Genomic DNA, 118256 nt, shown 5'->3' on the forward strand with positions numbered 1-118256 from the left:
GAGAAAGAGGGGAAAAGTTGGAACAGAAGGTTTTGCAAGGGCCAATGTTGAAAAACTACCCATGCATATGTTTGGTCAATAAAAAGGTATAAAAAAATAAAAATAAAAAGGGATAAAAATGTCTAAAAAAACCTATTCATATACTTTGACTACTTGTCTACTAGAGAATGATTCTTGGTATTATATATTTATGTCAATTAGGTATATATTTTGTATGCTAAACTTTTAACAATAATTTCTATTGCAAATATTTCCCTACCTTGATACTGCCATTTAATTCATCTGTTCCAAAGGTTTTTAAAAGTTGATGTAATTAAATTTTTTGTGTGTGTGCTTCAGCCTTTTTTTCCTTTTTTAAAAAAATAATAGCTTTTTATTTTCAAAATACATGAAAAGATAGTTTTCAACATTTACCCTTGCAGAACCTTGTGTTCCAAATTTTTCTCCCTCCCTTTCCCTCTCCCCTCCCCTAGACAGCAAGTAATACAATATATGTTAAATATGTGCAATTCTTCTATATATATTGTCACAATTACTATGCTACACAAGAAAAAACAGATAAAAAAGGGGAAAAGATGAGAAAGAAAACAAAATGAAAGCAAACAACAACAAAAATGGTGAAAACATTATGTTGTGATCCACATTCAATCCCCACAGTCCTCTGTGTGAATGCTGGTGGCTTTCTCCATCACAAGACCATTGGAATTGGCCTGAATCACCTCATTGTTGAAAAGAGCCACTTCCATCAGAGTTGATCATCACATATGTTCTCTTGGTTCTTCACTTCACTTAGTATCAATTCATATAAGTCTCTCTAGGCTTCTCTGAAATCAACCTGCTGATCATTTCTTATATAATAATAATATTCCATAACATTCATATACATGTAACTAAATTTTTAATGAAATCTTCTATGTATTATTTGTTTAAGATTTCTCTCTCTAGTCATAGTTATGAAAGTTACTTCTCATTATTTTCTTTTTCTATTTTTTAAAAAAGGGACTTTTTACATTCAGGTTTGCTTCATGTCATTTTCCCTCCTTTCTTGTTATCTACTAGAGTCACAATTTTCTTTTATACCTCAGATCAATCCTCATATCTGAGATCTTTATTGTTGTTATTTGTTCTTTTTTCTCAAAGAGGAGCATGGCGTTAGTGAGGTAACACTATGACATGCAAGTGAATTGAATTTAAGTGAGGGAGGGCTGTGCAAGGTCATCTGCCTTACTCCAAAGCCATCATGGTCCAGTGGCCACTATAGATCAGCACGACTGGAGATGGCCCTGGAAGCATTGAGAGAGACCTTGGTCTTCTTAAGTTAAGGCCTTCAACAGATCTCAGTGTGACTTATTCCTCAGTAAAACCACCCCCACTCAGTGATTAATGCTAGTACCAATTGAAGCAAACGATGTCCTTTTTCACACAGTCAAAAAAATCTGAATGAATAAGTAAATAAATAAATAATTGATGAATAAATAAGTAAATAAATAAGTGAACAAATAAAAAATAAATAAATCTTGGAGGGAAGATCCTCAGGTTTTCTGGCCAAAACAGAAATGACTGCTATTTACATTCATTTTGAGTCAATTAGGACCCAAACAATGATCAATTTGAGCTAGTTTGGGACCTATTGTTGGCCATCTCTGGTCCTCCTGATATATATCTGGTCAGTGGACCCAGATGGCTCTGGAGGGGAAAGTGTGAGTGGTGACCTTGCACAGTTTTCTCTCACTAAAACCAATTTACTTGCATGTCATGCATCATCTCTTTAATGACATGGTCCTCTTTGAGAATGAAAGATAAACAACAAACTGTGAGTAGGACTGCCCCACTGAGGACCCAACTGGGAACTGGTCAGTTAGGAAACTCCCTTTGCTGTTGTTCTGTTGTGTCCTACTCTTTCTGACCCCACTCAGGGATTTCTTGGCAAAAATGCTGGTGTGATTTGCCATTTCCTTCTCCAGCTTGTTTTACAGAGAAGGACATTACAAACAGGGTTAAGTGACTAGTCCAAGATCACAAGGTTAGTAAGTGCCTGAGGCCAGATTTAAACTCCTGAAAATGAATCTTCCAGACCGGTGCTCTATCCACTGACCTAGTTATTTATTATGGATCTAATTGGTTATACAACCATTGTGTGGCAGAGATGGGACCATGTCTCCTTGACTATAGGTTTCTGTTGTATCTAGAAACCCTGAAGATCTTCCCCTTCCTGTTTTAATTATTTATTTGAGTAGGCAAACATTATCTTATGGAGAAAACTAGGCCGTTTTTCTTCCCTAGTCTTAAATCAATGAATGGGTATTACCTCAGACAGACTGAGACCTGGGAAAAATTATAGCTTAAAAAGACCAAGGATCTCCCTCTGCATCTGGGTCATCTCTAATCATCCTGATCTATGTTTGGGCCCTGGGCTCAGATGACCCTGCAGGAGAGAGTGAGACTGGTGACTTTGCACAGCTTTGTCTCACTTAAATCTAATTCCCTTGTAAGTCAACATCTTCTTCTTATTCTTTTTTAATTATAGCTTTTTATTTACAAGATATATGCATGGGTAATTTTTCAACATTGACCCCTAGCATGTCTGTAACAGCTTTTCCCCTCCTTACCCCCATCCCTTCCCCTAGATGGCAGGAAGTCCAATGCATGTTAAATATGTTAAAGAATACGTTAAATCCAATATACATATACTATTTATACAGTTATCTTACTCCACAAGAAAGATTGGATTTAGAAAGAAGGTTAAAAAAACCTGAGAAGGAAAATAAAAATGCAAGCAAATAATAACAGAAAGAGTGTAAATGCTATGTTGTGGTCCATTCTCATTTCCCATAGTTCTCTCTCTGGGTGGAGCTGATTTTCTTCATTACTGAACAATTGGAATTAGTTTGGATCATCTCATTGCTGAAGAGAGTACGTCCATCAGAATTGATCCTCATATAATCTTGTTGAAGTATATAATGATCTCCTAGTCCTGCTCATTTCACTCAGCATCAGTTCATGTAAATCTCTCCAGACCTCTCTGAAATCATCCTGCTGGTTGTTTTTTATAGACAATAATATTCCATAACATTCATATACCACAATTTATTCAGTCATCCTCTAACTGATGGGCATCCATTCAATTTCCAGTTTCTGGTCATTACAAAAAGGGCTGCCACAAACATTTTTGCACATACAGGTCCCTTTCCCTTCTTTAAGATTTCTTTGGGATATAAGGAATGGCTTCATTTCTTATAAATTAGAGTCAATTCTCTATATATTTTGGAAATGAGGCCTTTATCAGAACCTTTAAGTATAAAAATGTTTTCCCAGTTTATTGCTTCCCTTCTAATCTTGTCTGCATTAATTTTGTTTGTACAAAAATTTTTAAACTTAATATAATCACAATTTTCTATTTTGTAATCAATAATGATCTCTAGTTCTTCTTGGTCACAAATTCCTTCTTCCTCCACAGGTCTGAGAGACAAACTATCCTAAGACATCACATTCTTGATGTCATTGATCCTCTTTTGAGAATACAGGACAATCAACAACAATCTTGACCATAAGGCTGACCTTTCTAGCCCTGCAGCATCTCACTTTGCACCTAATAGGCAATATGTTTGTTGAATCTAGTTGAATTAAATTTTGTTATAATTAGATGATCATTAAAATTTTTCCTTTAACAAGTTAATGTCCTGTTTACACATAGACACCTGATCATGAAATGTTTAATATGTTGTATAACTAGTCATTTCCTATCTATCAAGAAAGAATCTGGAGAGGTGCTATGGCACAGCAAATAGAGAACTAGTTTCTGAACCAAGAATCCCAAGGTTCTTGGGGTTCCAAGGCAACCACTGGTACAGATTGATTGTGTGACTTAGACAAATTACAATTTATCAGGTCTCCAGGTAATGATCTAAGACTGTAAGCTACAATATAGTAGCTTTTCTGCTTTAGTAAGGGTTACCTATATCTGTGAAATCATAGGTTCAGTCCTTCCCCATCCAAAAAACTTCCTTCCCTCCTTCTTTTTTTCCTTCCTGCTTTCCTTCCTTTCTTCCTTCTTTCCTTCCTTCCTTCCTTCCTTGTTTCTTCTTCCCTCCCTTCTTTCCTTTCTTTCTTGCCTCCCTCCCTTTCTTCCTTCCTTCCTTTCTTCCCTCTCTCTCTCTTTCTTTTCTTCCTCCCTCCCTCCCTTGCCTGCCTGCCTTCCTTCCTTCCTTCCTTCCTCTTCCGATCCCCCCATCCTTCCTTCTTTTCTTTTTTTCTTTAATAGAGCTATACTGACAGGCTTATACTGGCATTCTGAATGTTGAAATATTTTAAACAAAGTCCAACAAAACCTTCAGGAACACACACACACATACACAAAAACACACAATGTATAACAGAAGCCTTGTGAATAATGTGCAATTAATGAATTTATGAATATTGTGAATTATTATATAGTAAATAAGATTCCAAGGAGTTTCAGCTAAAGAAATATTTCTGGGTTTCATTAGCTCATTAATTTTTCACAAAATTAAAACATACTAAAATAATAATAATAGTGAGTCTTCAGATTTTATATTACCATTTTTTTCAGCATAAGATTGAAAGTGTATCAGACAGAAAGAAAATGTTATTTTTGGAATTGTCATGATATGTATGAGACAATAAAATTTAAGTGTAAGAGTGATTCTCATCCCAGGCCATGATTAGGAATAAAGAAAACCTGCTTGATTTCTTGCTTGAGTTTCTTTTCACTTCTATAGTATGAAAATAATCAAGGGTTGAGTTCTTAGAAGTTGAAGACAGAGTTACAGACAAAGTGGAGGAATTAGAGCCAGTTTTAAAACTGAGGAGAAATGGGATCTTTTCCCCCCAAGGAAGAAAATCTTCAGGAATTCAGATTTTAGGGGATGTGCTTCATATCTGGACATGTAAAACTTCCTCCAAATGCACGTAAATTAGTTAACAATGAGCCTATGGCTCTGAGTATGGGGAGAGTGACTTAGAAGAGAGAGATTAGTATTTTTTAAAATTATTTTTATTTCATTAATTATTTTCCATTTGCATGCAAAAATTTTTAACAAGATGAAATATTTCCCAGATATATATAAAAAAATTTTAACAATCATTTATTAAACTTTTGATTTCCAAATTCTCTTCTTTCCTCCCAACCTTCCCTCTTCTTTGAGAAGGACTTTGATTTTGATTATACATGTGAGGCTATGCAAAATATCTTTCCATATTAGCCACATTGCAAAAGAAAACACAAACAGAATAAAGTAATAAAAATTTAAAAAGGCAAAAACTTATGTTTCAATCCATTCAATCAATGAAAATTTATTAGTTCTCTCTCTTTTCATTTTTCATTATGAATCCTTTGGAATTGTCTTGCATCACTGTCTTAATCAGAGCAGCCAACTCTCTCACAGGTGATCATCATTCACATTGCTATTACTATGTACAATGTTTTTCTGGTTTTACTCACTTTATTTTGCATTAGTTCATATGAATCTTCCCTGATTTTTCTGGAAGTATCCCGCCTGTCATTTCTAACAGCACAACAGTATTCTGTCACAGTCATATATCACAACTTATGCAGTTATTCCCCAATTGCTGGGGATCCCCCCCAATTTTCAATTTAGCCCAAAGTGTTTCTAAAAGGAAATGAAAACAACTGGCAAAAGCATTCAGTAATACATGAAAAATGTTCAATATCAAATATGGCAAGGAAAATCTCAGGAGTGTATTTTGACAATGTTAAGAATCCTCTGGGTAGACTGGATGAATAAGACATGAATTATTTAGGGTATGGAAATAACTAGTTGTCAAAAATCAGTTATCATTATGTGTGGAAAAGGTAAAGAACTTACAAGCAGATCAAGCACATATTGACCAGAGACTGTTAGCTAAATTAATTGAAGCCTTAAAGGCCTCAGTTTCGGCATCTCTGTGATTTTAGATAAGGCCTGGACTATATTCCGTTGTCCAAAGAAGGGATTAAAAGTAAGACGCTATACATCACCTCATCTACTTCATTCCACTGACCAAATAGGGGAATAGAGACTTATGTAACCAATCACAACAAATAGAGGGTGGGATTTTGGGGGTTCTTTGTCTGAAATGTATAAAAACTGTGACCACTCTCAAGAGAGTGGCCCTCCTGCTATCAAACTTCAGCTCACAGAATGGTATGGTTCACTTCTTGAGATTCTAATAAATAATTCTGCTTTTTATGAATGATCTCTGAGTAGTCAATTTGGGTGGGTGTCTTCCTCCTGAACAATTATTTTTTGGCAAGGCAATAGGGAATAGTGACTTACCTAGGGTCACACAGCCAGTAAGTGTCAAGGATCTGGGTCTGTGTAATGGGCTGAGGTTTGAGCTGATGCACTGAGGTCCCAAGTACATGAGGCTAGATAGTAATTGGGCTATACTCTATTAATATACATGATTGGATTAAGAATGGTCCCTGCCCACTCTCCTTGCAAGTCCTGATGTGTTGTATAGGAAATGCGATTTTGGTGGGTGAAGGCAGAGAGGAGGAAGAAGACAAGCTGGGGAGATTGGGCTGGGTTCGAGACTCAGAGCTGCTGGTTTGTGCTGCTGGTCGAGGCTAGCTTCTTGACTCAGCTGCACACATTGCTATCGCCGATTCTCTTCCACCTCCGATCCTTCTTCACTGAGAATAAAGACTGACGATTTTCCCCTAACCTGAATTCCTGTCTCGTGCTGATCTTAAAATACACAATCTTAACATTTGGCGCCCAACGGTGGGAACCAAGGACTGAAGAAGTCTCCGGTGACCAGGAACTTGGGTGAGTATTGTTAATAGACAAATAAGGAACTTATTTTCTTAAAAACTAAACCAGTAATTTTTTTTTTGGCTAAAATGGGACAAAGGCTAGCTAAAGACTCTCCATAAGACAGACGACCAAAAGATTTATAATGGGTCACATCCATTTGCCAGATTTCATTGGGTCTCAAACCACGAGGGTTCTTCCCTGGAGGCAGTGTAGGAGCGTGGAAAGGAAGGCAAGCCGTACAGGCTTTTACTATGCTCCTAGCTTCCTCTTTTGTTATTCCAAATTGTAAACGTAAAGCTCGAGCAGCCTGATGATATTTAGAATGAGATGCCTGAGCTTCTTGGAACAAAGGGGTATTGACCAACATAGTTAGAAGGCTATCTGCCTTTGAATTGCCATCAAATATGGGACCTGGAAGTCCACTATGAGAATGGACATGTAATATATAGATCTTACCTGGATGCTTTCTCACTTGCTCTTGAAGTTTCTTAAAGAGCTGATATATATTAGAGGCTGCAAATTTTATTTGGGCTGTGGCAATTCTTTGTACCACACCTACTGAATAGGTCGAATCAGATATTATATTTATGTCTCCTGGATAATAAGTAAGAGCTAGAATGATCGCTTACAATTCATTCTGCTGAGTGGACTGAAAAGGAGTTCTGACTACTCTCTTTATAGTTAGATCATGAGAGTACACAGCACAAATATTATGTTTGGATGCATCCGTGAAGATTGTTGGTCCTTGAAGAGGAACTTTGAAACTTTTCTTCAAGAGTCCATCGCTAATTATGTAATAATCTAGTTATCTTTAATGGAGACCCATGTAAAAATTTGGAGCCATGCTAATAAAATTTGCCACTCTGGATGGTCTCCAACACACATTAATTTGTGTATTGGTATAAAAGGTGTATATCTTATCAGGTCTTGTCCCAGATAATTGTACTGCTCGCTTAGTGGCCTTTTAATAAAATTCTAGCCACAAGCACTGGGTAGGATGTAAGGCTTTGATCTGGTTGTGCTGGGAGGTTCACCCACTCTATCACACTGTGTCCTTGATGAAGGACTGCTGTGGTGCCTCTTGTGTAGCAAAACTGATATCTCCAAGGGTTTTTGAGTGACTCTTTCAACCACATTGGATAAAGCCAGTTCAACTTCTCTCAAAGCCTCTTGAAGCTTCTTTTGTAAGCTGTGTGGTGAATTTAAAGCACTGTCTCCCTTAAAATGTCATATAACGGTTTAACTGATAGGTAGTCAAGCTAACACTGGTCAGCATCCATTGGATATCTCCTATCAATTTCTGAAAATCATTCAATGTGTTTAGCTTTTTCTGTTCTTAAGGAGAGTTTTTGACAGTAAGCACCTTAGGGTATACTTCATATCCTAAATATTGAAAAGGAGCATGTCTTTGAATTTTTCTGGTGCTATGTATAATTTGTAATTCCTTAGTGTTTCTATGGTCTTTTGTAGACATGCCTCTAACATTTGTTCCTCAGGTGCAATCCCAAAATGTCATCCATGTAATGTAATAGCATAACTTTTGGGAATGCTTTTCTTACTGAGCAAAGCAGCAGCAACATACATTTGACACATAGTAGGGCTGTTTTTCATTCCTGTGGCAAAACTGTCCATTCATATCTTTTATAAGGCTCAGCTAAGTTAACGCTGGGCACTGAAAAGGCAAATCTTTTCATATCCTCCTTATCCAGAGGGATAGAATAGAAACAATCCTTAATATCTATGACCCAAAGAGGCCATTCTCTAGGCAACTGAGTAGGAGATGGAAGTCCAGGCTGAAGAGTTCCCATAGTTTCCATCTGTTCATTCACTTTTCTTAAATCCGTTAACATCCTCCATTTTCCAGATTTCTTTTTCACAACAAACACTGGGAATTCCAAGGACTTAGAGAGGTTTTAAGTGTCCTTGAGTCAAGCTGTTCCTGTACTATATCTAATAAGGCCTGAATTTTATCTTTACTTAAGGGCCACTGCTCTATCCACACTGGTGTATCAGTTTTCCATTGGATAGGAACAGGTGAAAGTGTTGGCAGGCCTTCAACAGCAGCCCTGCTTAAAAAACCGAAGTACTCATTTTTAATCCTAATTGCTGTAAAACGTCTCTTCCCCACAGATTGATGGGGATTTTTTCAACTATAAAAGGAGTGAAAACTCCTGTTTTGCCTTCAAAAGTCCATCTCATAGGGGCAGCACTAACTTCAGCTGCTATTGATCCTCCTACGCCAGACATGTAAGTGTCTGCTTTAATCTTTGGCCAGTGACTGGGCCAGCTGGCACCTCTAATGACCGTCCGATCTGCACCAGTGTACTCAATCTTCCAATGGAAGGCCATTTATATAGATTGTGAGCATAGGTCGGTCAGTTGTTACAGCTGCTGTCCAGTAAACTACTGGATTTTGTGATCTGGAATCAGAATCTGGGTGACTATCACCAGGCTGCTTATTAGGATCCTGTATGAGTAAACCTGATGCTACTATTTCTCCTGGGTGATAAGTCACACATTGTCTGCCTGTATTGGTGACTGGGATATTATCTACACATTCCCAGTTTCCACATCAGTATGTGGATGGACACTGTTTTGTACGATTACTCTCAGGAGGTAAAATGGTCAAGCCTACTTGTGCCTGGAGGCAAGGGATCCATAGGCTGAGAGGAACAGATTTCACCTCTCCAGGGGTATCTCAGTTGTCTCAGCTGCACACAACTCTATTCTCCCTAATTGTAATCCCTTTCTTCCATCAGGTTGCTTCCTGGCTGATTGATTGTGTAATCCCTTTCTGCCATCATATGGCTTCTTGGCTGATTGGTCATATTGGGGTATTGGCCGTCTAGGCACTCTCTGGGTCACCATTGGCTGCCATCATGCCCCAAGTGTTTTTGCCTGGGGCCCTGGGGCTGGGCCCCTCATCCCTGCTTCCTGAACCTGTCTACATTCTGAGGCCCAATGGAAGCTCTCTGTTGCATTTTGGACATGGGATACTGGGTCTTGTTCTCCCACCCTGCTTTCTCACTCTGCCTCTATACAACATTGAGCTTTCAGATGCCCCTACTTTACCACACTGAAAGCATTGCGCTTTCTCTCTAGAAGTCCCTTGCTGGAAGGGACCCTGTCTACCATGTTGGGATCTTGGGAAGTCTGCATCATAGTCTGGCTATAAAAGGCATTTGTGCCCACTGTGGCATAGCGTCTTATGAACTCCTCTAAAGGAGCATCCTTGGGCAGTCCTAGTATAATCCTTCTGCATACCTCATTAGCATTTTCCTTAGTAAGTTGCCTTTATTAAAACATCTGTTGTTGGATTTTCCCATTAGTTCTTGTGATAGCAGTCTGCAAACGTCCCAAAAGTCAGCAAGGGCTCATCTGGCCCTTGCATTATTTTTGTGAAGGCCTCACCTTTATCATTTTTATTGTGAATCAATCCACGCTTTGATAGCATTAGCAGCAATTTGCTCATATGCTGCTACTGAATATTAACCTGTGCTGTGAGCGTTGCATAGGGACCTACACCTTGTAGTAGGTCATAGGTGATCGCAGCATGAACAGTATTTTGACTATTTTGTTGGGCTTGTATCCTACAGAGCTCACTATATTCAGAAAGCCACATGTAATTTAGTCCAGGTTCTAAGCATACCCTTGCAATAGATTTCCAGTCATTAGGAGTCAAGACTTGAAAGCCAAATTCTGTAACAGCATCTTAACATAAGCTGATGTAGCCCCATAATTAGTGCAGGCCTTTTTAAGATCTTTAATGATTTCTACATTAAAAGGAGCGTATCTTCGACTTTTGTTGACCTGAGGCATTAGACTGGGAAATTACAGGAAACATAAGTGGTTGTAGCTCCCGGATGTCCACACCCTTTTCTTTGGCCTTCATTAAGCCCTCTAGAAGCCTGCTCAAGGTTGGTCCCTCACTGCCCCCCACTGCCCCTCCTCCCTCCATCCCTGAGGGTGGAGTTGGTGGAGGAGAGTCAATCACTTGCTCCTGGGTGGGGCTGAAGCCCCTCCTGAGGGGAAAGGTCACCACACCCTTGCTCACTTAAGTCTCCATGCCCTGTGGGGATATGGTCATTAATCTCTTCATTGTCTTCCTCCTTAATATCATGGCTAATTTGAGGAGGAGTGGGAAGGAGTCAAGGGCTTTTTCTTTCTTCTAGGGATTCTTAGTGCTAACTGAAATACATTGTATAAATAAAATGCCTCCATGGGAATTGAATGAGGACCATATTCTCTGAAATGTATGAACATCTCTTGTCCAACCCGGGACCAGTTATCTCGAGAGATCTGCTCCTCCTCTACGATCCAAGGGGAGATGCAGTTTAATATACCCACAAATCTCGCTATCTGTTCCCAAGTTATAAGTAACCCATGTATTTCTGTCAGCTTAATCATGCTTTCCATAGCACCACTCTTGGGTGGGGTTGGGGGCGGGGAAATATAATTACTGGTTTAGTTTTTAAGAAAATAAGTTCCTTATTTGTCTATTAACAATACTCACCCAAGTTCCTGGTCACCGGAGACTTCTTCAGTCCTTGGTTCCCACCGTTGGGCCAAATGTTAAGATTGTGTATTTTAAGATCAGCACGAGACAGGAATTCAGGTTAGGGGAAAATCGTCAGTCTTTATTCTCAGTGAAGAAGGATCGGAGGTGGAAGAGAATCGGCGATAGCAATGTGTGCAGCTGAGTCAAGAAGCTAGCTCGACCAGCAGCCACACAACCAGCAGCTCTGAGTCTCGAACCCAGCCCAATCTCCCCCAGCTTGTCTTCTTCCCTCTCTCTCTGCCTTCACCCACCAAAATCGTCATTTCCTATACAACACATCAGGACTTGCAAGGAGAGTGGGCAGGGACCATTCTTAATCCAATCATGTATATTAATAGAGTATAGCCCAATTACTATCTAGCCTCATGTACTTGGGACCTCAGTGCATCAGCTCAAACCTCAGCCCATTACAGGTCTGGATTTGAACTCAGGTCCTCCTGACTCGGTGTTATATCCACTGCAACACCTAGCTGCCCCCAAAATCATGTTTCTTTCTGTAAGTGGGCTATTCATCTTTTATCAGTGAATGAGCCTGGGCTCAGCCTTCCTAATAGTCTGGTGACTGGTACCCTGAGGCAAAGAGACTTGCTAGACTTTGGGTCCCCAGGAACTGTCCTTTATATATATATATATGCTTCACAACTGTAGCCACTTACTGAGGAATAGGGATGCTGTCATAACCTGGGATTATCCCCTGCTGGTAATTCTGTCTGTTCCCAATGGTGCCTCTCACTTGATAGCCTCGTACTAAAAGAACTCCCCTCTCTGAGATGCTTCCCTGAAAAACTTGGTCAACCTGGTCTCTTGCCTCTCATCCCTCTCAAATCCAATCCAATATCTGTCTCTGTCTCTCTCTGTCTCTGTCTTTGATTCTCTCTATGTCTCTATTTGTCTCTGTCTCTCTATTTCTGTATGTTTCTGTCTGTCTCTGCTTCTCTGTTTTTCAAATCAGGCCTGAAATACTTAGTAGCTGTCGGTCCCCACAACAAATTACTTAACTCTGATTGCCTTTTAAAAAAAAAAAGATGTAAGGGGAAGATAATCCTAGATATTGGTGGTGAGTGAGGATGGAATGGTGGAATTGGAGGAGAGGGAAAGTCAGAGACATACAATTGCAACTGGATGCATTAAATGCAAATTGTCAAATCCCTTTTTTTTTTTTTTTTTTTTTTTTTGCCAGATCACTATTTTATCTGAACTTTAGATAGCAACATATAATCGTATAAACATATTCAGATGTGTGACCCTGGGCAAGTCACTTAACCCCAATTGCCTCAGCAAAAAAAAAAAAAAAAAAATCAGAAACAAACATATTTGATATCTAATTAATATGGAAATTACCTATTTGGTCCAAAAATATGCTATCCTAAATATAATTCAATTTCCTAAAATGAGATCTCTTAGAAAGGAAAAAAAAACATATATAGATATGAAATAATTGCTCCCAAATTATTGCACTATTAAGATATTTACTGGGAAGTATTTTTCCCCTTATGTCTTATTAAAATTTACTAGTGTGGCTAAGTCTCTCTGGCCCCAGGTTCCTCATCTTGGACTTAATGACCTCTGTAGTCTACTCCACCTTTTGACTGATGACCCTAAGGACAAAATCACACATTTTTTGAAATATTTTTTAAAAAGCATTAACAATGACAACCAGCAAAAGAGAAGAGTAGAAGAGTGTCATACATAAAATAATTACTTCATTAGGATAGAATAGACTTTTAATCAACTAATTTGTGCCGAAATGGTGGTGCACCTATAAATTGTGTGTGTGTGTGTGTGTGTGCGCGCGTGCACGCACACGCGCGCATCCTTAAAATTCCATAAAGTCATGATTTCGGTACACGATGTCAATGCCAACTTCACAGCCCAGCTGCAGAGCACTAAGCAGGAAGGAATGGGGTGGTGTGGCCCCACAAGCCTGGTACAAATAGATACTGCTGATGAGCAGACAAGTGTTTGTTCCATTGTGCTGTTTGGCAGCAGCAATTCCCTGGATGTCCTCCATCCCGTCCTCTCCTCAGTTTGACTAGCTTTCTTGGAACGAGGTTCTGCTTGCATCTTGGTTTCTGTTTGCAAATTTGCCCCTGAGTAATCTTGCAAACGGCTGTTGGTTTCCCTCCGGGGACAGGAACTCTGCTTGCTTGTACTCATTCTGCATCAGTGATTATCTTAAGTACCAGTTTCAGGGCTACTTTTCTCTGTGGGAAACCACAGAATTTTGTCTGCTAGCTTTTTTCCAGCTTCTCTGTTGGAGTTTAGATTGAGGTTCTATTTCACCTAGTCCCAAGACTTGTATCCTCCCCTTCCTGGAGGGAAAAAACCCCTCCTCTGTCCGGGAATCTCAGCCTAAAAGTCTCACTCGGTCATTTCTACTTTCCCCTACTCTGCCTACCATACCCATGATCTGACTTTGAACTTATTTTCTTTTTATTTATACCTATGTGCCTGTTGCCTTCTCAGATAGGCTGGAAGCTCCTTAAGAACAGAGATCATCTAAAGGCCTCATTTCCAAAATATATAGAGAATTGACTCTAATTTATAAGAAATCAAGCCATTCTCCAATTGATAAATGATCAAAGGATATGAACAGACAATTTTCAGACAAAGAAATTAGAAATTATTTCTAGCCATATGAAAAGATGCTTCAAGTCATTATTAATCAGAGAAATGCAAATTAAGACAACTCTGAGATACCACTACACACCTATCAGATTGACTAGAATGACAGGGAAAGACAATGCAGAATGTTGGAGAGGATGTGGGAAAACAGGGACACTGATACATTGTTGGGGGAATTGTGAATACATCCAGCCATTCTGGAGAGCGATTTGGAACTGTGCTCAAAAAGTTATCAAACTGTGCATACCCTTTGATCCAGCAGTGCTACTACTGGACTTATATCCCAAAGAGATACTAAAGAAGGGAAAGGGACCTGTATGTGCCAAAATGTTTGTGGCAGCCCTGTTTGTAGTGGCCAGAAACTGGAAACTGAGTGGATGCCCATCAATAGGATAATGGCTGAATAAATGGTGGTATATGATTTTATGGAATATTATTGTTCTGTAAGAAATGACCAGCAGAATGATTTCAGAAATGTCTGGAGAGACTTACATGAACTAATGCAGAGTGAAATGAGCAGGACCAGGAGAACATTATATATTTCAACAACAATATTATATGATGATCAATTCTAATGGACGTGGCTCTCTTCAACAATAAGAGAACCAAATCAGTTCCATTTGTTCAATAATGAATAGAACCAGCTACACCCAGCAAATGAACTTTGGGAAATGAGTGTGAACCACTACATAGCATTTCCAATCCCTCTGTTTTTGTCCGCTTGCATTTTTTATTTCCTTCACAGGTTAATTGTACATCTGATTCTTTTTGTGCAGCAAAATAACTATATATATATATATATATATACACACACACACATATATATATATGTTAGTATTTAACATATACTTTTACATATTTAACATGTATTGGTCTACTCGCCATCATGGGGAGGGGGTCGGGGGAAGGGGGGAAAAAATTGGAACAAAAGGTTTTGTAATTGTCAATGCTGAAAAATTACCCATACATATATCTTGTAAATAAAAAGCTATAATTTTTAAAAAAGGATGTAAAAGTGTCAATAAAATGAAAAAAAAAAAGAACAGAGATCATCAATTCTGATGGACATGGTTCTTTATAATAATTAGATGATTGAGGCCATTTCCAATGATCTTGTGAGAAGAGAGCCATCTACACCCAGAGAGATTGTGGGAACCAAGTGTGGATCATAATACAGCATTTTCACTCTTTTTGTTATTTGCTTACATTTTATTTTCTTTCTCATTTTTTTCCTTTTTGATTTGATTTTTCTTGTGCAGCAAGATAATTGTATAAATATGTATGCATATAGTGGATTTGACATATTTTTACCATGTTTAATATATATTGGATTACTTGCTATTTAGGGGAGGGAATGAGAGGAAAGGGAGGAAAAATTGGAACACAAGGTTTTGCAAGGGTTAATATTGAAAAATTATCCAAGCATATCTTTAGAAAATTAAAAAGCTTTAATTAAAAAAATAAAAAAACAAATTATTTTTGGTTTTTATCTCTGTATGCCTGGAACATTGTAGAAGATTAATGAATTCATATTAAATGGTTGTGTGACCTTAAATAAATTACTTTACCTTTCTAGGTCTCTTTTGCTTTCTCTGTAAATTAAGGGAGATGAACTAGGAAATTACTACAGTTCCTAACACTTCTGACTGTTTTTATTTTCTATGTAAATTTCAAACTTGGGAAAATGTTTTCAAAGCTACAAGTATTTCCTTCTTTTCTTCCAGATCATATATAGAGCTCATTGTGGTTTGGTATCAAATAATAAAGTTCACAGAAAGTAGACCAGACTCACTGCCGAGCATCCAGGTCATTTAAGAGGAGATGCCAACAAGCTAAACTGGAGTGTAAACAGTATCTCATGGGAGTTACTGGAATAAAGCTAATATTAGTCTAAGGGTCATTAACAATAGCCCAGGAGTAAGTATGTTGTTTCCAGGTCAATGGACGGGTCCAGGGATTTTTCAGAGGAGTTAGGATAAGGAAAAATGAGCTCATACTGCATTAACAGCAGGGGTGAGAGCTTCAGATCTTGCTCTGACTTCATCTCCATCTGCTAGCACCCTAAGGCCCGTGTCCTTCTGGGTCTGAGACTAAGTCTTATCAACATGTCATAAACAGCTAGATTGCAGCATATAAACAAATCCTGAAGGAAAGCTCATTTTTTTCTCTTGTTAACTGTGTCATTGCCACTCATTTGGAGGGAGAGGGGGAACAAAGTACCAGTCCATTATCTATCTAACTACAGGGGAGACATGAATTGAGACTGTAGTGTTAGAGGTTATAGTTCTTAAGAGAGAGTGGTGGAAGAAAATGTAATGTTCTCTTGTTTGGTTTTCTTGGGGTCTCTGGGAGCAGCCTTCCTTTCAGTTCAGAGTAATCACCACATGAGTAGCAAGGGGTTAAAGTCCAAATCCTTTATTGTCTCTTTGCCTGAGGCTGGGCAGCTTTCTAGAAAGCCTTTCAGTCTGGCCTTGGTCTTAGTGGGGAAAGTGCAGAAGGCCAGGCCAGCCACCAGGAAGATTGAAGATGGAACTGAATTCCTCCCCTTGGTTCTGAGAGCTTAAGCTCCTGCCTCCAGTCCTTGTCTTCTCTACCTCTCTGGCTTCTCTTACACAATCTTCTTACACTTCTCTTACACAATCACACTGCTATTGTCTTCCCTCTGAAATTATGTTGTATTTTCACTGTATAAATTATGTATGGGCACTACATGGTGCAGTGGACAGAGTGCTGGGAATCAGAAAGATTCATTTTCTGAGTTCAAGCCTGCCCTCAGACACTAGCTGTGTGACTCTGGGCAAGTCACTTAATATTATTTGCTTCAGGTTTCTCATCTGTAAAACGAGCTGAAAAAAGAAATGGCAAGTTACTCCGGTATATTTGCCAAGAAAACTCCAAATGGGTTTTCCATTTGGCAGCAGACATACCAGAAAAATGACTGAACAATATGATGTATTTTTGATTGTATATTATCTCCCCTAAGATCCATGATTATTGGCTTTCTTTGTATCCTCAGCAATTAGCATAATCATCTAGCTGTTACCTGAAAAACCCAGTAAAAAGAATTCATGACTTTTGCAGGGTGACTTCTTGTTTGAATAGCACTAATTGTTAAGAAATATTTATTTTAGTCTAAATTGCCTTTCTGCAATTTCCATTTTTTTTTTTTGTTCCTACTTCTATCTTTTGGGTTCAAGAAGAAGAATCTCGTTCCCCTTTCCATAAAATAATCCATAGGATATTTGAAGATAGCTGTCTTGGCTTCCCTAAATTTTATCTTCTCCACACTCCACATCCCCAGTTCTTTCAAATGATCCTCACATTCGTAGTTCTAAAGATATTTCTTTGCTCTCTTGAACATGACTGACAGAACTAATCATAATGGTCCAGGTATGATCTCATCAGGACAGTGGGATTGTCCCCTTCCAAGTTCAGGGCACTATGACCTTCTTAATGTTGGCTAAAATGACATCAGATCCTCAACTGCTGTTCTACTATTAGATCCTCTTCAGCTTTGTTGTTGTTCATTCACTTTAGTGTCATGACCCCATTAGGAGTTTTCTTGGCAGGGATACTGGAGTGATTGGCCATTTCCTTCTTCAGCTCATTTTACAGAGGAGGAAAGGGTCACAAAGTAATCATGTCTACCCAGTCATGACTACCTGGGGCCAGATTTGAACTCGATAAAATGAGTTTTCTTGACTCCAGACCCAGAATTCTCTTCACTGTGCCATCTAGCTGTCCTTGGTTTGCAATTCACTAAAACACCAAAATTTTTTTCATATGAATTATACCCTAGTTGTGTACTTTCAAAGATGATTTATTGAATTCAAGTATAAGCTTTATCCCCATTCCATTTTTTATTAAATTTAACTGAAAGTTTTAGCCTACCATGTCCTTTCAGAACCTGATTGTCATTCATTGTGCTATTCCACTAAATCTTCTGTCACCTGCAGATTTCATAAAGATGTTTTTGTCAAACAATTGATAAATGCATTAAATAATATAGACCAAGCATAAATCCTATGGGCATTCCACTAGCGACTTTGTCAACTATTTTATTAAATGCTAGACAAACTACATTCACTGCATTGGCTTTGATTTGCCACTGTTAATGCTGTCAAAGGAAATGAGATTAATCTGGCAGGATTAGACTCTAATGTAACCATGCTGGTTTTTTGTGATCAGTTCTCCCTTTTCTAGATGCTTACTAATAATGTGAGGATAAGTTTATATTTATATCTGCTAACATACAGATATGTTTCCCCCCCAACAAAAACCTCCTTATGAATATAGACTCAATAAAGTGAGCACTGTCAAAAGGTATATATAATGTTTGTTATTCTTTATTGTATAATTTCATATTGCTTTTTTAAAAGGCTCAATTTCCAAGTCTACTAATAGTGTAATAAGTGCCTGTTAAACCATAGCAGCACTAGCATAGCAGCATTTTGTTATTTTTGTCATCTTTTTAAAATTTCATTTGCATCTTTATAATATCTACCATTGATCATGGCAGCTAGATGGTACAGTGGATAGCTTATCTTCCCTAATTCAAATCTGATGTTAGACTCTTATTAGTTGTGTGATCCTAGGCAAGTCACTTAATCCTGTTTGCTTTAGTTCCTCATCTATAAAATGAGCTAGAGAAGGAAATGACAAACTTCTCCAGTATCTTTGTCAAGAAAACCCCAAATGAGGTCACAAAGAATTGGATACAACTGAAAAAAAGACTGATAACAAATTAAAAAAAAAAAACCTATTGGTCATAATCTGTGCAGGAATTGGCACTCGTTGCTGTGTGAGCGTCTGCTCCAGCATACTCCTTCCAAGATCTTTTTCCAGAGAATTAATAGGATACTAAATTCAGCAACACATACCATTTTATCTCTTACTTGATTTAACAGTGTATTGGGGCTTGATCTGTGCATGGTTAAGATCAGCTAATAGAAGCTTCCTGCTTCCTTTGCTTTCCTTACCATATGGATGAGAGTAGTCACCTTTGATTGTACAGTTAGAACAGGTTATATCTTTAAAACTGACTTGATTGGAACAGTCTATCTTGTTCCTTCTGTAACCAGAGGGTAAGGGTTATAAAAAGTTTACCTACAGTATAGGCACTAGAAACTGAACTGGGGAAAAGTATACCTTCCCCAACCTCCCAATCCCCTACCTTTTACCTTGTCTCCAAGAAATAGACCTAGGAGTGTTTGTTTCTTTTCTGTGTCCTTCTCAGTTTCAGGTGCTTGTGATGATTCCCACTGGACCTGGGAGTTTGAGCTCTGGCCATTTTTTAGGCACGATTCCAGCTGGGATGTTACAAAGCAATTGGACTAGCAGAGAAGCCTGGAAAAACCAAGGCGTCTGGGATTTGAGCTGAAGGGGATTTTGTTCTTGGAATTTGAGATCGTATTCTATTAGTTACTGAGCTAAACTATGAATTTAATCCATTTCCCCATTTGAGAGATTGATATGGAAGGAAGATTAAACCCCACATGTTGGGGAAGTAAGCTGTCTGAATATTTGATAATATAACCTTAAAATAAGTCTTTCTTTGTCAAAGCTAATCTGTTAGTGCTTAAATGAAATTGGGTACAGGGGACCTGGGCATACATTGGTAGGAACCTAGATACCCTAACCCCTCCTAAGAATACTGGAGAACCCTCTAAGGGGGGGGGGGGGTGAAATACAACATGCTCAGCCTTCTGGTAATGGGGGCCAGAGAAGTTAATGTTACAACAGTCTGAGGTTTGATAGCAGGTAACAGGATCCCAGATTAGGAGATCAGAGAACAAGGATCAGCGATCCAAGCAGAGAAGTAGTCTGGAAAAAAAAATAATTTAAAGATATTTTTAAAATTAAAAAAGGGGTCTGGTCAGAGAAAGAGTCAGTATCTAAGCAAGAGGTTAGAGCCAAAAGAACAGAATACCAAAAACATAAATGGAACTTGATACTAAGATAAACTTCTGAAGCAGGGCTTCTGGCCAGGGCTAAAGGTAGTCTGAGTGCACGTGGACTTGAAGCTGTAGATATAAACAGGTAGTAGCATCTGGCTAGAAATGGAGAATAGGGAAAATTTATAGGATCATGGATTTAGAATTGGAAGAGACATTAGAGGGCATTTGGTCCAACTGTTTCATTTGGTAGATGAAAAAAGTAAACCCCAATATGGTTATGTGACTTGCCTAAGGTCATGTAGCAATGAACCTCAGAGATGGGATTTAAAGCCACAGCCTCCCACTTCACAGCTAGCATTTTTTCCCACTATACTCCCCTACTTTCTTGTAGGGGTTTATAATCCTTTCATGGGCCCAGGGCCCATATTTCCATGCTTTAAGTTAAGTGTTTGATGGTGCTTTTGTTTATTCAGCAGAATTTGACAGGGTCAGAAGACAGGGATGAAAGGATGAAACAAGGAAGATATTAAGCGATCAAAAGGTTACATCCAGAGATGACACAGGTAGATTAGGTAGATTTGTGCATAATAGGAGTAAATGGCTTAGTGCTCAAGAGATCAAAAAGTTAAATTTAGTGCATAACAGGGGTAAGTGGTTCATTGTTGAGGAGATCAAAAGTTAGTTAATAACATATAGTCCATTAGTAATCTAGAAACTTTAAGACTGAGTTTTGATCCAAATACAGTAAATTAACATTCATCTGGTGCTTTAAGGTTTCTCTTCTTCCAGATTATTCTTCACTTCTGTGTACTGTATTTGTATTTCCAGTTATTCTCTCTTTTGTTTCTTTCTTGAGACTTACCACTGTGGATTCACTGTTTTCTATTCTGCCAATTCTTTCTACTGTGGTCATAAATTCTGCTATCACAATTCTGCTTTCTCTTTTAAATCATTCAAGAACTTCCATGCTGTCTTGGAAATCCACGGATTCCTCTGCCTTATCAGATTCTCTTTCCATTGTCTTGCAATATTTATTCAATATATGTATTGTACTCTGTATAATAGTACATGTACTATTATAGTATATGTACTCTGACCTAATCTGGAGGTCATATTCCCTTCTGTTACTAATATATTCCCTGTTGGTTTAACTGTTTTATATTCAAGGTCTCTTCTCCCTGAAATCTTTGGTAATTTCAGTCTTTTATTTTTTCTTCTTACAACCCCATATTGCTCACTTTGAATGTAGGTACTCTGAGGGTACTGGACCTCACAGTTCTCTCAGCCTCCTCTCACATCAAGCAACTAACTCCTGTTTCACTGATTTTAATGTCTGCCCCAAGTGACTTCTGAGGTAACAGAAGTGGCACCAGCTGGAAACTGGACCCTTTATTGCAGATATATTCAGGTGTCCTGTACGCTTCCTTGAGTTGTTGCAGTATAAAGGACTTTAATCCCAGATAGAGCAAGCTTCTGTCTTCTGGTTTTCCATTCTATAGTAAGAAAGGAGAGATAGGAGGTAGGTAATACTGAATTTCATTACAAACTTGAGGCTTGTCTTTCTCAGTTGTGCCAGAACTAGTGGGAGCTGCACAAGAAGGTGCTGAGTGAGCAAGTTAGAAGTTAGGATTAGTTTTATCTGGTATTAAATCATCAGTTTTTCTTCATAGGGCTCTTGGTTTCCTAAACTGAAATGGCTAAAATAGCTCTATTTCATTCAAGCCATCACCTCCTTTATGAATCTTTTTTCATCCTCCTTACTGCCTTATATATCTTGTATATATCTATACATGTTGTATTTCCCAGTGGAATATAAGCTCTTTTGGGACAAGCAGTATTTCATTTTATCTTTATGATCCCAATGTCCAGTCAATGTTTGATACAGAGTTGAGGCTTAATAAATGTGTGCTGATTGGTTCAAAACGATAATCTGGATTACCTGATTTCTAGTCCAATTCCTTTTTCTTTTCTTTCTTTCTTTTTTAACAATATTTACATTGCTTTTATGTATATTAAGGAGTATATATATATTTATAATCATATTCACAGAATCTAAGTAATACCCTTCATTCTAGGATGTATTTTTTTTTATTTAATAGCCTTTTATTTACAGGTTATATGCATGGGTAACTTTACAGCATTAACAATTGCCAAACCTTTTGTTCAATTTTCACCTCTTACCCCCCACCCACTCCCCTACATGGCAGGATGACCAGTAGATGTTAAATACATTAAAATATAAATTAGATACACAATAAGTATACATTACCAAAACATTATTTTGCTGTATAAAAAGAATCAGACTCTGAAATATTGTACAATTAGCTTGTGAAGGAAATCAAAAATGCAGGTGGGCATAAATATAGGGATTGGGAATTCAATGTAATGGTTTTAGTCATCTCCCAGAGTTCCTCTCTAGGCGTAGCTAGTTCAGTTCATTACTGCTCCATTGGAAATGATTTGGTTGATCTATGCTGAGGATGGCCAGGTCCATCAGAACTGGTCATCATATAGTATTGTTGTTGAAGTATATAATGATCTCCTGGTCCTACTCATTTCACTCAGCATCAGTTCGTGTAGGTCTCTCCAGGCCTTTCTGAAATCATCCTGTTGGTCATTTCTTACAGAACAGTAATATTCCATAATATTCATATACCACAATTTATTCAGTCATTCTCCAACTGATGGACATCCATTCAGTTTCCAGTTTCTAGCCACTACAAAAGGGCTGCCACAAACATTCGTGCACATACATGTCCCTTTCCTTCTTTATAATCTCTTTGGGATATAAGCCCAGTAGTAACACTGCTGGATCAAAGGGTATCACAGTTTGATAACTTTTTGAGCATAATTCAAACTACTCTCAAAATGGTTGGATTCGTTCACAACTCCACCAACAATGCATCAATGTCCCAGTTTTCCCATCCCTCCAACAATCATCATTATTTTTTCCTGTCATCTTAGCCAATCTGACAGGTGTGTAATGGTATCTTAGAGTTGTCTTAATTTGCATTTCTCTGATTAATAATGACTTGGAGCATCTTTTCATATGACTAGAAATAGTTTCAATTTCTTCATCTGAGAATTGTCTGTTCATATCCTTTGACCATTTTTCAATTGGAGAATGGCTTGATTTTTTATAAATTAGAGTTAATTCTCTATATATTTTGGAAATGAGGTCTTTATCAGAACCTTTGACTGTAAAAATATTTTAGGATGTATTTTTAAGAGGAAAATGCCACTAGGAGTTAAATCAATCCAGGTATGTTGGACAAAAATATGGTTTGGCTTGTGACTTTTTCAAGTTGAAGAATATACCTTCAGTTCATAGCTGACTTTAATATCATGTTTGTCCTCATTGAAGGCATTTGACAACATAGCTGAAGTCCTCTTTGTAGTGGCTAGAAACTGGAAACTGAGTGGATGCCCATCAGTTGGAGAATGGCTGAATAAATTGTGGTATATGAATATTATGGAATATTATTGTTCTGTAAGAAATGACCAACAGGATGATTTCAGAAAGGCCTGGAGAGACATACACGAACTGATGCTGAGTGAAATGAGCAGGACCAGGAGATCATTATATACTTCAACAACAATACTATATGATGACCAGTTCTGATGGACCTGGCCATCCTCAGCAACGATCAACCAAATCATTTCCAATGGAGCAGTAATGAACTGAACTAGCAACCAGAGAAAGAACTCTGGGAGATGACTAAAAACCATTAGCATTGAATTCCCAATCCCTATATTTATCCTACCTGATTTTTATTTCCTTCAAAGCTAATTGTAAATATTTCAGAGTCTGATTCTTTTGAAGCAAAAATAACAGTTTGGTCATGTATACTTATTGTGTATCTAATTTATATTTAAATATATTTAACATCTACTGATCATCCTGCCATCTGGGGGAGAAAGTGGGGGGCAAGAGGTGAAAAATTGGAACAAGAGGTTTGGCAATTATTAATGCTGTAAAGTTACCCATACATATAACCTGTAAATAAAAGGCTATTAAATAATAATTTAAAAAAAAGATAACATAGCTGAAAACATCATGCTAAAAAGCATGGGAACTATCACAGAGTCTTGTTTCACTCCACTGGTGACTGGGAAAGTGTAAAAGCATCATTCATCGTCTAGATTCCAGGGATCCTCAAACTTTTTAAATAGGGGGCCAGTTCACTGTCCCTCAGACTGTTGGAGGACCGGACTATAGTAAAAACTATAACTTTGTTTTGTGGGTCTTTAAATAAAGAAACTTCATAGCCCTGGGTAAGGGGGATAATCGTCCTCATCTGCTGCATCTGGCCCACGGGCTGTAGTTTGAGGACCCCCATCTAGAACCTGGGCAAGCATGTTATTATTAAATTGACATTTTATGCTGATAAACTTCCTGGGCAACCAAATTTTGACATAATTTTCTATAAACCCCTGTGACTGAAAGTATCAAAGGCTTTGGTCACATCTATAAATGTTGTATGCAGACTTCTGTTGTGCTCCTGGCATTTCTCCTAGAGTTGTCAGACAACAAACCACATATCAACTGTTTCTCAACCCCTTCTAAAGCATGTTGGCTCTCAGATAGATAGCCTTCTTCCAGGTGTGTAGAATCAGTCTAGTAAGGAGGACTCTGGCAAGATTCTGCCATCTGTGACTAAGAGAGAGACCCATCCTTTCCATCCCAGGATTTTCACAGGATAATCTATTCTCTTTACCTTTATAGAGAATGAAGGACACAAACAGCTAACCAGCCAAATGAGAAAAAGCTTTGATGAGCCATTGGCTGGATGAACTGGGAATGACATTACAAAGGAAGTCTTCAGATGAAGTTAAAGTCACTTGATCATACTGAGGAGTCAGTGGATGGGAGGTGCCATCTATAAGACAATGGAGGCATGGTTGAACTTCTGGGGGTATAACCTCATGCCATCTAATCTGAAAATTTCAGTCAGCTTTTGTATGAACAATAGACCCCCCAACCTTATAACTCTCAGCTAGAATAGATTTAGCAGCAGGTGCTTTGGGCACAAAAAGGAGCCTTCTCTTCTTCATTTGTAACTTCAGCTAGGTAGGGATTGACTTCAACCTGAGGTAAATGGTCAATGGCTTCAGCACTGAATGATGATGGTCTCTTGAAGAACACTATGGAAGTGTTCAGTCCATCTCTCTAGGATCATGTCCTCATTAATCAATGTAGCTTCATCAGCACTGGCTACTTAAGATGTCCCATAGGTCTTTGGCCCATAAATAGTTTTCAGGGCATCATAAAAGTGCTTTGGATTGTTACTATCAGCATAAAACTGGATTTCATCTTCCTTTTTTTATGACCCATGAATCCTGCATCTTTTAAAGTTTTGTTTGGCCGTTTACTTTCCAGCGTTGTCCACATTGAAAATAAGGATTGATACATGTATTGCCAGAACTCAGTGTTTGGAAAAGCTCCAAAGGAAAGTATGGGAAGGAAGTATTAGATTGACTACTAAACTGAAGGTCTACAGAACTGTTGTACTGACTACATTGATGTATATCTGTGAAACTTGGACAGTATACGAGTATCATGCCAGTGAACTGAATTGCTTCTATTTGAATTGTCTTAGGAAGATTCTGAAGATCACCTGGTGGGATAAGATACCAGACACTGAGGCCCTTTCTCAAACTAAACTGCTAACCATTCAAATTCTACTGCAGAAAGCTCAGCTCTGTTGAGCTAACCATGTGGTTAAAATGTCAAATGTACTCTTGCCAAAAAGACTATTTAATGGAGAATTTACACAGGGTAAGCACTTATGTGGTAGTCAGAAAAAGCAATACAAGCATACTCTCAAGATCTCTCTTAAGAACTTTAGAAATGATTACATGACATGGGAGATGCTGACACAGAACCACCTAGCATGGTGTGCCCTCATCAGAGAAGATGCTGTGCTCTATGACCAAAATAGAATTAAAGTAGATCAGAAAAAATATGAGATGCATAAATTTAGAGAATACATCCCAAAAGTTCATATGGACTATTTGTGCCTTACCTGTGGCAGAGCATTTCAAGATCCTATTGGTCTGATCAGCCATTGCTTGACACATTATAACTTGACTCTAACATAATGATGTCATTTTGGTCCTCTTTGAGAATGAAGGACAACAACCAGCCAAACAGCCAAAGAAAAAACTTTGATGAACTGCTGGCTAGATGAACTGGAGTAACATTGCAGAAGTTTTCAGATAAGTGAAGGAAACTTGATCTCACTGAGTGGTCAGTGAATGGGAGGTACCATTTACAAAATATCAACCTAGTTGAGAAATGAAATATGGATTCTAGCAAGAGTGATTGAAGAAAGAGCAGTTCAGCTAAACACCTTCTGAGGAGACACTCAGGGGAGAAAACCATATTTCTTTCCTGTCCTCTTTTATGTTCTTTGCCTGTATATGGTTAGGCAAGTATTTCTAGTTGTATGGGAGAAGCAGCTCTTGATTTCTGCTGAAGTTTTCAGTCACTTTTTCCAAAATCATTTTTTTTAAAAACCTAAATAGCTTTAGAATGAACAACTGTAAGCAGTTTTTTAAAAATTCACAGTAGTGCTGTCCCCCCTTGGGAAATATGACTCATGGTGAAAGTAATGGAATAACATTTTTTGAAAACTATATACCTAGGGGGAAATCTACTATGATTATATGCTTTCTATTGTGGTTGATAATGGGAAAGAATGACTTGTAAACTGAGGCAAATGTTCTCTTAAGGGAATTTAGATTTCTTTCCCCAAAAGTATAAGATTCCAGGAGAATGCAAAGGCCAATTCTCAAGATTTAAATCCCCCTTTTCTTAAAGGAAAGAAAACTAGCAGAAGATGATGCTTGTGAAATTAAAGAAAGGTTTTTATTAAGCAGAGAAGAAAAAAATAATTGCTGAACAGGATGCCAGGTAATAGATGTGGAGTTTATATATCTTTTAAACAAAGGAAGGGAAGGAATTTCAAGGGAGAGGTGGGCTTAGAAAGGAATGAGTCAGTAAACCCATACCCAAGAGGAGGAGAGAGTGAGAAATTCTAGGAGCCAGAGCTGTGACCCTTAGATACACAAATCAGAAGGTCTCCTTTGTAATAAGCAGTCTGTAGTTCAAGGCTTGATAAAGCTTGATATCTTAAAAAAGAGGATATTCTAAGAGCTCCCTAACCAAAGTTAGGGAAAGGTCTGGAGATAAAGTTGTCTTCAAAACACATAAAATAGGATATATACAGAATCTCACAACCTACAGTAAGAAAAGTCTTTGAAGACATGGATGTCTCTCAAAGGTCCTTTAAACCACCAAATAGGTCAGGGTCTGCTTCAAAGGTGGGGTGAGTTTAATTGGCTTCAAAGTTGCTGATTTTCTGCATATCCATCTAGTTTTACTCTCCATCATCACAAAGGATTGTTGCTATGTCAAGCCAATATATCCAGGACTCATATAGTTCTTCTGATTACTTGGATAATTTGGGGAGGAAGGGCCTCAAGCAAATCAAGGCATCCATTTTCACACCCTGTAAACATCCAATTGCAAGTATGTGTCTATTATCCTCTTTGCTGAGATTGTGGTAACTAGAGTATCTGATAATCAAACATTTCTCATAAATTGAGAGAGCCAATTTGGACTTGAAAGAGTCAAGCTGGATTTGATGGAAAGATGTGAAGATGTAACTCACCTTTGTGCTGTCCTAGGCTCCTCTGGCAGTTTGACAACATCTGTGGATAAAATACAAAGGATTACAAAGGGAGCCAACTATTCTGAAAAAAAGTTATCAAAATATTTAAATTTTTTAAAAAGCTCACAGATGTTAATAATTCCTCATTTACTGGAGGAAAACACTAGATAAGGAGAACAAGATTTGGGAACTGTGTAACCAAGTCTCATAATCTATTTGGGCCTGTTTCCTCAATTGTAAATCCTTTTTAACATCAACATTCTCTTATGCTATATTGTTGCTGTTATTCAGTGGTTTCTGACTCTTTGTAATGCCATTTAGGGTTTTCTTGGCAAAGATACTGGAGTAGTTTGCCATTTCTTTATCCAGTTCATTTTACAGATAAGGAAACTGAGTCAAAAAGGGTTAACTGACTTGCCCAGGATCACACATCTAGTAAGGTCTGAGGTCTGAGGACCAGAGGTCAGGTCTTTCTTACTCCAGGCCTGATACTTATCGAATGCACTATTTAACTGTCCCTCTTATTCTATATAGGAAATGGGTAAAATCCCTCCTTCAAGACAAGTATTAAAAATGGGAGGCCCAGCCAACTTTTTAGGACTGAGACGCTGGTCTTATTAAAATAGGTGTGGTCTTCTGGAGAAGATAAGAATTGCCTGAAACAGATGGAGAACACTATCTCTTATAAGAGTTGAGAGTATGGCTTAGTCTCTCAGCTATATGTGAGTAGTTTAAACACGCTGTCTGTACTCTTTCTGGTATTTACTGCTTTTCTTTCTCACCCAGGAATAGCAAGTGCAGAAATTTATATTATGAGACTGCTTAAGCAAGAGCTTAAATTGAAGCAGTCAGTGGCAAGCATTAAGAGCTGTTGTTATTGCAAAGGACTTAGAAATTATAACATAGGTGACTTGAGATGAAATGACTTGTCCAGAATCACAGAATCAGGACTAGAACTCAAGTTTCAATCCCATTCCAGATTATTTCCACTATATATATTCTGCTTTGGGGTCTATTTATTGTGTATTTGCTACAAATACTGGTCGTCTAGGGAACACAAAAGAATCAGAAAGTAGGGGCCCCTGTAAGACTAACAATTAAGCTATAGGAGAAAAAAGTCTGGCAAAGGAAGTATGTGGACAACAATTATTAAACCAGCAAGTCCAAAGAATGTGAGAGGCTCCTGCTAGCTTAATATCCATATGAAAGGCCAGGAATGTGGCTAAGTAGGAGACACAAAGACCTAGTCTTCCAGATTTAGTTTTGTCTTTGTGCATTTCCTCAATCTTCAACTACCCAGGAAGGGATTTTTTAGAAGTGAAAAAATTGGAGAACCCCCAAATTCATCCCAGAGACGTTTGGTTGCTACGGGCTTAACTTGGAAGCTGAAGAGAAGTAGAGCCTTCAGGGCAGGCAAAGGAAATGGTTACTAAGACCAAAGATGAACTTGTCCTTAGAGACCCAGACCTAAGCGCAGTAGGAAAGAGCGGAGTGCCTGGGGCAAAAAAATCTGAGAGAGACTCTAGGCCTTCCAAAAGAGAATGCAGAAAAGGGACCCGCTTCTCTGTAAAGGGGGAAAAAAAGGAATCTTTTCTAGAATCGTTATTGGTTTGGGGTCCGAAACAAGGGTGGCTGTTTTTTCTCCGAAAGCTGAAAAAAAAAATACAAACAAAAAACCAAGAAGCGTTTGGTTTTTGAACAGAAAGAGCTTGGCAGAGGTCACTTTCAAAAAAAATTAGACACCCCTCACCGGGGCCTGTAGCCGAAGCCAGAAGCTGCGAGGCTCGGGGCAGCAGCGCCCCGCGGGGCAGCTTTCCCCCAGACGGCTGTGTGTCCGGTCTGGAGGAGAGCCGCGGGGAGGAGCAGGTCCGGCGGGAGAGGGCGATGACGTCAGCGGCCCCTCCGCCTCCCCGGGCGAGGAGCAGCGTCGGGGGCTTTCGGCGGCCCAGGCCTCCGGAGGCTAAGTTCTAGCGGCCCCGGTCAGATGACAAGCCACCCTCTGCGGGCCAGGCCCTGGGCTACCTGCGGGCGCTTGTCTCAGATTTGTCCGGGAACAGCGTTTGCGCCGAGTGGTTGCCCGCTGTCCCCACCGCTAGACCCTGCAGGACGGGGGCTTCCTCCGCGTACCCAGCACCTGACACGTATTTAGCGTTCACAAACGCTCATGCATTAGCTGACACCCGCAAACAACTTGTTGCCTTGAAGCAGAGAAGGGCAGGACCGCGGCTGTCACTTGCTCCCGAAGGCAGAAGAGGAAGCCTGGGCAGGGGCGGAACCCCGTGTGCGCGGGGTCTCTCCCGGAGGGGAGCCCATCTGGGTTATCCCGCGGGACCCCGTCCCGACCCTACTTGGGAGTTTGGGGGTTCGTTCCTTAAGAGCGGTTCTGGAGAACTGGCGGAAGCGCGACTGAAGGAGGCGCGGGCTCTTGTCCCCCGAAAGGGGGCGGGCGGGGAAGGGGGCACGGCCGGGTCGCGGGCAGAGGGACAGGAGGTGGGAGGGGAGGAGATGACAGGAGGGTCCCCCTCAGGCAGCTGCTCAGGCAGGCAGCGCCCGCACGGGGGCGACGTGGAGCCGCCACGGGCCGGATCACGTGAAGGCAGGGAGGGTGGGGACGGGGCGGTGCTGGGGGCGGAGCCTCGGAACCCGGGGAGAAGACGAGAGCCGGAGCTGGGCGCACACAGACAGACCTGGACCCCAGAAGGAGGCGGCGGCCGCGGCGGGAGCGGCAGCGGCTTTTAAGGCGGCGCTCCTCTACGCTCTTCGCCTTTGGGCCTCGGCTCCGGCTCTGCGGCCGCCGCTCTGGCGGCCCCGGGTGAAGAGGGCGCCCCGGCCGGGCCGGGGGTCCGCCGCGGGGCGGGCTCGCCGCCGTGCTCCCCGCCCCTGGGGCCCGGGGCGGGCATGGAGCTCTTCCAAGCCAAGGATCACTACATCCTGCAGCAGGGCGAGCGCGCGCTGTGGTGCAGCCGCCGGGACGGGAGCCTGCAGCTGCGCCCTGGTAAGCGGAGACCCCCGCCCGGCGAGCGGAGACCCCCCCCCCGCCCCGGCGTCGGGGCGGGGCCGCGCCCCCTGCCCCGCTCCTGACCCCTGCGGGACGGGGATGGGGAGAGGCCATTGGGCCGGGCGGTTGGCAGGGGGTCCGCAACCTCCGAGCTCCTGTAGGGCAGGTGGGTGGGCGCGGTCCCTCCGGGCACGAAGTGGGAAGCATTATCCATTAAATGACCACATCGTGATGGTGATGATGGTTAGGGTCAGGTTGGGATGTGAAAGACGGATGCTGTTACTCGGGAGCAAGGTCCTTGGAATTAGAATTTGCGAAATAAAGGTTCCGGGAGGGCTAAGGGTGGTCAAGGTGGATAGATGTAGTTTCTCTTTTAACCCTGTCCTGCCGTCTCCTAGTACGAAGACACGGCGTCTTGTATCCTTGAAAAGAGGAAGTTCGGCTTCTGCCTCTTTAATGAATCCATTGGTCAGATAACCTAGCTTTCCTTTGTAACTGAGCAAGGTTTTTTTTTTTTTTTTTTTTTTTTTTTTTTTAAATTCTTCAGAGGTCTATTTCTTAGAGAACAGCAACCACAAACAATTTCTATCACAAAACAGGTTACCAAACCTCTTTGTCACAACAATTAAAATTCATTAGTAGACACCCACAACAATCATATGATGAACTGGAGGTGGCAATCTTGGAAGATGGTATCTTTCAAGGTGGGCCTAACCCAATGTGTGTGACTCCTAGGTCTGATTGATAATCAGTATTTGGGGGCATAAAATAAAAAGATTTTTACATGAACTTTGCATGCTTTTTAAAGATGCCTTCTTCTCTGGAATCTTAGGCAAGTGGCCAGAATTGAATGTTCCAAATTTAGATGTTCTGTCTTCCACTTGTAATATCAGGCGAGAAATGATCATGTCTTGTCCATCTGTCTATTCCTGGCAGTATTATTGACATCAATTTTAGTTTCTCTTCCCCAACTTTAAAAGTGTGACTTTATTGGGATTACTGCTGCTTCCTCATGCTTTGTCACTTTTGTGTTTCACTTTAAATGCACCTTTTCTTATGTAATAAGGATACTGAACATTATAATATACTTTAATTATAGCATTTTTATATGACTATATTCATTGCCATTTGTAAGTGTCCACAAAGTGTTATGAAATTGGCATTGTTTAGGGATCAGGCTTAATAAAACTATAGTAATTTTGTTTAGCATAAAAGATTCCCGAATCATTATCTTAATTTTCATTTTGAGAAGTTTAAGATTAAAAAAAAATTCACAGTGAAATAAACTGTGTAGATATTTTGTTCCTAGGGTTTTTTTTTTTTTTGCTGATATGTTTATCTTTTTTCTAATATTACCCAAATTAATATTTACCCTACCACTAAATTAAACTAAACCAATTTTTTTTTAAAATGGTCATCTTGTTACAATTTTGTTCTCTATACTTTGATCTTGTGAATTCTTGAAAGCAGCTTTCCACAGTATAACTTTTACATTTTCTAAGATTGGTACATAAACAGAATTTTAATTACTAACAAAATCCATGATATATATATACTTGAAAATGTGGATTTTGTGTCAAATATTACTTGCTTCTTTTTTTTTGAAAATCCGGCAACCCTATGAAATAGCCTGATAATAGCTGTAAAAATGCTGAACCAGAAATCACAAAATCTTTGTTTTATTCCCAGTCTTTTTACTCACAGACTCTATAGTCTTGGGCAAGTCATTTAATTTCTTTAGGTCTAATTTCATTCATTCCCTAAAGTTCACCTATGTGATTTCTAAGGTCTCTTGCAGTTCTAATGATTCTCTCAAAGTATTAATTCAGGGGCTCTCATGCCATGTAGGACATTAACCTAGATCAAAGACTCACCATGTTGAACAGGCTCCAGAAGGTCCCTTCTTAGATCCCAAGGATCTTTTTTTATTCTTTCCGAGACTACATGATCTTGTTTTTCTTTTCTTACTAATTGTAATTGAACAAATATTTGTTGAGCACTTACTGTGGACGAAGTACTGTGTTAAATACTAGAGAAACAAAGATAAGACATTGAGAAAGTCTTGACCTTTATAGACTTTATGTTCAACTTGAAAGATTTTCAAAGACATAAATATAGGGTTAGGTGAGGGAAAAAAATTGTTAACTGGAGAGTTGGGCAAGACTTCTATGAGTAATTTATATTTTGAAAAACAATAAGAACTGAAAGGACAAAATGAGGTGGGAATATATTCTAGATTTTAGTTCCTAGACAGTGCATCTATTCAAATTCAGATAAGAATTTAGGTTTGAATATATAGATTGAGAATCATCTGCATAGAGATAATTTAGTCTTTGGGAGCTTCTTAAGAGTTGGAAGGTGACTCAGGAGAAAGTTGGTAGCAGTTATGCTTAGAGGGCAGGAGATGGGTAAAGAACCTACAAAAGAGACTGTAAAGTTGTTAATGTTAATGAAGCTAAAGGAAAAGGACTTCGAAGATAGAGGAGATGATAGCAGAAAGATCAGTAAAGGAGGATGAAGAATTGAGAAAAAGCTGTTAAATTGAGCAATTAAGAGATTATTGGCAGCCTCAGCTGAAGTTAGAAGCCAGAATGCAATAATAAATTGAAAAGTGAGTAAAATAACCCGAAGTGAATGCAGTCAATGAAAAGAGTTCTAGGAGCCTAGCAATCATACATCCAGCATTGATTCACAAACACTTATTATTATATACCAGACACTGTGATAGGCAATGGAGTTAGGAAGACAAATATGAAGTATTCTCCATTTTTAAAGAACCTATACATGTATGTGTCTACAGAATAGATACAAAATAAATATGAGGTGGTTTATAGAGAGAAGGTAGTGACATTTAGAAATTCAGAAAGGCTTTGTGTAGAACCTGGGTGCTTAAACTGAGTCTTAAGAGAAGTAAAGAATTCTTAAGAGGTAGAAATGAGGAGAATATATTTTAGGATCTATGAGCCCAGCCTTCACAAAGGCCTGAAGACAAGAGATATAATGTCCTAGGTGAAGAACAACAAGGAGGCTTTTTTGATTGGATTGTTGAGGGTAGAAAAAAATACACACACACACACACACACACACACACACACACACAATGAGGCTGTAGGTTCCATCAGATTATTAAGGGTTTTTCTAAAAAAATCAGTCAATAAGTATTTAAGTGCCTCTTTCTATGATAGGCCTTGATTCAAACACAAGAGGTCATACAGGCAGTAGGGATCCACTGGCGTCAGACTTGTAGTGTTGTGAATAGATATTTTTCTTAATCTTGTAGATATGGAAAAATAGGGATATATGTTGGTAATTATTGATTTTGTTGTTAATAATAATTATCGTTCATTTGTTCAGTTATGTCTAGCTCTTTGTGAGGCTATTTGGAGTTTTCTAGGCAAAGGAAGGATAAGTCATTGGGTTGATATGGTTTATTCAAAATTCTCACTTGATTTCTATATTTAGTTCTTCCTATTTTTGAGGCAGTACTGCTTCTTTTCCTCCATGACATTACACATTTAAAAAACCTTACCTTTCATCTTTTGCTTTTATATCATCTGTAATTCTCCATAAAATTCTATAAATGAGTTTAGAATTGAAATCGAAACATCTTCAGCTATGGGTTGTGACCCATATGAAGTTATATAACTGAATGTGGAGAGGGGGTGTCTACAAAAAATTTGGCAACAGTAAAAGTTTCTGAAAGTAGTGACCAAAAATTAATCCCAGGTATTTCTGATAGTGCTTTCCCATGTTGCATCGAGCAATTTCACTGAAGCTTTGGCTAATGAACACAAATGTACACTTTGCATTGTGCATGCACAAATGCTGCTAGAAACATCTTGACTTAAATTCTAGATGGGGTCACAAATTTCTCAGGAGAAAAAGGCTTATATATAGAAAAAGTTTAAGAAACTTTTTTCTGGTCTAAACCAGTATTGTTCTAGGCTGTCATATTGCTTTACTTGGCAAGGAGATAAAGTTTGCTGGCAAATAATTTATGTCTGTTAAAATTCCTTAGGAAATGGTGATAGTCTGTATTGGTAGTCCTCTTATATTTTTCCGTCTTTGGTCTGTTTCAGTCAGATTGTGTGTGTGTGTATATATATATATATATATATATATATATATGTATGTAAAAATGTGTACATATATTTATACAGAAACACACATTTATTTATTCTTTGTCATAAAACATACTCAGGACTGTGTTAAAATTAAGGTGATATTACATAGAGATGAAGTGCTCCACATAGATCCAGTACAATATTATCTCAAAACAGAATCATCAAAACTTAGAACTGACTAGAACTTTTAAAAAATAATCTATAGTTGCTCAAAGGTATTTAATAGCCACACAAAAACAAACAAATGGATTATGAATACTTATTGTTTAGATTCTCACTGGCCCATCAAAAATATATCTAGGATAGTTGCCATAGATGAAACTAGGTTTAAAATTGAATAGTGGAGAAGTGTTTTTTAGGGAATATTGTTCAGTACTTTTAGTGAACCCAAACTTCTCATTGAAACAAAGATCTAATTTTTTAACGTTAATATTTTTCCAATGATGCTACAAGTCATAGGATATGACAATCTTCTGAATTACGTTTATGTATGTTCTGAAAGTAAATGAAGAACTTCATGGTATAAGTCATTAGGTTGTAGCATATTGACATTTAAGAAAAGCAGGAAAAAAATTATATTTTTAGAGATGTTTAAGCAGGAAAAGAAGTGGACTTATCATATTATGAGAGCCAGGGGTTTCAGATGAGAATCCGAGGTGCTCCATTCACATCTATGAAGTGCGAAGAGACTTAGAAGATTCATAGATATGGACAGAATGCACAGGATGAGAAGTTGTGTAGGGAATGTGATCTTTGAGACATGCACATTGATGAGGTTACAGATCTGTAGAAGTGAACTTTTCAGGTTAGGAATGAAAAACCTCAGAGAGAGAGATGCCATTCTAAATGGGAACATAGATTTCCAACATTGTTTGACAATGGGAAACGTAGATTGTATTAGTTTAAGATTGCAATTTATTGAATAGTTAATGATGTACATTGGTAGGGGGAGTTCCTCATGCCATTGAAATCACTGTCTGAACCAAAAAGTAAAAATGACTGGATTAATTTCTGCCTCTTGGGCCCTCCCATGCTTCATTTTGTTTTTTACTTGTAATCTTTAAGGTGGCAGGTACATAAGGATTGTATAGAAGAATAACAAACTCTTCGGTTTGACATTTAAAGGTTTACCCCACAACCTTGTTTTACATTTATCTCCTTTATACACTCTCCAGTCCAGTCAAACTAGCTATCTTATTGTCCCTTACCCAAGATATTCCATCTCCTGTTTTTGTGCCTTTGTCTAGGCTGCCTCTTTGGGCCTGAAATGTAATCTCTTTCCTCATCTTCACCTCTTAGAATCTTGCTTTTCTTTAGGTCTCAGTTCACAGCTCATGGGAAGTTGTTCCTTGATTTCTCACCTTTTTCTCTCCCTCACCTGCTAGGGCATCCCCAAAAAGTTACTTTCTGTTTATTTTATATGTACATAAATGTGTATACATCATCTCCCACAATATAATGGAAGCATCTATAGGACAGGTATTTAATTTTATTTTTTAATCTTTGTTATTCCTCCCAGATCAATAAATTCTTCTTAATTAAGGTGAAATAGGGTGGTCATAGAAACCATCAGGGCAGAGATGTTGAAAAATCATTTATCAGTGTCATACTAATAATTGACTTATTAGTTTCTTGTACAGCAGTGTTTAATAAGTTGTAATAATGGACAGAAGCAATTTTCCTTACAAAACAAATTAAATTTTATAGGATGCTGATTAGTTATTTCTTGCTAACAAATGAGAATACTATCTTTTTTATACTTGATTTGTGATCATATATATGAATTTTGCTATCAGGCCTTGAAGGAAAACTCTAAGTATCCTATGCCCTAATTTTGGGCTAGATTTTATGATATTGGATGAACTTGTAATTCAATTTGAAAGGAAAACTGGAGTTTTCTGGCTTTGAATAGGATTGTTAGAACATTGGCAACATGCTTTTTTACATATGATTATTTCTTTTATCTGGAGTTATTTAAAAAAAAAAAAAACTTGCTTGATGAAATGGATATGATTAGATAAGAGAAGAGGCTGGTTGTGTTTTAGTTAGTAATTGTGAATGTTGGCCTCTTCAGAATGTTGTAAACTAGTTGATTAATGGTTACACTCCTGTTAACGACATCTGTGCTTCATCATTCTGTGAATCATGTCTGTGCCCTCCCATTAATCCTTCATAGAAGATCTGTGTTGGAGGCATTCTCTGATTCTCTTAACACTCTTGGGTACTGGTGCAACACTTAGGCTGTCTGTTATTCATGCTTTTGCTACAATACCACCTATGGTGGTATTTTCAGAATGATTCTTTTATGCCACTTATATAAGCAATAATTGGATATATTTTTGCATCACTCTTATGCTCCCTGTATATTTGTCTACTCATTGTCTTTTGGGGTGTCTGTAATTTTGATTCTTGGGAGATTGTTGAGGGTTTTTTTTTTTTCCATCTAGATTTGTGATTTCATCAATTCAGGGAACTTGCTTTTACCCATTGCAGATTAGTTATATATATATATATAGAGAGAGAGAGAGAGAGAGTCTTTGTAACTTAAAGGCTTGTAGAGCATTTCCTGAGTTCCTTAAGAGGGTTAGTTCAAGGTTACATAGCATGTGTAAAAAGCCTGACTTGAATTTGGGTCTTTGATTCCAAAGCTAACATTCTCTATCCATTATGCTAAACTTCTTGAGTTATCCAATGAATGAATTTTATTTTCACAACTTTTTAAAACTAAAAAGGGAAAAGGTTAGATAGAAACATCTTTTATTTTGGAAGAAAACTGGGAATTCACAATATTTGAGCTAGAGGATACTTTAGAGACTTCTAATACAGTTCTTTCATTTTGTTGAGGAGACAGAGGTCCAGAAAGCTGAAATATCTTCCTTGGTTCTTGTAGTGGAACTTTTTAGAAGGACTTACATTGTTTTTTTTAGTTAGTTGAGACAAATAGAAAACTCAGGTTCATATTTAGAAGTTACTGAATAATTACTGAATAATGTAACTGAAAAATTCTTTCTGCATACCATTCTTTATCAAGTGGAATTTAAGATCTTCTGGTACTTAAAAAATTTCTTGTATTCAACTTGAAGCCAACTTGCTACTGGAGAAGAAAATGACTCCTTTGAGACTTCCACAAAATTTCAGGCCAGCCCCTCTTTCTATCCTATTAAAAACAGTTTAATTTTATTGTTATTGTTTTTTTTTTTCTGAATACCATGCTGAAGGAGCTATGTTTGAGTGTCATTTAAATTTTAAGTTCAGCTTTCCTATAGATACCATTATTCCCTTAATACAAGAATGACTTTTAGTGCCAATTAGATATAGGCATTCATTGACTCTCTGAGAGTTCATATGTCTACCCTTGGTTTTTTGTTTTTTATGTTTTTTAAAATATAAGATATGAAAGTATTACTTTAGAATTCTCCCATCCTGTCAAACTATTGATTTTACTTTTCTTTATCATTTTTTTTCCTTTAAAACTTCCTCTTATCTAGACTTTAGATTTTTTTAATATCTGGAGTTTATTTTTGAGGGAGTTCATTAGTGAAACACAGGGAGATGGTATACTGTTGTTGAAAGAATTCAGACCTGTGATCTTGAGCCTTGGGTTCGAATTCCAGTTTTGTCATTCACTATTGTGTGATTGTAGGCAAGTAACTTCTCTCTTGGGATATGTTGTTTTACCAATTCTGCTAATTAGATTTTTGTTTTATATGCAGACTAGTAGAAGAATGTCCCAGTACTTTTTTTTTCCCCCCTTTCCTCAGAAACCAAAAGCTTGCTGTCATGATATTTTATTATACTTTTAAAACCAGTTTTTTGGAGGGTGAGAGGGACTATTTCTGTTCTATATTTGGATTGTTCTCTGTAATTAAGTGACTAAAAATTAATTATATAAGCTTTTACTACTGTTGACAAAGATGTTTTCTATTTTATCTCTTCTTGTTATGAGGCTCCGTCTGTTAGGTATGTTTTGCTGTCATGACAAGAACAACTCTGTGACACAGGATAGAATATTGAGTCAAGAAAACCTGAGTTCAAATGTGGTCTTAGACACTTTGTAGCTGTGTGACCCTGGCCAGGTCACTTCACCTTGTTTGTTTCAGTTACCTCATCTTTAAAATGAGCTAGAGAAGGAATTGGCAAAATACTTCAGTATCTTTGCCAAGAAAGGGGTCATGAAGAGTCAGATATGACTGAACAACAATAATAACTACCATCTTGACGGTATTTTATATTAGTGTTGTGTTCATGATCTAGTTTTATACTGTGTGTACACATATACACACACACACACAAATTATGCGTCACTCATGTAACATGTATTTACTAAGTACATACTAGGCACCATACTAGCCATTAAGAGTACAAAGAACAAATTAAATAGCATAGCTTTGGGGAGACACATGTTCATACATATGTATAAGTAACAAATACAAGGTGACTGGGGAAGGGAGACCATTAGTGAGTTGATTAGGAAAGGCTTCCTATAAAAGGTATGCCTGAAGCCTAAACTGTAAAGGAAATGTGATTCTGTATCTGAAGGAAAGGTGAGGAGGAAGCATGTTCCAAAAATAGAGGGAATGTCAGTGCAAAGACAAAAAGGTGGGGATAAAGTGTTGTGAGTATGGAACAGTCAGAAGACCAGTGTGATGCTGGAGGTGGAAATAAGTAAAGGATGACATAGTTCTGTGTGAAGAAAACTAAAATGATTGCATCAAAAAATTACTTTTTTTTTTCCTTACAAAAAAAACTATTAAAATGATTTTAGAGTGGAAGAAGAAATAACTTTTGGCAAATATATCTGATTAAATATCTTATAATCTGTAATTGAAGCTATTTCTTAATGGAAATGTGGTCTAAAGATGGACACAGAATTTTTGAAAAAGGAGATTCAAAGTGTTAATCACTTGTAAAAGCTATTTAATTCTCTCATTAGAAACACAAAATAACTTTTAAGATGCTACCATTGAACATGAAATTTGCAAAATTTATTTTAAAATGATCTAATTTGATGTTTTTAGTATAAGGTTGAGTGGAACCACACACTCATATTATCATCATATCAACATATATTTAGAGCTGGGGATTTGAATGTGTTCAAACCCCTAACATCTTTTTAGGGATTAGAAAACTGAGGGGAAAGACGGCTCCAATCCTAATAAGGCAAAGATTGAACTCTAGAAAGGTTTTTTCTTTGCCATTGTCAAACATATCTGATATTTTATTTTCTTTTTTATTATGAAAATTATGTTGCCTGGGGTTGTATTGCAAATTTTAATTTAAGCTTAGAATTTTTCATTCAGAGCACAGTATTGTAGGAGGCATTAGATGGTGAAGTGGAGAGAGTGCTGAGAAGTCAGGAAGGATAAAGTTCAAATTTATCTGTGTGTGTGTGTGTGTGTGTGTGTGTAAGACAAAGATTGACACACACACACACACACACACACACACACCTTGGACTATACACTTAATTCCTGCTTGCCTGTCTCTTCACTTGTAAAATAGGCATAACAAGAGCACCTTTCTCTCCATATTGTGAAAATCAAATGAGATAAATATCTGTAAAATGTTTAGCAAGTGCTTGGCACATAGTTGGTGCTCTATAAATGCTAGCTATTATATTTGTGCAAAACTTTTTTAATTTAATGTAATAAAAATTCTCCATTTTGCATTTTATAATGTTCTTTATTTCTTATTTCATAAATTTCTCCCTTCTCCAAAAATCTGACAGGCAAACCATTACCTGCTTTCCCAATTTGCTTATGTATCACCCTTCATATCTAAATCATGAATCCACTTTGACCCATCCTGATAAAGGATGTGAAATGTTGGTCTGTGAGCCTTTGCCTTTGCCATACTATTTTTTCAGTTTTCCCAAATGCTAGTTATTATTATTGCCTGCACTTAAGACTGCAGATCATAAGCTCATAGATTCAAGAATTAGAAGGGATCTCAAAGGACATCTAGTTCAACTCCCTCATTCTGTAAGCAGAAGAAAGTGAGATTTTGAGAGATGAATTGACTTATCCAAGGATACAGAGGTAGGAGATGCAGTCTTTAAATTCAAACTGGATTCCAATTCTTCCCACTGTGTCTTTTATGATTTCATCTAAGCTTTTTAGAAATCAGTATGATGTATCTAGTAAATCGCGGAAGTAATCCTATCCTTTGACTCAGTAGCCCTTTGTCATTAAAAAGGAAAAAGGACTTTTCTCTACAAAGACAAAAAAAAAACCTCCCCAAACCAAGACTATTCATAATTACATTATGAACAACAACCTAATAGTTGAACTACAACAACAACAAAACAACCCATTGAATTGTTGGTGAATAGCAATATATCTTATCTTTCACCAGTATGGTACAAATCGTATATTATATATGATGATATGCAGAAAAAGCATAAAGAAATGTGAAACACCTATTAAGTGATACAAAATGAGGTTAATTGACTAACAAAATATACATCAGCTATAATCACATTAAAAATATAACAAAATCGCCAGGGGGGATTAAAAAATGAATTTTTTTCCTTATTAAAATCTTTTCTTTTTTCTTTTAATTGGCAAAGAAATCTATTTTTTCTCTTTACTTCCCCCCCCTACCCATTGAAATAAAAAAAAAAGAAAATCCTTTTGACAAATACGAATAGTCAAACAAATTCCTGTATTGGCTATAGGCAAAAATATCTTTTAATCTACATCTTGAGTCTGTTGCTTCTCTGGTTGAGTAACATGTGTCCTTGTGGGTCCTTTGAAATTTGTGGTTGGTCATTTTGTCGATCAGGGTACTTAAGTTTTCCAAGATTGAAAATCTTAAAAAAATTGTCCAATTAAAATGTAGGTTATTTGAATCTTAAGGTTTTATGTAGATATTGGTTTCATATTTATTTATATTTGTTGTTATGAGGTTCAGAATAAATAATTAAAATTTTAAAGCCTTTTTGGTAAGTTTGGTTGGAAAGAATATCATATGAAATGTTTTGGAAACCTAGCTGCTTTGAATTCATCAAGTTTGTCTTCTTGAATTCTGAATATAAGCAGGTATATGTAGGAGAACGGGTAGGGCATAACCTTTGAGTAGAGAAAGGTATTCATACCAGTCCAGTCTTCAGGCTTAGAGTTTTTCCTCTGTTGCTTATCTCTAATTTATTATATATATATCTTGCTTATATCTACTTCTTTGCATATTGTCTCTCCCAGTAGATTGTGTTCTCCTTGAGAGCAGCAATTGCTTTTTGTCTTTCTTTGTATATGCCTGGCACATAGTGGGTGTTTTTAAAAAAATATTCCCTGATTGTCTTCTGTATATGGTACTAGGCTCCGGAAATAACAAAAATAAAAGGGAAAAAAACTCCTACCTTCAAGGTGTTTGCATTCTTGGTTGGGGGGAACAACATATGTAAATACAAAATGTTTATAAGTATATAAAAAGGGGGTGGGAATTAAGGAAATGTTCAGGGTTTAGAGATCCTGATAGCTTTTAAGTAGGAGGTGGTACTTCATCTGAGCCTTGAAGGTGTAGCTAGGGAAGGGCAGAGATGAGGACCCGGGAGATAAGAGATGGGAGGGGGTGCAATCATGTACAGGACCAAGTTGTTTTAGATCTTCCCATTTTCTGTAGGGCTCCCATATTTATTGACTTGATTGGCAAGTTTGAATAGATTCCAGACTAGCAGTGGCAAACCATACTCATTATTTCTTTCTGTAGTTCAAAGCAAAGACATTTATGTTTTTACTCACTTAACACTCCATAAAATCTTGTATATCAGTGAGTCCTCTAAGAAAAAATATTGTATATGGCTTTTCTATTCAGATGTTTTAAAACAGCCTCTATAAGGGTTGAGATGCATAAGTTAATATAAATATTCCCACTTGTAAAATACAATTTCTCTAGAAAAAACTATTATTGCATGGAAACAGTGCAACTCCTAGTAGTATCTTATTATTTTCTGTTGCTATGATTCATTCTTTACTTACTGAGAGACCTTTAAGGGAACTCCTTCCATTCACAGATAAGCAAAAAAATCCTGTACTGATTCTTTCATTGATAAAATTAGTCATAGTCAATGTAGACAATTATTCTTTTAATAACTTTGATTCAGGCTTAAAAAAACTGCTTCAATTTATTATACTTATATATCCTTTATGTTGATAAGTAGCATATTGAGGAAACGTTATGAATCTTGTTTTTTTTTCCATTTTTATTTGTATTGTTTTTGAAACAGTATCCTAGAATATTATGAACTTTGCAGAGTTATATTTGAACATTGAATTTTGAAGTAAATATGAACTTTAATTAAACCCATTATCATTTTTTAAATGTTTATATGATTCTGGATGTATTATTTTTTTTAATCATAACATGCATATCTCAAATCTAGGTGTATTTTCCCCCAGGTAGCCATTATAGTAGTTGAACTACAAATTAAAAGGAAAAGAAGAAAATTATTTTGTACCCATTTCAGGTAGCTGTGTTTTCTTTCTTCCTGTATTCTAAAACAAAACAAAACAAAACAAAAACTCTAAGAAAGCAAAACCCTGCTTTAAAAAAAAATGGTACTAGATCACTCTCTTCACCATCACATGTCACATCTGGCTATTCCCATTTCCTATTTAACTTTAATCTAATTATCCACTTTTCTTACTTTGTTTTGAAATGGAGACAAAGACAATGGCTTTGTATTTTTGAGGCTGGCGCCTAGGATTTCTTGGCTATTTAAAATTTAAACTTTTGCTTCTCTTCTCTCTGTCTTCTTAGAGATTATGCACAGATCTCTATCTCCACGCCTTACTGACTCATCTCCTTCAGATTTGTACTCCAGATGTCTATAGTTCTTATGCATTCCTATAGATGTCCTACCAGAAGCTTAATATCAGCATGTCCCAGGTCACTTTATTATCTGATGTATTCTCCCCCAGATGCCTTTCCAGTGATTTAACTTTTTTTAACCAGTGAGATGCCCAGTTACATATGTTTGAAATCCTTATTATTGTTAATTTTTTCCTTTCTCTCCCCACATCCCATTGCTAATTAGTTACTTATAAGTCCTATTTAGAAACATTTCTTTGGATCTTTCCACCCCATTCTTTCATATTACTGACATATCAATTTGCCTCGTGTGTGTGTGTGTGTGTGTGTGTGTGTGTGTATTTTTGGTAATAATGAAGATAATTCTGAATATAAATTTGACCACATAACTTACTTGTTTAAGAAGCTATCTCTTTTAGGAGAAAAATGCAAACTCCTCAGCTTAGTTTTTAAAGTTCCTTACCATCAATTCAATCTATTTTTTTTCTAGACCAGTTGCATTTTATTCCTCTTCTACTCCCTTCTACCCAAACTAGCCTGTTTATTGTTCCTTGAACTCTGCATTTTATTTCATGGTTTCTGGCCTTTGCACAAGTTTACCTTCATGTCTGGAATGCAGTTAGTTCATCATCACATCTACTTCTTAGAGATAGGAAATTATGGACCTTCCTCTTTTCTTTCTCAGGCTTTTGGAAGAGAAAAAACAGGCATTTATGAAGCACCTACTATGTGCTTTCCAAATATCTCACTTGTGCTTGTCTTGAATTATGATGAAGAGAATCCCAAAGCACCATGTTTTTGTTTACAGATGGAATATTTGCTAATGAGTATTTTGCTGGCCTTTGGCTGCAGCAGCATATTATGGCCATATCTATAGTGATTTTCTAGATCCCTTTCCTGGGTCAGAACTACTAGGCTTAAGTGTATATCTTAAATGTATAATTTATCTTTGTTTTTCAGAAACGTATTCTGATATATCTTCCACTAAAACATGTCTATATATGTGTATATATACACACGCGCACACCACACACATACATCTTTATGTATATGTGTATCTATATCTGCTCATTCATGATGTCTTATGGGATCTGTGTCTTTTTACTGGATAGATGAGTTTACATGATCTTATCAAAAGAACTTAGAATTTTTTCTATTTGAGACAATAATACTACAAAATAGGGTATAACCTGTGACTAACTGGCTTTTATTCTGGGAAAGGACTAAATACTAGAGGTTCTAAATAAGTAGATGTTTAATGCTTGTTGGAGAATTAATTAGTATGTTAGTACACAGCTGGCATGTTAAAAGTTTAAAATAGTTTAGAATCTTTTATTTATAAGATGGCTTCTTAATTTAGGGCATATTTTTTGAATGTATTTTATAAAATGTCAAAATGTATTTTCATTAAATTGTCAAAGCATAGTTAAGAACCTTGTTGCGCTAATAATTGCTGTCTCTTATTTCCTCAGTTCATTTTTTTTTTTTTTTTTTTTTTTTTGCCAGTGTTATTTCTCATTCCTATCAGCTCTTTTTGTTCTAAGCAGGAAATGAGACTTGGTTCTAACTAGTTACACCCCGGCTTTTTTTCTTTGAACAGGAACTGTTGAATTTGCCAATGCATAACTTATTACAAGATCAGTTTAGAGCATATGCTTATTCTTGGAGTTACGGGTGTGTCTCTTTCACAGTAAGGATATTGGAATGAATGACTCATGCCTTATGCAGGCACTCTTGTACCATTAATTTATTTTCTGCATACCAAAAAGGCAAGAACATTTTTCATTGTAGAAATAAAATACTACCTAATTTGTCTGAAATAAAGATGGCAATGTTTATCTTAATTTTGGGAGTGGGGACTCAAAATTAATTGTAAAAAACCATTATAGTTAGTACCTTACAAGTTTTTAGGGACTGGCAGCTTCTCTGATGATTGTTTGTGTAGAACAGAGGAGAATGGATTCTTGTTAGAGAAGTTACCCTTCTCCAATGTTTATGAAAGTAAGCTGACAAAATAGACCAGTTGCTTTGACTTTTAACTTTTCTCTTTATAGTTGCTCGCTCACTCAGCCTAAGTGGAGAATAATGAACAATGTTTTTGAACAGCGTGCTTCCTGAACAAAGAAGAGACTTATTTACATGACTACCACAACGCTAAGACAGTGAAAGGAGCCTGTGACTTGGACCTCACTTTCCTTCCTCCCTGCTATTACAAAGAGTTATCCTGAAAATGGGTTTGATAGGAAGAAGAAATACTTGTTCAGCAGCATCAAAATGAGATTATCTTCTTAGGAGAGCATGGGGCTATTTTAAATGCATTGAAATGATATTTTAAGCCATTAAAGTGTTTTCTGTGTTTTCAGTATCTACTTATAAACTCCTGCAAGTGCTATAAGTGTTTTCTTTATCAGTTTGCGGATTCCTTTATATCTTTTGCATTTTTTGTGTGTATTATCTTGACTACTTGGCATGGGAGCTAGAAATTCTTTTTATATACAGTGGGGAAATTTAAACACAGGCTTTAAGCTACATTTTAAGATTCCAGCTCCTTCTGCATTAAAACTAGACGATGACAGCAAGCCAAAAAATGAAAATTACTTGGGTTTGTACTAGTTTATTTGAGCTCTGGTGATTATTTTAGGGAGTGGGGTGGATGGGGAGAAGAGAGTGAACCTGAGCTTTATATACAGATTAGTACATTAATAGACAGGTAATATGGATTAGTTCAAATAAATAATTATATATATACATGTGTACATACACATACACACAAAATAAATGGTAGAGCTAGGGATATAATTTTGGGCCTTTCGCTTCAAATATACTGTTCTTTCCATTATACTATGCTAGTTGTGACTACCTCTCTCAAATCAACATTTTCCAAATGATAATGATAAAAAGACATACATACACAGAAAGAGACTCAAAAAAAAAAGATGAAAGAAAGATAGGGACAGAGAATAAGAGGAAGAAGAAAGGGAAGAAAAGGAGTGAAAGAAGGAAGGAAGGAACTTCAGTTTTCTCAAAACCATTTGGGCTCTAGGGACCTAATGAGCCCCCATTGTCTAAATTACTTCAAAGCAATAGTAGACTTTTTTTTCCTTTTGGATGCCACTGATAGTTTGTTGGTGTAGGGATTTCCCAATAAGCTCCTTCCACAGAAGGATGACATTGTCCCACAGCTGTCTCATTTGCCTAGAGGCATTGAGATCTCTGCCCACAGTTGCCCAGCCAACACCTGTCAGAAATGAGACTTAAATCTGAGTGTTCCTGAATTCAAGGTCAGCTCCATATCTACAATGCCATTTATGTAAGTTACATTTTGAATAATGAATCTAAAGGTCATCAGAGTGAATATAAAATATGCTATGCTTAATACATATGAAACTATATGCATAATGATTATAGGTACATATAGAAAACATTTTTTGTAGTTTTATTCACTATAAAAAAGTCTTTTTCTTGTTACTGATACATATGTTTATGTTCAGTTGTTTTTTTTAATCATGTCTGACTCTTCAAAATCCCATTTGGGATTTTCTTGGCAAAGGTACAGGAGAGGTTTGCTATTTCCTTCTCCAGCTCATTTTACAGATAAAGAAACTGAGGCAAACATGGTTAAATAACTTGATGAGGGTCACATATCTAGTGTGAGGTCAGATTTTCACTCAAGTAGATAAGTCTTTTTAAGAATAAAGGCCTGGCACTCTTATCTATTGGGCCACCTAACTGTCTTTACTGTTACATATGATAAAGGTCATATAGATGAAAGTCCTCCCAACAGATCCAGATAAAATTTCAATATATGATAGGCTATTTCCCTTTTAAGATTATTATTTCCTAATTGGGACATTGATGGATTGTTGGTGGAGTTGTGAACGAATCCAACCATTTTGGAGAGTAGTTCGGAACTATGCTCAAAAAGTTATCAAACTGTGCATACCCTTTGATCCAGCAGTGTTACTACTGGGCTTATATCCCAAAGAGATCATAAAGAAGGGAAAAGGACCTGTATGTGCATGAATGTTTGTGGCAGCCCTCTTTGTAGTGGCTAGAAACTGGAAACTGAGGGGATGTTCATCAGTTGGAGAATGGCTGAATAAATTGTGGTATATGAATATTATTGTTCTGTAAGAAATGACCAACAGGATGATTTCAGAAAGGCCTGGAGAGACTTACATGAACTGATGCTGAGTGAAATGAGCAGGACCAGGAGATCATTATATACTTCAACAACAATACTATATGATGACCAATTCTGATGGACCTGGCCATCCTCAGCAATGAGATCAACCAAATCATTTCCAATGGAGCAGTAATAAACTGAACCAGCTACGCCCAGAGAAAGAACTCTGGGAGATGACTAAAAATCATTACATTGAATTCCCAATCCCTATATTTATGCCCACCTGCATTTTGGATTTCCTTCACAAGCTAATTGTACAATATTTCAGAGTCTGATTCTTTTTGTACAGCAAAATAACGGTTTGGTCATGTATACTTATTGTGTATCTAATTTATATTTTAATATATTTAACATCTACTGGTCATCCTGCCATCTGGGGGAGGGGGTGGGGAGCAAGAGGTGAAAAATTGGAACAAGAGGTTTGGCAATTGTTAATGCTGTAAAGTTACCCATACATATAACCTGTAAATAAAAGGCTGTTAAATAATAAAAAAAAAAAGATTATTATTTCCTTTCAATAGTGAGGGTCATTGAATTTCATTTTCTATAATCCTTGATAAGACGTCTTCTGTGTCTCCTCTCTTTGATGAGTTGGAACAGCTTTTTAAGTTCTCTGTTATCAAGGATGGCTATCTGGGATGATGGGGATGGTATACATTGGGAAATATAGGTAATATAAAAACAAAAAGCCCAATAAAATTATTTAAAAAATACTTTCTGCTCTTCCTTACCCATTTCTACATTCTTTCCCAAATGTATGTTGAAACTGTGCTTCTAATTGTTTGTTGTAGTCAATTGAAGAACCTACAAAAGAGCTATTCAAGTGTGTGTAGGTAGGTAGGTATATGTGTATGTGTACAATAGGTAAGGAATTGATTCCATGGATAACATACTCCTTAATGCCCATTATTATGTCCTTTAGAGCCCATACAGTCAGCCTACTCATGTGTCAGTGCATAGGAGAGACAGTTCTTCCTTTTATAAACCTGTGTTTGTCAGATTTATATAGGTTAGATCTTGCCTCAATAGAAAGAATAAGAACAATTACTTAACATTTTAAGATACTCAAGTGGGGTCAGTTTGTGACTTTTTCCAAGATATTTGTGAAAAACCAAAGAGGGAATTCTCACTTATTGAGGTAGCTCATTTGATTTTTTGACTGTTATTAGAAATTTTTTTCTTATATTGAACCTATCTTTATATGATATTTTACTTTCTTGATGTCCTCTCTGTGTTGCTTTCCTGTCAGGTATAATAGCAGCTGACATTCCTGTAGTATGCTTTGCAGAGTACTTGGATATATTATATTATTATTTGCTGCAGTAGTAGCCTTCTGAGGTGTGTCTCTGAAAAATTTTATTCTCAACTTGAATACATAATTTGGTTAGGATTTGGCCAAAACCATATAGAGCAGAGACCTTGTTGTGTAGAGGAGAGGATGTGATATAAACATATATGTCAAGGCAATTGAAGTGGCTGTCTTGATTAAAAATTTGATTTGTGGGTAGTTTTTGTTCTTAGGATAATTGGGTTAAATATGATTGTATTCTAATTTTACTGTTTTTGGAATTTAATTTCTCCATCATTTGATTTCTGTTTTGTCTTTTAAAAGCTTTGGAAATATTAATAGCATGCATTTAATTGTTAATGCTCTTTTTTGGGGGGGGGTTTTGGTTGATTGCTTCTTCAAAAAATAGACATCAGGTCCTTTTGTAACTGAGTAAATATTGATTATAGTGATTTAATTTTACATAATTACTTCAAATTATAGTCAAGGTTTGGAAAAATTGCATGTTTAAAAAAATGACTTGTCATTGTGTAACTGCTATTTACTGTAAGAAATAGTTTGTGAAAATTTTATTGTAAAAGATGTGAAACCTTATTCCTATTTAGAGATACCTTTTATGCATATGGAGATCATTTACAAGGACTTTTGGAAATTAATTTGGTAGTTATTTGTGGTCTTTTAAAAAATTTTATTTGCAAATGGACATCCACCTTTGTCACAACTCCTCACATTAAGAAAATGAGAAAAATAAACATATATAGTTAAGTAAAGAAATTCCCATATTGTACACTCTCCATTTCTGAGTAATGACTTTCTAACAGGAGATAAGCAAGCATGTTTCATCTTGAGTTCTTTGGAATTGTAGTTGGTTATTGTGTTAATCAGATTTCCCAAGTTTCTTAAATTGTTTGTTTTTGCAATGTTGTCGTTATATAAATTGTTCTCCTGGTTCTGCTCATCTCATTTTGTAATATTGATGGCCTTTCATAAGCTTTTTTAGGTGGTTAGTAATGCTGGACAGAAGTTTAAAAGTTATTGTTTTGTATCTTAGAGTTGTGGCCATAATAAACAATTGAATGGATCAACTCAAAGGACTGGCTATCAATATATATGATCTTAGGTGTACATTGCAGGTAGAAAGTGAGTTGGACCAAGAATTGACTAAGAGGATTTGGTAAATTTTATGGTATTTTTAACCATATCAAGCTACTCCCTGAAACAGAAACCTGTTTAAAAAAATAATGTTCTTCATTGTCATGTTTTTTCCCTCAAATTAAGCCATGAAAAATTTGTAAGGATTTCTAGATATCACAGCTGCTAAGAGTATTGGAAAAATTGTAGGACAATCAATGGCCATGACACAAAATTTTCTGTAGATTGAATAGTTTGTTTTCCATAATAGAATTTTATTTTGATAGTAATTCAAGACATTTGGATTTCTCATAATGTTATTGCTTATCTTTAGTAAGTTTGTTTTTACAAAATGATTGGCATTTCGGAAGCAAATTTTCTCTGTGGTCTTATACTTGGGGCAGTTATTTTTGGTAGGTGGAATGATATGGGGAAACTCAAGTAAAAACACATTAAATTTTGATTGACATTTGAATTTAATTAGTCATTTAGTAAGAGCATATTATATACAAGGCACTATATTCCTTCACTGGTCTGAATTATTTGTGCTCTAAGTTAATGAATATACTTATGCAGAATTTAGTTTTTGAACACTGTTAGAACTATTCTTTCTCCTAGACCATAAACTGTTACTATGTTATAATCATGCTCTCTCTTTTATATTACTTTGTAGTAGTTAGTATACATTTTGTATTTACTTAATTTGTTTGCCTGTTTTAATCTTCCTGCAGATGTATGTCTCTTTAGAGGGGGTATTATTTTATTTTTCAAATATTACCTTGGTGTTATATAATGTTTAGCCTATCACAGATGCTTAATAAATGTCTTGAGTTGAATGGAATCAGACTACTAGGTACTTAACTTATTATTTATATTAAATATAGTTTTTCCATGTAGAGTTAATTGAAATTTCTGAAACAGACCCACCAAATATTTCTCTTTTAGCAAAGAGAAATAAATTTTTAAAAACTTCTTAGATCATTGTCATTCTTATCATGCATGTCTTGAGTCCATTGTGATTTAGGGTTATCTCTGACAATATAGATCACAATCCATCCTGAGCACTTTCCCATCCTGTATACCTTTGTCCATATTCTTCTTTAAGTTTGCCATGGGAAGTTACTCAGCACACTGAGTGGGGTCTTCTTGAACTCTAACATAATACTATTAGAAAATGTGGTCTGTCAGTTATCTCTTCTTCTAACAGGCCTGACTTAGGCTGATATAGTTGTTTTTATCTGGGATTGGAATGAAATGAAACATTGATTTAACTGTCTAACATTTAACAACAGGAATTTTTCTTCATAGTATGGAAAGAAAATCTCTTATAATTTTGTTCTAGACTTAATAAATGCCAAATAAATTGAACATATCCACATGTAGAATGATTAGAAAAAGAGGTTTGTCCATAAAACTGCAAAACTCTTATTTAGAGCTTACTTTTCCTTTAAGTAAAACGGATTCATCATGTAACTTTCGAAATTGCCCTGCTTGTCCTTTTAAAAAAATTCTTCACTGATCCCATTTTCTCTCTTTCCTGTTGCTTTCCTTTTTTGGTAACCCTAGAGCTATTTCATCCTGCCTCAGTTTTAAAAAGAAAAAAAAAAACCTTTATCAAGTAAATCAAATAAAGCTTTTATCAAATATGTATAATCCATCCCCTCTCTCAGAAAGTGGGTAGCTTGCTGTACGATCAATTCTGGAATTGTAGTTGACTATTGCATTCTACATAATTCTGAAGTCTTTAAGAATTGTTTTTCATATTGTTACTTTACTTATATAAATTGGATTAGTTTCACTCTAATTTTTGTGAAATCATCCTTTTTATCATTTTTTATAGTGCAACTATATTCTATTACTTTTTTGTATCATAATTTGTTCAACCATTCTTCAGTTAATGGATATTCACTTAATTTTTAATTCTTCTCTAAAATGAAAGAGCTATTATAAATGTATTTGTACATATGGATGGTTTTCTCCTTAATTTTTTTTGATATCACAGGTTAAAAAATATATAGGGTTTAGTAACTTTTAAAGCATAGTTTTAAATTGCTTTCCAGAATAGCTGGAGCAGTTCTCAGTTCCACCTACAGTGTATCAATCTGCCTCTTTTCTCCCTACTCTTAAAACAGTAGCTTTGGGGGGGGGGGGGGGGGGGGGGGGGGGGGGGGGGGGGGTGATCATTTCATCAATCAGATAAGTAGGGAGCAGAGCCTTTTACTTTAATTTGGATTTTCCCAATCATTAGTGATTTAGAACCTTTAAAAAAAATGCTCATAATAGCATTTTTTCTTCTAAGAACTGCCTAAATGATTCTTGTTCTTATATAGTTGAATCAATTCCTTTATATTACTTGGCTTTGCGCAAACACTTTTCAATTTTATGTAATTAAATAGTCTATTTTATTTTCTCTGATTCTTTCTATTCCTTGTTTCAGCATTAATTCTCTTTATTCATAGATGTGGAAGGTAATTTCCTTTTTGTTCCTCCAACTTACCTTCCCGCCCTCCTTCCTTTCATTCCCTCCCTGTTTCTCTCTCTCTCTCCCTCCTTCCTGCCCTTCTCTTCCCTCCTTCCCTGTTTCCTTCCCTCCTTCCTTCCCTTCCCTTTTTCCATTCCTCTCTCTCCTTTCCTGTTTCTCTTCTTCCTTCTCCCTCCCTCCTCCTCCCTTTCTCCTAACCTCTTTCTCTTCTTCTCTCCTTTCTTCCTCCTTCCTTTCTCTTCTTCCTTCTTCCCTCTTTTCCTGCCTTTCCTCCCTTCCCTCCCTGAACGTCCTATAGGCATTTCTAATTGTTGTCTAAAACATAACTTGTCATCTTGTCTCTCAATACCTCTTCTGAATTTCTGTAATACGATGTTCACAATGTTAGTATTATCCTCTAATTCTCACTTGCTTTCACTTCATATAGCCAGTTAATTGTTAAATTTTGCCATTACTACCTTTATAATATCTTTCGAAGATAACTCTTTTTGTCCACTCAAACAGTGACCACCCTGGTCTAAACTCTCATTTTAGCTCATGTACAGACTCTTGCAATAAACGTCTGGGTGGCCCTCTTTCTTACCTTTTCTCTCTGCTCTATAGTCAACTGCCATTCGGCTGTCAAAGTAATTTCCTTAAAACGCAACTCTAACCATGTTACCCCCTTACTCAGTAAATTTTAATTAACTTCCTATTACTATCATGATCAAATGTAAAATCCTCTGTTTTGCTTTTACAACTAAGAAACTATTTTGTTATAAGGGAATTTTTGTCATTTTGTATTCAAAATAATTGGGTTAATAGACCAATTTTATTTATTTACTTATTTTTTTTGTAATGAGGCTTTGAAATTATGTTATCACTAGCAAGCAGAATTTACTAGGATAAGTGAATATTCTTGTGTACCATACGGATTGATAATTTTTTTCCAGATAATAAACATTCACAAAATGTCTTTTGGCTTTTTTTTAATCTCAAAAAACCAACATTAATTTTTTAATATAACTAATTTCTGAAAATACAGTGTATATCTAGGTCTTGAATTGTATTTTGGATTTACATATATACCCTATGAGCTTCTAGCATAGATCTTCTTTGCTGTCCCTGTGCATGGTGGGAATTATCTCCTTTTTATCTTTACCCTCTGGCTTTCTTGACTTCTTTCAAGTCTCAGCTAAAATTTTGCCTTCTGTAAGAATCTTTTCCCAATTCCCCTAACGCTAGTGCCTTTTCTCTGAGATTATCTCCATTTAATCTTATATCTGTCATGTTTGTACATAGTTATTTGCATGTTGGCTTTTGAAAGAAGGGAGTATTTTTGCTTTTCTTTGTATAGTATCCCCGGTGTTTAGCACATAGTACATGCCACATAATGGCACTTATAAATGCTTATTGGTTTGCTGTACACTTTTCACTTGGAAAACTCATATTATTTATTATCTGTAGTAAGGTTATTCATTCTTTTACTTTTTTTCCAATAAATATATAGAGATTATAGACTTCACATAAGTAGTAAGATTAAACTACAGTGTTTAGAATCTTATTAACTCAATTAATTGTTAAATTCATGTCCTCTAAACAATTTAAGTAGAATTTCAGAAAAAAGTTTTTACCAACATGGCTTACCTTCTAAAAAACATACTACTCTGACTGCTTGTTTCTACTTATAACTTCTGAATGGTACTGGTTTTATGATCTTGCCAAATTTTTACTCTCTGGGCCTCTTCAGAGTAGGTATTCCAAAGTGTTATTTATATAATAGTGTCCCCAAAACATTAGCCTTCTATTTTTTTCACTTCAGAGAAAAGATTAAGAGCTGGAAAGGACTTTAGAAGTCATTTAGTATAATCCTTCTACTTGTACTTTATAGAATAGAGATTGCTAGTTAAGTTGTGACTTATCATCACACAACTCAGCTGAGATTTGAATCTAGGTTTTATGGCTCCAAATCCAAGGCCTTTTTCTTCTTTACCGTTTACTAAGATTTAGAATTGTCCTTGAATAAGGACCTATCTAGTGTGACCTCTTGTAGTCATTTAATCTCCTTGTTTCATCCACCCTTTTCTCCTGGATGATTAAGGATGATAACAATGACTCAGCTTTTTAGGTGACAAGAACAGCAGTTCTAGAAGACAGTATACTAAGTCTTTTAAAGCCAAGGAAAGAACATGTATCCTCTCTTGTAAAACTACATATCCTTCAAATATTCAAATCATAATGAGATCCATTCATCAAATGTGAGGAGAAAATACTAAGTCTCTCCCTTTTTAGTTAATATAACAATAAAAAAATTAGAGCCTTGACTGAGTTTTTAATTTGGATCATATTTCATACTTAGTCACTTTTGTTGGCCATTTTACTGTTTTAAAAATATGCTGCTTTAGGTATTTTAATATATTTTCTTATGTTAATATATTTTAAAAATAAATGCTTTTTTATTTTATTTTAGCCACTGACCTTCTTCTGGCCTGGAATCCCATTTGTTTGGGGCTAGTCGAGGGTGTTATTGGGAAAGTTCAACTTCATTCAGGTAAGTTTCTAAAGTTCTTGCAAAAAAAAAAAGCAACAATTTGTGAATAGAATCATAATTTATTAATTATTAAATATTTAGTTTACTAATTAAAAATCAGCAATATCTGCTATTTTTTTTTTTATCAAAGATGAGGCTATTATAGATCTTTGCCAGATCACAAAGGTTTAATTATGATTTTGATTCATTTTTCTTCCTTTTCTTGGTCTTATTGTATGTATACATGTTGAAATGTAAGACATGGAAAACAGCTTTGATGTTAAAATGTGAACTTGATCCTGGATGATACTGAGTTTAGATATTAGAGTATATGCATAACTTTTAAAAATGTCATCTCATAATTATGATTTAAGCTTGACCTATGGCATATGATCATAAGCAAGACTTATGACATGATCATAAGCAAGACCTATGACATATTTCTTATGATCATTCCAGAAATTATAATAATGCATACTTGTAAATTCTATGTCCTTGGTATCTTTCACGTGGCTATAACCCTAATTCAAGACTTTATTACATCTCTCCTAGATTATTTTTGTAAGTCTCCTAAATGAAAGTTACCCATTTTAATGTATCTTTTACTTAATTGCCCAATTTTCCAAATGCATTGGCCTTATCATGTGTTTCACTTCATTTCCTTATTCAAAAATTTGAACAGTTCCCTATAAGATAAACTGTGTAATTCTTAGTTTGGATTGTATGGCATTGCCCAAACGGATTTCATCTTACTTCTCCAGCATGATTTTGTAGTTCAAACTTGAAATTTTTTTTTTCATTTTTGGAGAGTGCAGATTATCATAAAATGAACATTTTTATAAATTCTCTTTCATACAGATAGGCAACTCATGTTTAATTTATAATGTACAAATTGCCCAGAATCATTGAGAAATTAAGTGACCTATGAAAGACTTGTTTTTTTCAGTAGTTCAGTTATCCAAAGCAATCCCAATAGACTTTGGACAGAAAATGCCATCTGCCTCCAGAAAAAGAACTAAGGAAACTGAATGTAAATCAACATATGCTATGTTCACTTTATTTTTTCTGTTTTTTTTCTTTTCCTATGATTTTTCCCCTTTGCTCTGATTTTTTTCTCTTCCAACATGATTCATAAAGTAGTATATATTAAAATAAATTTACTAGGAAAAAAGAGAAATTAAGGTACCCATTCATAGCTAGTGTATTTCACAGTTCTTACTCTCAATTTTTAACATGTTTTAGCTTGCAGTGAATTGATTAATTTTGATGTATCTATGGAAACTGGTTACATAATTATATTGCAAGTGGCTACTAGACCTCTTTTTAAAAAAAGACTTATTGTAAAATGATGAATTTGAATAATTTGAAATTCAGCTTAAGTAAAATTTGTTGTTCAGTATAGAAGCCTATCCAACTCCTTATGATGCCTAGTGGCTTGTCATTTCTTTTTTCCAGTTCATTTTACAAATGTGAAATTTGAGCCAAATAAGATTAAGTGACTTTCCCAGGATCATATAGTTAATCAATATAACTATGAACTTATTTCAACCTCCTATTTTTACATATGAGGAAATTGAGTTCCTCAGAGATTAAGGGACTTTTTTCCAAAATTGCACATTAAACAAAGTCTAGATAGTATCCTGTCTTGTGACTCCAAATCCCAGATACTTTTCTGTATGCCATATAAATTATGGCTTATTTGGTATTTTAGATAAATAGGAATCAGTTTTAATTATTTTTTAATTAAAATTTATTTTTGAAGTTTACCTCCTTGGATTATAAACCTGGGAACTGATAGATTGGTAGGTAGGCCCTTTTCCTCTTAATTCTCTTCCTCTCTTATAACTTTCTGATTTCCTTCCCAACCACCCCTGCCTAGGTGATTTCATCATGAGTTTAACAGAAACTCATGTATTCTAATTAAGAAAAATTCTCAGGATCTCTGTTGACACTTATTTATCTAGTATTTAAAGACAGGATTTAACAAACTTCCTAGATGGAAGAAAATGGTATTTAGCAATAGACAGAAGGGATGATTTTGGAGAAAAGTGTCTAAGAGGAAAATCTCTACAGTGCTAAAGAGTTTTCTCTTGTAGAATAGGTAAAAAATATTAGAAGACTTGAAATAATTTGTCACCAACATCCCATGTTTGTAAAGGTCATTCATTCCCTGACACAGTGGTGATCTGAAGACATAAGTTTCATAAAGAATAGTTGAATTAGAACTCTCAAAGTTAAGGTGAACAATATAGTGTGAAATTGGTCGATAGATAACTTTTGCAAAAAGGACTTCAAGCTGTCATTGAGGCAGGGACAATAAGGGGAGGACTTCTCTACAAAATAGTATTCCATATTACTCTTGATAGTTTTGGGGAAACCAGTCCTCTCGTATGTCAGGCTTGCTTCTGCTTTAGACTTTGACCTTGCTCTCTTCTCTGAAGTCCTCTATACCTCCTGGCCTTTAATTAGATGTCTAACCATATTCTGTAGCTGCCTTGGAGTGGAGGTTCCTAAGAATCCAGGCATCTCATTCCTGACTTTGCTCTGCTTGAAGGGAATGAAAGAACCTAAGAAGCTGAGGGAAGTGGGAGTGGATTCCAGGAAGGAGGTGTAATCAGTGCAAAGGCCCTGGCAGAGGCGGGAGATGGAATGAGGCTACAAATGGAGAGAAAGGGAGGTTGGTAGGACCAGACCTTTTAGGGTTTAGAAGTAAAACAAAGGGGTTTATATTTGATCCTATCGACAATAAGGAGCCATTAGAATGTTTGGAATAAGGAAAATCCTCTGGCAGTTCTACATAGAAGGCTTCGAATGAGGAGTCTTCATACAAATAAAGAAATCTGATGTACAAAGTAATTGCAGCAGGAGGGGTGCCCTGACAACTCCAGGAATTGGGAAAGAGCTCTCTGCTCAACTGAGCCTTGGCTGGGAAAGGGGAAGAAAAGAGGAATTAGCCATTGATGCTTTTTAAGTGGGAAAATGACATGGTCAGACTTGGTTTTACTAATTACATGTGGAGCATGGCTTGGAGAGGGAATAAGCAAGATCCAGAGATAATTAGGAGACTGTTAGTATTAGTAGTGTTCATGTGAAAGGTGACGTGAATTATGGTGATAGGCAGGGAACAATCACAAGAGAAGTGGTAGATAGATTCAGCAGAACCTGGCAACTTTAATACAAAGGACAAAAATGACTGGGATTGTTAGCCTGGATGGCAAAAAGAACAATGATATTTTTAATAAAAATAATGAAGTTCATGAGAAGAGGGAAGGTTTTTTTTTTTTTAAGGGGGGTATAGTGAGTTCACTTTTGGGCACATTGAATTGGAGCTACTTATGGGACATTCAGGGAAAAGCATCTTGTAGCAGGTGTCTGGAAATGTGGGACTGGAGCTTAGGAAAAGGAATGAAGGCTGAGCTTGTTTATTTGGGAATTATCTGCATCCAACTGATAATCATAGGATTAAGAAGATGGTAGAATCTAGGGGAGGGGGTGGTGGGGTAAGAGGTGAAAAATTGGAACAAGAGGTTTGGCAATTGTTAATGCTGTAAAGTTACCCATGTATATATCCTGTAAATAAAAGGCTATTAAATTAAAAAAATAAAAATAAAAGAAGATGGTAGAGACAAAGAGAAGGCACTCCCAGGACTGAGTGTATCCACACACAGGGAGAAATAAATGATAATTCTGTAAAGAAGACTGAATGGCTGGTCATATGTATAGGACAACCAGGAAAGAGCAGGGAAGAGAAAGAGAAGCCACAAGGAGAGAGAATTTCAGCTATTGAAGGAAAGTGAAGAAGGATGAAAATTGAGAAAATACATTTGTATTGAGCAATATAGATACCATTATTGATGTTTGCAGAAGGCGTAGAGGCAAAGAATGTAGACAGTTTTTTTGGGGGGAGTTTAATTTAAATTTAGTAGTCAAAGATGAGAGTTATAGAAAGCTTGCTAGATTATAGAATTATAGATTTTCTTTAAGGATGAGTTAAGGGGCACCTAGATGGTATGGTGGAGAGATCGATTGGCCCTGGAATCAGGAGGACCTGAGTTCAAATCCTATTTCAATCATTTAACACTTCCTAGCTGTGTGACCCTGGGCAAGTCAGCTAATCTCAATTGCCTCACAAAAGAAAAAAGGATGATTTTACTGCTCTTTGACTCGATTAAGTTTACTGTTGGAAATATACTCCAAGAAAATAACCAGAAGGAAACAAAGCAATTTGTACAATATTCATAACAATACTCTTTGAACAACTGGAAATAAACCTAAGTTCTCACAGTAGGGAAATAGCTAAGCAAAAATTATATTAATAAAATAGAATATCATTATAATAAGTGACAATTATGTGGAGTTCATCAATAACTAAAGAGCATGAATTTTTAAAAGTAGACTATGTAATAGTATACAATCACCAATTAAAATCACATAAAATTATTTACATAGTAACAGCAACAGGAGAATCTGAAATAATATAAATTGATTTTATATCAGAAGGTATAATTTCTTTCTTTTTGTTTGTTTGTTTTGCTGAGGTAATTGGAGTTAAGTGACTTGTCCAGGGTCACACATATAGGAAGTGTTAAATGTTTGAGACTAGATTTGAACTCAGGTTGTCCTGACTTCAGGGCTGGTGCTCTATCCATTTCACCACCTAGATGCCCCTAATTTGTTTCTAATAAAAACTATATGTGATAAAGCTTTCTTGATAGAAATAAATCATCTTATTTGGCTATCAGTTGGGAAATGACTGAATAAGTTATAGTATATGAATGTTATGGAATATTGTTGTTCAGTAAGAATTGATGAGCAGGTTGATTTCAGAAAAGCCTGGAAAAATTTACAAGAACAGAACCAAGAGAACATTATACACAGTAACACGATTATGTGATGATAATTGTGATGGATTTTACTTCTTTCAACAATCTGGTATTTCAAGACAACTCTAATAGACTTGTGATGGAAACTGCCATCTGTATCCAGAGAGACAACTATGGGAACTGAATGTGGATCAAAGAATAGTTTTTTTTTTCCCCTCACTTTTTTTGTTGTTGTTGCTTTTTGTGTGTGTGTGTGTGTGTGTGTGTGTGTGTGTGTGATTTCCCCCTTTTGACTTGATTATTCTTGTTCAGCATGATAAATATAGAAATATGTTTAGAAGAATTGTACATGTTTAATGTATATTAGATTACTTGCTGTCTTGGGGGATGGGGGAGGAAAGGGAGAAGAATTTTGACATAGGGTTTTGCAAAGGTGAATGTTGAATTCTTTGCAAGTATTAACTAGATTTTACAAATATATTTTTGCTAGTTATAATTTTTTATGTATCAAGTATTTTCTTGATTTTACTAGAAGATTTAATAAGTTTACAAAGGAAAAGGAAGAAGGAAATAAAACAGATAAATGTGACAGAAAATAGAAGAAAGAATAGAGCTATATAGAAATCAGGATTTTTCCCCATTCCTTCCCAGTTGGTTGTTGCATTAAGGTAAAAACTACAGAATAAAAATAGAATCATTCTAGATGTATATATTAGATTTGGAAATATCTTTTTGAAATTACTGAGTTTAACTTTTCTCATTTAATAGATTCATTCAAGGCTCAGGTAAGTGAAGCTATTGGCTTAAGATCACATTGTTAATTAATGATGGAACTAGAAACCAAGTTTTGTGAAAGATTCATTAAAATATACATTTACCACCCCACACATGAGCCATTTCTTTTTTGTTGGTATAAATCATTAAAATTATAAGCAAGACTTTAGGATCTGAAAAAATATTGCTTTCTAAAATGCTATTTAAAACAAATTATTTAAAATTTCATAGAAAAATCACCATTAAAAGTGCAGTAAAAAAGTTTTTACAAGAACTATATTGAAAATGTGATCCAGATGTTTTATTTTTATTTTTTTTAATTTGAATAATTTTGATAGGCCCATGAACACCTATTTCATTATTTATCTCTTTTTATCCTCATAATAATAATGAAAGTTAGGTTCTATTATAATCCCCATTCTATAGTTCAGGAAACAGGTTAATGACTTGCCCAGGATCACAGGGTTAGGAAGCATCTGGTGCAAGATTTGAAGTCAGGTTTGTCTAACTCTAGGTCCCTCATGATATTCCTTGTGCCACCTAACCAGTTAATGATGTTTCAAAAAAAAAAAAAAGAAAATTATGTACTATAAGCAGGGGATTGAAGGAATTCCTTTTTGAAAGTTTTTCAGTTGTGTATAAAGTCAGTATGAGAGGTTGAATATAAGAAAAAAGGCAAAAGGTGAAAAATGTTGTTGGAAATCAGCTAAGGAGGCCATAAGAGTAGAATGCAAGTATCAGTGAGGTCTTTGCTGAGATCATGGCTCCAAAATTTCCAGTAGCTACCTACCAATTAGCATGATATTTTTTCTTTTTTTTTTCTTGCTGAGGCAATTGGGGTTGTGACTTGCCCAGGGTCACACACCTAGGAAGTGTTAAGTGTCTGAGATCAGATTTGAACTCAGATCCTCCTGACTTCAGTGTGGTGCTCTAACCACTGCACCACTAGTTGCCCTTGCGTGATGTTTTTTCAAGTGAGTTCAGACCAGTCCTTTTCTATATTTGGAACATATTCTTTCCAGTTGCTTAATGAACATTTCAAACTATTCCTTATGGGAATCTCAAACAGAATTTGTCCAAAAACCAGAACTCCTTAACTTTTCTTTGGTAAATCCTTCTCCGTTCTTGAATTTCTTCATTTTTGCGCACCATCAGCCCTCAGGTTTATAGCCCCAGTAATATGTGAACTCTTCTCCTTAGAGCCTTTAAAGACTCCTTTAGATCCAGTCAGTTGCTAAAGCTTGTCTTCTACTTCTTCATCTCTTATATCCAGACCTTTTTTTTTAATTCACATAGCTGTAACCCTAGTGCAGATGCTCGTCAACTTTTACTTTAATAGTATTTCAAGGCAATAACTTAATTTTTAAATTATTATAGCTTTTTATTGACAAAACATGCATGGGTAATTTTTCAACACTGACCCTTGCAAAAACTTCTGTTCCAGCTTTCCCCCTCCTTCCCTCCACCTCCTCCCCTAGATGGCAGGTAGTCCCATACATGTTAAATATGTTAAAGTATATGTTAAATACAATATATGTATATATATTCAGTTATCTGCTGCACAAGAAAAGTCGGATTTAGAAAGAAGGTTAAAAATAATCTGGGAAGAAAAACAAAAATCCAAGCAAACAACAACAGAAAGAGTGGAAATAAGGCAATAAATTCTTTTTTTTTTTTTTTTTAATAGCTTTTTATTTACAAGTTATATGCATGGGTAATTTTACAGCAGATTGACAATTGCCAAACCTTTTGTTCCAATTTTTCCCTTCCTTTCCCCCACCCTTTCCCTCAGATGGCAGGTTGACCAATACATGTTAAATATGTTAAAGTATAAATTAAATACAAAATAAGTATACATACATACATCCAAACAGTTATTTTTCTGTACAAAAAAAAATAGGACTCTGAAATAATGTACAATTAGCCTGTGAAGGAAATAAAAAATGCAGGTGGACAAAAATATAGGGATTGGGAATTCTATGTAATGGTTCTTAGTCTTAGTTCTTAGAATCCAGAGTTCTTTCGCTGGGTGTAGCTGTTTCAATTCAATACAGGCAATACATTCTTAATTAATTTTCTTACCTCAGGTCTCTTCCAACCTATCCTCTACCACTATGAAAATAACATTTTCTAAAAAACAGTAAGTTCCAGTGGGATTCAGCTGTTGTAATGATAAAATACAAACTCCTTTGTTTGTCATATAAAGTGAATCCAGCTTGTTTCTTTAGGTTTATTTTATAATCTTTCATCTAGCCAAATGGACTTGTTAAAGTTCTTCACACACTACTTTTGTTTACAGTCTCTGTGCCTTTGCAAAAACTAGCTTCCTTTCCTGGAGGGCGTCATCTCTGAGTCTTAGACTCCTTTTCTTCCCTCAGACCTCAACTAGAATATCTTGTTCTCAGAGAAGTCTTTCCTAGTCTCCATAGCTACTAGAAAATTTCACATACATATATACATACATTTGTTGTATGTGTATACACACACACACACACATATATATATATACCTATGTGTGTATATGTTTCCTCCACTAGAATGTAAGCTCCTTGAAAGCAGGAACTGTTTCATGTTTGTCCTAGTATTTTTCAAAGCCTGGCACTTACTGGATTAAAAAAATAAATACTTTGTTAGATTGATTGCAAATCATCTTTTCCCTCAAAAGGAGCTGGGAAGTGTTTGAGTCTTCCTCCTTAAATGTCTGAGCACTCTGTCTGGACTTATCCTTTACCTTTGTCACATTTTATCTCTTATCTTACTTTGTTCTTGTTAAATCTTTATTTTTGTCATTTAGTCTTTTCAGTCCTGTCTGACTCTTTAGATGAGCCTATCTGTGATTTTCTTGACAAAGATATGGAAGGGTTTGCCTTTTTTTTTTCAGTTCTTTTAGATTAGAAGGTTTTTGAGGGTAAAGATTATTATTGCATCTTATCTTTTTACTTCCATTGCCTTGTATGGTTGTCAGTTATAGTAAATGGAATACATTCTTTATGTAGCCATAAAGTGTTTTATGGCTTCTAAGTGTTTATGTATAGCTCTGATGAAACAAAATGAATGAAAACAATTCATTTCCTTCAAGGAGTTTACTTACAATCTAGTACATGATGTAATTATGCACATAATGTAGCTAAGAGAACATAAATTCTTAGGAACAATTAAAAGTTTTAAAGAAGGAAATGCCATTTAAACTGAGTGATAAAGGAAAGCTTTGTGGAGGAATTGGCAGTTGATCTGGAACTTGTAGGATAGGTAGCAGAGTTTAGGTGAAAGGATTCCATATCCAGGGAACAATGTGAGTAAAGATATGTTGAGCAAAGCATGAGTTGTTTCTGGAACTGTGTGTAGTCCAATTTTATTGGAGCAAAGATCATGTGAAGGAGAATAGAAGCTAAGGGTACAAATAGAGGCTAGCACCAAACTATATGGAAAGATTTGAACTACAGGCTCAAAAAATATCTCTTTTATTTGGTAGACAATAGAGAACCATTGAAAAGTTTTGCACAGAAGGATATTGTTTGTACATAAGAAAATTTAATCTAGCAACTATATTAAAAGGAGATACTTTTAAGTGGGAAACGAGCTGGAATATGTCTAATTCAAGCAAACGGTAACGGGATAACTTAGTTCAGAGAAGAGGTAATATGACTGGTAATAAAGACATAAGGGATAATTAGAATTGAAGAGTTGTCAACTAACTGGATATAGCAGGTTAGATAGAAGAGTAGAAGATGATATTCAGATTCATATATATCTTATAGATCATTTAATCTATCCTGTCCAAAAAAGACATACCTAACATACCTAACTTTAACATACTTAACACATGCTCAGCTAATCTTTACTAGAATATGTCCCATGAAGAGGAACTCTCTGATCTTCCAAAAAGCCCCTTCTTTCGAGTAGCTCTTATTGTTGGAAAATTTGGCATCTGAAATCAAGCAGAATGAGTTTAATCCCAATTCTTCTGGGAAACCTTTCAGATACTTGAAGAAAAGTCTTTGACTTTGTTGGGTATTTTCTTCTCTTTGGCTAGACTTCCCCATTCTTTCAGATCACCCTCCTAGAGGCTGACCTTGATGTCCCTCCTGGTTCTGATGACCCTCCTCTGGATAGTTTCCTGCTTCTCAATGCCTATACTAAGATTCAACTTCCAGAATTGAGTATAATTATGCAAATCTGGTCTGACCAGGCCAGATTACTGGAGGGCTGTACCTTTGGATAGAATACTTGCCAGTGCAGTTTAAAATTGCATTATCTTTTGGCTACCATCATATAGCTTTGAGCTTGTAGTCCATACACAGATCTCTGAAAGGCAGAGCCGCATCATGACTCAAGTGCTGGATTTGGGTTCCGAGACATCTGTGCTCACATTCTAGTTCCTACTTCTTAGTTATTTGATCTAAAACAAGTCATGTTATCTCTCTGAAACTCAATTTCCTAATCTGTAAAATGAGGAATATAATATCTGCCTTCTAGATTTGTCATGAGAGCAGGAAACCTTTTCTTTCAAAGCTGAAAAATAGTCAATAGTTAACATCATTTATTGAGTATTTACTGTGTGCCACATATTTTTCTCAATATTGGAAATACAAAGAAAGCTATAAGACAGAATGTGCCTTAAAGGACCTCACATGGCGAGACTTACATGAACTAATGCTGAGTGAAATGAGTAGAACCAGGAGATCATTATATACCTCAACAACGATACTGTATGAGCATGTATTCTTTTGGAAGTGGATTTCTTCAACAAAGAGAAGATCTAATTTAGTTTCAATTGATCAAGGATGGACAGAAGCAGCTACATCCAAAGAAAGAACACTAGGAAATGAATGTAAACTGCTTGCATTTTTGTTCTTCTCCCCGGGTTATTTATACCTTCTAAATCCTTTTTATTTATTTATTTAATAGCCTTTTATTTACAGGTTATATGTATGGGTAACTTTACAGCATTAACAATTGCCAAACCTCTTGTTCCAATTTTTCACCTCTTGCCCCCCACCCCCTCCCCCAGATGGCAGGATGACCAGTAGATGTTAAATATATTAAAATATAAATTAGATAGACAATAATATACCTTCTAAATCCTATTCTCCCTGAGCAACAAGAGTACTGTTCGGTTCTGCACACATATATTGTATCCAAGATCTACTGTAACCTATTTAACATGTATAGGACTGCTTGCCATCTGGGGGAGAGGGTGGAGGGAGGGAGGGGAAAAATCGGAACAGAAGTGAGTGCAAGGGATAATGCTGTAAAAAATTACCTCGGCATGGGTTCTGTCAATAAAAAGTTATTAAAAAATAAAATAAAATGCTTTTCCTTCCTCAAAAAAAAAAAAAAAAAAGGACCTCACAATTTATTGGGAGAAGGCAGCACATGGAAAAAGAGTTTCAAAGCCAGGCGTGAGGTGGTAATACTCAACTCAGGGATGGCAACATTTTATAATTAGAGTGGGAAATTATTTGAGGAGGCAGTACCTCCCTTAAAAGGTAGAGGACCAGGGGGAAGTTCTTCTCTGTCCAGTTTGAATTCCCTCTAGTCAGAGGCAGGGATGCTGCAGAGGTATGAGTTTTAAGAGTTGATTTCATCTTGTGGAATGATGAGTTTCTATAGATCATGAAGTCTAGGAGGTCAGCCAGATGGGAAATGATGAAAATCTTTCTCTCTCATATCACTTCATTAGTGAGTCATTTCTTATATGGTATACAATTAAAATTCTTCCTTTGCTATTGGCCTTCCAGGTTATGCTTTTCAGAGTAATCCCTTCCTGATTTTTTTTTTTTTTTATCTTGCAGTGTAAGGATTTTGTTTTTTCCCTTTTTCCTTTTGGGTCTAAGATTATAGAATGGTTATTTAAAAAATATAGTAGCATTATTATTTTTATTAGGACTTCAGTGTTAAGATTTTTAATGTCTGAAGGTATTAATCAAATTTTAATTTAGTGGTTATAGTTTGGAAAGAAATGTCTCTTTTCTGTGGAATTATGTAAGTTAGTTCCTTTGCCCAAAGTAGTACTTTAATTAATTTTACTTGTAGAATCATAAGTTATGAATATTTATAATTTTATAGATATTGTGATTTTTTTTTTTGTCTGAACTGCATCACTTTAAAAAATTAGGCTTTGCATGTTCTCTTCCCTTCATCTTCTTACCCTGCTCTCAAAGACAGAATATTTATGACAACATATTCCATCATTCCCTTTAAATTATTTTACAGCCTAATGAGATTTCTTAGAAATACCTCAGTGTTCAGGCAAAAATTTCCAGTTTTGTTTTGTTGGATAACTTTTGGCCATTCTCAAGATTACCCCAGTGTTAATGTATTTGTAAGTTTTAATAGACTATCCTAACATAACCCTTGCCTTTGGCAAAGAGTGCATTTTAGTTTTCCCTTCTCTGCTACAATAGAACTCTTAAAAAATGGTAAAGGAAAATTTTTATACCTGTTTTCAATTCACTCATGATTATTCAGTTTCAAAATGAGGACTGTCATATTTGTGTCTGCTATCATTAGTGTAGTTACTTAATATTTTCATATAATTTTGTTTATATAATTACTCTTTTTGCTTGAAATATGAAATTAAAATGTTTTGATAAAACTTTGTACCTGTAGATAGTGTAAAGAACAAATGAGCAGTTGCCTTTTTTGATTTGCAAAAAGCAAAATAGCAAAATTAAGTTAAATAAATAGAAGATAAAGTTTTTTAAAAAGTTTAAAGGAATTTGGGACTGAGGATATCCTAACATTAAGCATAACAACACTATTGTAGAAAATATGATGTAGCCAAAATAAAATGTTTAGTTTTCCTACTGGATCCATCATTATTCCATGATTCCATCATTAGTATAATATGCACACTACATTAAAATTTTTTTTTTCACTTTAGTATCATTATGACAGTTGCTTGGTTTATTTGTACAATATATTTTATATACAGACACATCGTTTTTTTAATTATTTTATATTTAGGAAGTTGACATCTATTTTCATCGAAGTATATGGGTTTATCTGATTTGCCGTAAAACTGAATTGCTCCATCATTATGCAGGCCACACACTTTGAGGGCATGGCTTGTTTTACTAATCACTAACATAGTTTTATATTTAAAGATGGATCTAGGCTAATGTGTTCTTTTTACAGATGAATAAACTGAGGTTGCGGAAGAGTAAGAATTTGCTCAGTGGTAAGCAGATAGTAAGTAGCAAGGCTGGAATTCAGGTTCAGGTTTTTTAACTCTCAAATTCCATTAATGCTTTTTATATAGAATTAGAATTCATTTTTTTTGTTGTTGTATTTCCAGTGCCTTATACATAGTAGACCCTCAAAAGAATTAATGAATGGATGAAAAGGTGTTTAGTGAGCACTTAATTATGTGCCAAACACTGTGCTAAATGCTAGGAGCAACAAACAGAAAAAACAAAACAGTCTCTGCTGTCAAGGTACTCAGTCAAATTGAAGGAAATGGCACATACAAGAGTGTTCAGTTGCATAGTGGGGAGAAAGGCTGAAAAGTCCAAAAAATACTACTGTACTAAAGGGGGAAAATGGCAAATCCAGGGATGTTTAGGTTACATCAGTAGGGCAGATCAGATGGCAATATCTCAAAGGCTGGCAGGCATAGCAGTAGGGCAGATGGTAACCCAGAAGGCCTTGAATACACAATAGCAGGGCAGATGGTCCAGCTATGTGTTCTTCTATCTTATTGGAAGACTTCTAGTTGTAAGTCCAGGTTCCTCTAAGCAATTTAAGCAAACATGTTGCTTTGCTTCCTTCTGCCCCATCCCCCCCATGGGGGGGGGGGGGGGGGGGGGGGGGGGGGGGGGGTATTTAAGGAATGGGAAAAGAGTAGAGAGAAAGCTACCCTATTTATGGTTTTTGAAGATGATGAATTCCTACTTGTATTTTTTTTGTATCCACAGTATAAGATAGATTATCAACATATATTTATGATAAAGAATAAGTTAATCATTACAGTCCTTAAATGGCAATAATAAATGTAATAGAAACTCAGATGAAAATTTCCCCTCTCCACTGATCTTCAGGGGAATGGCATGAAGGGAAATTCAACCTTTCATCTCCCCTAAAGATTGTGATACTTAGGAAAAAAATGGGAAAATAAAGATTTTTTGCAGTTATTTTTCCTAACCTAACTTTTTTTCATGTAGAAAATAAATCAGGCAGTATATATTCACATTGATCAAAAATTCTTAAAGTACCATTTATTTCAGCTATTCATAGGATTTGTTTAGAGCTAGAAAGGACCTCAGTGATCATCTAGTTAAAAATATTTATAGAAGAGGTAAATGAGGCCCAGAAAAACTTGTCCATGGTTACACAGGCGGTAAAATGCAGAGAAATAATTCAAATCTAGGGCCTCTGACTTCAAATCCAGCTCTCTTTCCATTGTATCCCACTGTTTCATGTTATATCTACTAGTTATTTAGAAAGAAATCTTCTTTTAAAGAAAAAAATTGTCATGCTATCTCATTATAACACATTCTTATGCTCTATATTAGGATACTTCTAATTTAATCTTAATTTTAAAAATGAAAGGTAGAAATTGTTCACAAAGATCAGAGTAGCCATGCTTATAAAGCAAGTTGTTTTGTTTCAACTTTGTCCTTAACTTTTTAATCCTTTTTTTGAGGAATATTATAAATGAGATTATTTTGATAAAGCTCCTCAGTTTTCAAGGATAATAGCTCTGTATAAATACCAGGGTGGGTATTATTTTTCTTTCTTTTTCAGATCTCCCATGGTGGCTTATCTTAATTCGTCAGAAAGCCTTGATAGGAAAACTTCCTGGAGACCATGAGGTCTGCAAAATTACCAAAATTGCTGTATTATCACTTTCTGAAATGGAACCTCAAGATCTTGAGCTTGAGGTAAGATCAAACCTGGATGGGAAGGGGCGGGTTCTGGAATTTTAGCTTAATTATAATTAGTTAAATGTAGTAATACAAAATTGATTATGACTTACAGAAGTCACATGAAACTGGAAGGGGAAAAAATGAGCTTTTCCTATCTTTCTATAGACTTCTTATTCAAGAGAGCAGCTTAACTTTTTATAGAGGGAAAAAACCATTAAAAAAAAAAAAAGGTAATTGGGGGCAGCTAGGTGGTACAGTGGATAGAGCATCAGCCCTGAAGTCAGGAGGACCTGAATTCAAATCTAGCCTCAGACACTTAACAATTCCTAGCCATGTGACCCTGGCAAGTCACTTAATCTCCAACTGCCTCAGCCAAAGGAAAAAGAAAAAAAGAAAAAAAAGGTAATTGTCTAGTTAATAACATGCAACTAAATTATCAGTACACTTATTTATTTTTTTAGTACCTATACTAAGTAATTATTTCTGGGCAGTGAACTGGGCCTAGAATTGAATATAGTTAAGAGAGCTGCCTGGATTTTTGTTTGGGAAATTGTGTAGGGCTTTACCAAACTGTTCCCTGTGACACAGTAATTTCTCTTGCGATATTATATATTTGTGAATATTCAACTCAATTTCTGAAGAATCTGAACTGAAGATGTCCCAAAAGAGAGGTGTGTGGTAGTTGTAAATAGATTTTAATGTTTTCTGTGATGAACTGTATATTCAGAAAAATTATATAAGAGTTGTCTTCTAGGAACTATGTGATAACAACTAAAAAATTTTATCCTCTGACATTTTGGATAGATACTCCATGAAAGATTTATGGGAGAATCTTATAGTATGACAAGGCCTGAATGAATTGTGATTTGACTTTTAAGAACAAACTTATAAAAGTTAAGAAACAAACCAAGCTTGATAAAGTTTACACGCTTTAGGCTCAGCTCAGAGATCTTCAGTGTCTTATTAATAAACCAACTTTAAATTTAAATGAGAGTGATCTAAGGAGGTTTCTACTTTTATTCTTAATGATAGGAATAGAAAACCCCTCCACTTATTTCTTATTCTTCGGTTACCAGAATTTGTTGTTGCTAACTACAAATTGAATAAACTTAAGTAACTATAAGACAGAGCTATCCAGTCCAATATTCTCATGACAGCTTGAGCTTTTTATCTTTTAAGGGTCTCTGGAAGGAAGAACTAGGGTTTGAGATTATGATCTGAAAATACAGCTCGAGCTTGAATGTAGTGGGGTTAGGACCTAACCTTGTCATAGTCTTACATGTAAAAATAGATCATAACTTCAGAGTAAACCTCAGAGCTTTAATAAGTTATTCTTCAGGTCTACTTATGCTGACATCCTTCATTCTGTTTTTCCTGGGAGAGTGCCTTTGTTAGAGCTAAGGCTTCTTGGGAGGTGTATGTGAAAATTCCTTGATGGGGTAAAATTTGTGTTGGGCTATTCTGTTTGCACTCCTCAATGAGTAACTGTGACTTTTTCATTATCCTACCATTTGGAGGCTTAAGAAGTGTCTCTTTAAGGGTAGGTAGGATGGCATTGTGGATAGAACACTAGCCCTGGAGTCAGGAGGACGCCAGCCTCAGACACTTAACACTTCCTAGCTGTGTGATCCTGGGCAAGTCACTTAATCCAATTACCTCTCAAAAAATCCCAAATAAAACAAAACAAGAAGTAGTTCTTGGTCAGGAAAAGATTATAGATAGGCTCTACGTTTTTTTCCCCCCTGAGGCATTTAGGATTAAATGACTTGCTCAGGGTCACACAGCTAGGATGTTATAACTGAGGTCAGATTTGAATTCAGGTCCTCCTGACTTCAGGGCTGGTGCTCTATCCACTGTGCCATCTACCTGCCCCTAAAGAGACACCTAGCTGCTTCCTACTTTTACTTTCTTAATCAGGTTCCTTAACTATTTGTTAGCCACAAATTTGACACATTTTTGAGCCTCCCATCTGACCATTATTTAAAGTACAATGCAAGACTAAAAAATTTATTTTATTTTTTTATTAAAGCTTTTTATTTTCAAAACATATACATAGATAATTTTTCAACATCGACTCTTGCAAAACCTTGTGTTCCAAAATTTCCCCTCATTCCCCACAACCCCTCCCCCAGATGTCAAATAATCCAATAGATGTTATATATATTAAATCCAATATATGTATACATGTATATACAATTATCTTGTTGCACACAGAAAAATCAGATCAAAAAGGAAAAAATGAGAAAAACCAAATGCAAACAAACAACAGAAAGAGTGAAAATGCTATGTTGTGATCCTCACTCAGTTCTCACAGACCACTCTCTGGGTGTAGATGGCTCTCTTCATCACAAAACCATTGCAACTGGTCTGAATCATCTCATTGTTGAAAAGAGCCATGTCTATCAGAATTGATTGTCTTATAATTTTGTTGTTCCCGTATATAATGATCTCCTGGTTCTGCTCATTTCAGTCAGCATCAGTTCATGTAAGTTTCTCCAGGCTGAAATCATCTTGTTGATCATTTCTTGTACAACAATAATATTCATATATCGTAACTTATTCAGCCATTCTCTGATTGATGGGCATCTACTTGGTTTCCAGTTTCTTGCCATTACAAAAAAGGCTGCTACAAACACTTTTGCAGATGTGGATCCCTTTCCCTCTTTTATGATCTATTTGGGATATAAGCCCAGTACTACTACTAGGGATATGCATATGACAAAAACATTTTATAAGGAAATTTTTACAAATTTCAAGAATATTGTAAAAGGTTTGAATTGTTCTTTTGTTCTTTACTTAATAAGGAAGGTACTTCAGCTAGTTAAATGGAAAAGATATTGTTTTCAAGTACAGATTACAAAGTATTTTTTTCCAAGCAACACTGTTCAGTATCCTTTACAGTATACTGTGTTATCAGGCTTCTGAAGATTATGGTATTTGTTAATGGGGTTTAAGAAGCTACTCTTAATTATCCAAACTAATTGAGGACAAAAAGGAGCACAGATAAAGAAAATTATCTCCACTTCTTATTTTAAGAAGTAACTTCATACCCAGATCACTTTAGGAGACATTTTAATGATTCAAAACTAAACCATTTTAGTTTCAGCCTCTTGGCTTCCTCCCTTTCTTCACAATGACAATTTTTTATAATGATGCTTAAGAACAAAGAAGAAAAGAAGCTAATGGATTGGATAATGAGCCTCTAAATAATCAAGGATCAATTATTTTCCAATAAAAGGGCATGCATTTTGTTATCTTCTTCTAGATTTCAATGGAGACATTATTGAAAGCATGTGTACTATAAAGCAAATAAGTAATTATCACACAGGGCTATCTAGTCAAATGTTCTCATGATACAGTTTGAAGGGTCTCTTAGGAACATTTTATAGATATCTCACTTTCATTATTCTTGAGCCTGTGTTCTTGTGATAAGTCCAATAATTGATGACTTGATTGTTTTTGAGGAAAGAAATTATAGCAATCTGATTTTGTTTTCTCCAGACCTGTGATTTCTTCAGTTATGGAACCTCCCTGATGAGGAGGTTCTCTTTGACAGTGTGGAGTGGCCATGTTTCTGTACCCTTTAGTTTTGAAGAGCTTCTGGGATCACCAGGAGGTAGAGTAACTTGCCCCTGGGCAAGGATAGGCCAGAGCAGGATCAGAACACACATCCTGGCTCCTTGGCAGATCTGTTAACATGCCAAATTGTGACGAGGCACTTATTTTAAAATCCAATAAGCTGTAATATTATACATTGATTAGTTTGATTTCTTTTTCTTTCTATTAGTCTTCTTTTCATTCTCATTATTTTTGATGCTTATTCACATATAATTGCGCACACACACCTTATCTCTAAGAAAACCTTAAATATGAAAGTTACTGTGCTACACTTTGGTGTTCTTTTTTCTTTATATTAATCAGCTAGCATCTATTAAGTGCCTATTGTATATCAGGTACTATGCTAAAAATGGAGAGAACAAAGAAAACCAAAAACACAGTCTGTACTCCCACAGTCTAATGGGGTAACAGCATGCAAATTACACAAAGAGGGTGCCTCTGAAAGGCACCAGAATTAAAGAGAACCAAGAGAGGGTTATTGTAAAAGGTAAGACCCCAATTGATGCCTGAAGAGAACCAGGGATGCTGGGAAGTAGAGATGAGGAGAGGGAGAGCATTTTAGTATGTGAAACATGTTGCCAGCAAGTATTTTTTGAAATGTCATGTGTGGAGAACAGCAAGAAGGCCAGTAACATTGAGACATAGAATACATGGAAGACAGTAAAATGTACAAAGATTGGAAAGACAGGAATGGGGACAGATTGTGAAGCGTTTTAACAGCTGAACAGAAGACTTAATATTTGATCTTGGAGGCAATAGGGAGCCAGTGGAATTTTTTTGACTTCAGGGGGTGACATGGTCAGATCTGAGTTTAAGGAAGAACACTTTGTCAGCTGAGTGGAGGATGAACTGAAGTGTGGAAAGACTCTAGGCCTAGAGTTAAAGCATAATAAATCTGTTTCCATATTTTGTTTCTTGTGAAAATAGTTCGTTTTAACATTCAGTTGCCTACCCTTTGCCCACTGTATTGGGCCATTAAACTGTGTTTTCATCTTTTTTTTTCTCCCTGCAATTTTTAATTTCTCTAAATTGAAATAAAGAATCTGTAATGATAGTAGAAATGAGAGCACACATGTTCTCACTGTTTAGAATAGATCTTTAAAGTTTCATAGGCTTATATTCCACTTCTGCATATCCTGTTTGTTGTATTCCATTGCCTTAATAGATAGCAAGCATCGTTTTCCTTATTTGGTTTCCCATCAGACGTCCATTTTAAAATTCTAGCTTTACATAGCTAAAGATACATGTCATCTTTAAGGTAAAACTTTTTTTAATGAGGAAAATTATTAGTTCTTAATCTTAGTTATAAACTTATAGATTTAAAGATAATAGTACATAATTTTCTTTGTTGTCCTCTTCTTTTTTAAAGGTATGTGTACAAAAGTTATAATATAGAACTAAAGATCTTCCATACAGAGTTGGCTCAGCTTCTGGAAAGGGAATTTGATTCTACACAATTGTCATTAGTTGTTTAGTGTTTTAAAAAAATTGTAATCTCTGTGGGCCTTTTTTAGTCAAAAGAAAAATAAAAAGGATCCTAACAAATAATCTACATCCCTGGCTTTCAATCCCGTTTCCTGGAAAAATTATATAAAATTCTATTCTTTTTGTATTATTTTTCTTTTTGAAAATTGACTCCTGGGGCAGCTAGGTGGTACAGTGGATAGAACACCAGCTCTGAAGTCAGGAGGACCTGAGTTAAAATCTGATCTCAGACACTTAACACTTCCTAGCTGTGTGCTTAACCCTAATTTCCCTCAGCAAATAAATAAATAAATAAATGAAGGAAAGAAAGAAAGGAGGGAGGAAGGAAGGAAGGAAAGGAGAGAGAGAGGAAGGGAAGTAGAGAGAGAAGAAGAAAGGAAAGAAGGAAATCAATCCATATACAGGTCTTGCTATTAGACTGTTTTGTCCATTCTTCTTGAAAATAGGGCTTAAAGTTGTTTAAAAATCTGAGAAGGAAGTTATTACCTTGAATTATGAGACAGGCAAAGAGTGCCAATGGAGGAGTTTGCTGGAGTATATAAAATAATTAATATGCTAGAGAGAAGGACTAAATATATGCTAACTTTTACTTTAGAATATGGTTGTTGGCTGTTTTCCTTAAACCCTTTCTGAAAGGAACACTGTTGTTGAATAAAAGACATTTCAGTCATATATTTGGTCATTAATCAGCACCCCAGTTAAAGGATGGAAACCTTATCTGCCTTTGTTTGTATCAAGTAGTTTGCACAATAATTGACTTAGCATTTAAATGCTTTTCAACTGAAGACTGATAATGATAATGGAAGCTTTAATGTTTTCACAATACTTTCCTCCAAGCACTTTTGTGGGGTTTGTGTAAATGGCAGGAACTTTGGAGAAATATACTTAAAGCTCAGTATGATTGATTTAGTCCTACAACAAAGTGTTAACTCAGTGGAATTGATAATACAATGGTTATCTAGTTTTACATGTACTTAGTATTTAATATAGTTCTGACACCTAAGATGATGTACTTATAATAGAGTATATAAGAGCCAATAAGGACTGGACTAAAGACATTCCATCTCCCACCATCTTGGTGGCTGGCCTGTCCTATCATACAGAATTCCTGCCCTTTACAGGTGTGTAATAAAGTTATCCATATTTTAGTGAATGAGGTCCTGAGGGCCTAAGAGACTCTGTGACCTGCTTGCAATCCCAGAACTAGCATCTTCCAAATCCAGTACAGTATTCTGTTTGCTATAAACAGCCTTCCTCTGTGATGAAGGTCAACAGGCTTAAAGTTGAGTAACTATGAGCATGAATATTGATGTCACTAACTATGAAGGTAGTTATTGGTATGAAGAGGAAAGAGGGTGAGTCAGAGACAAGGGATGATAATTAAAAGGATGTGGTTTAGTGCAAATAGAATGAAACTCAAAGGAATCTCTCAAACATAGCTAAGAATGACAGGGGAGAGGTCTGAAAGTGGCATTTGGAAGGAGAGAGAATGCTGCCATGTCCTTATCCAGTATCTCAGGAGCGTGAGATATATAGCAGTACTAAAAAGGGTGGCAAAGGCCAAGATGTGTTGTGGAAAAATGCAAGCTCCTGTTAGTATGAGAGGATAGAAAGAGTCTGAGAAAAGAAGTTGCCTCTAACCAAAATGGAGAAGTTTGGAGTAGGGAATGGTTTTGGGGACAAGATAATGAGTTCCATTTGAGTTTAAGGTAATCAACAGACTACTGGTTATGGAGGACTGAAGCTGTGTTGGGGGACTAGGAATTGGGCCTGAATATGTATTTGTGGGAATATCATCTACATAGAGGTGATGTCTCTGGTTTTGTTATCCAGTTAGGTCGCCAAGATAGAGAAGAGGGAGAAAAAAAAGAGCTAAAAAAGAATCCTGAAGAGCACTCACAGTTAGGTGCCATGCTACTAATGCTGAACAATTAGGCAGGTAGCAGAACAAAGTAAGAGAGTACGATCAAGAAAAAAGAGGAAAGAATATCCAGGGGGAAAAGCCTATTTAAAGAGCATAAAATATGACAAGATAAACCAGGAAATATGATGATTGAGAATAGACTAAGACTTGAGAACCATTTTGTATTTTTCTTGGAAGTATCAGCATGTCTAATCATCATCATCATGTGACTATATTTAGTATATGATGAGGCTTCTTGTTTTTTTCAGTGTAAAACATTTGTCATCAATTTTGTTTTTCAGGTATATTTTGGTTTCTCTCCAATCTTATGATTCTGAAGTCAATTATTTTAAACCTTAGTTTAAGATTTTATAATTGTTCCATTTACATCTCATTTTATTAGCCCAACTTTTTTAGTCTTTCAGAATCTTATAAGATCTTTATTTTATCATTCATTTTATTAACTGTTTCAAATTTGATACACATATATTGTTAGTAAACCTTAAAATGAGCTTTCATAAATGCTGGCTATTATTATTTATTCAAGTTATTGATAAAAATGTTGAAAAACACAAGAAAAGAACATAGAACACAGGTCCCTAGAGCATTGTGTTATTCTTATTTTTTTTTCCACCAGCATTAGATCATGAGGTTAAGCATTTCTCTTTTAAAAGAAAAATTCTTAACACAAATAGCATTTTCATAAAATCAAAAAAGATTTTATGTGAAATTGTAAATCTCTATCATATTACTTGCTTTAAAAAAAAGATGTAGTAACATGACTAATGTGGAAATATGTTTAATATGATTGTACACGTACAGTTTCAGTTATTATCATCATTGGGGAGGAGAGAGTGAGTGGTTTCAAAAATGGAAATCTAAATCTTAAAACAGGAGATGTCAAAAACTAATAAATTTTTTAAAAGAAAAAAGCATGTAGTAAGTTCTGTACATTACCTTTAAATTGTTCTAGTTGTTTGTGCTTGATTCTGAACTTCTGTTTTCTTCTGTGCATTTTAAATGTTTCAGTTTTATATAATATAATTATAAATACAGTTTTATATAAATTGTAATTCTGATTTTCTCCTCACTCTATTTTGTGTCAGTTTGTACTACGTAGGATTCTCTGAAGTCATCTCTTTTTTTTTTTTTTTTTTCCATAATTATAACTTTTTATTGACAGAACCCATGCCTGGGTAATTTTTTACAACATTATCCCTTGCACTCACTTCTGTTCCAATTTTTCCCTTCCCTCTCTCTACCCCTTCCCCCCAGATGGCAAGCAGTCCTGTACATGTTAAATAGGTTATAGATACAATATATATGTACAGAACCGAACAGTTCTCTTGTTGCACAGGGAGAATTGAATTCAAAAAGTAAAAAATAACCTGGGAAGACAAACAAAAATGCAAACAGTTTACACTCATTTCCCAGTGTTCTTTCTTTGGGTGTAGCTGCTTCTGTCCATCATTGATCAGTTGGAACTGAGTTAGATCTTCTCTTTGCTGAAGAAATCCACTTCCTTCAGAATACATCCTCGCACAGTATTGTTGTTGAAGTATGTAATGATCTCCTGGTTCTGCTCATTTCACTCAGCATCAGTTCATGTCAGTCTCTCCAAGCCTCTCTGTATTCATCCTCCTGGTCATTTCTTATAGAACAATAATATTCCATAAAATCCACAATTTATCCAGCCATTCTCCAGTTGATCGGCATCCACTCATTTTCCAGTTTCTGGCCACTACAAACAGGGCTGCCACAAACACTTTGGTACATAAAGGTCTCTTTCCCTTCTTTAAGATTTCTTTGGGGGTATAAGCCCAGTAGAAACACTGCTAGATTAAAGGGTATGCACAGTTTGATAACTTTTTGAGTATAGTTCCAAATTTCTCTCCAGAATGACTGAATGTATTCACAATTCTACCAACATACACACAAATATATGCACACACACACACGTGTGTGTGTGTGTGTGTGTGTGTGTGTGTATGTATGTATGTTTATATATTCAGGATATGTATGACATCTTTACAAAAATTGACCAATATATGGCACAAGTACTTGAAATGTAGAAATGCAGAAAAACTGAAATATTAAACTTTTCTTTTATGAACTAAAATGTAATTAAAAACATTCATAAAAAACATTTAAGAATTGATAAAAATTTCTTTTTTTCTTTTTTTTTTTTGGCTGGGGCAATTGCGGTTAAGTGACTTGCCCAGGTTCACACAGCTAGGAAATATTAAGTGTCTGGAGGCTGGGTTTGAACTCAGGTCCTTCTGACTTCAGGGCCAGTGTTCTATCCATGGTGCCATCTAGCTGCCCCCAGAATTGATAAAAATTAATTTGAAACTAAATAATTAAAAAATGGGTCGATTAAAGAATAAACCATAAAACTAATACATAATGTCATTGAAGATAATGCTAACAATGGGACAACGTACCACAGTTTTTAGAGAAAACATATATATTTCTAAATAAGCAAAAGAAAGACATTCAAATTGGATAGTCATTAAAAATAATAGCAGCCTAGAAAACCAACAAATTAATAAACCTCAATTAAAAATACTAATAAAAATCTTGAAAATCAGACAATTGACAAACTGTAAGTATTCTCCAGAATTTTTAATTAATAAATTAAAGTAGGAGCTTTTCAAAATAAGAAAATATAAAACATTACCCGTATCAAAAAAGGAAAAAGATCACACAAAATGAGGGAAAATAAAGGAAATTATTTGACACTAGCTTAATTGATGAATACATTTACCAAAAAATATAAAATATTCAGAATTAAAAGATAAAGAAATAGAGAACATGGTTTAATGCCCAATCTCAGAAAAAGAAATTGAACTAGCCATATCTCCCCCAAATGAGACTAAATAAATTTACAAGCAAATTCTGTCAAAAATGCCCCCCAATTAATTCCAGTATCATGTAATCTGTTTAAAAAAATAAGAAAAGGAGTCCCACCAAATTCCTTTTATGCTACAAATGTGATCTTAATGTTTAAACTAGAAAATCAAAATAGTACTGTAAGATGCCTAGTGAATTTTGATACCCAAATTTTAAAGTATTAGCAAGGAGATTCTGGCAGTATATCCAGAAGTAATATTATATGACTTGATTGATTTATATCAGGAGTACATGTGGTTTCATTATTAGGAAACTATCAATATAATAGATCATGTTGAAACAAGAACCAAAAAAGTCATAGATTATAGCAATCAATAATTTAAAAAAAAAACTTCTTACAATTTATTTTAAGCATTTAAAAAAAGTTTCTAATTTTTTTGTTTCCCTCTCCTCCCCCATCTATTGAGAAGTCATGAAATATAATATCACTTACACATATGAAATCTTGCAAAACATTTCCATATTAGCTATGGTACAGTAAAAACAAGAACAAAAAAATCCCAAGAAAAATAAAATGTCAGAAAAATTATGCAGCAGTCTTTATTTAGATTCCATTATTTCTTTTTCTGAAGGAGAATGGCATATTTTCTCATAAGTTCTTCAGAATTGTTTTGGACCATTTTCTTGATTAGAACAGTTAAGTCCTGCCCAGTCATTCATTGTACAATATTTTCCTGGTTCTGTTTATCTCATTTTGTATCAGTTCATGTAAGTCTTCACTGAGTTTTTTTTTTTTTTAAACCGTCCTGTTCATCATTTCTTTATTTTTTTTTTCTTTTTTTGCTGAGGCAATTGGGGTTAAGTAACTTGCACAGGGTCGCACAGCTAAGAAGTGTTAATGTGTCTGAGGTCAGATTTGAACTCAGGTCCTCCTGACTTCAGACTCATCCACTGCACTTCTCAAAGCTATACCTCAATTAGAAACATCAGCTTGATTTCACGTTGCCGGCCTAACCATCATTAACATTTTCTGCTAATTCCAACTACAATTCATTGGTATCGAAATAATTTATATCTATTCTCCAGAAGAAATCCTCAAACTCCCAGAAATTCCGTTCCCTTGAGAGAAAAAACGAACTAAAATCTATTTGCCCCTTTCATCTGCCCTACTATTATAGGCATCTCTACCTTACCTATTATTATACTTTTCCCTTGTCTAGTTTTTACAACGCCTAAGCGTTGACTTTCTAATCAAATCCAAATTCTACAAATCTGACTTATCCGACTCATCACCAAACAAATAATAACAATATATAATAACCTTGGTTGAACATGAGCCCTTATACTTATAACCCTTATCCTATTTGTTGCTACCATAAACCTTCTGGGACTCTTCCCTTACTCATTCACCCCTACAACACAACCTCTCAATAAATATCAGTATACCTAGCTGCCTCCTGTTCATCATTTCTTAAAGCACAATAGTATTCCATCCTAATTTTATACCACATTTTGTTTAGCCATTCCCCAATTTTGATGGGCATATTCTTGTTTTCCAATTCTTTGCCACCACAAACAGCTGCTATAAATATTTTGGTATATATGTCCTTTTTCTTTTTCTTTGCTAACTTTGATTTACAGATTAAGTAATGGTATTGCTGGATCAGAGGGCTTGCAGTTTTATAGTCCTTTAGGCACATTCCAAATTTTTCTCCACATTGATTAAATCACTTCACAACTCCATCAATAGTGCATTTGTGTCCCAATTTACCCAACATTTGTCACTCTCCTTTTCTATTATATTCCTTTTCTATTATATTAGCCAGTATGATAGTTTGAAAGCTGGAATGTCCATTGTCACCACTACCATTTTATATAGTGCTATAAATACTAGTTAGAATAAGATAAGAAAAAGAAATTGAGGGAATAAGTATATACAGTAAACAAAATTAGTCCATTTTGCATTCTTACTTAAAGAACCCCAAGGAGTGAGCTAAAAATTAATTAAAAAATAATTTGCCAGTTATAAAATATAAAATAAAACCATATAAGTCATTAGTATTTCAGTGTATTATCAACAATAGCCAATGGGAAGAAACAAAAAAAAAAAAAGAAATTCCATTTATAATTACAGAAAGTATAAAATATTTAGAAATTTATTGCCAAGATACATATGAAAACTATATGAACGTTAGCTATAGGACACTATATACATACATATATATATATATATATATATATATATATATATATATATATATATATAAAGAACAGGTCTAAATAACTAAAGAAATATGGGTTTCTTCATGGGTTAAAAACAAACCAATATGATAAAGTGATAAGATTATCTAAATTAATTTACTTTTTTAGTTCTATACTAATCAAAATACCAAAGAATTGTTTTATAGAACTATAAAAATAATTAAATTCATCTATAAAAATAATTTTAACAAGTCAGGCATCTCAAGGGAATTAATGAAGAAATTGGGGAGGGAAGGGATCATAGTACCAAATCTCAAAACAATACTGCAGAGCAGCAATCATTCTAGAAATCAATTTGATTTGTAATTAATATCCTTTGATGTATTGATATCACTAGTAGATTATACCCCGAAAAAACTGTACAAAGAGGAAAAGGATTATAAAAGATATTTTAGCTGCTTTTTGTTGTAGCAAAGGATCATAAAGGAGTGGCCATCAATTGGAAGTCTCTAAAAGTGTTACAGTATATGAATGTAATTGAATACATTTGTTCTGTAAAAAATAAATACATGGTTTAAAAGAAACCTGAGATGACTTATATGACTCAATTCAGAATGAAGTGAGTAGAACCAGAACAGTTTACACAACAAAATTGTAATGTGAACTTTGAAAGACTTAAAGTCTATTCAATACAGTAACCAACTATATACAGTTGCAGAGGACCAGAGATGAAGTATGCTATCCACCTGAAAGAGAAATGATACCCCCTGCTTTTAAGGAAAGACTACTGGATCTTTCTTATATGGTCTGAAATATGATTTTTTTGGTCCTTGAAATCCTTGAATACTTGGATTATTTTTCTTTGAGCTCAGGATTTTGGCTGTGACACTATGACTTATCCTTTTAGGATTCTTTTCTGCTTTCTTAATGTTGTTGTCCAATTCTAATAGATGTAGGTAGTTTTTATTTATGATTTCTTAAAATGCCATGTCAAGATATGTATTTTTTTTTAATCATGGTTTTCAGGGTTTTCTCTGATTTTTTTTTTTTTTTTTTTAATATAATACATGTTACATTTTCTTGTATTTTTCAGCGTTTTGATTTTGTTCTGATTTTTTTTTAACTTTTGTTTATGTCTGGCTATTCTAATTCTTGACATTCTGTTCTACTTTTTCTTCTGAACTGCTTTTTTCTTTTGCCCCCTTTTTTCCCCTCTGGAATTTTTATTTTGTTTTTTAGCTGTTGCTTAATTTCTTCTAGTTATCCATGTAGGTTTTGTGGGAGAATGATGTTTCACATTACCACACATTTTTCCTCATTGATTGTCTAGCTTCAGATTGTTAGGACATTAGATTCTCAGTAATTTTTTATTCTGGATGATGTTTTTTATTCATCTTTTCAGCTTTAGTTTGTAAATTGGAGCTTTGTGCTAGGGCCAGTTCTGTCCTTTTCTGTGCCTTTGAGTCAGGTGGTCAGCCTTGCTTGACCTCACCTTGTGTTCTTCAGATTTTTATCTTTCAGTTTAGGGAAAGAAAGGGATATTTGAACTTTAGGGGGTTGGGTTTTTCGGGCCCTCTCTGGCTCCTCAGTGACCACAAAGCCTCTGAATTCTGAATACTTTATCTGCATTGGGTAAGCACCACCTTTCCCCTGCTATTTCCTATTTCCTACGGCTTCCAAGTGAGCTTTCTGCTTGTTTTCTTGAAACACTATTACAGTCTATAGATTCTCCTGGTAGGCTCTGCTCCATTGGAACGCTACCCTGCACACTTTGGTGGGGCACCTAGCTGACATTTTAAAGGTTCTCTTTGTAGGTTCTTGTTGGATTTCTTAATCATTGTTTAATCTAGGATGAACTTTATATTTTTGTTGGAATAGATATATGGAAACTTGGCCTGCCTTCAGTTCCTGTCTCCATCTCAGCAGAAAATTATGACACTGCTCTTTTTAAAAAAAAAATCAATTTTATTTTCACCTCCAACTTTCCTTCTTTTTACCTACCATCTCCTCCCTGTCCTGAGGAAACAATAAGACTAAAACTCATTTATGTATAGGAAGCATCGAGGTGGTTCTGTGGAGAGTTTTTTTTAAATAACTATCTCATTTGATCTGCACAACCTTTCATGTAGTTAGGTCCTTTTACAGTTGAGAAAACAGTTGAGGTAGACAAAGATTAAATGACTTGCCTTGAATTACAAAACTAGTGTCTGAGGTTGGATTTGAACTCAGATCTTCCTGCCTCCAGGAATCAAGCTTAACTTTTTTTTTTTTAATCTTTTGTAATTGTCTCTGTTTTATTTAGTAAAGAGTATATCTCCTAGAGTTACATGAACTGATGCTAAGTGAAGTGAATAAAATCAAGAGAACATTGTACAACAGCAACAAGATTATGTGATGAACATTTCTGGTGGACATGGCTCTTTTCAACAGAGAGGTGATTCAGGCCTTGTGATGGCAAGAGCCATCCTCATCCACAGAGGAGACTATGGGGACTGATTGTAGATCACAACATAGTTATTTTCACCTTTTTTGTTGTTTGCTTGCTTTTTTTCTTTCTCATTTTCCCCCTTTTGTTCTGATTTTTCTCTTGCAACATGATAAATGTGGAAATATGTTTCCAAGACCTGCACACATTTAAACTATATTGGATTACTTGCTGTCTAGGGGAGGGGAATATTTGGAACACAAGATTTTGCAAAGGTGAATGTTGAAAACTATTTGCATATATTTTGAAAATAAAAAGCTATTATTAAAAAAATTTATATTCTGGGAAAAAATATATTTTCTTCCTACAGTTGTAAAAAGTATATGATCTACTTGTCTTCTAGCATTAATCGTTTTTTAAACTGAACTGTAATTCTTAAACTAAAATAGGCACCAAACTAGAATATATGTGTAGAAATAGTCATAAACTATTTTTGTTTGATATGGTATTTGAAAGGCCAGTAGCTGCAATAAGTCAGAAAAAAGATGCTAGCAAGGTTAACATTGAATATAAAGAGTTCATTAAGTCATTGTGTACATCAAACAGCTTTTTAAAAAAAACACTGTGTACAGAGCAGGCTAAGATAAACAAAGACAAATGTGAAATGGCTCTTGTCCTCAAGGTGCTTACATTCTATCAGGTATTAAAATCCAGCTGGCTCAATAATAAAAAATGAAACAAATGAGTTCGGAAATCATTCATTCAATAAGTTTTTATTAAGCACTTACAATGTGCCAGGTAGTGTGCTACATGCTGGAGACACAGACACACAAAATGAATCCATCCCTACTCAGAATGAGCTTATGTTAGAATGGGAACCATGATAAGTACGCATAAAAGTATGTGCAGCATAATGTTTAACATATATTGGATTGTTTGCCATCTAGGGAGAAAGGTAGGGAAAAGGGAGGGAGAAAAAAATTGAAACTCAAGGTTTTGCAAGGGTGACTGTTAAAAATTATCTATGCATATGTTTTCTTTTCTTTTTTTTTTTTATTGTAACTTTTTATTGACAAAACATATGCCTGGGTAATTTTTTATAACATTATCCCTTGCACTCACTTCTATTCCGACTTTTCCCTTCCCTCCCATCACCTCCTCCCTTAGATGGCAAGCAGTCTTATACATGTTAAATATGTTATAGTATATCTTAGATATAATACATGTGTGCAGAACCGAACAGTTCTCTTGTTATGCATATGTTTTCAAAATAAAAAAACTTTAAAATAAAAAAAATTTAAAAGGAAAAAAGTATATATAGGATAAATAGAAATACTACTATATATGTATATATTGTACACGTGTGTACATTTATGTATAATTATACACTTTGCAAATTAGAAGATTTTTGCAATAAGGTGAAAGGAATGAAGGCTTAAACTATGGATAGGTGTGTGAGTAGCTAGAATGGTTGTAAAAGTAATAACAATATTTGCAACTGATAGATATGTGAAGTAAAGGAGCTCATATTTTTCCATACTGGAGAATGAACAAAATATTTTTATTTTTATTTTTTAAATTTTTTTTCTCAATATACATTTTTATTTATTTATTTATTTATTTAATAGCCTTTTATTTACAGGTTATATGCATGGGTAACTTTACAGCATTAACAATTGCCAAACCTCTTGTTCCAATTTTTCACCTCTTACTCCCCACCCCCTCCCCTAGATGGCAGGATGACCAGTAGATGTTAAATACATTAAAATATAAATTAGATACACAATAAGTATTCATGACCAAAACGTTATTTTGCTGTACAAAAAGAATCAGACTCTGAAATATTGTACAATTAGCTTGTGAAGGAAATCAAAAATGCAGGTGGGCATAAATATAGGGATTGGGAATTCAATGTAATGGTTTTTAGTCATCACCCACAGTTCTTTCTCTGGGCGTAGCTGGTTCAGTTCATTACTGCTCCATTGGAACTGATTTGGTTGATCTCGTTGATCAACAATTGATGGCCAGGTCCATCAGAACTGGTCATCATATAGTATAGAACAAAATATTTTTAAAATGGGAAACTTCATTTACAATGACATACGCTGTCAAATATCTGGGAATTTATTTACTTAATATATTTATATGATTTTTGAAAAATAGATGAAAATATTAAAATCAAATGAAAATTATAACTAAAATGACATTCAGTAGCTTGCAGTTCCTGATGAAGAGAATGCTTGTATTAATGACATTATGAATTGACATTCATAAAATGGAAATTCACAGTAAAATTGAAAAATATTCATTAACAAATAAATTTAGTTTATTATTATTTTCTGTTTTGCAATCGCCGAATTTCAAAGTCTGTGTTCAGTTAGTCTCCTTGCTAATCCTTTAAAATTTGGGCATCAGAATTCACTAAGAATCTTAGTTTTATTTTAATTATTGATTTAAATATTCATCATAAATAATTTTATTTTTAATCATTCAGCTCTGTAAGAAGCACCACTTTGGAATTAACAAACCAGAGAAGATTACACAATCTCCTGATGACACAAAGTTTCTACTTAAGACCTTTACTCATATTAAATCAAATGTATCTGTTCCCAATAAAAAGAAGGTAAGAAGTTGCTTCAGTTTGTTTAGGTTTTGTAATTAGTTTTGACTAGATTTATATTATAAGGTAATTTAATGCAATTGTGTTCAAAAATAGATTTGTTCTATTTAAACTTTTTTTTATAATTCTTATGAGAAAATTTCATTCTTCCAATGCAGATTGACATTCTCTGCAAATCCATAAAGCCTTTGAGAATTGTCCAGAGTACTTAAAGGTTACATGTTTTGCCCAGGGTTACCCTGAAAGTATGTCAGGGGCAGTAATTAACCTGGGGTCTTGATGGTTCCAAGGCCACCTCTCATTGCCTATGCCAGGCTGCCCCATTTTTTAAAAATTATAAGTGTTGGATGAAAATTCTACTTCATTTTGCTTTGTAGGTGAAGGAAAGTAAAGAGAAGGAGAAATTAGAAAGGAGATTACTGGAAGAATTATTAAAAATGTTCATGGATTCAGAATCCTTTTATTATAGTTTAACTTATGACTTGACCAACTCGGTGCAAAGGCAAAGTGTTTGTGAGAACAAAAACTTACCACTTTGGCAAAACGTAAGTACCCACTCCTGATTACAACAATAATAACAATAGTAACAATTGATATTGTGTAGTGTCAGCCACTATATATTTTCTATATAGTATCTCAGTGCATTCTAACAACTTCTCTATGAGCTTGTACCACAAGTAACAATATCCCCATGTAGACATGGTCCCACAGACTGATCAGGTACACAGTTAGGATTTGAAGCTAGACCTTTCCTGATTTTGCATCTTGAGTTCTTGTTATACCAGGATTATACTTTAAAAATATCAATTTTGTGAAACTGTCTTGTTTTTGAATTACAAACTGAGGAGAAGTGATCCCTGAACTTTGTTTTTCTTTGTGCTTTTTCTAGGTTGATGAGAGATTTTTTTGGAATAAATATATGTTAAAAGATCTAATCGAGATTGGTGTGAGTAATTATTTCCTAAAAAATAAACTCTGTCATTCCCAAAATTAATTTGGAAAAAAAATTGGGGGGGGGGCTTGTCCTCTTTATTGAACTGCCATTATACCTCATGAAGTATTTGAATTACTTTGATGCTATCTAAATGTTTGCTTATGAAATAGCAAGAAGATTTTCCTACAACATTGCTATAAGAGTTCTCATGGCATGGAACTAGAAGAGGCAGTGTAATATGAATATTTGATAACTGTGGGAGACAAGGGGTCACACAGTTGTTGAAAAAGATATTTATTGTTTGTATAAAGTAGGAATGCTGAGCCTGGTTTTTCTTTTGTGAGGAAAAACATGTAGCTGGCCACATGCACTTTTTAAAAGGTCCCTTCTAGAGCAGTGCTTCTGTTCTTTTCCTCTTGTTCTGTCTAATGCCGGAAAAAGAATGATTTGGAACTAGAGGACAATGGTGAACTTCTAAGAAAGCAAAACAGCTTCTTATTCTTTTACGGATTTAATTTTTGTTTGTTTAAATCATTGTTATGAAATCAGATTTCAGATGAGAAAAGTAAATGATATATGATAATAAGTAATATAGAATAAAAGATATAATTGATTTCCCGGAATAATCATAAGTCCCACATCATCTTTTCTCGATATATTTTTCAGATTTCTTGTAAATTTTCTCATAATTAGTTTGATCAAAAATATAAATCTGGGGGCAGCAAGGTGGCAAGTGGATAGAGCACCAGCCCTGAAGTCAAGAGGAACTGAGTTCAAATCTGGTCTCAGACACTTAACACTTCCTACCTGTGTGACCCTGGGAAAGTCATTTATCCCCAGTTGCTTCAGAAAAAAATAAAAAACATAAATCTGAAATTAATGCTAAAATGTTTTAGGAATGAAAAATATGGAAACATTTTAATTGGTTTCAGAGATAATTATTGAATGTTCTGACCAGTAATTGAACTCTTGTTATGTGTCTTAACCTTTCTGGTTTTCTTTTTTTGAGGTATTCTCATATCACTTTTGTACTATTTCCTACTGACTAGCAATATAATTTAATGTTTTTCATGGGTTTTTTTGTTTTTTTTTGGATTCTGCTTCCACTCCTCGATTTTCAAGTATAGGTTTTATCTTTCTTCCTCCCTGTCTATTCTTTTTAGACTTTATTTCTCCCCACACATTTTGATCTAGTGACAATGGCCTCCTTGCTGTTCCTTGCACTTGACACTCTGACTCATACCTGGGAGCATTTTCACTAGTTGTCCCTAAGTCTGGAATTCTTTCCTTCTTCATCTCTCCCTCCTGGCTTAATCAGTTTCCTTTGAGTATAAGCTAAAGTTGCATCTTCTGCAAGTCCATTTCCAGCCCTTCTAAAACTTAATGCTTTCTCTGATACCTTCAGCTTATCCTAAATTAAAGGTTTTCAGGTAGTCTTCTCCATTAGAATATGAGCTCCTTGAGAGCAGGGATTTTTTTTGCCTTTTTTTGTATTCCTCAATGTTTAGCCCAGGGCCTGATACTTTAGTGCTTCTTGACAGACCCCTCCTTGTGGGGAAAAATATGTATAGTATAATAAAAATAATATTATAGTATAATAATAAATACGTATAGTCATATAAAATATATGTACATAAATGTATCTTTATATAAAAATGTGTCTCATTTTACATTTTTGTCTACTCCCCTGTCAGGACATGGATAGCATTCTTATCATAATGCCAGAATCATGTTTGATCATTATGTTTGTTATTTATCAGAAAGCTTATGTATTTCAAAATTGTTCATTTTTACAGTGTTGTTATAAATGTTCTCCTGATTCTGCTCACTTTATTTTACAACAGTTAATTCATTTTGATATCTGTCGGTTTCTCTGAAGTCTTCCTCTTCATTAGTTTTTATAGCACAATTGTATTCTACTACATTTACATTTTGTTTCACTGTTTCCCAGGTGATAAGTACCCTCTTAGTTTTTAGTTCTCAACCATCACAAAAAATAAATATTTTTGTATACGTAAGACATTTTGCTTTTCCTTTATTTTCTTTGGGGTTCTGCTGGCTAGTGGTATAGTTAAGTCAAAAGGTAGGCCTTCCAGAATGATTCCATTTATTTTTACTTTACCAGGTTTTGTCAGTGTATCTACTTAATTTATCTTTTACAATATATGAATTATATTAGTCATCCCTTGTTACGTACAATGCATTTGGATATAGTATAGGTTAAATCATTTAACTCATTACCTTCCCAAACACCATGGGCACTAATACTCAGGATGCAGCTATAAAAAGATTCTAGTGTATTTTGTTAACAAGGATAGGAACTAGACATTAATATTGAAATTCCTTTTGTCAGTGTAGATTGGCACCTTCCCTGCAATGTGAACTGACACACTGTCTGTGATTAAAAAGTCAACAAAATATTTTTGTATTTCCATTTGTAAAAGGTTTGTGTTATGGCTAGACTAAAAAGAGGTATTGGTATTGGTATGTAGGTTGGTATTGGTAAGTAGGGTTGGAGTCAAGGACAATAGATTTAAGAACAAGTCTCTAGTGGACATTTAAATAACTTTGTGATTGTTAACAACAACTAGTATTTTTCTAGTGCTTTAAGGTTTGCCAAGCTCTTTACAACTATTTCATTTAAGTCTTACAGCTAGGGTCTTAATTTTACAGATGAGGAAACTGAGGCAGAAAAGGTTAAGTAACTTGCCCAGCATCAGTGTTCATAAATGTCTGAAGTAGGATTTGAACTTGCGTCTTTCAGATTCCAAAATCTGATACTGAGTTCTTTGTGCCCTCTAACTTCCCTCTATTATGTATTTATTCCATTCAATTATTAAATCTTAATTTTTTTATTCACTAAGGAGAAATTTTCTTTAAGAAAATTAATTTTGATTTTTTTTTATTTTTGATTATTTTTGATATCCTAATTAGGCATTTTAACAATTTAAGAAAAGGTCAGACTTCTGGTTGTTCAGTACTTGAACTGGTTTAAGTAAGAGAGCATTCTTTTTTCTTTCAAAGGTGTGAACCTCAAGCCTTTTTAAAATTAATAGTGAATATATTGAACTTGTATATTTATTTCAAAAATTGTGAAACTAGCACATTTCTGCAGAATTGGTTCAAAATTTCACTGAAGTTTTAGGACATGTTAGAATTTAAAGTCTTGTTTAAGTTACTTGTTCTCTACAGAGTAGCCAACTATTAATAATAGTTTTCATTGTTATAATCTACACAAAAACAAGAAAAAAAAGCCTTAACCTCTACCACAATTGAGTCATTAAATTCTTGGTGACCTAGACTGTTCTCTCTGACAGTTGTAGAACAAATGCTGATCTGATTTTATCAAGGGAGTTTCTCTACTAAGGGAAACTTTTAAAAAATTAAATGTTATGTTCAACTCTTTCTCTTTTCCTCTAAACAAAAAACTCCATGATAGACAAAGGAATTTTTCCCTCTGCAGTATTTTGACACTCTTTACTAAACCCTTCTTTCTGGATACCTAAACGAAGCTGGCAGCTCCTAGTTCTCTTGTAACCAGATGACTGTTTCTTTTTACTTCCCTTTGTAGGGTCATCATATTTGTCCCACCTCCTGACCCATAAATGTCCTGAATTTTCTTTTTATACTTACCTTTGATTGGTTTCAGTAATTTCTATTTCAGGTGACTCCTAAATTTATACATCAAAACTTCTTCATAACTCTGGTCCTCCTTCACTGCCAGCTGCCTGTCTAACATTACTCTTGGGATATCTCATCAGCCTCTCAAACTCAACATTTATCACATGGTTGTCAAACTTTGTTGTAGTGGAGGAGTTGACTATTCCCCTTGTCTCTGCTCTCTCTCTAATCTCCCATAGCCAGTCAATCATCAGGTTGACTCTCTATCTCTGTCACATATCTTGTGTCTGTTCTTTTCTCTCTGCTTATGTGGCCACCATTCCATTTCAGATCCAAGCCACTTATTGTCTGAACTATTAGTCTTCTTAACTAGGTTTTTCCATTTATGCTCCAGTCTCAATATGGTTGCCCAGTCTCCTTAAAACTTGGATCTGACTATGATATTCTCTTCCTCAGAAATCTTTTGTGACTCTGTTTGCTTGTAAAATACCAACTCCTGAACTAAGAGTTTAACATCTTGCCCAAGATGATTCCATCCTCCCTTTCCAGACATATTTCATGTTCATTTCCATCCTTTTTTGATTCTTGTCAGATTGGCCTGTTTAATATACTCTCCTAATTGGCTATTTCCTCTCTTGCTAGTTTGCTTAGAACGCACTCTTTCCTCACTGTCATCCTAGAATCATTAGCTTTCTTCAAAGCTTAGCTCTTAGGCTTCTATAGAAAGCTTTTTTTTAGTCTTGATCTCTTAAGTCGTCTTAGTTTTACTTATTTGATTACATTACATATTATATTTCCCAGTAGACTATAAGCTCCTTTTCCATTTTTGTTTTGATCTGCTCAGCACCTAAAAGGTACTGAATAAATGTATATTGAATTAAATGGAAGGTTTCTGCTGAACATCTCTACTGGAATAAAATAATGCAACTTAATGTGGTTTTGATTTCAGTACAGCTTGATTTGTGTAGGATAGAAATAGAGGAGTATGCATATTTTTTGCAGACTTCTGAAGTGGATTTTTGGATTATCCCAATCATCCAAGGTTTTGTACAGATTGAAGAACTTGTGGTCAACTATAACGAATCATCTGATGATGAGAAAAGCAGCCCAGATACTCCTCCTCAAGAATCCTCTTGTGTAGATGATATTTATCCTCGATTTCTTGTGGCTCTCATTTCACGCCGAAGTCGGCACAGAGCTGGTAAGCACAAAGTCTTTTGAATTACTAAACATGAAGGTGATCATGAAGAGTTGAAAGGGCAAAAGACAAGATTAGAATCAATGTCTGGAAGATCTTCAGTGTATTGATGCCTTGATGCATCAAGCATAGAAATATTCCTTTGCTTAAAAACACTGCTGAACTTTTCTCTGTTAGAATTGGTTTGATTTGAGGAGATGCTTGGACGCCATTAGAAGTTCCAATCATTTGACTGAAACTAAGGAATAAATATGAATTAGTGATTAGGGAATATGAGGAGAAAAAAGAAAGGAGGAAAGAGATATTTTTTAATGAAAACTTTATAATAGTAAGTTAAAAGATGTGGCTAATAGTTTTTTTTTATCATTCATAGGTAAGCAAATAAGTAAACTACAGGAAAGTAAATTGGTTTATATATTTGCAAAACAAATGCTAGTGCTTCTAAGCAATTGATTATGTTTTAATCATAGTAGAACCTCAACAAATATTTATTTGCCTAAGTGTATACTATGTGTAAAGTACTGTATTATAGGTGCTTGGGATAACCAGCTAGCAAAATAGTTCTTATATTCTTACATACATATGCACACAGGTATACAGCTAGAATGTGATAGGTACAAAGGAATAAGAAATTGAAGGAGGAACCTAATTTCCTCTAATATTAAAAAACAAAATCAGAGAAAACTGAATTTGCCTTTCAGATATACTTTTGGGTAATCTGGTTATAATTATAGGAGAGGAACCCTGTGTAATGTCTAAGGTGTCATTGAAACTGTAACGAAAGGGGGAGAAGATGGGTTAGAGTACAAATTCTTATCTTGAGATCTTTGGGTCTGTCATTATTTTCAGGGTTTCCATCATGATGAGAAGGGGCTTCCCCAGACTAAGACAGGACTCAGTGACACAAAAAAGGCCAAGAACCTCTGACTTAGAGGAATGCTTGAATAAAGCAGAATAACTTCCATGTAATAAATTATTTGCAACTATTTTTTTCTTTTTCTTTTTTCATTTCACAGGGATGCGTTATAAACGAAGAGGAGTTGATAAAGATGGAAATGTTGCAAATTTTGTAGAAACTGAGCAGTTAATTCATGTTCATAATCACACACTGTCATTTATTCAGACAAGAGGCTCTATTCCTGTTTTTTGGAGCCAGGTTGGATATCGGTACAATCCACGACCACGGCTAGACAAAAGTAAGTGGGTCAGTTATCTATGTGCTCTGTCAATAATGTTATTTGAAAGCATATGGAAAAAAATTGAGACTTTGGAATATGAGCTTTCAAATTGCTGAATTAAACAAGAAAATCATTGTATTATGTCAAATTGTATAGATAAGCAATATGAGATATATATATATATATATATATATATATGTTTTTGCTGAGGCAATTGGGGTTAAGTGACTTGCCCTGGATCACACAGCTAGAAAGTGTTAAGTGTCTGAGACCAGATTTGAACTCAGGTCCTCCTGATTTCAGGGCTGGTGCTCTAACCATTATACCATCTAGCTGTCCCTGTGATATGTTCTTTATCAAAAGAAGTCACAGATTTGAATGCTAATCTTTTAACTTAAATTCGTAAGTGATAATTAGTTGAAGCATGCATAAGATGAAGAGAGAGCTTTTTATGGTGACCTTTAGCTGCTGTTTAGCTTGAAAGATGAATTAATTGGTTACTTGAGTGTATAAAAGATAAACACAAGCAATATTTATATCATGAGGAAATATTTTTAAATGATAACACTCACCAAAGTAGGCTATATTTAAAATTGAACAGAATTTTTTCATTTTGAACATCAGAAGATAGTTCTTCTATTTTAACTTCACAGAAAAATTTCCAACATGCACAAGCACACACAGTCACACTGATAAACACAAAACCTTAAATTTTTCACTAGTATAGATTTCCAGTTATCTGTGATTTTTTTTTTAATTGGTGAAACTTTTGTCCATTTCTTTCTGTAAGTTTCCATGAAAGTCTACACAATGTACTCTGTAGTCCTCCCTCTACTCTGTAGTCCTTTTTCTCACTGATGAATTCCTCCAAGAGCCTCCATTTTGGGAAAAGAGCCAGGCTGTCCTCTTCATTCCTCTTTCACTCTGCTTCTGATTCTTTGAACTTGGCTACTGTACCCATGTTTGCAGTACCTGCCAACTCCATGTGACGAAACCTTTATCCCCTAAACTTATTCCTTTCAAACTTCCCTATTACTGTCAAGAGCACATCCATCCTTCTAATCCCCAAGCTCACAATCTGGGTGTTATTTTCTGTTCCTCTCTGTTTTTCACTCTTCATATACAGTTTGCTGCCAACATCTCTCATACAGCCTCTCCTCTCCTCTCCCACTGCCCATTATTCTGGCTCAAGTTCTCATCACCTCTTGCCTGGACTGTTGCAGTAGCCTACTGGTGGGTCTGTGTGTCCCCAATCTCCACTCTAGTTTATTCTTCAGTCAGCTGCCAACATAATTTTCCTAAAGCACAGGTCTGGCCATGTCACTCTCCTATTAAACAAATATTAGTACTTTTTTTTTTAATCACTCCCAGGATCAAATACAAAATCCTCTGTTTGGGGTTTAACAGTCTTTCTTAACCCAGTGTACTCCTCCCTACCTTTCCAGTCTTCTTATAGCTTTAATTTTTCCATATATTTTTCTGTCTATTAACACTGATTTCCTTGCTGTTCCACAAGTAAGACATTCATTTCTTAGCTCCCAGCATTTTCTCTGTCTGTCTCCAGTGCCTGGGATGCTCTCCCTTCTCATTACTACCTCTTAGTTTTTCCTGGATTTCTTGTAAGTTCCATCCAAAATTCCAGTTTCTACAGGAAGCCTTTACCAACTGCTCTTCAAGCTGATGCTGTCCTCTGTTAATTTGTTCCTATTTATCTCATAAACAGCTTGTCTGTATAAACTTGTTTGTTTGCCTCCCTCAATAGATTGTGAGCTCCTTAAGGCTAGGGTTTATCTTTTGCTTCTGTATTCAGTACTTACCACCGTGGCTGTCATATAGTAAGTGCTTGATATAAGCCTATGGACTATCTTCTGACTCTAAATTTTATGATTTTTGACTTCTCACCTTCTAAGTTTCCTTCGTGCCTATGGCCTTCTCATGTAGAACCTCCCTCTACTCCGTAGTCCCTTTTCTCACTGATGAATTCCTCCCAGAGCCTCCATATTGGGAAAAGAGCCAGGGTGTCCTCTTCATTCCTCTCTTACTCTGCTTCTGACTCTTTGAACTTGGCTACTGTACCATGCTTGTAGTACCTGCCAACTCCATGTGACATACACCTTTCAGTTCCCTTTTAGGTATTGTTGTTCCCTAATAGAAGGGAACTTATATATATATAAACTGCTTGAAATCAGAAGTGTCTTTCTTTTTGCTTGAGTTTGTAAGCCCAGCTCCTTGCACAGTGACATAAGTGTTAAATGTTTGTTGACTGAAATTCCAAGGTAGATGGTTAAAGATGGGAATATGTGTATGTGTGTGTACATACACATACACAGCTATACATATATGCACACATGTTCTCAATGCCTTTCTGTTTTAGACGTACATGGTAAAAATTTTGTATTTTTCTTTTTTTGTAGATGAAAAGGAAACAGTTGTATATTTCTCAGCACATTTTGAAGAACAATTGAAAATTTACAAAAAACAGGTTGGTTTTGAAATCTAGTTATTACACTTTTTCATGTTTAGAAATGTTTTATTTTATAGGATTTTCTCAGGGTGTATTTGTAATTTTTTAGGAAAAATATTCATTATACAAAAAAACTTTCTACACTGAAGGATGTCATTATCTTATATGTGTGTGTATTTTATATATACATAAACAGTAAAAGAACATTGAAATTGAAACCACATTCTTAATATATTTTGAAGATTATTTATAGATTCAGCAACTAGACTATTTAAACATTGTAAGTGATCCAGTGACAAATTCTTATGAATCTTCATTTTTGTAATTCCATAGAAAACAAGTTGTTAATAGCATGAATTAACTTCATAATTTATGACTGAGGAAGCCATTCTTGCAGTATGTTCCTTGAAGAAAAAAAACGATTCAGCAGGGATAATCTTAAGTTTCAAAGATTTAGTGAAATCTTTTGCCTTGCCTTCCCTTCCCCTTTTACTTTCTTTAACAGGTTATCATTAATTTGGTAGATCAAGCAGGAAGAGAAAAGATTATTGGAGATGCTTACCTCAAGCAGGTGTTGCTTTTCAACAACCCAAATCTCACTTATGTTTCATTTGACTTTCATGAACATTGGTAAGGTGCCATCCTTGAAATGTTCTTTGATCCATTGGAATGTAAGAGGCTGTGTGATAAAAGCTAGTTTCACTAAGTAGCAGTTATCTTATTTGTAAATAATTGGATTAAGCAATTTCCAAGGTCATTCTCAGTTCTAACACTCGAACTTGGAAGTAGTTCTGTTTAATGGAAATCATATTTCTTCTTAGTTTTAGGATAGATTTTTAAAATTTGATTTCCACATAAACATAATTTTAATTTTTTTGATTATTTGATCTTTATATATATATATATATATATATATATAAATATATATATTTATATGTATTTTATATCTCTCTCTCTATTTTTTTTTGCCTTAAAATGGTTTGGAGAGGGAGTGTGTGTGATGTGTTTTGTGTATACTTTCCCTTAGCTATTTTGTTTCTAGAGTTTTCCTTCTGTACTGTTCCTTACACTTTGGGGGAAATTTCCTTTTAATTCCTTCTGTGCAAAATCACCTTGGACTACCTATTCCTCTTCTAACCCAGAACAAAACTTACTTCCATTTACTTTGAAAAAAACTATGTAAAACAGGATACTTAATAGTTGTAAATTCAACTTCAGTTTTGTACTATTACATGTATGGAAGTCATACTCTGAACCTCTTGCTCTGGCTAAGATAATTTATACTGTTAATAGGTTGATGTTGGGCTAGTCAGAAAAGGATAAATTACCCAATTTTTTTGTTTTAATATTGTTCTTCATAGGCTTTTAAAAGCTATACTTCATTGGACCATATAAACTGACTTCAAATGTTTATGTAATTTATTTCTATTACCTTTGCATTGTATTTTACATATTTCATTCTATTATTTTTTATGTTAAAAAACTTAAGAGATTTAAACAAAGAGATTTAAAAATACTATTTTCCAATGTATTTTAGCCGAGGGATGAAATTTGAGAATGTTCAGACCTTAACAGATGCCATCCATGACATTATTCTGGACATGAAGTGGTGTTGGTAGGTATTATTTAACAAAGCTAACTTTTTTTTTTTTTTTACAAGATTCTAATATTTATGCCCTTTTCTGCCTATAAACACTAAGTATAACTTCTGTGGGGTTATTTATTTGATCTCCCAACTCTCATCTTTTTATTTTTATGTTCCTAGAAATTTAGTTATTTTGCTTTGGGGAGAAAAGTCATAAGTTAGATAAATTTTTAAAAAATGGTTTAAATCTCATTGCTTCTTTGAGTGTCTTAAGTCTGTCCACATTATTTAATGAAAATAAATTGACTTAAAAGAGTATTGCTTCTTAATCCATATTTTCTTCTTTTTATCAAATGGAGAAGCAAAACAAAGATATAAAAGATATCAACTTAAAATTTTAATGAAAAAGATGTCAGTGGTATTCATTGGCTACTGACAAGCTATTTCATGAGAAATGCCTAGGACAGTGGCTTATAGATATAGTTGCTTAAAAAATAGTAGTGGAATAAATGAATAATAACGGAACATTAAGAGAAAATTAACATGTCATGGAAGATTTAAAGTGTATGTTCTGAAGGCATGTTGATTACAGGACAGTTGTTAAGAAAAAGACGTTAAATTTTTTGAACATCTTTATGTTCAAATTAGGTTGCTATGGACTTGAGATAATGTAAATGATTATACTTGAAGTCAGTAGATAGAAATGAGATAACCACTGAATTCCTGTTCAAACTTATAATTATAGCTTGAAACAATTAGAGTTAAACCTAATTAGTAGTCAAGTTTCTTTAGTCAGTTATGTCAGATCTCAATACAATTCGTTGTATGCTTAGGTTGGTATCGTATACTCTTAAATTGGTTGTTTATAACTAAACCAGTTTTAGTATGCATATTCGAACTTGTATTTTGGGTATTTGTCACTCAAAACTTTAGAATAACCTAAAATTCAGTCAGTTTTATCAAGAAGAACAAAATAATATGCTACAAAGTGACAGATTTTCAGAAAATTACACTATTACTAAAGTAGCCTCCTCTGGATTTTTGAAGGGTTGATCAAGCAGGGGTAATATGTAAACAGGAAGGAATTTTTCGAGTTAACTGCATGGACTGCTTGGATCGTACAAATGTAGTACAAGCTGCTATTGCAAGAGTGGTCATGGAACAGCAGGTATGTTTAAATTTGATATTAATTTTTTTCCTAATTAATTGTATTGCATTTTAACTATATAATAATTGTATTGCAATTTAGTCTTGAAGTCAGAAGACTAATTCAAATGCTGACTTGGTTATTGAAGTTTGACTAGGAATTTAAGTCTTTTAACTTTTAGTTTTCCTAATTTATAAAGGCAGGAGCTTTTAATTAGTTGAGTCCAAAGATTGTTTATGAAATCAGTGCATTAAATAAATTAAATTATTATGTATAAGAAGAAAAAACTATTAAAACTGCAATGGAAAAACATCCATTCAAACTGAGTAAAAGTGACTTTTTTTTCCCTTAATACTTTGTTTAATTACATGCATAGATCATTTTTAACCTTCATTTTTGAAAGATTTTGAGTTCCAAATTTTTTCTTCCTCCTTCCCTTCCCTCTCCCTAAGAAAGCAAGCAATCTGATATAGATTATACATGTATTCTCATTTTAAAAATATTTCCATATTAGTCATGTAGTATGAAGAAAAATCAGAACAAAAGGGGAAAAGTATGAAAAAGAAAAAACAACAACAAAAAAATGAAGCTAGTATGCTTTGATCTATATTCAGTCTCTACAGTTCTTTCTCTGGATGGTATTTTCCATCCCAAGTCCATTGGAATTGTCTTGGGTCACTATATTGCTGGGATGAGCTAAGTCTATCATAGTTGATAATCACATAACCTTGCTGTTATTGTGTACAGTGTTCTCCTGGTTCTGTTCATTTTGCTTAATATCAGTTTATATAAGAAAAGTGACGTCTTTATAAGTATTAATTTCAAAGATGCAAATTTTGACATTTTGAAACTTGCCAACTATAAAAGTGTCATGTAGTCAATTTAATTTTCGTTTCACATTGATATTTTGTTGTTTCTGCTGTTTATATTTGTTGAAGTGAAATATTATTATGTGGACCTTCATGCCAAAAAATACATGATGCCATTCCAAGTATTTTGTTTACATATCTTTGACATGCCAAGTGTTACTTTTCTTATGATATTAAAAAGATGACACTAACTCTTTTCTTTAAAAGTACTTATTTTTGTTTGCACTTTGTATTTTATATATGCCATCCTGTGGGTCCTTTGCAACTAATAATTACTGTATTTTTAAACTATAGCTAAAGAAATTAGGTGTGATGCCCCCTGAGCAACCATTGCCAATGAAATGCAATCGAATTTACCAGATAATGTGGGCAAATAATGGTGACTCCATAAGCAGACAGTATGCTGGAACAGCAGCTTTGAAGGTAATTTTTTTAAATGGAACATACATTTGGTCATCAATCATCCAACAGCTATCAGGGTTTTGTTTAGAAGTAACTTTTGAAAATATCAACCTTGTTAAGTTGTATGAGGTTTTTTTTTCCTATGTGATAGTGTCTTTGGAAATCTCCAAATACTCAGACACTTATCTCATTGTAAATTCACAAATTGTGAAAACTTAGGTGTCACTTAACAACCATATTATTATTTATACATACCTAGAGCTTTAAGGGCTCATCAGTCATCAAACATTTCATTTTTGGTGAAATTTTTAAAAAAATTGTAATAATTAAAGGAGGTAAAATTTAGAATCCTTTTATATTTTCTTGTTTTAAATCATAGGGAAACATGTGAATTGTGGGGACTTAAATTCAGATTTCTGAAGGAGCTATTTTGTAGTTCTTGTTGGTGAGCTAAGTAGCAATATGTCAGTACTAGTTCGGTGGACCTAGCATAGGTTCATAGGATCATTCAAATTTAAAACTGAAAGGGGCTTTTAGAGATCATCTTATTCAACCCTTTCATTTGACAGATCAGCAGGCATATACTTCAGAGAGGTTATTTGTTCAACATAAGTTGCACATAAAATTTTCAATTTTCCCAGCAGTTTTTGTCAAATAGTGAGTTCTTATCCCAAAAGCTGGGGTCTTTGGGTTTGTCAAATACTAGATTGCTACAGTCATTGACTATTGTGTTCTGTGAACCTAACCTATTTCACTGATAAACTTCTTTATTTCTTAGCCAGTACCAAATGGTTTTGATGACTGCTGCTTTATAATATAGTTTTAGATCTAGTACAGCTAGGTCATCTTCATTTGCTTTTCTTTTCATTAATTCCCTTGAAATTCTTGACCTTTTGTTCTTCCAGATGGATTTTGTTGTTATTTTTTCTAGGTCAGTAAAATAGTTTCTTGGGAGTTTGATTGATATAGCACTAAATAAATAGATTAGTTTAGGTAGTATTGTCATCTTTATTATATTCACTTGACCTATCCAAGAGTGCTTGATATTTTTCCAGTTGCTTAGATCTGACTTTATTTGTGTGGAAAGTGTTTTGTAGTTTTGCTCATATAGTTCCTGACACTCCCTTGAGTATCAGGATAGATTCCCAAATATTTTATCCTATCAACAGTTATTTTAAATAGAGTTTTTCTTTGTATTTCTTACTGTTGGATTTTGTTAGTGATGTATAAGAATGCTGATGATTTATGTGGATTTATTTTGTATCCTGCAACTTGGCAAAAGTTGTGGATTACTTCTAATAGTTTTTTAGTTGATTCTCTAGGGAGCATATAAAATTTTCAGCAAAAATAGGATCTCTGTTTTTAGCTGCCTGTCCAGATTCTTTTAATTAAATTTTATCATAGTTACAATAGGTAATGCGTTGTAGTAGATAGAGAACTGAATTTAGAATTGTGAAGATCTGGATTCACATCCTGATGTGATATTTTTTTTTCCCTGAACTTGAGTCCCTTGAACTCTCTGTACTTCCTTTGTATTAGCTTCTAAGGTATAGCTCTTCAGTTGATGAAATCACTGGTCCTATGCACCTTTGGTACTATTTTTTAATCCAAGTTAGTATTTGGAAAGAATTTTTATGAATCTGTGCTTTTATATTTAGTGGTGTGTTCTTACCAATGTGGTTATTACCTCCACCTACGTAGATTATATCTCAGCTTTTCTATTTTTTCCTCTGTGATAGTCCATTATGCCTCCTTTCTATACATCTGTTAGGGAGGATCTACTTAGTGCTTTAAAGACCTTATATTAATGCTGAAGCATAATAGATTCTTCTCCAAGCCCTTTTTTGGGTATCTTTCCATTTCTTGTAAACAACATATTATTAGGTTCTAGTTTCTAATCCATTTTTTATCCTTTTTCATTTTTATGGATGAATATATTCTAATCACATTCACAGTTACACATAACTATTTAACTTTATCCTTTTATCTTATGTTTTTCCTTCTTTTTTTTTTTTCTCTGCACTCTCTTTAAGAGTTTGTTAATGCTTTACTTAATGTATCCTCTCTCCAGTTCCTCTATCCCACTCCACCCCATCCTTTTCCTCTAATGGCTTTATTTCTCTCTTTGGTAAGTTATATTTTTATATCTATTTGATTCTGATTCTCTCTCTCTCTCTCTCTCTCTCTCTCTCTCTCTCTCTCTCCTTCTTCCTCCCTTCCTCCCTCACGTGCGCACTGTGTGTGTGTGTGTATCCTTCTCTTCTATGACCAATGCAGATTATAGTGAGGCTCAAATATTTTTTCCCCTTCCTTATTTTTCCTACTTATAATATACTTCCTTGAATTCCTCATTTCTATAGGAAAATTACCCTCATTCTTTCTTTTCCCCCCTCTATAGTATATTCCTTCCCTCTCCTTTTTTTTTGGAGATCATCACTAATAATAGAATCACTTTCTAATGATGATAGAGTTCTGAGAGGCTACATAGATCATCTCTCCATTAAAAAAAAAAATGTAAATGTTTAACCTTGTTTAGTCCTTTTTGATAGCTTGCTCATGTTTACTTTTTTATGCTTCTCTTGATTGCTTTGTTTGCATGTCATATTTTCTATCAGCTCTGGTCTTTTGATGGGAATACTTGGAAGGCTTCTATTTCATTAAAGATACATTTACTGCTTAAGTATAATCAGATTTTCTGGTTAAGTTATTCTTGGTTGTTACCCTAGATTCTTTGCTTTTTGGAATATCATGCCAAACTCTCCGCTTCTTTATCATTGCACCTGCTAAATCTTGTGCAGTGCTGACTGAGGTACTTGAATTCTTTTTTGCTGGCTGATTACAGCACTATTTCCCTTGACCTTAGAGTTCTGAATTTTGTTGATAATTTTCCTAGGAGTTTTTGTTTTGGAGTTTCTTTAGGGAGGTTGTGACTATATTCTTTCCATTTTTACTTTACCTTCTGGTTCTGAGGGTATTTTTTTTTTAAATGATTTCTTGAAATAGTATGTTTAGACTCTTTTGTTGTTGTTCAAGACTTTTTAAAATAGTTTAGTGATTCTTGAGTTCTCAATTTGTTTATCTTATGGGGTCATTTCCATTTAGCCAGTTCTAGTTTTCAGTAAGGTTTTGTACCTCTTTCCAAGCTGTTGAAATTAATAATTCTCTTTTCATATCTTTCTTCTCCAAGTCTTTCTTCTTTTCTCACTTTTTCTTCTACAAATCTCATTTGGTTTTTAATTTTTTTTTTTTAGTTCTTTTATAAAAAAACTTTTGCTAGGAAGTCTTATAATTTTGTCCAGGCTATATTTTTTTTTTCTTTTAAGGCTTTGCTTGTAGATATTTTCATAAAATTCTCTACTGTCCATAATAACTCTTCTGTGTTGAGTTTTCTTTTTTTTCCCCATTCTTCCAAACTAATTCTTGACTTTGGACATAATTTTAATGCCAGGCTCTACATTTCTGGTGGAAATGTTTGGCCCGAGCTTCTCTCCCTTTCAAACATTCTGCTATTTTCACAGCTCAATCTGGAGCTCTGCAAACTTAGTGTTCCTAAAGAATTCTATAGGTGAGTTCTTTCCATTTCTCTCACCTCTGCAAGTTCCTGATCCAGATTTGGATCTATTGGCTTGTTCTTTTTTGGTGGTTTCATGAACTACTTCCAGATTCAGCTATTAATAGCTTGCTGAGAAACCCTGTAGATTTAGAGTTATTAAACTGCTGGTTTCCCCTTTGCCTTGGGACAGTTACTCTGGTTATTCCTATTCAGGCATCTATCGTGTCCTGCTTTCTAGAGCTCTCCCAAGTTGGGGTGACAAAATGTACTGTGTTCTCTAGAGTCCCCACACCAGAGTGTTTAAGATATGCCTTCCTAGTGGAGAAGTGATAAGGCAGGACTCCTGAGGAGGGTGGAAAAATGGAGTCCGTTTATTTCAAGGACTTTCCCCTTTTTATAATGTAACAAAAACAACACTGAACAGGTGGGACCACATAAACAACTTGCTATATAGTTTACTACCTGGTATCACTTCCACCTGGTATCACTCTGCTTCAGTCTCAACACAGGTTGTCACTGCCCCCTGACTTCTCAGGAAGGCCGAGAGTCCTTGGGGAGATGGGGAGCCAAACCACACATTGTCAGCAGGTTCCCTCTGGGCTGAAGGGTCTTATACCTTACCCAGAGTTTCCCCACTGTCTGTGACCCTCTACAGGTAGCTACACTGAACTAGAGACTAGAACTGAGCCCCTGCTCTGCTCTTAGGATCAGAACTGTACAGCTAAGTTTTGTTTCAGCTTGTGCCCTGTTGGGTACACAATGGGATTCTCTACCCTTGGTGAGTAACAGTGGTATCTAGTCCTTCAGCCAGTGCTAGTTCCAGAATCCTCTAGGATCACTATCTTTGAGACCCTGGTACTTAAGTGCCCTGTACCTCATGCTCTGTGGTAGCCATACCTTGTTCCCAGTGTCTACAAAAAGTGTTTCCCTGAGCCAGCTTGGGCTGGAAGAAAGTATTCACATGACTTTCTTCAAGTACCCAACTAGAATTCGTTCTGTTGTATTTTCTGGGTCTTTTGGAGGAGACTTAGAATCTGGGCTTTGCTGTTTACTCTTTCTCGCTGGCATCTTAACTATCTCTCTGATCTATCTTTATGACACTTTTTCTCAAGAGGTCACATCAAAACTGTTATATGCTTCAAAGCCTCATTTTTGCAATGATTTTAAGGGCAGCAACTGATGAAAAGTTTTAAAAATTTTGAAAGCTTACTAGGATAACATATAACACAAGGCATAGGTTATGCTGAATTTTAATAAGAAAAAGAACAATATTTTAACATTTTTAATAACCTTTCAAATGTTTTGTAAATTTGTAGAATTTATACCTTTGAAGTAATTTGAATTTAAAACTTAATTAAAATGTTGAGGAACACTATATGTGCTTATGGACCCTGTGCACCTGAGTGCCATAATTTGAGCAATATGTGTTACTGCTCATCTATTTGGGTTTTTTTTTTTTTTTGTGGAATAAGATGACCATTTTTGAATGTCTGTAAATTTTATTGAGATGAAGTAGTTCTATAAAGAGTGCTTTTAAGCTTAACTGCACAATTTTTCTTGAGAAAGAGATGCATTATGATCTTACAAGTGTAGTTGGTGCTATCTGTTTGTCTTCTTAATAGGAGGGAGAGAATTTGGAACACAAAGATAAAGAAACTCTCATGTATACAGAATATAGTAGAAATAATTAGCTCAGTAGTGAATAGAAAATCCCAGTCTAAGTTAAGACTTAATCAAATGTGCAAATTAGTGGAAATTCTTAGCACACAAATATATTTTTTTAAAGTGATAGAGTTTTTAAAAAGAATCTTACAGAAGGGATACCAATGGATTGATAATTGATTCGCATCTAGCAAACTACAAGACAGGCCCTTTGGTCAGAATGATGGGAAAATGAAGTTTTCTTTGGTCCATCAGGAAAACAAGAAAAAAAAATGCTTTTTTTCCAAGCATATAAATCTAGGAAGGGAGGCAGACCAGAGAGCAAAGCCTCAAAACCTCAAACTCTTTCTTGAATGTTCAACTAAGGGAATAGAGGGCAAAGTCAAGAGAGATCACAGAAGACCGGATCTTAAAATTTTGGTTTCTGTGTCTGGTCGAGTCACATTGCATGTTCCTCCTTCAAGGATGAACAATTGCTTTTATTTTCTATAGTCCAAGCTCTGCTATATCTGAAGATCAGTGTTTAAGGGGAGTCCTACTCCATTAGTAAACAAAAAGCTGCCTCTTCCTTTCAGTCCACATGATTTATTGAGGATCACAGTTTGGAATTCATTAATAACAAACAGGTCTTGACATTTGGGGACTATTCTTTCCTGAAAGGGGATGCCTTATCTTGGCAAGAACTTAAGGGAAGGCAGAAGCAAGTTATTGTACCCTTCTCTACATCCCAGGTTACTTACAAGGCAACTTGTAACAGTTGTGGATTAGAACTGCCAAGGATGGCTGAGCAAGCAGGCTTTATAACCAGACATTCCTTCAGTTCTTAATGGATAGTGGGAATTCAGTCAAATTCACCTGAAATTCTTTTGTAACAGAATCTTAGTTGAGTATCATAAGGATAGATGGACTTTTGGAGGGGCTTCTTAGAAGTCATTTTTCAGCATCCTGGGTTTTAGACTTGCGTTGGTATTTTCTTAAACCTAATATCAAAACAATCTTTTCTCTCACAGGGTGACTTCACTAGGACTGGTGAAAGGAAATTGGCAGGAGTCATGAAAGATGGAGTTAATTCTGCTAATAGGTATTACCTGAATCGCTTTAAGGATGCTTACAGACAAGCAGTTATAGGTAAGATGCTTTTTCTCTTCCTTAAATTTTGTTGGCTAGTCCAGTAATTTCTTTCACGAGTGAACATTTTTTGGGGAAAAAAAGGATATCAATCTGGAATAAAGTTTCTGCTTTACATTGTGTATTGTCGACCTTTCCAGATGAGATGACTTAAAAAAAAAAAAAAAAAAGATTATTGGTTGATGTAAATTGCTTAGACTGCTACTAATAAAATAAACCATCTTTCTTTGTATTTGTCTCTGTGTTTCCAGTGCAACAGAGCCAGTGAAGTTGGAGCAAACAGAATGAAGTGTTTAAAGCCACTGCCTCATAGAATCAAAATTTTATGGCCTCAAAACTTTCTAGTCAGCTTTTAGATCTCATTATTCCTCCCCTTCCCCAACTTCCCTCTTTCTCTCAAGAGCACCACCATCATTAATCTCCAACTCTTCACTTTCACCTCCTCCTATCTAATTGCTTGCCATGTTTTGTCAATGGAATCTCTTCAGCACTTTCCCCATCTTTCTCTTCTTTACTCAGATAGCTATCCATGATTCAGATCTTCATCCCCTCTTACCTGACTTAATGCCACAGCTTCCTTTGGTGGTTTCCTGCTTTGTCTCTTCATTTTCCAATTCGTTTTCCACCTATTTACCAAATAGATAGTCTGACAACCCAAGAAACTCTGGTGGCTCCCAAATGGCTTCTGAGATAAAAATTCAAACAGCTCTCTCATTTCAGTTAACTTGACATTCCTTTTCCACCGGGTATTCTGTGCTATAGCCAGACTGGCAGAGAAAGCAGAGAATCCTTTCCTTCCATACCCTTGCCTCTTAAGATACATTGGTCCCTTCAGGGTTACTTTCAAATGGTAGTGCCTTCAAGTAGCCCTTCTGGATTTTCCTTAGATATTTCTTCAGATCACTTTATGTTTATTGTGAGTGTCCGGTATTTATTTTGAGCATGATAGAAGGTTTTAGGGGCAGCTGGGTAGTGCATTGGAGAGAATGCCAGCTCTGTAGTCAGAGGGAGCTGAGTTCAAATGCAGCCTTAGACACTTAGTAGCTGTATGATCCTGGGCAAATCACTTCACCTTGTTTGCCTCAATTTCTTCATCTGTAAAATGAACATCAGAAGGAAATGGCAAACTACTGCAATTCCTTTTCCAAGAAAACCCCAAATGGGACTGTGAAGAGTCAGACGTGACTGAAACATTGAATCACAAAGAATGTTTAATTCTTTTGAGGGTACAGGGACTGTTGGATTTCTGTATGTATTTTTAACACCTCACACGGTGCCTGACATAGTAGGCACTTACAATGTTAGTTGTTTGGCTAAAAGTAGGAAACTTCCTTCTCAGGAAAAAAATTTTTGGTCACTATGGGATCCTTGCCATGGACACCAAGAGTTGATGTCTTGCTGTAAGCCAAGTTTGATTGTTTTTTCCCCCTTACAAAAATACCACCTTGCAGATGACTTTGAAATGTTGGCATACTAGTTCCTATCTCTGTAGTGCTTTTTTGTTTACAAAACACTTTTTTTCTTGAAAGTAGGAAGTGAAAGTCTTCTAATCCCATTTAGAGATGTCAGTAACTGTTCAGTGTTAAAAGCCTTGATATCTCATGAGCTTCCTTTTCGATGACACTTGCCATCTTTTCTATTTTTAAGATTAATCACTTTTATAGTCAAGAATAATATATCTTAGTATGCTTAGACTTCTATCATACAAAAGAATTTCTAATCTCTATCATTTTGTCTTTATAAATTAATTAATACTGTTGTGTTTCATTGGTTGAAAATTTATTTTTTCTATATTATTGTTTTTGTTCACTTATTTTAGTTGTGTCCAAGTCATCATGATCCAATATGGAGTTTTCTTGGCAGAGATCCTGGAGTGGTTTGCCATTTCTTTTTCCAGCTTATTAGATAAGGATATTGGGGCAAATAGGCTTAAGTGATTTTACCCAGAGTCCCTTGGTCAGTGTCGGAGCTTGGATTTGAACTTGGATCTTCCTGACTTCAGGCCCAGCACTTTATCCTTTGTATCACCTAGCTACATTTTTTAGTTTACCCATAACCTTTAACCTTTTTAAAATCAGAATTCATTAATTTTTTTTTATCAGTATGCATACCTTCAATCTGCATTCTTTGTATTTTTTTCTTATGTGATAAATGTTTGGGAATTACAGACCTTCCTATTTCCTTTAAAAAAAATATTTAAACTAATCCTGTTTTCCATTCTCTTTCCAAATTATAAACTAAGATAATGACTTATACTGGCATTTCTTCTACTCTCTCCACTTCCCTCACCTTCTACCTTAGATTTGATGCAAGGCATTCCTGTGACTGAAGATCTCTATTCCATATTTACAAAAGAGAAAGAACACGAGGCTTTGGATAAGGAAAATCAGAGAAGCCACCAGGAACTGATTAGCCAACTCTTACAGAGCTATATGAAATTACTGTTGCCTGATGATGAAAAATTCCATGGGGGATGGGCCCTTATTGATTGTGATCCAAGGTCAGTTTGAATCAGTACCCAGCCAGTTCCCTTTCTTGACCTTCTGATGCTAATGTCTTAATTACAATTGCCAGATAGCATGGGCAGTATTTACTTAGATAATAAAAGATTTGAACTTCTATGCGTGGTGTATGGCAATTTACAAACACTTGGGTATCATCATTTTAGGCAGTTGCATATGGCCTTTAAGATGTTCCATGTATGCTAGTGATGCCCTCCCACAATCTTCCTTCATTCAGATAATTGTGCTGATTCTAGCTGAAGGTATTGTCCTTCTCAGGGAAATTGTTTTAATGTTTTGGTATTTGTTCACCCTCTATTTTTTCATTACTCAACTTCTACCTTAGTAAATTCTACCTTAGAATGATGTGAAAGGCTTTTCTAAACTGCTATCATGTATTCTCTACTCAAGTCCTAGTAGCTCATTGTGGTGAGGAAGTGGCTTGAGCATAATTAGCCCTTGAAAATTCCATCAAATTGGAATGGTTTTTGAGTACACGTATGATGATGAACTATAAACTGATCTTGTATTCTGTCAGTGGAGGGAGCATCTAAATCATGTATCCTTGAAATAGTCTATATGTAAACATCTTGCTTTTAACTCCTTTTCTTCAACTCTTGTCCATTAAACTCAGGAACCTTTCCCCTCTGGCTGCATTCATTTATGGATATCCCAAACACTCCTCATCATGACTGAGAAGTATAATATTGCCAGTGACAGTTGTTTCAAGAAACAAAAAGTGGATTAATTTTGAGATGAAATTACATGGTAGAGAGATCTAGGCCACTAGCCTCTAAAAATCCTTTAAAAACACTTAGAAACCTTCTTCACAAGTTCTGTAAAACCTTCTGTATGTAACTTGGTATCCTTTATCCAATATTGGTGTTTCAAGAATATCTTAAAAACTAGATTAAATGATTTATTGTTTATTTTTTCTTTCTTTTAAAAAAAATCACTGGTATTCCAATGTTCTAACTTTTTCATCATAAAAGTCTCTTGTTAGCTAGCCTGAGACTCTGGTTCCATGGTAAATGTTTTAGATGTAAAATTAAAGGCTTACAAAGGAGATTTTAGAAAATAGCTTTTTTGTAAATTTAAGACTGCTTGTATTTTACATGTCTGAAAGGGTTAATTTCACATAATCAATGCTGGATAAGTTTTTGAAAAAAAAATTAAATGTCATTGGACTATTTGATTTTTTTGTGATGTGCATGTAACATCTGTTTGCACTGGCCATGGTGTAGTTATAAGATCTCAAAGTCTGGCCCATTGGTGGGTCTCTTGTAGTGTTTATATCATCATAAGGTCTCTGTAAATAAAACCAAAAGTGCAATATCATTAAAACCGGGTATTCCTTCCCTTCATTATTATGGGACATTTTGTTTTATTGGACAGTGACAAGTGTAAAAGCAAGGGATTGTCGGATAGCTAACATGGACTGTATGAGCTTGAGCTTAGTTCCTATTGTGTCAAATAGTGGTGTCAATGTAGGAGTCCCAGTGGCTGATGAGAGAGAATACAAATAAAACTGTCATGGAAAAGTTTTAGCCAAGAATATACATGTTCTACATGCTATGCTTTTGTGCCCCTATAAGAATACTATTGGTTGATGTTTTTTCACTTTGACAATTGATAGTCAAGAAATAATGATGAACCTTACTTTACTATGCTGAAATTTCAATTATTTATTTATTTTTTGCCAAGACAATTGGGGTTAAGTGATTTGCCCAGGGTCACACAGCCAGAAGATGTTAAGTGTCTGAGGCCATATTTGAACTCAGGTCCTTCTAACTTTAGGACTTTCATCTAGCTGCCTCTCAATATATTATCTTAATAAAGATTGAGAGACTAATTTACTAGTTCTCTAAAATGAGATTGAGAGGGACCCACATATTAATAATTTAATAATGTTTCTTAACCTCTTTATTTTTTGCTCTATTTTGTGGTTTTCTCTACAACTTGCTAAGTATATATATATATGCTGTGATGGCCTAACCATAATTTAGCAGCAGTTTCCTTCCAAAATTCCAGGTGTTTTTTATGAGGGGAGAGTTAGTTAACAATAATCAAAATAGTGTTAAGTTCTCATTATTTGTGGATAGACTATGTATTTTATCCATAGATTTTAACCAGTTCTATTTGTTTTTAATGCAAAATTGTAGTTGATGGTTTGAAATATGGATTGTTGTGAAAATAATTTTCCCCTAATCCCTGCCATGTTTTTTAGCCTTATTGATGCTACTCATAAAGATGTGGATGTACTGCTACTGCTTTCTAACTCTGCATACTACGTGGCCTAGTAAGTTGCATATTGATTAAAAAAGCTCCAATTTTAAAAATTAGATGATTTCTTCAATCAAATGTCATTTTTATAAGATTGTTATTTCTAACAGCTTAATAGTTCTGGATTATTTTATGTACTCAAGCTGCAAATTGTCTTTTTTAATCTTTATTCTACTTTTTTCTCTATCCAGTTATGATGATGAGGTTGATAAAGTAAATCAGTATCAAAGACTGAGCCTGGAAAGCTTGGAGAAAATAGAAATAGGTAAAATTTAAATATTTATATTGTTTACATACTAATGTGTTTCTTCAAAGGGCATTCTGGTTTAAGCAACTAATATGATTGTTTTAGAACCAGAAAGTTTCCTGAGCTTTGTTGAATTTTTCTAACTCCTCAGTGAATAATACACTTCAGTAACAATTAAATTTTAATTTTTTTCTTTGCGTTCATTTTGAATATAGACCTATAAAGAGTGATGGTGACATGATCAACTGTTAATTTGTGGACATGGAAAACTTATTTTTCCATTAAATAGCTCTCAGTATTTTGGCCCTGTGAGCCAAATAGACAAGACAGATTTCTTTTTAAAAAGTCATGATTGAGGTATGTTTCTCTAGTGAAGAGTTAATTACTTATCATAATCTGTTTAAGAATTCCAAAATCCCTCTTGCTGACCATATCATATTGATTTTCCTCTTCTCCCTCCGTCTTTCCTTCACAAGCCCTACTCTTTACCCATTATCTTCCTCCCACCCCCTCACCTGTCTCTCTCCAGTCTTTAATGTTATTGATTTACCTTCTCTTTGATATTTTCTTCTTTGGATTTTTGGGGTTCTCTTCCTAACAATCTGATCATTCTTCAGGCTCCTTTGCTGAATCTTCATCTCTCTCACGCCCATAAACCGTAAAGGTCGCACAAAGTTATGTCCTGGGCCCTCTTCTCCTTCTGTCCTGCCTTATTGGTGATCTCATTAATTTTAGCATGGATTTAATTACCATTTGGGGACTGGTAATTCTTACACCCACCTATCTTGCCTTAACTTTTGCTAACTTCCTGTCTCACATCTTCTATTGGCTTTAAGATATCTCACACTGCTATTCAGTAGACATCTTAACTCAGCCTGTCCAAAAGTGGACTTGTGAACTTGGCCCCCGAAAACCCTTTGCCCCTGCCTTCTGCATCGCCGGAGAACTGCGCCTGCCCGGGCTTATGAGCAAGAGCCATTCTTGCCAACTCTCATCACCACCACCACCCCCGCAGCTCATCTGTGGTCAGGGTCTACCTGGGATTTGTCCACCTTCTGAACGTGCCCCTTCTCTCTCTACCCTGCTCCTTCTGCTGCAGGCTTCTCTTACCTCAGCCTGGACTAGGGAGGCTTCTTGAAGAGTGGAACACCAGGGTCCCTCTCACTTCCCTCTTGCCTCCAGGACCAAATACAAATAGCTTCCTCCCCCCACAGTTCCAGCCTTCTTACATTTTGGCCTCTGTGCCTTCCCTCCAGCAAGACACATCAGCTCAGGACTCTTTTTCTCTGTCTGTCCCCCATGTCTGGAATGCTTCTTCTCTCTGTACTGGCTTCCCTGGCTTCCTTTAAGTTCTAACTAAAAGCCTCTCTTCTACAGAAAGACTTTCCTAATCCCCTTTAAAATTTTAGGTCTTCTCATTTCCTATTTACCCATCGTAGTTTTTGATTCTCATCTTCCCCATTAGATCATAAGCTCTTTGAGAACAGGAATTAATTCTTCCCCAGCATTTAGCACATAGTAGGTATGTTTATTGATTAAATAAGAGTGACAGAAAAGTATTCTAAATGCATAGTTGAAGATAGAAAATATATTAAATGGTGTTTGGATTGTCTTAAAGGTAATTTAAATTCTATGATATTTATTTGGGTTTCTAGGTCCTGAACCTACTCTTTTTGGGAAACCAAAGTTTTCCTGTATGAGGTTACACTATAAGTATAAAGAAGCAACTGGCTATTTTCATACCCTTCGAGCAGTGGTTCGTAACTCAGAAGAGGATGGAAAAGGTAAAGATCATAAGAGAAATTGTGTCTTCATTCCGAGTGGAGATAGATGGGCCTCAACCGATGGTTTATCTTGAGATAGGATGCAATTTTAAAAAGGCATGGATGATGTAAGATGTGGATTATATTGATGTAATTCTCAGTGATGGAAAGTCTCAGTTTGACCTTGCAGTAGAATATATAGCTGCAGACACATTTTTACATCCCCTATTAATACAAATGTCAGAACTTATTATTCCTTTGGGGATATAGCATAGGATGTAATGTTTTCTGCACATTTGTTAACCACTTAGCATTAAAGTAGGAGGAAAAAGATTTAAGTTATTAAAGCTGTATTGGGACTTTCGGGAGTACTTTCTATAATGCTGTTTCAGTGTTGTTGCTTTGGAAATTTTTTTGATGGGGATGAAGTTTTTTTTTTTCCCATTAAAAAAAAAAGTAGACTAGATTGCATCAAATTTCATTTTAGGTTAGATTGGTTCTTTTTAAAATTTTTTTTTGAAGGCTGACAGGATGTAAATTGGGTTTCAGATACTCTTCAATGCATTGCAGAGATGCTACAGATCACCAAGCAAGCCATGGGTTTAGATGTACCCATCATAGAGAAAAAACTTGAGAGGTGAGTGAATTTTTTGCCCTCTCCTAGCTTTTAGAATTACAAGGAAAAAAAGGGGCAAGTATGTGTATATATGTGTGTGTGTGTGTCTATGTATATATACACATGCATGGGGGTATGGAGAGACAAAAAACTTCAAGCAGGGCAAAGCTAGTTTAAGGGATGGATTTCAAAGGTATAGGGTACTTTGAGCTCGAAAAAATTCAGGGACATTTCAAAGCAAAATTAATTTTATCAGTTAAATATTGCCTTGGAACCTAAATTAACATTCTGCAAAAGACTAGGGTTTTTTCAGAATATGGGTTGGAAAATGCAACTTGCAAATTGTGAGAATTTAATTCAAAATATCATTTTTAAAAATGGAATATTTTTCACCAGCTTTTCTAAAGACAGTAATCTATTTCAAAGGATTAGATTTAGATCATCTATTTTTAGCTTTTTGGCATCAAATGTAAGTACTGAAATATTTCTATAGGTATATTATGAATCCTAGTTGATGCTTATAATTCTGTTGATCTCTAGTATTATAATGTAACAATCTTTGCTGACAGTTTGATAAAACTTTTTTCTCTTCTCATAATAGTTGGTTTGTGTTGTGATTAAATAATACTGTTGTAAAAATCTCTATCGTTTGGTTATATTAATGTGATGCTGCCGCTGAGCACAGTTCACTTTTCATTGTCCATTATTTTGTTTGTTCCTCCCTGAAACCTTGTGAAAGTTTATAGACCAATAAACCCAAGATCAGATATAAATAAAATAACTTGACCCTAGGGCTTTGAGCTTTAATTCCAATCTTCTTTCTACTAATTATTATTGCTTCACTTTATGAAGTAGCTTTTTAGAAGTCTCTGAAATGATAATTCTGAACTATTTTTCTCATCTGATTTATAGGAAGAGCAGCAAGCCTCATGAAGACATCATTGGCATTAGAGCTCAAAATCAAGGATCGTTGGCTCAAGGAAAGAATTTTTTGATGAGCAAATTTTCATCTCTTAATCAAAAAGTGAAACAGACCAAATCCAATGTTAGTATTGGCAACCTACGCAAGCTAGGAAGCTTCACAAAACCTGAAGTGAAAGTCAACTTTTTAAAACCAAACTTAACAGTAAATCTTTGGAAATCAGACAGTAGTCTTGAAACTATGGAAAATAAAGGTGTGATGGATAATAAAGGTCAGATACAATCTGATGAGGAGATATCTTCAGATGATTCATTCCACTCTGATGAGTATCTTACAAATTCAAAATGTGAAGAAGACCGGCAACTAGCTAATTCTTTAGAAAATGTGGGGCCAGTGGACTACGTTCTTCCTAGTTGTGGCATTATTGCTTCAGCTCCAAGATTAGGCAGTCGGTCTCAGTCTATAAGCAGCACTGACATTACCATTCATGTTCCTTCTGACACTGTGCCACATGGAAGTAGCCTGGGAAAAGGACTGCCTTCTCCAATGAAGAAAAGTCCCTCTGCTGACAGTGTATTAATAGACTTTACAAAGCCCATGGATGCTTACTGCCATAGATTTGTACAAGATGCTCAAAGTAAAGTGACCCAGCCGTTAGAGACTGAGGCTGCTTCTCAACAGGCTGCTGAGGAAGACTCTCAGTCCACCATGGATGAGTGTAAGACTAAAGAAATCAAATCAGAAGTAATGAAAGAGATACCTTCTCGACCCTCTAAGCTGGATGTCCCTTCTGAGACAGGACCACAATTTTTGTCAGTCGAAACACCTCATTTTGCTATAGCTCAAAAGACCCCAGGTTCTGGATCTAGTGTTCTTGAACTTGAAGCAGGAGCTAACCCAACACCTTCCCCTGCAGAAAGTAACGGGAGCAGAGCAGTCTCACCTTTTGCAAAGATCCGAAGCTCCATGGTTCAGGTTGCTAATATTACCCAAGCTGGACTGACCCAGGGGATAAACTTTGCAGTTGCTAAAGTCCAGAAGAGCCCAGCAGAACATGAGGTAGTTAATGAGGTAACACAAAATGAACTTAAAGACATGTTTATCCAGTGTCAGACTAGAATAATTCAGATTTAGTTAATCACAAAAGCTCTTCAATGGCTTGTATATAATCCTAAAGAAAAATTATTTCATAACTGAATCTCATTATAACACGTACTGCCTGAGTATGGGGATCAAAACTGCAAATTATGTATATTTGGAGAATGGTTTTGAGACATTCTGAGCAGGATTCAAAATTACAAAGAGCCCTGAGATGATATTCACAGTAGAATATTTTGATCTCAGCAGGTAGTTATACACTGGCACTAACAAACAAGCTATTTACTTAAGTTCCAGAATCCATAATTTGGGTACTATCTGTAAAATGCTTCCACTGAAAGGATGGATCTGGACACATTTACCTAATTGGTAATTCACAGCTAAACATAAATATTTTATCTACAAGGTACATTGTTTATTTGGGGGATGTATGTATTTTAATCCTTGTTTTAGTCGTGTTGATGAGCCTGTAGTCTCATTTGTCTTAGCATTTCTGTAGGGTAATTGATAAATTGGTTAGGTATAGGAGTTTTAAAAGTAGTTGTTTTAAGACCGAGTTGAGTGTTTGAAATGCAAAAAGATAAAGGATTGCTTCTGTAATTTTCATCCATCTCCCTATAAGGAGCTAATTTTGGGATACTGTAGTCAGGAATCTAGGGTACCCTTTCACCTGATTATCCACTTGAAGAGTTCAGAATATATTGCTGCCTACACATTTGCAAATACAGAGTCTAGGAGCACTAAAAGCTCAATTAAAATAAATCTGAATATATTCAGATTGTGATCGACCATTCACTGCGTGGATACCTTAAGATCCTTCTAAAGTGTTTTCAGGAATGAAATGAACAACTACTTTACATGTGTGCACTGTTTATTGAGTATTAAGAACTTCTGTGTAGAAATCTAAATGAATTTTCTTTCTAGCAATTCCATGACATTTTCATGTAAGATACCATAGAGAAAAAGGTAGCAAGCTTCAAAACCGTTAAAATTATGGCTTCAAGCCATTCCCCCCACTATATAAAACCAGTGTGTGCCTGTGTTTTAGTATATGTCCTGTGAGCAGACTGCACATGGTATTTCAAACGTGTCATAATTGTAGTATAGTGGCTCCAGAGCCTTCCTTTCGTGTTGAAGTGATTATCAGCTGAACAGATTATGTCTGTTGAAACTTTGATAAACATTTTAACTTTTGTTATTTATTCGTTTTATTAGTGACGTGTTTTTCGTGTCAATAAAATCTTGTCATTGTATATTTAAAGTAAAGTACTATTGTATTTTAATGCAAAGGGATATATATGAGAAATATTTTAATAAAAAAAATTTAATTCCTAATTAGCTTCTCTGATGTTTCAGATATAATACACACACACACACACACACACACACACACACACACACACACAAACAACTTTAGACTTTGTTTCAGACAGCTTGTGCTAATAGAAAACAAAAATGCTCTACCTTCAACTTTCTGGTCCAGTTTTTGGCCTTTCTCATTAAAAAACAGTATTCCTTTCAATGTGATCTTTATATTAAGTATTTTATAACATTCTGTAGGCCTTTAGAGAGAGCATCTCTATCAGTGAGTAAGCCATAGTAGCTTAAGTATAAATTAAACTTCAAAGTGAAATGCCCTGTGACTATTTCATAACGGATTATTTTAGTGTGAAATCTAATGACAAACACTGGTTGACTGAATAAATGAAATGCTACCTGAAGAGTGTTTTCTCAGTTCTGTCTGGAGGGTAACTGACCAGAGGTAAAAACTATAATATGTTTCAAGGCCAACATACTTTGAGATTTGCCAAATTACTCAAGTTCAGAAGTAGGAGAGTAATTTAGTTTTTTTCAACCAAAATTCAAATACCTATTATGCACTTGTAGATGAATCCCCAAAATTAACTAGGAATAACGATTTTACTTCTTTCTAGGAACAAGGGAAATGAAGCACCCTACATAGTTTCTGTCTATTTATATATAAGATTTACGGTGTTTTGAGGGGAGGGGAGGAGGTAAAGTGTATTTTCACTTGATATTCAGGTTTCTTTCAACATTCAAGCTACATTTTACTGAAATCTATCTCCAGTATCATCAGTGACTTCCTCATGACTCGCAGAAATTCCTTTTCTGTGCTCCTTGTCCATGACCAAATCGTTCACCCTACCCATAGCTTTTTCTTTATCCTGGCATTTCTGTCTTTGGCCCAGCACCTCCTATCATAATGCTGCCCATACTTCTGACACTGGAGCTCAAACAACTGCTTGCTAACATTCCTTTCTATCGAGGAGTTGTGCCGCCCTCTCTATATCCTCCACACCTATAGCTCTGCTAACTTGCCCCATCCTCTAGGCACAAATCCTTATTTTTATCCTTTCTTCTTTTTCCTTCATGCCCCTCATTTATTCTACCAATATCTGAGAATTACCTGTATCCCAACTTGTATCACAG

The 118256-nt window shown here is 35.4% G+C and overlaps 1 protein-coding gene across 3 annotated transcripts; it reads left to right on the plus strand.

Annotated features, from left to right (window-relative positions):
• Positions 1-30419: 30419 nt before the first annotated feature.
• Positions 30420-117140, plus strand: INPP5F (inositol polyphosphate-5-phosphatase F). Of its 3 annotated transcripts, XM_031955954.1 has the most exons (20): positions 30420-30530; positions 55002-55082; positions 69407-69543; positions 86509-86637; positions 87012-87179; positions 87524-87580; positions 92192-92390; positions 93404-93583; positions 95980-96047; positions 96535-96659; positions 97567-97644; positions 98662-98782; positions 99925-100053; positions 106258-106375; positions 108677-108875; positions 111104-111175; positions 111351-111424; positions 113062-113190; positions 113719-113806; positions 114698-117140. In XM_031955954.1, exons 1-20 carry the CDS (start codon positions 30434-30436, stop codon positions 115839-115841), a joined length of 3393 nt encoding a protein of 1130 aa, XP_031811814.1. In that variant the 5' UTR covers positions 30420-30433; the 3' UTR covers positions 115842-117140. The 3 variants fall into 3 exon arrangements, with proteins under 3 accessions (XP_031811814.1, XP_031811815.1, XP_031811816.1); XM_031955955.1 differs by lacking the exon at positions 111104-111175; XM_031955956.1 differs by lacking the exons at positions 30420-30530; positions 69407-69543 and having other exon boundaries at positions 55048-55082.
• The last annotated feature ends 1116 nt before the right edge of the window (positions 117141-118256 follow it).

Source organism: Sarcophilus harrisii, chromosome 2 (assembly GCF_902635505.1).
Source record: "Sarcophilus harrisii chromosome 2, mSarHar1.11, whole genome shotgun sequence".
Classification (NCBI taxonomy): domain Eukaryota; kingdom Metazoa; phylum Chordata; class Mammalia; order Dasyuromorphia; family Dasyuridae; genus Sarcophilus; species Sarcophilus harrisii.

Coding starts and splice junctions, on each gene's coding strand:
- INPP5F (XM_031955954.1), top strand. CDS start 30,434: ATGGAGCTCTTCCAAGCCAAGGATCACTACATCCTGCAGCAGGGCGAG. Junction 55,083..69,406: donor GAAAGTTCAACTTCATTCAG/GTAAGTTTCTAA, acceptor TTTCTTTTTCAG/ATCTCCCATGGTGGCTTATC. Junction 113,191..113,718: donor CTCAGAAGAGGATGGAAAAG/GTAAAGATCATA, acceptor ATTGGGTTTCAG/ATACTCTTCAATGCATTGCA.